Source organism: Telopea speciosissima, chromosome 3, assembly GCF_018873765.1.
Source record: "Telopea speciosissima isolate NSW1024214 ecotype Mountain lineage chromosome 3, Tspe_v1, whole genome shotgun sequence".
NCBI classification, from domain to species: Eukaryota; Viridiplantae; Streptophyta; class Magnoliopsida; order Proteales; family Proteaceae; genus Telopea; species Telopea speciosissima.
The window spans coordinates 14,655,202-14,799,380 of NC_057918.1; the positions used below are offsets into that span (position 1 = coordinate 14,655,202).

General features: G+C 38.5%; 9 protein-coding genes, 2 long non-coding RNA genes and 1 other non-coding gene across 17 annotated transcripts in view; 7 read left to right on the forward strand and 5 right to left on the reverse strand.

Moving 5' to 3' along the window:
- The first annotated feature begins 1,817 nt into the window (after positions 1–1,817).
- Positions 1,818–13,550, forward strand: LOC122656941. The gene is made up of 2 exons (XM_043851647.1): positions 1,818–2,257; positions 13,306–13,550. The coding sequence occupies exon 1, from the start codon at positions 1,874–1,876 to the stop codon at positions 2,255–2,257; it is 384 nt and encodes a 127-aa protein (XP_043707582.1). The 5' UTR covers positions 1,818–1,873; the 3' UTR covers positions 13,306–13,550.
- On the forward strand, positions 9,068–9,919 carry LOC122654878. Its single transcript, XM_043849145.1, has one exon. It carries the CDS (start codon positions 9,068–9,070, stop codon positions 9,917–9,919), a length of 852 nt encoding a protein of 283 aa, XP_043705080.1.
- Positions 13,551–16,528: 2,978 nt separating the features above from the next.
- LOC122655808 (26S proteasome regulatory subunit 6A homolog) lies at positions 16,529–27,051 on the forward strand. Its single transcript, XM_043850152.1, has 10 exons — positions 16,529–16,688; positions 16,812–16,928; positions 18,005–18,112; positions 18,664–18,855; positions 18,955–19,146; positions 24,250–24,368; positions 24,503–24,590; positions 25,839–25,958; positions 26,042–26,182; positions 26,909–27,051. Exons 1-10 carry the CDS (start codon positions 16,572–16,574, stop codon positions 26,984–26,986), a joined length of 1,272 nt encoding a protein of 423 aa, XP_043706087.1. The 5' UTR covers positions 16,529–16,571; the 3' UTR covers positions 26,987–27,051.
- A 10,679-nt stretch (positions 27,052–37,730) lies between these two features.
- Positions 37,731–39,960, forward strand: LOC122655809 (transcription factor TCP5). Of its 2 annotated transcripts, none has more exons than XM_043850153.1 (2): positions 37,731–37,969; positions 38,678–39,960. In XM_043850153.1, exon 2 carries the CDS (start codon positions 38,711–38,713, stop codon positions 39,926–39,928), a length of 1,218 nt encoding a protein of 405 aa, XP_043706088.1. In that variant the 5' UTR covers positions 37,731–37,969; positions 38,678–38,710; the 3' UTR covers positions 39,929–39,960. The 2 variants fall into 2 exon arrangements, with proteins under 2 accessions (XP_043706088.1, XP_043706089.1); XM_043850154.1 differs by lacking the exon at positions 37,731–37,969 and having other exon boundaries at positions 38,616–39,365; positions 39,435–39,960.
- A 5,668-nt stretch (positions 39,961–45,628) lies between these two features.
- Positions 45,629–45,700, reverse strand: TRNAT-CGU. The gene has a single exon. It is a non-coding gene; the product is annotated as a tRNA-Thr (tRNA).
- Positions 45,701–47,350: 1,650 nt separating this feature from the next.
- On the forward strand, positions 47,351–75,188 carry LOC122656394 (cell division control protein 48 homolog B). The gene is made up of 12 exons (XM_043850886.1): positions 47,351–47,534; positions 47,633–47,677; positions 48,314–48,369; positions 48,563–48,715; positions 59,050–59,157; positions 65,836–65,935; positions 66,134–66,418; positions 66,488–66,657; positions 68,459–68,587; positions 71,129–71,216; positions 71,335–71,412; positions 74,637–75,188. The coding sequence occupies exons 1-12, from the start codon at positions 47,394–47,396 to the stop codon at positions 75,099–75,101; spliced, it is 1,818 nt and encodes a 605-aa protein (XP_043706821.1). The 5' UTR covers positions 47,351–47,393; the 3' UTR covers positions 75,102–75,188.
- On the reverse strand, positions 56,722–69,690 carry LOC122656395. The gene is made up of 3 exons (XR_006332097.1): positions 69,680–69,690; positions 63,471–63,480; positions 56,722–56,971 (listed from the first exon to the last, which is right to left on the reverse strand). It is a non-coding gene; the product is annotated as an uncharacterized LOC122656395 (long non-coding RNA).
- A 2,218-nt stretch (positions 75,189–77,406) lies between the features above and the next one.
- LOC122655888 lies at positions 77,407–89,094 on the reverse strand. The gene is made up of 4 exons (XR_006332011.1): positions 89,084–89,094; positions 88,781–88,783; positions 77,966–78,044; positions 77,407–77,608 (listed from the first exon to the last, which is right to left on the reverse strand). It is a non-coding gene; the product is annotated as an uncharacterized LOC122655888 (long non-coding RNA).
- LOC122655887 (transcription initiation factor TFIID subunit 8) lies at positions 85,613–87,633 on the forward strand. Its single transcript, XM_043850266.1, has 2 exons — positions 85,613–85,896; positions 86,024–87,633. Exon 2 carries the CDS (start codon positions 86,180–86,182, stop codon positions 87,287–87,289), a length of 1,110 nt encoding a protein of 369 aa, XP_043706201.1. The 5' UTR covers positions 85,613–85,896; positions 86,024–86,179; the 3' UTR covers positions 87,290–87,633.
- A 12,570-nt stretch (positions 89,095–101,664) lies between the features above and the next one.
- LOC122654329 (protein LONGIFOLIA 1-like) lies at positions 101,665–106,805 on the reverse strand. Its single transcript, XM_043848379.1, has 5 exons — positions 106,262–106,805; positions 105,479–105,552; positions 103,224–105,380; positions 102,988–103,138; positions 101,665–102,536 (listed from the first exon to the last, which is right to left on the reverse strand). The coding sequence occupies exons 1-5, from the start codon at positions 106,413–106,415 to the stop codon at positions 101,686–101,688; spliced, it is 3,387 nt and encodes a 1,128-aa protein (XP_043704314.1). The 5' UTR covers positions 106,416–106,805; the 3' UTR covers positions 101,665–101,685.
- Positions 106,806–122,747: 15,942 nt separating this feature from the next.
- LOC122654245 (uncharacterized FCP1 homology domain-containing protein C1271.03c-like) lies at positions 122,748–125,868 on the reverse strand. 4 transcript variants are annotated; one of them, XM_043848242.1, is made up of 8 exons: positions 125,648–125,868; positions 125,458–125,617; positions 125,199–125,403; positions 125,009–125,090; positions 124,800–124,866; positions 124,018–124,203; positions 123,872–123,932; positions 122,748–123,389 (listed from the first exon to the last, which is right to left on the reverse strand). In XM_043848242.1, exons 1-8 carry the CDS (start codon positions 125,866–125,868, stop codon positions 123,154–123,156), a joined length of 1,218 nt encoding a protein of 405 aa, XP_043704177.1. In that variant the 3' UTR covers positions 122,748–123,153. The 4 variants fall into 4 exon arrangements, with proteins under 4 accessions (XP_043704177.1, XP_043704176.1, XP_043704179.1 ...); XM_043848241.1 differs by having other exon boundaries at positions 125,458–125,868; XM_043848244.1 differs by lacking the exon at positions 125,648–125,868 and having other exon boundaries at positions 125,199–125,411; positions 125,458–125,542.
- Positions 125,869–136,094: 10,226 nt separating this feature from the next.
- LOC122654244 (pre-mRNA-splicing factor ATP-dependent RNA helicase DEAH10) overlaps positions 136,095–144,179 on the forward strand; it is a 21,920-nt gene continuing 13,835 nt past the window's right edge. For both annotated transcript variants that reach the window (XM_043848239.1, XM_043848240.1), the window contains exons 1-3: positions 136,095–136,246; positions 136,363–136,409; positions 142,448–142,528. In XM_043848239.1, the coding sequence (XP_043704174.1) occupies positions 136,146–136,246; positions 136,363–136,409; positions 142,448–142,528 (229 nt within the window). In that variant the 5' untranslated portion in view covers positions 136,095–136,145. The remainder of the gene's footprint in view (positions 136,247–136,362; positions 136,410–142,447; positions 142,529–144,179) is intronic.

A 144,179-nucleotide genomic window follows, 5' to 3' on the forward strand; every position in this document is an offset into this window, starting at 1 on the left:
ACTTTAAAGTGTCCCGATGTGGAGGGGCATACAAGGCTATTATATATTGGAGGTTGATTCACAAGACCCTAGTTTACACCATAGTGGGCGTCTGAGTGACCAGTGACACGACTTAGCCCCACCAATTCATTAAATGTATCTATTATTTTTTTAGGTTCATGACGCTATATTTGGTGCTTAAGTTTTCCATTGTCAACCTTGTTTTTTTTTTTACGGTTGAGATAAGTAATCTATCCCCCTTATTTACATGTGCTATCATGTTGTTATCGATAGATAATTCCAACATATCATGATCCTTATCCTCTCATGGAGGTCTTTTTCGTAATCTAATTTTAATTTAGGATAGTATTCCTCCACTGCCAAGTGAACATTCAACCATCGTCCTATGATGTACAAACCCTTATTACGTTTTAGTATGTTCCCCAAAAGGCCAAAATACCTTCCCAATATCCCTTGTGCGCATCTGAACCTGTCTGGGTGAATGGATTCTTATTCATTGTGTCTGAAAGAAAACTTGATCCTCCAACTTATGTAACTGGAAAGAATATTGTGTCTTTTGACTAGTTCGCCAAACTTGTATTCTTACCCAACTTGAGTTTTGGTCATCCCCTGAGGTAGGTTTAATCAATAAAATAATTTTTAAATACTAAAAATATGGAGAAATATTAATGGCAATGATTGCATCACTCGCAGTTGACTTACCTAGGAACTTCACAATAGAATTACAACACAATATTGAAGAGTTAAGTTTACTATTTGCTTTCCACCAATCAATGTCCATGGTTGATGTAATTACCATTCCAAAGAATAATATCAACAAAGTAGATTGAACTTTTTTGTGGGTTGGAATATTATTATTTATTTTTGGTACGATTGTGGGTTGGAATATTGGATCATTATTAGCAGCTTAAAATTAATTAATAAACATTGATCATTCCCATTACAAGAATAATTTATTATGGTATGTAAGAAGTTCGAAATGAAAATTCTTTGGACATATTTTGGTAAATTTATCGGGTTTTTGGACCCGAGCTTTGTAAACATTTGCATTACATTAAGTAGGGAAAAAGCTTTTAGCAATATACCTTATGTTAACACCCTATGCGTCTATCTCTCTTCCTTTCTCTTGCTATAAGATACCAATGATACGTCTATCTCTACCCCAAACAAAAAAAAAAATTGGTACATCTATCAAATATAAAGGGTATTAGCATGCGGTATACCGTTAGTATACCCATCCTTCTCCCTATTAAGTACACACATGAACGCATATATAAGTGGACAAATCTGAATGGCACAATGATCAGTGACCGTTATTATCCATTACTTTTGCTACCTAGCATGTTGCAAACGTGGATTGACATGTTGCAAAAATGAATTTACATGAATAGGTTCACATAATGGATCGAATCATCTGATTTCAATTCTCATTTCGGCAAATTTTTTTGGTTTTTTTTCTAGGGTTAAAGCGATCCTGGCTGGATCAGAATCGGTATTAAAAGAGGCATGGGTCAATCTCATTGTCGAAGAGGCATGGGTCAATCTCATTGTCGATTTCACTGAGGTTGGGGGGATTGAAAAGGAGAAGGCATAAGGTACCCGTCAGGAGACTCGAACTCGAGACCTCTTGATGAGCATGGGTATCAAACGCACCATGGCTCACAAACTGAGCTAAGCAGTTGTTGGTGACCGTATCGGTTTTTTTTTTTTTTGGTAAAGACGTGCGATCTTATCGTCGTTGCTACACGACCTGTCCAGCAAACCCCTACCTGAACGGCTGAACCTAAAGGGCTGAGGTAAAATTGGAGGGTCGATCTCTCCTCCTCTTCTCTTAGTTCAACCAATCTGCAAATCTTCTTCTGTCAGATTCGCCATGGCATCCTCGGCATCAAAATCGCTGTTTCAGTCGCTGAAAAAATTCTTCAAGAAACCATGGGAGATCACGGGCCCTTGTGCCAGCCCCGAGTACAAGCTCGCAGTTCCTGATGCCCTCGAGTACCGCATCTACTGCCCCGCCTCTGAACCACTGAAGGCTATCGTCCCCACTGCCAACCCTGAAACCGTCTACGATATCAAGTACTACTCTCGCGACCAACGCCGCAATCGCCCACCCATTCGACGAACCATTCTGAAGAAGGCCGATGTCGAGAAGATGATGAAGGAGACGACTTTCGATGTAAATGACTACCCTCCCGTTTATCTCACTGCCAAGATCGAAGAAGATGAAAACGCCAGGGGCGGAGGATATCAGAAATAGGTCCGTGCTCCATTTGTACTTGATATGTAACTGTACTGTCGTTTTGAATTATTTGGGATTAGTTTGATCTTAATTATTAGGGTTTGATGCTTGTGTTCTAGGTGCTACGAAGTGATGTAATTGATTGTTTAATGTCGATAAAGTCGAGGTTTTCTTTTATTGTTTAGATTTTTGTTCACATGGGACAGGGATCTATTGTGAATTTGAGGGGTTTTTTAATTTTTTTTTTCATTTTTCATTCTTCAGCTTCTCTAGTATCTGTTGGAATTGGGTTTTCAAAATCTCTATTTTTGTTGTGTTTGATGGGCCAGGGGTGTTTGGCGCTATTGTTTTGTAATGGATATGTTTTGAAGTTTGTTAATATGAAGTCATAGATTGTTTTGGAATTTGAAAGGGCGTATGTTCTTAGGAAAGAAGAGAGGGGGTGGGGGAGGCAACCTCTTCCTTCGAACGTGGGATACGTAATGATATATCTTTGCTACAATCGGCATCCTTGTTGTACCGTGTATTTTGTTCTTGCTATTGAGATGGTCTAAAGTGTCTAAAATTTTATAGATGATCTCGGCGTGTCTGCAAGGACCTTGAAGTGACCCGTTGCTGTACTATAACACTATTCTAGATGGCCCTTAACTTCAATTTAGACGTTCGACTTGCATGTGTTAAGCGTGTTAAGCATATCGCTCCAAGCTGTGATCCTTCAAGGAGTAGACCTACTCCTCTCGGCAGCATAGTTGTCACGTTGTCACGGCGATTCAAGTCGGTGGAGGGGTGTCATGTCGATATATCGACATGTTGCCCGCCATGGCGATCATATCGACCATGTTTTATTTTTTATTTTCCTTATTTTTAATGTCATTTAGTATGCTATAATATATACCCTATAACATAAAAAATTAACATGAAAGTGTACTACTAATCTACTATGGTTTAATTAATGAAACTGTAATATCCATTAATGTATATGAAATCATGGATTATCAAATAATTGATAGCAATCGTCTTGCTGATAATAAAGTTGAAAAATCATGAGAGTTGAGATATGATTCATATGAAAGTGACTACAAAAGTAACAAAACAAAAAAACAATTACAAGAACGTAATTTATATTGAGTGAATAAAGCTAATAAACAACCCATCTAAATAACAAAAAATAAAATTGCTGATGTGAATATGTGATTGTCTATTAGTCAATAGTGTATTAGTGTTTTCTGTTTGATGTTTTTTATTTTTTTTTATGTTAAGGAAAAAGCATTAAAATAAAAATGGTTAAAAAAAATTATTGTTAAAAAATTAAGTTTTATAATTTGAAACAACCATGCCGCCCGATATGGCCATATGTCGTGGTATGGCGTCCATGGCGGCACCATGGCGACGACATGGAGGCCATATCGGTTGATATTCTTACATCATCCATATCGGTGGTCGATATGTTTACTTCTCCAGCGATATGACGGCGTCGATATGGCGACGCCATGACAACTATGCTCGGCAGGCCTGCCACTTGAATATTTCATTGTTTTGGTTTGAGGAACTTCTATGGCCATTCTCAGTTTCACGTTCCTCCGTAGGAGGGCTGAGATTGCCTACTGAAGTTCCACTTTATTTGTCTTCATTTTTCATTTCTCTGGTTTCTTCTGGTAGGTATTTTTGGATGATTACAATTCATATCCATCTCGATGGTCATCATTCAACTGATGATATTCATGCTTGAAACCTCAAGCTAAGCCTCAAAGCAACTAGCCAAGTCTCAATTTTGTCATGTTTCCTCTTCGTTGAGTCGGTTTTTTATGTATTTTTGTCTCCCTCTTTGTCCTTTGTGTCCTAATTCCTCCACTAGATCATTGGGTCTGGTTCTGTTAAGTTATTCTTGCCATAAAGAGTTCTGACTTCTCCCTGATAGATTGGCACATTTTCCCTCAATCCCTTCAATTGTTACTTGGTTTTCTTCTTTTCCCCCAGTAAATTTCTAGCAGTTATTGTCATTACTATTTGAGAATGTATAAAATGTTGGCAGAAGTATAAGAGTTTGTTACTTGATTTGTTGTTTACTATAATCATTGATCACTTTGCCTACGCCTCATTACAATATTCAGTTTGTGAAGAAAACTAGGTTGGGTTAGGATTACTTGGTGGATTTGATAGTACCTGACTGGATCGGCATGGTTGATGTCAACTACCAAAACATATGCAGGAGTGCAGCCTTAGGAATTTCTTGTGACTGTTATCAGAGACCTGTCTGGATCAACCAAAGGAACTTGCGGCTGACTCATTTTGGTAGAATAGGAAATTATGCTGATGAAATGCACACCCTTGACCCCTTCACTATGCTAGGATTCACATTCTTTGCAGCGGATACTGAAGAAAATTATAATATATGATCTAATATCAGTCTGCTTAAAATTTTAGTGACTTTCTAAATCTTTTTTGGAATGTACATACTTTCAAATTAAAGATTTATAAGCATAGGTTCTGGAGGTTCGAATACTAATAAATGGTTTTAGAAAACATAATGCAATTTGCAATTCACTTCATGTATGTATAACTATGGAGGCCTGCCAGTACCTTCCATGAAGTTTGTACCTACTCATACCCATATCTCTTGTAAAATGCCCTGAAGCTTGCTGAGCGTGGAACTTTGTGAGTCTGTCTCCACACCTCTCATTTGATCATTATTTATATTGTCTTCCTCAAAAAGGATTCTCGTTTTTTTTTGACAAAGCAAAGTTTTTGTTAACACTAAAAGGAGTGCCCACCAGAAAGGCGAATACAGAGTGAACCTCTAGAACCCAACAACTTTGTTGCTGCTTCAATGTGTCTACAAGAATTTAGCTCCCTTAAATCTGGTGTTCTAGTAATGGCCAAACCTTTAAATGCTAACTAGACAATCTACATACACTTCAAAAAGGCTACACAAAATTTAACTATAAAAAAGGTGGTTTGGGGGGGGGGGGGGGGAGGGACCCAAAACCCACAGAGGCAAGCCAAACAAACACAGAGTTATTGAAAAGCATTAAGTTGCCAAGATGTCCGCTTCAACTCTTCTCCGGTTGACTTGTAGAACTAATTAGCTAGCTTTTACACTGTTGTCCAAAATTCTAAGAACTTATCACTTTTCCATGGTGTTGTCTCAAGAGCTCTCCTTCCCTGCACTTCTCTCCTCCTATTCTGATCACTGAGTTTTACACTTTTACTCAAATTTTTAGCTGAACTGTCTTGCCCCTTCCAATTTTTGTGATCCCTTCTGGTAGTTAATTTTTCTTTATATCTGTTCTCCCAAGTCTTTCTCTGATCCACTGATATGTTTCATTGTTTAATGGGTTCCTTCAAAGTGCATGCTTTCTCTTGAGATGAGCTTTTGCTCTCTCACAAAGAACTAAAATTGCACCATCTGTTGATTGATCTATCACTGTCCTTGTTTGATGGTTCGCAAATCTTGAAATGCTTGGTTGTCAAAATTGTATATATATTTAAGAGATCTCTGCTGGAATTTTGTTAATCTATTAAAGAAGGGAGCGATGCCTGCATCTTGGATCTTGTTTTTGTGGCTGATAAAAGTTATAGATTTGTTCCACAAGCTGAAACCAGAACAGGAAATTTGCCATCCCCACCATCAAAGTTCAAACAAAGATGAAACATCGGTCATGGACAGAAGAGAGAAAGAACTCACGCGTCTTTGTTCCGATTAGGGCTTCGTCTCACTATTTCTTCATTCGTTCATGGACGCCGCCGGGGCCACCTCGTCGGCGGACGATGTAGATAGGCAAGATGATTTCAGACCACTCCGTTCCCTGGAAAGACACCTCTCAAATCCGTCTCTGAATGGGAAATCATGGTCTAGCTTGGTTACTTCCATTCGTTCATTCATTCCCCCCGTCCATGACTGATGGTGAAAAATTGGCTGGCTGTGACTAGGGAGAGTTGGAAGACTTTTCAGGTGGGAATCTACTTTTGGAGGCTTTGTCCTAGGTCCAAAACCTCTTTATCATGTTGTTCGGCGTTTTGTCAAACAGAATTGGTGGTCAAAATTCGGCAAAGTAGAGGTTACAGGGCTGGAGAGCGGTATGTATGTTCACTTGTGAATTCTAACCCAACTACAACATATATCGGAAGCGGGGTTATGGAATCTTGGAGCTCATTTCTTGACCCTCCAACCATGGTCTTCTGATGTATATCTTCATAAAACTGATGTCTCTGAGCTTCCCCTCTGGATTCATCTGCTTAGCCAATCTCAACCTTTGGGGGGACGATCTCTTAGCCACATTGCTAGTGTTGTTGGTCATCCCTTGTTAACCATACTGCAAATGGAGAACGTCTGTTCTTTTCCTGTCTTTGTGTTCTCATTCCTACCTCGAGTAGCCTCCCTGAATCGATCCTAGTGTCCATGTCCAACAGAAAACAGATCGTTCAACCAGTGGAGTATGATTGGTGCTACCAGTGTTGTGCACGTTGTCAGATTTTGGCCACTCTAATTCCTTATGCCTCTTGGCTCCATGAGCACATTCTTCCCCTCTTGGCCAACCCGCATTAACGGTACCCGCTGCTATTGTGGTGGATAATTTGACGCTTGCTAGAATCAAGAGAGCTAAGGGCTCCGATAAACCCCTCCTCTGACCGTGACAATAATTCACCCCCACCAACCATGCACCCTCCCAATCATAACCCCACCCCTTAGATGTCCCCTCGGACTAGGGGGCAAATAGTGCAGTCCTAAGAGCCTGCTCTGACGGTGTTCGACACCATAATTGTCAAGGCGACGCCTAGGCGGCGACTAGGCGTCCAGGCGCCTTGGTCGCGCAGGTGGGTGCCTTGGACGCCTTAAATTTTGACCCTCTCCAGCACCTTGGGTCGCCAGATGCTGTGACAACTATGTTCGACACAAGTCCTTTGTGAATACTGGCATGAGTCCTCTACACCCCTTGCAATTTGATCCTGACCATGGAAGAAGAACTTGTGCAGTTTCAACCGAGTTGTCTCGGTTTCGCAGCCTACCAAGACGAGATGTGGGTCGACTTTATTTTCTACCTGGTTTTGCATGCTTTTGATCATATTTCGGTAATTTCGCAAGTTTCGACCTGAACACCTATATAAATTTACTTATCCCCATCGAAACCTGGTTCAAAACCAGGTCTTGCACTTATTTATGTCAAATATCATTTAAGTAAATGAAAATATTTACTTAAGATATTATACATAAATAAGCAAATACCCCCTATTTGAATTTGATAAATTCAAAAAAATCAAATTCTAAAAGGATAAAAAGTCAACCCCTCAGTTCAAGAACAAAAACTGGATTTTCGGCTGTAGATGCAATTTTCAACTTTTAAATGCTGGATTTTTTTCTCAAATCTAAAAATTCTATAAATCTTAATATGATAAAACATTGCTAAAAACCAAAAGAGCGGTAAAATATTCATTTGTTTTGATGTCTAAATATTTATTTCCATTCAAAGCAACGCCAAATTAAGTTTGACTGGAACATAACTCTTTCAATATAAATCAGATTTAAACAAAATTTTTTGAATTTTTTTTAACCCGAATATTAACTGGGACCTGGGCTGGCCCCTGCGATTTTATTAGATATAATTGATATTTTTTTTGAAAGCTTTGTTGGAAAGCTTTCCAACAAATCCAAGATTGCTTAAATCTGATTTATATTGAAGGAGTTATGTTCTGGTCAAATCTTATTTGATACCGTGTCTAAGAACAATATACGCCATCAAATTTGGGTCAAAACCTCAAGTATTATCTTGAGTGTTCTCTATGTGAAACTAATGCATGAATTGGGTTCAAAATATAAAAAGTATGCAGCACAACAAGTATCAGGGTAACAAACAACTTCTGGGCCTCGAAACCATGGTTTCAAGTTGGCTTGGAGAGAGTACCAGGTTTCAACAGAGAATGGTCGAAACCTGGGAAATCTCAGTTTCTGGCTGGTCGAAACCAGTGTCGGCACCGAGTTCTTGATCCTTGCTCCTAACCAGAATTCAGAGGTTTTGTATATAACAAATGGGATAGAACTTGCATATCAGCCGCACTCTTCATCACATTTACAACTCTGTCCAAATCAAGGCCTAACAGCTTCCAGCCTTACACATGAGATGGGAGATGTTGACAACATTACTCATGATGTCAGGAGCGATACACATGATCATCGAATGGAAGAGGAGGTGTAGCTTGTGGTAACTCCAACTTCCTTTTCCTTTGAACCTGTTTTATGATTTTGGAGTATGGAATATTAGGGGCCTTAACTCTTTTGATAAACAAGCAGCTGTTTGCTGTCTTATGCACAAGTTTGAGCTTAGTATGATGGTTTGGTGGGAACACGAGTTCATCAAACTAATTCAGAAAAATTGGAGATTCTCTCAATCGTATGTGGCATATCGAGCCGAATTATGATCTCTCCTTCGGGTAAGATTTGGATGCTCTTGGACCCTCAGATGCTCCAATTTTTTGTGCTTTCGAAGAACTCTCAATTTATTCACTCTCGAATTCTTGTTACTCAGTGGCAAGGTGAATTTTTTGCTACTTCTGTGTATGGAGCAAATGATATCTCAAGGAGGCATCTCTAGGATGATCTCCAGCGTATTGGAAAACACAATCGATGGGCCATGGACTGTGGGTAGGGATTTCAATTCCATTTTGTCTCTGACAGAGTAGAGAGGTGGTAGGGCTGCCCAACTTTCAGATTTTTTGCCTTCTCAAAATTGTGTTGATCATAGTTGTCACGAAGCCTAGGCGAACCAAGGCAGTCCAGGGGGGCAAACATTGAGATGACACCAGCAAGGCGCCATTCCATACATAGCCGCCTGGATGCCTAGGCGACACGATGACAACTATGGTGTTGATTTTTGTGGCCTTGCTGATCTCAGGTACAAGGGTGAATTTCTTTTTTCTAGAGGGGGTAATTACAAGAGTGAATTTCTCACTTGGTCCAATTGGGCTTCTTCGGATGTTTCTAGGTATAGTCAAAGGTTGACCAGAGCTTTGGTTAATGACCAATGGTTGTTAGAATTCCCATCTTCAGAAGCCAAGTTCACTCTCCTAGGAATTTCTGACCACTCGGCTTGCATTGATAGAATGCAACCTTCGGTGGCACGTGGCCCTAAACCTTTTCGGTTTTTCAATTATTGGGCTGATGAACCACCTTTCTGTTGGTGGTTACGGAGGCTTGGTAGTCCCCAGTCCCTCCCAACTCTTCCTGTGGTTATCACTAAGCTTAAGGCAGTTAAGCATAGGCTGAAGGCATGGAGCCGTGCTTATTTTGGTCGCACCTCTGACAAACTCAAGGAGAAGAGGGATGAAATATCTCTGGTGCAAGCTGATCTCAGTAACCATCTGGATAACCAAGACATGCAAATAAGAGAGCGGGGGCTTCTACATCAGTACCGTCTTCTCAGCACTAGGAAGGAAACTTCAGCAAAAGCTCGTATTCGGTGGTTAAAAGAGGGCATTGGTAATACTAGACTTTTCACCATTTGGTCAACTCTTGGAGAAGCAGAAATTACATATCTTTTATTATCAACCAGCAAGCTGAGATCCTTGACAACGAGTCCAGCATCAAAGAAGAGGCTATTTCTTACTTCTCTGGCATATTTGGCCCATCCCCCCAACACATCTGCCTCCCATAATTTCCCTATTCATAGAGAAGTTTCTCCAGATTAGACAGGGCCACACTTTCCAATTCGGTTACTGAGGAGAAGGTGAGGGATGTTTTTAGTATGGATTAGAACAATGCCCGTGATGGAGATGGAATCAATACTTACTTCTTCCCACGGGCTTGGCAAGTGATTGGCCCCAAAGTTACTGCTACAATCCTGGATTTTTTCCCTACAGGTTGCCTTTTGGGGGAGGTGAATGCCATTCTATTTGCATTAATCCCTAAGTCATTGACTCTTAGGTCCTTTGCCGACTACCACCCTATTTCTGTATGTAAATTACTGTCGGTTCGTTACTAAAATTATGGCCAACAGGCTCAGGTTGATTCTCCCATCTTTGATTAGCCCAAATCAGTCGGCATTATTATCGGGTAGGAATATTTATGATAATATCCTATTATGCTTTGAACTAGTGCACTGCTACCATATTCCTCATGGCAGACCGAGATTTGCTGCCAAATTTGATATTAGAAAAGCTTATGATACTGTCAGCTGCAGTGTCTTGTTTACCACGATGCACTATCTTGAGTTTCCTCCAAGATTTATTCAGCTGGAGTGTCTTTTTTAACACGATGCCTGTGTTACTAATAGCCGATTCTCAGTAATGATTAACAGTGAACGGTGTGGTTTTATACCACTTTTATCAAGTGAAGTAGGGGGGATTTAGCAGGGATGCCCTTTGTCACTTCATCCATTTTGTCACTCCCCTCTCATCACGCACTTGTGCTTCGCCAATGACATATCTATCTTTTGCTCAAGCTAATGCTGCATCGATTCTCTCTGTCAAGACTTGCTTAGAGGATTTTGCCTCGCTCTCTGATCTCACTATGAATGCTAACAAATCTCAGCTCTTCTTTTCAGTTTCAACCAACAATATTAAGGATGATATTAGTTGTGTTTTGGGCATATCTCGTGGAAGTTTACCTATAAAGTACCTGGGGCTCCCTCTTATGGTTTCCTCAATTAAAAAAGGGGACTGCCAGCTGCTAATTGCAACAATATCAGCTCATGTGGATTCTTGGCAGAATAGGGCCTTATCTTACGCGGGTCGGCTGATGCTCATCAAGTCTGTCTTAACGGGTATTCTCTTATTTTGTGCTGGAGTGATTCCCTTACCAGTCTCGATTTGTAGAGCTATTGAAAAGTTGTTTGCTCGCTTTCTATGGTGCGGTATTGAGACATCGAGGATCTATAAAGTGAGCTGGGTGAGGGTCTGCTTGCCCAGGGCTGGGCCTTCGGCAGGTTAGGGATTGGAATACTACTGGTCTTATCTGACAGGTCTGGCATTTAGCTTCTGGAACGACAAATTTATGGACCTCCAGGGTTAGTGAGAGTTATCTCAGACACAACTTCATTTGGTCAATTATGATCCCATCCCTCTAGTCATGACAGCTTTCTCGCCCAGTTATGGCCCCAAATCTCTCAATTGACTATCCTTGGGCTCACATGATCTTATTGTTTGGAAACCATAGGTCAATGGTAAGTTCTCTTGGTCCTTCAATTGGGAGCCAGTTAGAAGTCATGGGGAGAAGGTCAATTGGCATTCTTTGGTTTGGTTTCCATTTCATGTCCATAGGCACAACTTTTTTACATGGTTAGCTATTCCAATTCTTTCTCTACTAAGGATCGACTGGCGACGTGGGGAGCCAACATTGACCCTTTGTGCCACATGTGTGGTGGGGCAATGGAGAGCCACTCCCTCTTTTCTTCGTGTCCTTTCTCCGCTCAAACTTTGAACACTGTGCTCAGGGGTTCCCATATTTTCCGCTGCAATCAACCATTAAGTTGGAGAGCTAAAGTGGATTGGACTTTAACCTATTCGGCTGGTGATTCCCTATGTGTCCAACTTTTCAAGTTATCTCTCTGCCACTGTTTCCACTTCTGGAGCGAAAGGAATTATTGGGCATTCTCTTCATCTAAGAAATGAGATATCCCATCGTCAAGTGGCTTCTCTCATCTGATCTAATGTCCGAGGTCAGGTGCAAGGTATGCAATTTAAAGTCCCCAATTCTGCTAGAAATCAAAGTATTTGCTCCTCTTGGAATATCTCTGTTTCCTTCCACCATCCATCTGTGAGTTGGGTCTCTTGGCACTCACCCAAGGGTGATTGGATCATTGTGATGGATCCTTCATAGATGTTAGAAGAGGGTATGGCTGCATTGCTCTGAGCCTCGGAATAGCTAGGGTAATGTGATTTTTGCTGTTGCAGCTGCTGTCTCCCCATTCTTAATTATCATGCACGTGATCCAAGCCATGCTCACTGCTGTGGAGGATGCTCATACTTGGGGGTTCAAACATATGGTAATTTAATCTGACTCCGCCAATGGCATATCCTTTGTGAAGGGAAACTGATTGTCACATCGATTTCGTGAAGATTACCACATTAAGATCATTGCTGCTTCAACAGGTTACAAATTTGTGGGTTTTTATTTGTCATTCCAACCAAGGAAATTGTTCCCTCATTTGAGTTCCCGTTGTTCTCTTGGTTCCCTCATATGATTTCTTATTTATTGGAGGGTTTTCTATTTGATCCTGCCTGGGATTAAACCTATCCAGTTTCTAGTCTTACATTATCAATCCTCAACAGAATATTCATAGAATGTAATGGAATGAATTGTTAGAGTGTAGTGCCATTTATGGTTGATTTAGCACTGAGTTTTCCAGTTTTAGCATGCTTTCAGCATTATATTGACTCACCATTGTTTCTATGCTAGTTTTATTTTGCCTCTGCAAAGGTGCTAAAATACTTGGTCATATCCAAAAAAGAATAATGATTTTTTTTAATGGGGGATTGTTGGTTGAAGGGCAAAGGAACCCTTACTCAAACATGCTCATACAACTTGTGTTCTAAGGAATTTGATACAGTGCCTTTCTTACTAGGCATTTAATATAGATGAATAACTTGGCCCATGCTCCATAGACCTGTCGTCCAATTATTATATCATGTTTCAGTAGTTTGTTACTCAGTTGCAGTGTCTGCTCAGTAATGTAATTATTTTCATTCATAATTTACTGTGTGCTACAGCCTTTTCCATTCGTAGGCTTTGTTTGTTAGACAAATTTTTTGCAGGATATTGCCTTAGAAGTAAAAGGGAATTATATGATCTAATTTGGTCTTAAAAGACAATTTTTCTTGATGTTGTTTTGTAAAAGAAAGGGGTGTATCTTTTGGTCAATTATACAGTTGTTGCTGATGACTCCAACCTCGTCATATGTTTTTTCACTCAACTATGTTTAAAGATACTTCCTTGTCATGTGCAATCAAACAAGGATAGATAGGGGAAAAAAAGGAACCTCAAGTTGTTAGCTTTCTGTCACATATGCCTTGTATACTTTAACCAAAAACTTTTCCTTACCACTAATAAATGATTCCTTGTTTTGCATGTTTTTCAGGGTTGGGAGTGGTGGCAAAATATGTATACCATTGACCCATTTAATAATCTCTCTCTTGTTCCAATCAGTGTTTGGAATGATATTTCATGATAACAGCACTGGCCCAATTGAATTTCATATTCAGTTGGTATGTAGTGGAAAAGGGTTTGATTTCTACTTTTGATGTGTTTTTACAATTTAATTTGTATTTGTTGCATCACTAGATCAACTGACTTGTGGAAAATAAAGATATTAATATATCTCCATGATTTTCCTTTAAATTTAGAAGATGAAGTGCATGTGTTAATGCTACAAACTTTGTTCAGATCTGTCTTCACACATCAAGTAGTTAGCTGAGGTGCTGCGCTTGGTTTCTTTTGTAGGAATTGTGGAAAGGATAAAGTTGTTTTGAGAAGTCCTGAAACATTCCTTTGGTTGCCTTCATAGGGGGAAAAAAGGCATTCCATGGTCAATTTTGGGCGGTTCCCCATAAAATGTGTCCCTTGGAAAGTTGGGATGCAACTAGGAAAGGAAATTCATGTTCAGGGCAACCAAACAACATTGTGAGGGAAACTAGTCTCACTTTCCCTTTCTTCTGTTCCTCACTTCCCTGACCTTTCCCTTCCTTCATGGGTGCAAAGGGAGGTTGTGGGGGAAGGAAAATGAAATGTTATGGTTGTAAACAAAAGTTAAAACACCAGGAACTCTGGTTGAATGTTTCTGCATATGTTCTGCATATTTGTTCCTTGTGTTTTTGCTGGGCCAAGATGTTTCTAGATTTGTAATTTTGGAAGTACTGTTCTTTACTACATTTTTACATGTGCAAGATTTAGACTTGCTTGCTAGGTGAAATTTGAGGCCGATGGAGGTGCCACCCTTGGCTTGGTGTTATGGTCTCCAATTGGTGATGGTGGGTACCCGGGGATTCGATGCCATCAAATAAATGGTGTTTGATATGATTGATTTTAGCTTATACATTTGACAAATTTCTAGTCTGCATGGTTTTGATTTATCCAACTTTTAGAATTTGTTGCATCAGTCCTTTGGTAATATGCAACGTATGTGAGAGGATATACATTAAATGCTAAGCTATATGGTTGAAATAGGTCACAAAAATTGACATATAAGCTATTTAAAGGTGTTTTATCTATCCAATGGCTGACCCATTAAGATCAGGGTGAGGCACTTGCTCTTCGGTTAGGGGGAAGTCAGCTTTGCTAGTAGGCTTGAAGCATATCCTTAGTTCTCTGTTCTCATTCATCGGATAGATATTCTTCAGTTCCCTAGGGAGGTCTACTCCATCATCATGCACATCTGGCTCCTTTGATCCAATTTTGAGTTTTGTGCTTTTGTTCATGTTGGTAGATCTGTAAGTGTTATTTCTCACTCTATTTCACGGTGAGCATTGGGTGTTAGTCATCAGGGTCATTGGGAGTCTTTTTTTTGCACCTGAGATCTCATAATTGCTAGCCACTATAATACACCACCTCCCAAAGATATCTCATGCGTCCATGGTTTAGGAAGGAATCAATTATGGATTTGGTCGAATAAGCCGATTGGACAAGACTAATCCCAATTTTGACTGATCTTAACTGGGTTTTTTTTTTTTAATTTTTTTTTATTACAGTTAGATGTGTCGGAATCAGGTGATCTTTAAGCAGATGAAGCTTTATCCCATTAGATTAATTCAAATTATCTCTACCTGGGTTTTTTTTCCTCCAAAGATTTATTCTTTGGGTTTAGATCAGGTAATTTGTAGTTCTTGACCAATGGATGTTTGGGACATATGTAGATGAGTACTGCAAAATTTCATAAAGCGTTCCACATCTTCTTGTTACTGATGGCAGTTATGATAGGTCCAATGGTGATGCTGGATGGGTATCGTCAATACTTTTAAATAACTCTTGTCTTACTACAAAATATCTTAATAATGGTTTTGTAGGGACTTCGCAAGAGTCGGAGGTCCAAGGGGTTTATGAGGGGTTGTAAAGAGCAAAAGAACAGGGATGGTCATTTCGCTCTAGAGCCATTTCCGGACAGAGTCTTTTTTCTCATAAAAAAAGGGGAGAAAGAACGTTACTTGGGCGAGTGCGATGCATTGATTCTGCATCTAGACACAGAGGCAGACGAAATGACCGCCACACCACCATTAAAAGACACAGTTTATTGAGGGTGCAATGATCATTTTGCCTACTCTTGTGTCTGCACTTTGGACGCATGGGCATCATACCGCACACGCCTTGCGTGATTACTGATTACTGAACCAACGTAGGGGTACACAAATTTACTCTCACTCTCGTGATCTAGACAATTTCCCCTTATATAAACCTCATACCCATATCTTACCCCTTTAGCCTAAACCATATGGATTAAAGTGAAATATCGTAGGTAAAAAGATTTCACTTGCAGCCCTGCCCCAACAAAGGCCAACTGGATTGGAATGAAGGTTATGTTTGGAAGGCTGGAAAAGAAAAGAAAACATTTATAAGCATTCTTGGAAATTGAAAATTTTCTAATGTTTGGATTGCGGAAAGATGCGTCATTCAATTGTTAAAATTCACCTTGTAAATGGTGAGGTCTTCTATCGCCACCATATAAAAACTCTCAAGCTATTTTTGGAATTCAATAAAAGAAAAGAAAAGAAAAAATATAATAAAATAAAAAACATGATAACACAATTATTGATGTGTCTCTCTCTTTAAGTATAATTTTTTTTTATGAGCCTTCTAACATAGCTTCAATGTCTAGGTTTTTTTTTTTTTTTGAAATATTATTTTGGGGAAGTTTTCATACACGATAGTGTAAGCATGCACGATCGTGTCTCCTCTCACAAAAAATTGGAAAAGTCATAAACCCCACCCATTAATTAATGCCTTGAAACTCCCACCATCTCACATACACGACACAATGTGTATAAAAACTTTCCCTTATTTTATTTTTTCTTTTCTTTCCTTTCCTATTGCAATCATACGTTATGAAAAATTGTTTTCTTCTGATTTCTTTTAATTTCTAGCCAACCAAACACAACCGATAGGTCAGATAAGTCCAGTTTACAATTTACCTGGGAGCGGTAAACTGGTAGCCGAAAGGTCGGATAAGTCCAGTTTACAATTTACCTGGGAGTGGTGAACTGGTGATCTGGTACGTTTTCTTCGACAGAAAGTTAAAGGCTCTGCTAAATTCATCACCGCTATTAAAAAGCTCTTCGTTCTGCCCTTTTGTCTGTTACGCCTTCGAGTTCGACTTCTCTCTCTCTCTCTCTCTCTCTCTCTCTCGCTCTCTCGCTAATGGCCTCAGCTATGGTTGAAGACAGTAGCTTCGAAGATGATCAGCTTGCTTCAATGTCTACTGACGACATTGTTAGGGCTTCTAGACTTCTTGATAACGAAATTCGGATCCTTAAGGCAATGATTCCAGATAGATCGATAGTTTTCTTGATTTCTTGATTTTCTTGTTTACACGGATTACAAGCGAAAATATTGATAGGGTTTTGTCCCTCTCCTCCTCCTCCTCCTCCCTTATTGCAGGAAGAGTTGCAGAGAACAAATCTTGAACTGGATTCCTTCAAGGACAAGATAAAGGAGAATCAGGAGAAGATCAAGCTCAATAAACAGCTGCCTTACTTGGTCGGCAACATCGTTGAGGTGATTTATTTGCTTGTAATTTTAGGTCATGAGAAACAAATTTAGCTTTTGTCTAATTTTCGGGTACGTGCATTTTAGCCGATAACTCTGTCTTTATTGCGACAATCTGAATCGGCTTATTGTTAATAGTCGCTTATTTTCTCTTTGTGTTAAAGGTATGTTTTTGTTTAAGCAGGGTTTTTGGTTTTAATTGGATATGTAAGGGTAGGTTTTGGCCGGAAGTTCTCCACTAGAATATCTCTTCATTCTTAGGATTGAACATCAGAAACAGTCAGGTATTCCTCTTGTTTGTAGTTGGAATTATTTTATGCTGTCATGGGAATGCAATTCGTCTTATCAGAGTAGTACTATTAAGGGATCAAGTACCCAAGGGCTTCAATGAGATTTAAATTACTTGTAAGACACGTGAGTGTGGCGTGTCATGAAGCTTGGTTCTGATTTTTGGCATCACGGGCGTCAATTTTGTAACTGAATCTTTTGTGGTTAACAGTGTTGCTAGTTAATTCATGTTTGATAAAAATATTAACTTCTTTAGGAGAAATTTTTGATAACACATTATATCTGGCCTCACAATTTTTTTCTTCCCGAAATGCTTCCATGTTGAATCCAAGATGCAGATCAAATACTTCATTTTCCATACTATTAATATCATTCTGTATTTATGTATAAAAAGTAATAATATATTTATTGACATGGATATAACAATATTTTATGTATGATTCTTTAACTGTACTTCTACTTCTTCAGAGGGAATTGAACCCAACCATCTCCCTTATTGTATTCTTCCTGTCATCTGATTTACCAACTGTTAAAAGGACTGGTTTCTTGATTGTTCATTGCGCATAAACTGCCTATACTGTTATTTTTTTCCTAAACTTCTTTTTTCTGGTTCTAGACTTCTAGTGACAAATCTTAGTCAGTAGATTATTGAGATTGCTTTTAGCTTTTTTGTTCATGCTTAAATTCTTTTATCTCATCCTTAACTTCGATTTACTTACTTCATTTGTAGCAACATATGCTTTTGCTGAGATATTTCTGTTGACAACATTCTAATGGCAACTTCTTGATGCTTTTAGATTTTGGAAATGAACCCCGAAGATGAGGCGGAAGAAGATGGTGCCAATGTTGATCTTGACTCTCAAAGGAAGGGGAAGTGTGTTGTATTAAAGACATCTACACGGCAGGTCTGTGAACAAATATGGTTCATTCATATATTGCTTATATTTATTCTAGTTAGGTCTAATTGTTTTCAATTGATAAGGGAGCATGTTTTTGTAAATGTCAAATGATCTCTTTTAGTGGACTTCTGAAAGGTTGGTAAATTTTTATTGGATGCATAGTTGTCAAGGTGCAGCCTATGCCCAGGCGACAAGGCAACGCTGGAATGCCCAAGGCGACCAGGTGCCTATACCTACATGACGAAGTAAATATACCTTTAATATGGAAAACACGTCTGGGATATGAAAAAGTTACCAGGAATACAGAAAATATGCATGTAATATGGCACTTCCCTTGGGTCCCTTGACGACCATGATTGGATGTCCAAATTATCTAGTGGGAATGAATTACTGATTGTGACTTTTGGGGGATATTTATTATTTCTCATTTGAATACTTTTTTGAGCGTGCTTCATTCATGACAGACTTATTCTGTACTATTATTCTATTGGTCTTCATGAAGTTTTCATACCTTTTACTTGTGGGTTCACTTCTTATACTGTCAATCTTGATTGTAGACGATCTTTCTGCCTGTTGTTGGGCTTGTGGACCCTGATAAGTTGAAACCGGGTGATTTGGTTGGAGTGAATAAGGACAGCTACTTGATCTTGGATACACTTCCATCTGAGTATGATTCACGGGTAAAGGCTATGGAAGTTGATGAAAAACCAACTGAAGATTATAATGACATTGGGGGGCTGGAGAAGCAGGTATTTGTTGGTTTTAGACATGCTTTCAGGGGATCATTATCACTACTCACTAAGCATTTGATGCTTTTCACTATATCTTATTATATTGTTTTGCAACAGATTCAAGAACTTGTTGAGGCTATCGTGTTGCCTATGACTCACAAAGAGCGGTTTCAAAAGTTAGGAATTCGTCCACCCAAAGGAGTGCTTTTGTATGGACCTCCAGGAACTGGTAAAACATTAATGGCTCGTGCTTGTGCAGCACAGACAAATGCCACCTTCCTGAAGCTAGCTGGACCACAACTTGTACAGGTTAATATTCACCTCCAGAAAAAATTCATACAACAGTATCGGTTAAACACTCTGCTTTATGGTCTTTTCCTCGACAGCTGGTGCTACAAATATGTGCTTATTATCAATTGCTTTTTCCAAATTTCTTGCTTTTGATATGCTTCAGTGAATATTGCATCTTATTATGTAGCGAAAGCACTAACATGGCACTGATATTTCATTTATTTTTATATACTTGGGTGGAGCATTGTGCACTGTTCTTTAACTGCCATGCATATCTATTTCTCTATGATTCTCATTATAAACTGTTTATATGAAATACCGTTGGCTGATCAGGATTTGTTACAAAGTTATGAGCCTGATAATACAGCCTTGTTTTAAAACGTTAAAACATTACTGGCAGCATTGATGGCTGATGCAGCCAGCTCTCCTAATTTCTAATGAAAGCATTTAGGATTGAAGTTACCTGCTGGACAAGTGCAGATATAAGTACAAATCAGAGCTAACTAAGGACTTGACTAAGGGACTCTAGGACACAATACTGATCAAACTAGACAACTTTAAAATAAACTTCTAGACATTTTACCCCCATAGCTAACTAATTAAAAACTAAATTCGGTACCTCCACCTAGACCCATGTATAAATCCCAAAGAATTAAAAGCCCATCCAGACATCAAAATAGAACCAATTTTTTTTTAACCGGGACTGCATTAAGCATATTTATCAATTTTATAAAGAGGTAAGGATATTGTGGAAGGATCAATAAAATAGTTGAAGTTTTATTCTCGAATAAAAATATGTACAACTGAACTCAACTAACTTATTAAACCTTGTCAGAACTGCTTGGGTTAGAATGCGGGGTTCTAGTTCTTTATTTCTATCCTTACCAGGGTCCTGTCTTCCCATCCTCACTGGTGCAGTAATGTCTTAGCTTCACAATTGAAAAATTGTCATTTTTCTGTCTTTTTGTTACTTTTTGGTTCTACTCTTTGATTTGTAAGAATGTACTCATTTCGGTTCTCTACAATGTCATATTAGCTTCATCTCATTTTATGAATCTATTGTTTTTTATTTCCACTGGTATTCCGATTTTTTAAGCATGGCTATTTCTGTCGTAGTTTTATATGATTCACCCATCATGTTGTTGGTAGGCATCATTATAAGGCCATTGTAGAAGACTAGAAGCAAATTTCTGTTATCCATGTTCCTTTGTTTCTTTAGTTGACATCCCCATTCAAGTATCTCCTTCCTTATAGGTGATAATACTTGGGCAATTTGATAATACCTAGGTAATTTGCTTTGGTGCATATCTAGGCCAATATACTTAGATGTTTCCTTATTTACTCATTCTTGTAATAAAATTGGATTCCATGTATTTTGCATCTTATATGAAACCCTATTGATCAAAAGAATCCCTACTTGAGCCTGACTCTTTTTTCTAATAAAAAAAGTCTTAACGTCCTCGTTGAGTGTTGCTCTGCGAGATGTCCAGTAGTCTTTGACTTGGTATTCGAATCGTAATCCTGTCTCAGCCCATTCCCAGCTTGCCTCACTCTCAGGTTGGCCCTTCTAAATCGTGGGCTGTTAGTTAAGGTTTTAATTAGATTTTTACTTGATCTTTTAATTAGTCTTTTATTGAGTTGTAATCCTAATTAGGATTCCTAGTGCAAGTTTGAATCCTAGTTAGAAGTCCTAGTTCTGTTTTGAGTCATAGTTGGAGTCTGTTTTCTATTCAGCCATAAGGCTATGAATATGTAAGAGCTCCAGTTGAGCTCCCACGATTTTATGAAATAAAGATATTGCTGTTCTGCTTCTGCAACATTACTGTCCTGAGATAGGCTGTAAGGGTGAGATAGCCTTCCCAACCCCATTCCATCGATCTCCATTCTAGCTCCAGTTCTGCCCTAGCCGATCTCTTGAAGATACATACCCAGCTGCTGGAATTTCTCTGCCAGGATCAAGAACAATTCATGCAACAATTAAGTGCATCATCCCCAACCCGAACCCTTCTTCTTGTAATCCTCTAAACCAAACCCTAGCATCCCCTCCATCTCTGAACATCATCCCCATAACCTAATTTCTGCCCAGATCAAACCAACCATCAGAAACAGCGGACTAAATCTCCCTCTCACCTTTAGAGAAACTCGACCCAAGCCCCTGCCCCAAACTCACATCCTAAACCCTAGATTCCCTTTTTATTCTCTTTTCAAAAACCCAGAAAACCTAAACCTAATCTATTACTGTCCATTCATGTTTACATACCTAACTCCATTAAAACATCTTAGGACCTTCACTGGAAGACTCCCCTACATCGACTTACGCTAATCCTACCATCAACCCTAGGTCCCATCAAACCCTAACCCTAATTTTACACGTTCACCTATTTTAGCCTAACCAAACTACCAGTTCAGATCAGATCCTGCTTACTTGGTATCTAGTTGGTCTCCTACCAATCTAGAACTACATTACCATGTTGCGGTCAACTATGATATACTCCACTTCTTCTTTTGTAGGTTCATCTACAACATCTGATGGTGCTTCCTCTTTAGGTCGGTCTGGCCTAATCAAAGTCAATTGACTATGAAGAGGGATTAAGTAAGAAGGATAGCAGGAGGAGAACAGAAGGGGCGAGCGCAAACAACACTCAACCGTGAGAACACCTCAAACAAAGCTATTCATTCAAAATCTCTATATTGTAACTGATGGTTAACTAAGATTAAAATTGAATTGAATTCTACCTTCTATGTAATCTACTCAAAGTAAAACACAATAAAAATAAAAGAATAAAGATTACAAGATAACTCTAAATAAATAAATAAATCCTACCAACCCGTGTTAGACCAAAAATCCAGGCTTTGCCGGTTCCCAAACCCAAAGTGGGTCGTGTTAGTCCAACCACGCTAGCGCAACTGCATCACCCAGACTCGGATAATTCAGTAGCCAAAATATTGCAAAATGCATCCGCCATTGAAATGAGTACTTTTCAAAATGCATCCTCCATTGAATGAAAATTTTGTGGAGATACCGAGAGATATGGCCCTTCTACGAAGATGAAGATATGTCCAAGGTCAACATCTCTCAATCCCTTCCATCTGATCACTAAAGCAGCATTTCCGTCAACTAAGAAGTCATTTCAGCCCCTGTGGGTAACAATTTTTAACCACAGAACAAAGCTATCAGCTCTGCAGAAGTGGATTCACATACATCAGTAGGACATGAGAACAAACACTAGCATTTTAGTCTGTTCAGGATCCAAGATAGCTCTACCAACACCTGTTAGGCATGGATTTTACCTTGCAAGCACCCATCAAAGTTGAGCTTAATAATCCCACAAGGGAGTGTCCCTGGGATGCTGAACATCAGATTATTATGAGGATACCACTAAATGAGTCAACTCTACCGGCCCATCTTGCTGTCCTGACTTCGATGATGTCTACCAACTCAGTGGAAGTTCTAGTCCAGTCTCTAACTCATTATCTCTCTTTCCAAATAGTCTAAACAGTCACTTTGGAAACATATCCCGTGATATCATCTCCGACAGAGAGGGTGGAACATTCAGCGTGGAGGGCGGAGAGCCGTGCCATTTCTTCCAATGCAAGGCGGCTCACACCGCCACCAATTCCCCTCCAGGCCGGTGGAACCTCGGACACATATTTCTGGTAGGTCTAGGAGAAATCACGTGCCAGTTCCCACCAGGTCTACCTCAAGACATTCTCACGTAAGATCGGGCTGTTGGCCCCCTACTGTAGGGCACCATAGCTTGGGCATGTCCACAAGAGCTTTCCCCTTTTTCCATGGGAGATGTTTATTGATAAAACCCCATCAAGTCTTGGATATCATAAAATAATATCCAATTTAGTCCAAAGAGAGGATATTCGCACTGACAGTCCTCATATGGCTGCACTGGATGAATAGAAGTATAAGGGATTCCCTCTCAGTAATGCACATTATTCCGTGATGAGGGAAATAAAATTTTCCCCAGGTCTCCTTTACAATCTATCTCATGTACTTTCATGGCTTACCTCACAAGCTATTGCTTTTTTGGGAGAGGCTTGAATCTTCCAAACAAGTTTGAAAGGACATCGGAGGGGGAAAGGAAGGCAGGGGGAGTGGTTAGAAGATGAGGGTGGGGTCCTTGAGTGGAAGCCTAAACAAGGTTTTAGATGGAAAATTTCCACCATTGGTCAACTTCCAAATTCATCTATCCTGATTGTCAGGAGAGAGAGAGAGAGAGTCATTCTCCAAAGGGAAATCAAATTGGTTTTTCTTTTGGAAGGTAAGATGAGATTGGAGTTCTTCTGAACTTCAAGTTCTCTTTATCTACCTTTTTAATAGAGGTCTGGTCATTTTTATTCGACATACATACAGACATACAGACATACATATATTATATTGTAACCCGATAATGTCTGATCGTTATAAGGAATTGGCTGGGTTATATAGGATTGTCCAATCCTGAATAATGCAGAGTTTTTTATTTTTGCTTAGTGATATTTTGCTTTGATGCATCACCCTGGCTTGTTTTATTGCCATCTAGCTTGACATATACATTATGACCCTCCCTGGACGCCGCAGTGGCGGGAACCTCGTGCACTGAGTACATCCTTTTGTTTTAGCTTGACATGGTGGATTGTATTGGTATTGTCATATTTCCCTATAGCAATGCGTGGTCTGATGACAATCCTTAAATCCTTCTTGATTTGTTTGTCATTGGTTATATCACTTGTGAAATAAACATGCAAATTTGTGTGAGATTTGAACACGATTCCTTCATAGGGGGGCTGTATTCAGTTACTCAACATAGGCTATTTTGCCCTATTAATATAAAATCATTAGGACTCCTAATCTAATGGTAAGTACATCCACCAAGTAATGAACCATCTCACGTGTCTGCTTATGATTCACCTCATGGACGATATGGCAAAGGTCTTCTTTATTCATCTTGATTTATGGCCCTAAAATACATTATTGGAGTTGTTGTTCGTATGTTATATTATGAAAATACATTATCAGATATTGTGTGTGACTTTATGGGAAAACTATATTCACTGACAGAACTTGTACTTCTTTGTGATAATCAATGGATTCCCTGTTCACTTGACAATCAACTTGCAATTCATCAGATGTTCATTGGGGATGGAGCAAAACTTGTACGTGATGCTTTCCAGCTTGCCAAAGAAAAGTCTCCCTGCATCATCTTTATAGATGAAATCGATGCAATTGGCACAAAGCGGTTTGATAGGTATGCTGTGGTCATATTATGTATTTTTTAGATAGTAACTTTGTTCGGATAAATATAACTTAGTATGACAGTGAGAAAATGGAAATTATGCTTTTATTTTTGTAACACTTCATTGCTTGTATATGTTGCTGCAGTGAAGTTAGTGGGGATAGAGAAGTCCAACGAACAATGTTGGAATTGCTTAATCAGCTTGATGGTTTTAGCAGTGACGATCGGATAAAGGTCATTACTTTCTGCACTTTTGGTCATGTTTATTCTTTCATTTGTTTTCTACTTGATCACTTTATCCAGGCTATGCTGCTATGCACTATTTGAATTGTATTTAGGATTTCATAAATTGTTGCTGGTTCTGGTTTATGAAATTTCTCGCGGTAAGGGATTTTATATTTGTAGACTATGAGCATGGTTGTCAAGGCGCTAGACGCTTCAAGGCGTTCGAGGTCCTTCCTAAGCGCTTAGGCGGCCTAAATTGCGTTCCAATATTATTTTTTTAATATATCAGATATATGTGTGAAAAAAATCAAAACAAACATTTGGTTTATATGTTCTTGGAATTGGTCATTTTCACGTATACCTAGTCTCACATTTGGTTTATACTGTTCTTAGAAAATATGGTGTTATCAATAAGTAACTAAATCGCTCTCGATTTAGAGAAATGTTCTTGTTCTCTAAGAAATTTGTTTGATCAAATGATTTAATTTTTACATGAGATTTTTTGTCTTTGGTAGAGCACAAAACGAGTTTTCCAACAAATCCAAGATTGCGTAAATGTGATTTATATTGAAGGATTTATGTTCAGGTTTAACCTTATTTGGTGTGTACGAATGCTGTCAAAATCGCTATGAATGAAAAGTTTTTTTAGACATCAAAACAAATGAATATTTTACCGCACTTTTGGTTTTTAGCAATGATTTATCATACTAAGATTTATGGAATTTTTAGATTTGAGAAAAAACCAAATATTAGAAAGTTTAAAATTTCACCTACCGCCAAAAATCCAATTTTGTTCTAGAACTGTGGGGGGGGGAGGGGGGGTTGACTTTTTATCTTTTGGAATTTGATTTTTAACTATTTTTATTGGATTCAAATGGGGGGGGGGTTGTATTTGTTTATTTGTTATTTCACTTTAAGTTATTATTCATTAATAAGGTGCCAAAATCAGGTTCAATACCCCAATGAAACCAATGCAAGATGCCCTACAATAAGGCGGTAGCCGCCTAGGCACCTAGAAATCCGCCTGGACGCTTAGGCGACGCCTTGACAACTATGATTATGAGCTTCCTAATATCCGTTTCTTCTGGATTTATTTTTGCAACATAATCTACTGTTTGAAGATGGGCAGAAATGCTTGTGAGCCAGAAAGTGTTGGTCTCCCGTCTGCCTAACTCCATTTTCGTTTTGAATATTCATTGATTTAATATTTTAATGGAACTTGATTTAATATTTTAATGGAACTTTGGTGAAGTATAGGTAATAGCTGCAACAAATCGAGCTGATATCCTGGATCCTGCTCTCATGCGTTCTGGTCGTTTGGATCGTAAAATTGAATTCCCCCATCCTACTGAAGAAGCGAGAGCTCGTATCTTGCAGGTGAGCTCAAACAGAATGATTCTTAACTTCACCATTCCTAGTTTTCACCCACCTTACATATTTTGATCCTGTTGGAACTGTAGATCCATTCAAGAAAGATGACCGTCAACCCTGATGTAAATTTTGAAGAGTTGGCTCGCTCAACAGATGATTTCAACGGGGCACAGCTAAAAGCTGTTTGTGTAGAGGCAGGCATGCTAGCTCTTCGTCGCGATGCAACTGAGGTCTGTGTTTTCTTATCTAAATTTAGGCCATAAAATGAGAGTGAGCTGTCTTATTTTGTCAATTGAAGAGACGTATTTTATTTTGTTTGCAACCCCCTTTATCTTTGGTGTAGCTGCCTGTTAGTACCTTAATTATTGACCTGAACTTAAACTTGTCTGGATACTGCCCCATTGTTATATTGTGCGGCCTCCATGACTGAGACCCTGATGATCATCAGTGCAATGAATGGTACCCACCGGTGTTCTCTCTTCCATATAGAGAGCTGTGAATTATCAATGTTACGATAGTTGATGCTCAAGGTGCCTAGACGAAACCTAGGGGATATAAGAGTGAAAAAGATACAATAAAACAGAGGAAATTAATGGGTAAGAAGAAGACATGCATGGAATTTGAATAGAAATAGTAAATATAGATCTTGGCTTGGGCTCCTTGGCCCGCCTTGGGAAGGTGACTGGCCATCTCCTTAACTGGTGTGTGACCAGGAATGTAATTTGCCACATATTCCACTCTAGTTCATAATCGGGTGATTTTGTCTTCTCAACTGGTGTGTGACCAGGAATGTAATTTGCTGCATTGTCAGTTCCATTTGTTTGCATAGCATTCCTCTCTACCATTTCCCTTTTCTTTTCTTTTAGTAGTTCCAATGTGGCCATGTTCTCTGTCAAGTTTTTTCATCTGCCATCAAAGGGAGAAATTTTGTGAGTACTGAATGGGTCTATTTTCAGGTGATGCATGAAGACTTCAATGAAGGCATCATTCAGGTGCAGGCAAAGAAGAAAGCCAGCTTAAATTACTATGCATAGATATATGCAACTATCGTATGCCTCTTGTCTTGTCAATGGTTGCATAAAGGTTATTTTGTTTCAAATTTTAGTAAATGGTTGCAGAGGAAGGTTTAGGTTCAGTAAATATTTATGTTGACTTTGACGGTCTTTCCTTTATGACTTGGTGTAATCTAAAGCATTTTATATCTTCTATGCACTGCTTTATCTTCAAGTTTCTGTGTCTGAAATCAACTTCGTATATTCCTTGTGATGCCAAGAAAATCTAAGCACATCTAAAGCTATTTGAGTAGGCTGTTGTTCTTCATTGAAGATTTTGAAGTGTCATCTATCATATTCTATTGAAATACATTGGTCCTTACATGAACATCCACGGGCTATTGGTTTGCAACGGAAGGATTGCCTGGATTGGGGCTGGGAATGATAATTTAGGAACTTTCACAGTTGGTTCTGTCCGGTTCCATGGTAAAAAATATTGAAGAAAATTGAAATTAAATAAAAAAGAAAAGATTTTTTTTTGTAATTATTACCAACCATGTGTAAACTCCCAATCATTCCAAATCTGGTAATTAAATTTTGGGAAAAACAACTCAAAATTGGTTGTGTGGTTCTTTGTCTAGACACAGGACCACGCGAAATCAACTCTCAGCCTCCAATGCAATAAAATCTCATTCAAACGGATCCCCTTTTATTCGTGATCTCATAGGCCATAGTGCTGGTATAAGTGTTGCATGAGCAGACATCGATCTTTTTTCTATACAAGTAGAATCGTTATCCCCTTCAAGTCGCTGCCTCCTCTAATTCCTCACATGAGGCCAAAAATGATCATCCTACCCCCTCCCCAAAAACATTGCCCAAGGTGGGATCTACCCCCCCTATTAGAGGAATTGAAGGTGCCCACGAATTGGAGGTGATAATTATTTCTTATAAGTATGTTATATAATTATTATTAAAAAAATTCATTTTTTGTTAGATAAATTTCACTTCCCTATTGCCGTTGGGAGGAGAATGCTCTAGGAAAAGTAGGTCCCAAATTGTGAATTTTAGTAGGCAAAACCTTAGTAAGTTCGGGAACGGCAATTGAACGGGAACGAATACATTCAGCAATTAAACGGACTAGACGATAATAATACTTTTCAAAAATCTGGTGTAATAAAACGCATACGGTAATAGTACGATTCGTGTTTAATACGGCCACTCTATAAGCAAAAATACGGGTATATATTCACTATGTAATAGACATGTACCACCTAATAAACAAAATAATAGCATATAGACAATGATTTTATCAAAAAGAAACCTCACAACTAAAATAAACACAATATAATATCCCCTATTACATCTTATAAGATTATCATTTAACAAATCAAAATATCAATAAAAGTTTCTCATCCAACATAAGAAAAAAAAATAAGACATAATGTGTTCTAGAATTCATCTCTAAGATGAACTCACATCAATAAACTCATCTCTAAGATGAACTAACATCACCAATGGAAGTTCATTTGCCTCAGCAATCACCAATTTACCCAGCTGCAATAAACCGGCCACCTGAACTGAAATGAGAATGGAGATGAAGAAGATGAATGGAATGGGGGCAGTCGACGGCTAGGATTCGAAGAGAAGAAAACCAAAATCGTATTATGCGAGGGTTTTGTTTTGCGTTTTTTCTTCTTTAAGTTTTGAGTTTTTTTTTTAAAAACAATACTAAACTTAAATTAAAAAGTATTAAACGCGTTTAATTCGTGTTTAATATGTGTATAATACGGGTGCACTTAAAAAATGAGTATTTTACCATATATACGAAATATATGGTAAAATATGTTTTTTTTGAATTAAACGTTCAGATACGCATATAATACGCATATTATACGCGAACTTACTAACTAAGGGCAAAACTGAAGGTACAAACTTGTGGTTGATGCTACATGCCATCTGCGCTAATTAGCAATGAGAAAACAGCAAGTTATACCTCATGGTTGAGAACATTCTGCTATTTGAAAATAAGATAAAAAAGTGTACTATTACCAAAATTTGGATTTGGATTAATTTAAAAAATAATTATTTATGTTTCAAAATTATAGAAGTAGAAGTTTGTCCATTTCTTTAAATTTTTTGTTATGATTTCTAAAGATTTAAAACTTTTAGGTAGGATTATTCGATACCTATTATCGCGAATCATTTGCGATTACTAAGTTTTTGGTGTCCAAATTCTTTTGACCGAATTATTTGTGGACTTTGAAAATTGTGTTGTCTTATCTAAAAAAAAAGTGCAAATTGATTTGGATTTAGTTTATTATTATTTTTTAAATTATTCATGAGTTTAATAACTATGATTATATCCTCCCACTTGAGGGTATAATGGAATACAAAAACTCTCATTATCCATGTATACATTCTATCAGAATGGTGGATGCAGCATTCAAGCAACTTCGTTGGTGGATTTCTGGGTTCATCAAACCTAATTTAAATAGTTTAAATAATAATTAATTTGAATTATTATAAATGGGTGGTGGTTGTCCTATGGTTCATATCTTAGGTAGTGTTTGATCTGCATTCTAGGTCGATTTCGCATTCTCAATCAATAAGAATAACTATTTTTATCATCCGAGAATACAAAATAGGCTTAGATGCATTATAAGAAAATACACCAAACACTGTCTTAAATTATTCGCAATTACGACAAAACTACACATTCTATTCATATGGCCGGTTGTCACATTATGTGCTTTCTGGAAGGATGATTCCAAACACAAATGCAAGTGTACATATTTTTTTTTAATATCAAGCTGTCACATGGGAGTCTTTTATGGATTATTGTCAATTGTATTAGAAAAAAGATTTTCAATATTTTTATAATTGAGTTTTAGTGTTTAAACCATTGACGCTTCCTTGATAGTGTATCAATACATTGGATTCATGATTCAGGAAACAAGGTTGGGTTGTAGAGTGGGGAAGGGGACGGGAGTTGTAGTGTTGTACAATGGTGGGGAGGGGGTGAGAGTTATAGTGTCGTGCAAGGGTGGGGAGGATAGAGGGGTGGGGTTGCAGAGTGTGGGAGGGGGTAGGGTGTTATAGTTATTGTAGGGGTGGGGAGGGGAGGGGAAGGGAGGGGTGAGGGTGGCGTTGCAAAGTGGGAGAGGGGGTAGCTAGGGGTGGTGTTGGGAAGCAGTGGTGGGATTGTAGAGTGGGGGAGGGGGTGGGAGTTGCAATGTCATGCAGTGATGGGAGAGGGGAGAGGGATGGGGTTGCAGAGTATGGGAGGGGGTAGGGTGTTATAGTTTTGTCCGGGTGGGGAGGGGAGGGGAGGGAAGGGGTAAGGGTGGCGTAGTAGAGTGGGAGAGGGGGTAGGGGCGACGTTGGGAAGCAGTGGTGGGATTGTAGAGTGGGGAGGGGGCGGGAGTTGCAATGTCGTGTTGTGGTGGGAGAGGGGAGAGGGGTGGGGTTGCAGAGTGTGGGAGGGGGTAGGGTGTTAGAGTTTTGTGGGGGTGGGGAGGGGAGAGAAGGGGTAAGGGTGGCGTAGTAGAGTGGGAGAGGGGGTAGGGGCGACATCGGGAAGTAGTGGTGGGATTGTAGAGTGGGGAGGGGGCTGGAGTTGCAGTGTCGTGTAGTGGTGGGAGATGGGAGAGGGGAGAGGGGTGAGGTTGCATATAGACAGAGAGGGTGGGGTAGGGTCGGGGGAGACAGCTTGCAGTTAGGGATGTAAATGAATAGCCGAAATCCGTTTCCGTATCCGTGTCCGTATCTATTTAGTACTATCCAAATCCGTCCGAAAGCTAAACGGATACGGATACGGATAGGCTATAGCTATCCAAAAAGCTATATTTACATGTAAACGGATAAAATATCCGATCCGCATCCGTGTCCGTATCCGTTTTGCACTATCTGAATCCGTCCGAAAGCTAATCGGATGCGGATGCGGATATAGCACTATCCAAGCCGAATCCGATCCATTTACATCCCTACTTGCAATGTTGTATGAGGTGGAGAGGTGAAAGTGGTGGGGTTGTAGAGTGCAGAAGAGAATAGGGTGGGGCTGGGGTCAAGGGCTGGTTGGCTGGAGTTGCAATGGCAGGGGTGGTGGGGTGGGGTGGGGTGGGGTGAGGTGAGGTGGGGTTTTTCTAAAAACAATAAGGGTAAAGGCTGGCCATGCCGACGCTATGCTCAGCCTGAGACTGTCTCTCTCTCACCCCCTATGGAAATGATCCCCTATCCACCCATTCCCACCCTCTTCATTGGGCACAACCATTAGCTCCATGAAAGCGAGCGGTGTGTCCAACCCTCTCCCAAAAAATAAATAAATTTGGCGGTAATTTATTTACTACCACTGATAAAATTATCTGTAGTGGTAGAAACTAAACTGCAGCTAATAGCTCGATCTAATTACATTACGCATACATTTTAGAAGTGGTAAAATTACCGCCGCTAATTCGGCGTACGTACACACACACTGTCTAATACCATCACAATTCATGACAAATTTCCGGCGGAAAGAAAAACTGCCGGTAAAGGATTTTTGGCCTTTAACGACGGTAAATACTGTGCCGCTAAAAGCCATTTTCTTGTAGTGGCTCAAGTGTTTTATTCCTCTAAAGAGTCTGTATTTGTGGGCTAGCCCTTAGTCCCTCTTTGTGTAAGTAACTCTAATGTTGCATGAGGTGAAATCCGCGATTTAAAAATTTAATCTTGACACCCTAAACCCTTAAAAGTCAATTTGGGTTTTTTCTCCTTTTTCTTATATATATGTTGTGACCAGAACATACACTTTCCCCTTATTCCTTGGAATGTCTTTTCGTACAGGAAGAAAAATGGGATGATCAACACTGCATATTTGGTATCTCATAAAAGAAAAGGCTGAATTGATAACTAAAATTGAATTTTGGAGAATTCTAGTTTCACTCGACCGTGAGTGATTCTGTCACTTATAACCCAGGTTAATAAGTAACTATTCCATAAGAACATTTTTACTATATCTTTGAAACAAAATCACATTTGGTACCATAAAAAAGGAAAAGGTGAACCCTAATTAAGCTTGTCCCAGTGGATTAAATTGAAACTTCAAAATGGAGCTAAGTTCTCAATTTTTTTTTTTTATGTTTTCTTAGAAGTTACTGATCTCCATATATAATCAATTTTTTCTGATTATTCAATTCAAATCGATCTGTCTTAATTAGCAATACATGGTACATGCACAGGGGGTGGGGGTAGGGGGAAGGACAGCAGGCTTTTAGCTTCTGGGAATGCTGGAGCACCTGTGCTAAACCACCATACCCCACCTTGGGGATAAAAGAAGAAGGAACAACAAAAATCTGGTTTGCAGAAGATATATCAAGTGGGCAGAACCATAAGTCTGAGTTGCAATTAGGTCTTATTACTGCAAAGAGAAATTTTTGAGTTCTTTCTAGCTAATTAGCATTATGTTTAGAGTAAAAAAAAAAAAAAAAAAAGGAATTTGGGTGGAGGATATTTGGTCCCAACCACAGATTCCTAAAACCCTAGTTTTAGTTTTATTGATACAGAACTGTGTGAATGGTTTCTCTGTGTACAAAATTGAATTGGGTCTGGGATTTCTAGGTTACAAATGAGATAGATTTTTATCCACAAAAAATAAAATTAAATGTCCTAGAATCTCACTGGCAATTTACAATCACTATCACCATAGCTAATATTATCTTCAGCATCACCATCACTATTATGATTCATTAATGGCTGAGAGTGAGAGTGAGAGAGAGAGAGAGAGAGAGAGAGAGAGAGAGAGAGAGAAAGAGAGGAATTTTCAACCATAGGTGTAGGACAGATGTAGGACTAAATGGGTAATACATAATAAGTCTCTCTCTCTCTCTCTCTCATAGAACATGACAATTCTCTCTCTCACTCAGCCTTAAGCCCAATGACAGTGACAGTGCAAAACCCTAGAAAAAATTTAAAAAAAAAAAAAAAAGAGATGAAAAAGAAAAGGGATAAAAGAAAGGCATAACACATCGTGATCAATGCTGTGAAAGCATGAATAATACAAAGTTTGCAGCAGAAGAAGGTTAAGAGAACTGCACGTTCCTTCTGCCATAAAAGTAAAGCAATTGAAATTAAATGAGAGAAGGGGAAGGAAAAGAGGGGTAAGAGGGCGAGGTGTGCATGCAGTGCAGTGTACTCATCAGTGAGGGAGGGAGCTTTCTTAACTTTCTTTTTCATTTTGGTGAACAAACACTCTTCTTATCTTTTCTTTATGAATTATTATAGAGTGACAGCCTTTAACAACAACAGTACCACTGCTCCATCTTACGTACACTTCTACTGTTCTCTCTGTCCTTAAATAACGGTCTTGTTTCTCTCATTCTCTCTCCATATGCAGTATGTCAGTGACCCTGTCTCTACTCACCCAAAACCCACTAACCCACCAGACTTCATGATCATAACAATTTCTAGGTTAGATTTATGTTCTCCAATTCCTCCGGACTCCTCATTGATTTTTTTTTTTTTGGGGTTGGGGGGAGAGGTGTAGAAAAAAGTGGAAATTGCAAACAAACAATCACACAAGGATTTACATATATGCATGCATGGTTCCGCAAGATTCCCTACATTTACGGGTGAGATGAGATTTGCTTCACTACTAATGGAGAATTAGGTTACAATCGCTTGTCCTCATACCTCTCTCAGATTGATTATATAGAGAAAGAACCCTAGCTACTTACAAATTTATAGTGAAACCCTATACAGGAAATTCACCGAATTGAAATACTCATATAGTCCTAAAAAAATTGACGAGATTTTAAAGATTTAGCTCTAGTATGGACGCAATTTAATTAAATCCTAAATTTATACTAATTCAAAATGTACTCCAAGCAGAAAAAATGAGAACCTAATATGATGCTGAAAAAAGTGGAAATCACAAACAAACAATCAAACAAGGATTTACATGTAAGCATGGTCATGCAAGATTCCCTACATTCACGGTGAGATGAGATTTGCTTCACTACTAATGGAGAATAATCAGGTTATAGTCGCTCGTCCTCACACCACTCTCAGATTGATTATAGAGAAAGAACCCTAGCTACCTACATATTTATAGTGAAACCCTATACAGGAAACTCACCGAAATACTCATATAGCCCTAAAAAATTTGACGAGATTTTAAAGATTTAGCTCTTGTGTGGATGCAATTTAATTAAATCCTAACTTTTATAATAATTCAAAATGTACTCCAAGCAAAAAAAAGTGGAAATCGCAAACAAACAATCAACATGCATGGTTCAACAAGATTCCCTACATTCACGGTGAGATGAGATTTGCTTCACTATCAATTGAGAAAAATAAAGTTACAGTTGCTCGTCCTCACACCACTCTCAGATTGATTATAGAGAAAGAACCCTAGCTACCTACAAATTTATAGTGAAACCCTATACAGGAAATTCACCGAAATACTCATATAGCCCTAAAAAATTTGACGAGATTTTAAAGATTTAGCTCTAGTGTGGATGCAATTTAATTAAATCCTAACTTTTCTAATAATTCAAAATGTACTCCAAGTAGAAAAAAGTGGAAATCGCAAACAAACAATCAACATGCATGGTTCAACAAGATTCCCTACATTCAGGGTGAGATGAGATTTGCTTCACTATCAATTGAGAAAAATAAAGTTACAGTTGCTCGTCCTCACACTTCTCTCAGATCGATTATAGAGAAAAAAAAAAACCCTACCTACAAATTTATAGCGAAACCCTATACATGAAATTCACCGAAATACCCATATAACCCTAAAAAAATTTGATGCGCTTTTAAAGATTCAGCTGTAGTGTGGACACAATTTAATCAAATTGTACTCCAAGCAGAGGAAAGGAAGACATGGCAAAGGGCCAAAGGCATGTGCACAACATTGCATAGCTATCGTAGCGTGCTGCGCTCCCACGACAAAGCATGTACTCAGTTCAGAACTCTAAAACATTCAATTGTTAGCTGGTCCCTATTATGATGGTTCAGTGACCTGAGGATGCTAGGGTTGTTGGCTTCAAGCCAGCTGAAAGGTAATCAATATGGTGGGAGCTAGATAAGGCCCCATTAACTTGATTCCAAAGGTTAGTCTGTAAAAGTATAACCCCCAAAGGTTGTGACTAAGTTACTCATTGTCCATGAGCCTGAGAAAGCTAGCTCTCTCCCTTTTGCTCTTGTCTCCTTTTGACTCTCTTTTGCAGTGTGAGACCCATTATTGAAGAGAGGTCAATATATGATCTGATTTCTCAACTGAGCAATTCTGTACTTGGGAAGTTTTGGGGTATATGTTAAGTCACAAATCAAAGATAATAGTGGAGGATCGATCAGTTAGTTCAGGGAATCTTCTTTGATCCATCACTCATGTGTTTGAGAAAATGATCACTAGAGTTTACTCTGTAATAATAATACATACAATCTTATTACTCATCAATACCACCTTAAGATGCTTCTTTCTATCTGAATTTTGAGAGAGGGATCCATCAGTTGGATTGTGGTTGATGCTGTCTGACCTTAAGAGTGGAAATACTGAGGCACTGGGTAATTGTGGGGACCATTTTGTTTGGTATTAATGTACCCTAAAGAGGCAGAAGAGTCCAATTGTGTGTGAACTGTTCTTGGGATTCATTATATATATATGCCATCTCTTTTTTCAAATTAATTACCTTTTGATTTCACAGTAGATAGCTAGCTAGGGTTTTAATTTCCTAACCCTAATTAAACCTAGCTACCTTTCTGCAATTGAGAACCCAAAAACAAAAAGACACTCTTCTCCCATGATATGTTTTTCAGCTTTCTCTCCTTTTTTACCCTCTTCACTTTTTATATGTCGGCAGGCTATATACCAAACTTTAGAAACATGAAATGTCTGTAAATTTTATCTTCTACCCATCTTTGTGTTAGCTGTTTGATGAACAAAAATAAAGGTTTTAAGCTGATTACACAATTGTCTTGTTCAAATTTCTGTTTTCTGGTGGATAGCCAGTGGCACTTTTTTTTCTTTTTTTTTTTTTTTAAAAATTTTTTTTTGCTAAACATCAGCAAAAAAATATGGGTTTCCACATTATTAACGTCGAGGCATACCCGGACAGTAAATTAAAGAAAAACAAAATAGAATCTTAATACTCTACCTTCGGCATGGTCATCAGCCGAGCACTAAAAACCAGTAGGACCTCTTCTAATACTTGCTGTTAAATCTGTTTAGTCTTATGTTTGTCTTGCTTCACTAATAAAGAAATGGAGTTAAGATATAAATGGTGCAAGTACAGTTCAATAACTTGATATGATTTTTGAGGCTCTTCATTTTCTTCTAATCTTTATACTTAACAGAATAGCAGAGATCTCAAGTTTTACAAAATTACTATTAGTTTCAATGATTTTATGTTGGTGCAATAAGAACAGCGCGCCTCTTTGTAAGTAGTCTTAGTGATATTTTGATTAGACCTAAACCAAAATTGAAGCTCAATTAGACTTGTTCAAGGTAAGATGGAAGTTAATAGGGGTTGTGATTGTTTGCAAGTTGCATGAAGAGCATCCACAAAGAGAATAATATAGGAAGCTTAGGATGTCTAGAGACCCTTGTCATTGTCCTTGCATTAATGAGTTTGCTTCTCCTTTAAGTGAGGATCTAAGTAGATTAAAACCAATACTAACTGAAAGTCGTCGCAATAGATCATCTAATATTTGTTACTAAAAGGTTTAGCATTTTCTGAGGTCTCTATTTCATTGTGGATAAACAAATCTTCATGTATCTAGATAGCCAATATTGAAGAATGGAAACCCTAAGTATGAATTAGTTGCTGACCTTGGAGTGTTAGCTTAGCTTGCTCTATGAAAATCTCTAGACATTGGAAAGTCATGTGGTCCACTTTCTACTCAGTGGATCTCTAAAAGAAGTTTTATGTTGGTCCCTCATCTATAAGATAGCTTCTCAATGTTTGGAGAAGTAGTTATCATCCACATCAAGCTGATAAAGCTCATAAAGTTTTAGACCACATCTTAGAGAGAGCCACATGATGAAATTAAGCGAAATTTCGTTCTTCTTTTTTTCCTTTTTTTCTTTGTTTCATCATTTATAGATCATCTCTCACATCAAATCTAATCAAGAAATATTTTCCAATCTCTTATTATCTTTTAATTATTCTAACCTAGAACTATTTCATTGAGGTTTTATTTCTTGATTAACTATATATTGTAATTGCTTAATAAGGACGCACGCCATGTGTTTAAATTCAAGCACAAAAAATTAATGATTAATTAGAGATATTCGATGTCGCACGGCTTAAAATCGAAAATTTTTTCCTTTCACATTGTCTACATTAGGGTTTTATGGCATGGATTTCCTAGCTCTATTAGTGATTTACACATTCTTGACCCATGAAAATTCAAAAACAAAAAAAGCTATATATATTGATAGTTATGGATAAAATCTCAACATCACTTCTAGTCTGAGCAAATGGTCCCAGTAGTAGTTAAAACCTATATTGCCTCTGTACTAGTAGTGGCTTTAACTATTTGAAATTTTGAAACATTTACCATGGAGTGTCTCTCCCTTACAGTTTACCTCTCTCTTAATCTGATTATATTTAGTATTACTACACAAGGAAGAAATTAAAAAAATGAGGTAAAGGAAGACTAATTAAATTATCTAAACAACAAGAACTCAATAATAGTAAAAAAAAAAAAAAAACCCTAAAAAAGTATACTAGGTCATTTATTTGACAGGTGTCAATTTATGCCACATGGTTGCAAATACACCATACCTTTATCTTTTTCTTGACATGAAGCATGGTTTATGAAATTCGAGCATCTTTTCTTTCTCAAAGTCAGGAAGCTTCTTCAGTAAGTTTGGTCTCTGCAAGAAATTTTGAGTTCAAAGTTGAAACTACTGCAATTCAGTTGAATTCAACAAGTAATTTAAAAGGTTGCTCAACTGTGTTACAGGATCTTCAAGCTTTTTCTTCTCTGAACAGTTCAAGAATCAAGTTTCAAGTTTTTCTAAAGACATCAAGTTCCAATCCTAGCTAAAGTAAGTACTTCTGATAACCCTAATTCTTTCATACAAACAGAGAATTGTTAGGTCTTGCACCTCTTTTCGTTTTCGTGTGAAATTCGTTCGAGGTTTCTCTTGTTTCTGGTTATAATTTCATGCTCATTTCACTAATGAACTTGATATTTGTTTGCTATTCTTTGCTACTTGTGCATGGTTATCATCAATCTTCATAACTTCACTTTTCAATATTGTTTATAGATAGACTTGAATTGCAACCTCACGATTTGTGGGTTTAAATTTCACAAATTTTATCACTTTTGTTTCTAAATTTAGGTTTGCACCTAAAATTTATAACTTATATATATATATCTATAAATAGTTCTATATTGTAATTCTTATTTTTCTTTTTATTTCCATTTTATGGTATGAGATAAAATATCTTTTTTTTTTGGTTGTACAATCAAAATTTAATTTCCTTTACATTGATTGCAGATATCAATTTAATTGTTATTTCAAATTCTAGTTCCAAAGTTCTAAAATTTGACCTAAAATGTTACAATTTGACCTGAATGTTGTTTATTTTCATTCTGAGATACTAAATACAACAAAGATATCTAACTATATTTCTTTTCTTCATGTGGTAGCTGTGAATCTCAGAGTATTGAAAAATTGCATGAAGTAACTTCCTATGGAAAATTTTGATTTGATAACATTAGGAAGCTTAATATTGATTCATCAATTGATTACTTACCAATGACGCGAGACATAAGATGATCACAAATTCAAGAGAGAAGGGTTCTCCAACAAAGAAGGAAAGCAACACCAATGAGAGCAACATCATTAGGGCATCATCATCTAGCTCAAGAACATGGTCAGGGCTAAGAGATCCAAGGATTGTACGTGTTTCGCGTTCTTTTGGAGGAAAAGATAGGCATAGCAAAGTTTGCACCATAAGGGGATTGAGAGACAGGCGTGTTCGGCTTTCGGTGCCTACTGCTATTCAACTCTATGATCTTCAAGATAGGCTTGGTCTCAATCAACCTAGCAAAGTTGTGGATTGGTTACTCAATGCTGCTAAACATGAAATTGATGAACTTCCTCCACTCCAAATGCCACCAGGAAATTTTGGTCAATACCCACAATTGGCAATAGTTTCTCATGGAATGGATGCAACTACAACCCAACAACAATCTTCCCTTGCTTCCTTTATAGATGCAAATACAGAATATGTGAAGGATGAGGAAGGAGTACTTCCCTCTTCATTATCTAGTAAAGGAGGAGGAGGGTTATTAAAGATCAATGATAATGTTGTTGGGGAAGATAATCAAATTTCATCATCCAAGTTAAATTATTGGAATTTAGATACTCATCCTTCCAGGTTGAAATGTAAAGAAGTTGCAAGAGACACAAATAGTGCTGAGAAAATCAACTGGATGAAGAGAAGTGAACCGGATAATCAAGAAGGAGGCGGTGGCGGTGGTGGTGGCGTCGAGGGTCCTAGAGCCAGCAACAATATCTCTTCTGCTTCAGGTTTTGTAAACAATATTGCCATACCATACAATTCTTATTATCACTGGGAGCCTTCAAATTTATCTTTATCTCATGATCAAGATCCTCATAACTACAATATTGTGTCATTACCCTCTTCATCATCATCATCATCTCTACCATCAGGATCTCAACTATTGGTATATCCATCTTCATCATCAACACCATCTTTTATTCCTCCATATGTTACTGCTCCAGTGGAATGTGATCCAAGACTAGCAAACCATATTCAGATGTTGAGCTCAACTTCACATGGTCTCTTACCAAATTCTCTTAATCCATCTCTTTACTCAATAAGTCCAACCATGAGACCATTCTTGAGTACAGCTTCTAGGGTTGTTCTTGCTCAGAACAATAATGAAAGTCAACCAAATAAGGACAGTAGCAGCAGTGACCACCCTTCAAGCACTCACACAGCAAGTTTTTTTCGTAAAGGTTAGAGAAATCTATATATGCTAGCTTGCATGGAAGAAGTACAAGCATTAATGCACTGATGAGAAGAAGCCAGAGAATCCCCAAAAGTTTAATACAAGGAAGATCTCACCAATGGATTATTCTGATAATTAAACAAAAAAGAAGACCACATGAATCTGTTTGAAAGGCTTGTATCTATATATACTATCTATTATTAAGTTTGAATTATTTCTCCTGGTTTTGATTTATTTCTCTTTATTTTCTTAGTTGAAATGTATTTTCCATCTGAGAAAGCAATCTAGCTAGCTAGCCACAACAAAGCATGAACCCTTCATGAGTTTTGGTTTTGTTGAGAAAACCCTTCATGCTTCTCTCTCTCTCTCTCTGTGTGTGTGTGTCTGTCTGTCTCTCAAGGCATTACATGAACAAGAAAGAATAAACACAAGAAAAGGGTTGGAAGAGCAGAAAGAAGGATAGGAAGGGGGGCCATGTGTTTGGGGTAAGAAGACAGAAGAGATGGCCGGTGGTGGATGGAGTGTCAAAACATTTCACAAGACCCAAGAAAATAAAAAAGGGAGTTGAAGAAGAATGGTATATGTAGGGTTGAAGGAAGGAAGGACTATTGAAAGGTTATTGTGTGTGGTCCTACAAGCTATTAACAAGAAGAAGGTACAAAATAATTAGGGTTTTAGTGGTAGTGGTCCACTACTCTTTGTATGCATGAAAAGGACTACACGATGTCACTGTTTCACATGTGTTCTAGACTTTGTATGAATATATATATGGCTCTCTAAATGTAGTGAGCAGTTAACACTTGATTTCTTCATTTCATTTCACAAATGATGAATCTTAGAGTTCCACAGAGTACATACACAGTAAAATAAGTAAGGGAAAAAGAATTGGTTGCGTACGTGGCCTTACACAAGCGCGGGGGCCAATGAGAGTGAGCACAGACGCATCAACATGGATGCAATCTTTTATTTCATAGGGGGAGGGTTATGTCTAGGGACAAGGGCCATATATGCGACCAGGCGGCATTCTTTTTACCAATAAGTAATTACGCAATTTAACCAATTCGATTATATTATCAGGTTCTACTTAGGGTCACAACTGAATTAGTCAAGGAGGATTGGAAGAGGGGAGAGAATGCGCGACGCCAGCATAAATTTATAGCAAAAATTATTGCTTATAGGTTTAAGCTGGTTATATATTGATGATTTGGTGAGTTATAATTAATTGATTTTTTTTTTTATCTCAGGTAGGAATATCACAGTTAGTATTCTTCTTTGTCGTAAAGTTGCTCGAGGTTTTGAAAGATAGAATAACTCTATTTCTATCCTTCTCAAACTTGATATTCATAAAACTTTTGATTCTTTGAGATGAGAATATATTACTCACTTTTTGTACAAAATGGACTTCCCTAGCTCCTAACTTTATTCACTATATCCATTGTATCTCTACTGCACATTTCTCTTTATTTTTAAAAATCATCTTATGATTTTTACCAAAGCTTCCCCAACCCCTATTTTCTTTAGATACCTGCTTGGATATGTTTGTTCTTCATATCCTCTTAAATCCTTGTCATTCTTCTCTGGGGTGTCTGATGGCATAGAAGCTCAATTCAAAGACATTTTAATTTTGGCATTGATGAAGGAATTTTCCCTATTAAATATCTGCATCTTCCATTGATCTTTTCGAAGTTGTCTGCTCATCATTGTTCCCTTATTATAGAAAGCTAGACTTCGGAAAAAAATTACGAAGGTGACCTGGGACTTTAAGGGGTTATGAAATCTAACATGGTGAGCATCATTAAACTAATCTGAAAAATTGTGTCTACAAGAAGAGCATTTGGAGTGATTGGGTATACTCAACATACTTAAAGTTAGACTCCATTTGAACTGCCACTTGCCCTAACGATGCATCTTGGGTTTGGAGGAAAATGCTTAAGTATAGACACCTTGCTAGTGATGCCATTCGTTCTACCATTGACGATGATTGTGACACATATTTTTGGCTTGACAACTAACAACCAAAAGGTGAACTTATTTCCAAATATGGTGATCGAATAAGGTATGATGATGGTTCTGATCGAAAGAATGGCCAACGTCACTTTGTTATCCAAGATGGTAGTTGGTGTCCAAATCCTAGTACTTCTAGTGATGTGATTAAGGCTTGGTCTAGTCTCTCTTCTTCTTTGGTGAGACCTAGGGGTAGTGGAGATTTAGTTCTATGACTTTCAAAATTTTCAAAGAAATTTACCTCTGTCTTTGCCTGGAATTTAATTAGATCAAAATCATCAAAAGTTTTTTGGCATAAGATTGTTTAGTTCAATTCAAATATCTTAAACATAGTTTTACTGTTTGGCATGCTCTGAACTTGTCTCTTACTACCCATGATTAGTTCTTCCTTAAGAAATCTATCTATCGTTAACTATTATCTTTGTTGGAACTCTCAAGAAAGGATCATAACTTCTTTTTCTGTCCTTTTTTTGCACATCTGTTCGAAAAGAGGTTTTTAGTAAGTGTTGACCTCATCAAATATCTATTCCTTCCTTTCAGAAAGATTGGAGGTGAATCTTAAAAAAGTTCAGTGATGAATCAATCTATGACCACTGAAGCACTGAACCAAGACCCACCTCTCTCAGTAAAATATATATATATATATATGGGTTAGTTGGGAGCTATGATCGTTTGATATGTTTGGGGTGGCTCAAACGCGTATAAATATTTCACATTTGACCGGTTGATCACCATCTTGAGTTTGGGAGATCCTATCAAGGGGCAACCAATGGAATCGACATCCTCTACTTCCGCCTGCCCCTACTTCTATGTGTGCCATACACACAACGAGGCGCGCAAAGACCGCCTTACCCCCACTCAGGCAAGGTGCTCGGGCAGGGATAAGGCAATCTTTGCGCGCCCTGTTGTGTGTAGGGCGCACACGAAAGTAGGAGGAGGCGAAAGTAGAGGATCCGGACTCCAACCAATGAGGGTGTTTTCTACATGTTTATGTGAACTAAGAATCTCTGCTTACTTAGAAAAAATACTAAGAATCCGTAGAGGATTCTTTCTTAGCCCACTATAGTCTCCACTTGCATGCGGAATCAACACGTCCTAAATAAACGCTAGGTTGCCCTAATCAATCTTTTTTTTTTTTTTGTGGGGTAAGAGGGTTGCCCTAATTAATCATGAATAAAAAGCATGACAGATTTCAACTTGCAATTCATTACCTATACCTTGTAGCAAGGCCTTAGAATGCAAATTGATTGATTTGGCTATGCATGGGTGATGGGTCCATGCTAGATGAACAATTGGTAATCCATCATTTTGTAGTCATTTTATAATTTAGGGGAAGGTATTCATACACGGGACATTCTCCTATCAACTCCATCAAATAGGGTGGATAGACAAGTATGTCAATCTGACTGCATTTAATGGTAGTCGTGCACATACACAGCTGTGTATGAACACGTTTGACTATAATCTAAGATACAACTTAATTACACGGTTAATTTGGTTTCAATCCCTATATTTTGGTACTGTTGAGGGATTGTAAATTTCTCCTTCAATTCTTACATATGGCAAAAGCATAGGCCATTGTTACTAGTTTGATGTAAGAAAAATCTATGATAATTATTACTTGAATAGACTTTATTAAAAGAAAAGGAGAAAATATTACAATAGCACCCAAAGGTAAACAAGGAACCAGCATATTGTCTCTTCTTGAGAATTTTAGATTAGGCTTCTCTAAGTTGGCTTAGTTGTATTGTTTTATTTGCTGTATTTGCTTCTTCCATCTTATTTCCCTTTGGATGCTTTTAATTCTTTTTTTCAGCTTTTCTTTCAATAAAGTCTATTCACCCAAAAAAGGAAAAAAAAAAAGAGTTTTCTTACTAATTAAGGATAGGAATAGTATACTTTATAAATTAATGTTCATCATTATATTGAATGTGCCCTCACTAGGAAATAGATCATTATATGCCTTGTGTGTTTTATTTGTCATGTGGAAGAGTGATTAGAAAATTCTGACCATTGGATATTTAGAAAATGATTTGAAGATATCAAATTTCAGATATAGATTCAATATGTCCTCTCAAATGTAGGCATACCCTCCCGTATATGTCCATGCACCCAATTTTAATCCCTTAACAGCATATATGTTGCTTTCAATACCCTTGTTTTACTACTCGACAAGCTCAGATTAGGCTAAAACTTGACAGGTGGACAAAAGACCTTGGGATCCACCGATGTATAAACTGTCAATCCCATCTGATCAATGCCAAGTGGCAGTTATTGAAGGGCGTGCTATTATTCTACTTGCAAGTGAGGGCATGCCCAATGCTCATCTAATAGTTATAAAATTAAAGATTAATGTAAGAGAGAGGGTTCTCTGAGCAAGCAGGATACTTTACACCCTCTCGCATCTATTTTTATAATCATTGTTTTTCTCACTTTTTAAAAATATTTTTATAATACATGTGAGAAGGTGTATACACGCCTTAGACTTCGAGAGCTTTTTCTGTTAATGTAAATATACATTGTTATATTTTACATCATAAATACTAAATCACACACACACACATTAATTTATTGATCTGATTCTAGATCTAGTTTTTTGAACCAATTTGTTTATTAGTTTAGGCCGGTTTTGATTCGTTTCTCCCAATGGTTCCAGAACTGATAGATCAATTAAGAACAACTGGGACCAAAAGCGTTTCGAAGTTAAAAGAGACATATTCCTAACCCTAATCATACATAATTCAAGGTTTGTAGAGAAAGAGCCAAAGCCTGAAGAGAAAATATAGAAAGAAAAATCCTACGCTTGCGACGACTTTTTTGGGGTTTTTTTTGTCTAGGATCCGATAAGAAGTCTCTCTCTTTCTCTCATGCTAAAGTGGTGATATTTGAATAGGATACCGATGAAGATGAGAGATTAGATTACCTTGGGTTGTCGGGATCATCCATCATAAATTGGTTTCACTATTAATTTGAGAAATGCCCCTTGGAGGTTAAATCCAATAGTGGTTTTTTATTTTTTTTAAATAATAATAATGTGACCAAGTGGTCACGGGTTTGAGTTTGGAAACAATTCCTCTGTGAAAATAAGGTAAGATTGCATATATTATGATGACCCTCCCCAGGCCCTACAGTGGCGGGCGAGAGCCTCGTACACTAGCTACGTCCTTTAATCCAATACCGGTTCTCAAACCTACATTTGTGGAAAGGGAACCAAATTTTAGTGATTGCAAAGTGGTTAAGCTTCGAAAAAACCCCATTCATATATATAATGTGGTAGAATAATAATGCTCCCAAGTTGAAAGCACCATCATATGTGGCACATTAATTAAACAAAAATACAAAGCATTTGAGATTGAATATACTTAAAAAGCAAAAGAACACTGGCTCCTGCACCTAGACACTGGAGGGCGCAAAATTACCACCCAACCTTTCTTGAAATAACAAATCTCAATTACCATCCGTGTTGATGTTGTACGTGCTCTCATTGAAAATATATAGAGAAAATTTTGATATTACTATTGAGATGGACCATCAAATTTGAAATGAGATAATTGCCTCTTGGGTGAAGTGGCATTAATCATACCATGTGTGGAATACACCCATGTCCATGTTTTTGAAATGAGCTAATCAACTTTGTTGCAAAAAGACGGAAAAAAATATGGAGGGGACAAAATGACGCCCTAAAAGTTGTACAATATAAAGAATAAGAGCTCCCGGCGAGGATCGAACTCGCGACCTTTCGCTTACGAAGCAAACGCATTACCTCTATGCTACGGAAGCGGTGCGAGTTTGATTTTACATAAAAACAAATAAATCAAATTAAGAAAATCAAAATTATGTTTAACACTTTCTTTGATTTTTCACAACTCGATCTCCTCCCGCTCCCCAGTCCCCACTTAACAGTTCAGACGGCTTGAACGCAATTTGGCTCTCCTCCGTTGCAAAACCAAGTTTCAGTTTCAACTGCAGAAAAGAAAACGAAAAAATGTGTGCGGAATAGATTTGATTCCCTGTTGTGATAATCGATTTCTCTCTTTTGCTTCTCGATTACAAACCTCCTTCAGAGACTGACGAGGTAATAGCTATATCCCACTCTGAAATCTGGATACAAATGATCTGGCAACTGTTTTCTTTGGTGTCATTGTTCTTTAATTTTCTCCATTTTCTTTGCTTCGACTTCAATCTCAATCCAAACAGTGAATCTACGTTTTAAATTAAGTTTGTTTATGTTTAAAAACACACACACACACACAATCCCCTAACTCTTGGAATCCTAGCGGCTGCCCCCTTCTTCTCCTTTTCCGTTTCCGTTTGAGTTCAATGGCGGCCGGCGATTCTCAGCCTAAGGCTAAATACGCCCTGCCCCTTCCTCTTCTCCGTCTTCATTCCCGATCATTTGCAGCGGCGGGAACACTTTTCATTCCTCTTCTTTTGGACTCCCCACACCACCCCAGGATTTGTTGGCTTGGTGCAGAGAAGAGGCAAAGGAAGCTTATTATATATTTTCAACGGGGAATCCCTTCTTGAGCCAGTTGGTATCTTTTTGGTCTTACATTACTCCCTTAAATGTTGCTCAAAGAATCTTTATTTGCATGAATTCGTTATGTTTTATTTGTTGTATTTTAGGTAGTCGTTGCCCAGCCGGACTGGTTCTCAGACTCTTTCCAATAATTTTGATTAACTTTAAACTGGTTCTGTAGCAGTTAGTAATCTTACCAGATCCTTTAAAGAGAACTTCTGTTGTTCCCATGCAAGTTCAGTTTTAAATTTAATGTAATTTTTGCATTGGGTATTTCGAAGGATAATTTCAGTTTTGAATCTTAACACAGAGCATAAACTGTTAAATCAATACTCAACAGCAGTAACAGTAATGCAGTAGCATAAAAGCAACAGTAAGAAAAATCCAGTCAGAGAGAGCTCAGGGTCTAAAATATATATTCACATGATGTCGTTGATATTTGATTTGTTAAATGATAATCTTATGAGATGTAATAGGGGATATTATATTGTGTTTAAATCATTTTCTACATGCTATTATTTTGTTTATTCGGTGGTGCATGTCTGTTGCATGGTGAATATATGCCCGTATTTTTGCTTACTGAGTGGCCGTATTAAACACGTACCGTATCATTGCCATATGTGTTTTATTCCACTGGATTTTTGAAAAATATTATTTCTGTCTGACCCGTTTAATTGGCGTACGTATCCATACCCATTTTATTGTCATTCCCGAACTTATTAACTAAGCTAGTAACCAAACAATTTCAATTTCTTTCTCATAAATTATTCTTGGAAATAGGACAGAAAGAGAAATAGAAATCACACCAAAGATAGCTATCCCTTGCCAGTATGGCACTATGGCTTATGAATTCTGATCCATGGGGCTCCACTAGTCTTCAATTGTCATAGGTTAGCTCTTGACATTCTAAGTAGGGTTTTTAGGCCTTTATGGTTCTTCGCTTTCAGGCTTTCAATGGAAAGCAGTTGTGGGAGCAGTAGCGAGTGGAGGGCAGAGGAAGCCATTGGTGGCAATGCCGAAGCTCTTGAAGCTCTCAGGGAACTCATCACTTATCCCCTCCAGTATTCTCGTGAGTCTCGAAAGATTGGCCTTAAGGTAATCCTCACTTCTCTTTTTCCTTATTTGAATTGAGTGAGTGTTCATTTGCTCCACTTTGAATATGTTGGGCTGTAAACGTTGGACTTTTACTTCAGTGGCGCAGAGGGTTGCTGCTTTATGGTCCACCAGGAACCGGAAAGGTATCACCTTTGGCCTCACTTTGATTGCATGGTCCCAAACTTTGAACTTTCATTTCAATTTATGTTTCACAAAAGATGCAAATTTTTGGTATAGAAACTGCGGTCTAAGATGTACTGTAATCATACGTTCTCTAATGACAAATTACAATTGGTCATTGAGTCTTATCAAACATCAGAAGGCCTGGTATGTCGGAACTGTTTGCTTTTCTGTTTCTCTTGAATTTTATTGTGGGTGGGAAAGCAAATTTTTTTTTCAGTACTCCACTGTGTTTTTTCAGTTTCTTTACCTTAATCAGGTCTTGACTTTGTCAAGTTCGCTGTATTCTCATCGCTTATTATGTTGGTGAGATGTCGTGTTGAACTAAGGCTATGTTTCATTTTACAGAAATGTAGTTTTTTGAAGTAATCAGTAGAAAAGGTGCCTCATGGTCATCTATCCTTCGAATACCACTCTTTTAGGTGTTATCCATCTGAAAACTCTATAATTTTAGACAACCACAAGTAGATGGAAGTACTTTGCTACTCAGGATTTTCATGATATGAATTCAGTAACATCTGAGAACTTAAGATTTCTTGAAACCTGAAACGTTTCATAATATGTACTCAACCAACTTATAAACTCTTGTTATTTCTCAGACAAGCTTGGTGCGTGCTGTTGTTCAAGAATGTGGTGCATCCTTGACCATCATTAGGTACTGAACTGTAACTCACATGTAAGCCATTGGTGTCGTTTTTAATTATCTTTTCTATTATAATGATGATATACCTTTTATAGTTAGATTTACTTGCTCTACTGAATGCTACACTAGTCTGTATGATGGCAGAGTGGGCTCCCAATTCATTGCTCTGGGTTTTATTTACTTCTGCTCTGTTTTGTGGGTCTAGTCCACATTCTGTCCATAGGGGGCATGCTGGAGAAAGTGAGAGAATTCTGCGAGAAGCTTTTTCAGAAGCATCACTTCATGCATCATCATCAGACAAGCCGTCAGTCATCTTTATCGATGAGATTGATGCACTTTGTCCGCGTCGTGATTCGAGGTATGTGGTTGAATTCTCCCATATCTCAAGAGTGTACTACCTTGCATCCTGTACCATTCACTTCTATGCTTCTGCTTTCTAGTCTTCTCTCTTTGTATTTGCCTCCCTTTCCTCCGCTCCCCTTCCCCCCCCCCCCTCCCCACACACACACACACACAAAAAAAAGGGGGGGGGGAAGGAAAAGGAAAAAGGGCTTAAAATCAAGCTATGTCGCTTAAGCAATAGTTAAGTGTCTTTTCATATTACTAGGTAAGAATGATGGTTGAAATTGAAGAGAAGATAAACAGAAATTAAAAGATAGTTTTTGGCTACTAGAGATCCACTAGAGCCCACCTTAGGAGTCCACCTAGGTCCACCAAAAGAGATCCACTTTTGGATGTAGTCGCTGAGATCCACAGCCCACCTGAGTTCCATAGGATGTAATCTTCAAGAGTTCTTTTTTTCAATTCTGGTTGCCTAAAGAGGCTCCCGCGATTTCTTTATGTAGGGAGGAAAAGGTTCAGTTGAACCTCCTTTGGTTACATGCATCTTCATAAATGAACTGTTGCAATTCCCAAGCTAGTGGGATTCCAATACCTAGGAACAACCCCCCATACATAGAAACAATCCCCCAAAAATCTAGAAACTAATTCCCATACATAGGAACTACAAATAATAAATCTACCTAGTAATACGAAAATGCACTTAACTAGAAACTAGGAAAATTAAAAGATACTTAACTACCTAGATATGTGAAAAAACATAAAAATAAGAGACTAAATAAAACTGGGCCACACATTGGCCGTTACAAAATCTGTACGCAGGCTAGGCCTGGCCAGACCACGCAAGGCATGGGCTTGGTCTGATTCTCTTGGGCTGCAGGCTCAATCAGGGGGCCAAGGAGGCCTGGGCCTAAGCTGGTATCTCGTGGGGTGCTTGACTGGGCTTGGCAGGGACTGCTGATGGCCCTGCATCACCGGATGGGTTTAGTATGGGCTTCTTCTCCTCCTCATGGGATATTACCAAACTTGACCTCATTTTAGCCCTTTGTAGTTTTTTCCTATACCCCTAATCAAATAAAGGTATTAATCAACCTTTCTCTGCCTTATCCCCAAGAAATAAGGTGCTTCCTCCTTGTCTGGCTTCCGTCCCATTGCCCTTTGCAATCTTTTGTACAAGTTCATTGCCAAAATCCTTGCTAATTGCCTCAAACTGGTGGTTGATGCCTTTATCAATGCCAACCAATCAACTTTCATTCCTAGCAGATCCATTTCAGACGGCATCCTTCTCTGTTTTGAGCTAGTCAGAGGCTTTGACAGAAAATCCCCCCTTCTGCTCTGATGAAAATAAACATCCACAAAGCTTTTGACTCTTTATCTTGTGACTTTATTATTAGTGTCTTCCACAAGATGTCCTTCCCCCTATTTCCATCAATTGGGTCTTCCATTGTATCTCCCCCCGCTTTTTAGTTTTGGGCAGTGGTAGCCCTGCCAGTTTATTTTCCTCCTCTGCCAGCATCCATCAGGGCTTCCCACTCTCTCCCTGCATCTTCACTCTTGCCCTTGAAGTCCTTCTAAAAGCCTCCAATCTAGCATGGACCAGTGCCTCGTTACCTCCACATCGAAATGCAGATCTCTCAAAATTCCCCACTTGACCTTTGCTGATGAGCTCATGATTTTCTCTAAAGCTGATCCCTCCTTGATCTAATCCTTATCTTGTTTTCTCTTAATGCTTATCTGGCTTCCGTATCAACTACTCCAAATCCCTCCTATTCCTAGCTGGGTTCGATGAGGATGTTCTTCTTACTTTGCAGAGATTATTGGTTTCTCTTTGGGCCTGCTTCCGGTCAAGTACTTGGGTTTACCTTTGATCCCCTCCAGGTTAACTACCCACCATTGCTTCCACATCTTGGATTGCCTTCAGAAAAGGCTCCAACTTTGAAAAAGCAAGGTTCTCTTTTAAGCTAGCCGCATTGAGTTGATTAGATATGTCCTTTAGGCATCTTATATTTACTGGTCTGGCATTTTTGGGCTCCCTCAATCTACTATTTCGAAACTAGAGTCCCTCATGTGTATCTTTTTTTGGAAGGGTTGTGGTCCCAAGCCGACGTAGCACTAGAGAGACCCAACGAGGAGGCGGTCCAAGAGACAAAATTACCCCTACCAATCATGGTTCAAGGCATAGTTGTCGCGGCGTCTCGGCGACCCAAGGCGGTGGAGAGGGTCCAAATTGCAAGCGACACCAACAAGTCGCCCAAGGCGACCAAGTCAGCCATGGCGCCTGGACGCCTAGGCGACACCTTGACAACTATGGTTCGAGGTCTCGGTTTTGGACCCCAACTCGGTCAGGCCAAAAACCGAGTTGGACCGAGATCTTTTTTTTTTTTTTTTTTTGTAAACTCATTCCATGGTTTCAGTGGGTTTGTTACCTACTTTGGTCATGAAACTTGGTATACAGCCTAATTTGGGCCATTTAAACACAATGGCACTATCGGATTTTGAAATATCAAAGTCCAAATAGGAGTTTGACTACAGACCCTACATAATTTAGTAGTAGAAAGCATACTATTAATGTAAAATACCAAGATCTCAAGTTGATGCTGTTTCCTTAACTCATCCTCTTTCTCGTCTCGGACCTTCAAAAAACCGAGATATCTCGGAGATCTAGGCGAGACCTCGTTCCATGCACCCGATGAAGAAGAAAGAGGATGGTGATCACTCGTAACAGCAGGGACAGTAGGGGGCAGCAGGAGTATCTGCAACATGGCATCGTCGAGTATATTCCTGGATAGGCAGAGGATATATAGAAATAGTAACAAAGAAATCCAATGGAGTCAACACCAAGGAATCAAGCAAAACTGGAAGAGGAGAATCTCCAATGGAGGGAGATGAAACAGATCTGCCTCCTGGAGAAAAGCAAGGTAGATCTTAAAAAAGGTGGCATCTTTGGACACAAACTTCTTTCTCAGGGATGGATAATAGCATCTATATCTCTTCTGAGCTCTAAGAGAGAGAATATCCAAGAAAAACACATTTCACTGACTGAGGACCTATTTTGCCACGATAAGTATCCAACACATGAACAAAGGCCACACACCCAAACACTTCGGGAGGTAAGGAGAATGATGTATGTGAAGGTTTAAAGAGTTTTAAAGGGTATTTTCCAGCAATAATAAGAGTAGGCATTCGGTTTATCATATAAGCAGCAGTTAGGACAGCATCCCCCCAATATGTCTTAGGAACATTCATCCCTAAAAGTAAAGATCAAGTAACCTCAAAAAGGTGATGATTTTTTCTATCAGATACACCATTCTGTTGAGGTATATCAGTACAAGAAAACTGAATTTCTACCCCTTGTTCATCAAGAAAACGACTAGGGCTGTCTTTCTTATATTCTCGTGTTTGATCAACACGAAACACTTTGATTCTCACTTTAAACTGAGTTTCCACCATTTTGTAAAAGGTCTGAACAATTGAAGGAACCTCATCACAACTTTTCATTAGGTATATCCATGTGGTTCGAGATAAATCATCAACAAATAAAATGAAATTACAATGCCCAAAAAGAGAAGTAATTGGGGAAGGTCCCTAGACATCAAAATACAGTAACTAAAAGATTGAATCAGTTTTATTCACGCTTAGAGGATAACTGGTTTTACAATGCTTAGACAACTGACACATTTCACAAGACAATTGAAAACCTTTGACAGACTCGAACAACTTAGGAAATAACAAACAAAGAGAATGAATAGACATGTGACCCAGGTGTCTATGCCATGACAGTAGATGAGCATGGTTTATGTGCCCCCTTTACTCAAGCAAGCAATGGAAGAGGGTTCTTCAAGTTGTAGAGGCCACCCTGCTCAAGACAACACCCAATCCTCTTCCCTGTCATTAGGTCCTAAAAGCATAGTACCAGGTTTCGACCAGGCTCAAAACAGAAATATTTCGACTGAAACCGAATTTTTAGTCGAAACCCTGACATTTTTCTGCAAGTTTCAATGGTTGGTTTCTGAGTGCCAAATTGCTAAATTAGGTCCTAAAACTTCTAAGGCACCCTATTTTAGGCCCTCTAAACATAATGAAACCCTTCAATTTTAAAAAATTACACCCAAAATGGTAGTTTGACTTCGGACCCTAGGTTGTAGTGTTCGACTGTTCGCTGTATACATTGATTACATTCTCTATGGCCTATTCCACACAAGGTTTAGCACTAGAACACATATAATTCAAGTAAAACAACTTAAATTTTCTTTAGGAATGAATAGAAATCAAATTATAAACCATTTCATAAGTCATGTTTTCATACATAGTTTGTTACAAATAGAAAAATAAAATATTAAGTATTAGAGTCCCATTTTTTTCACAATTGTGTAGCAAGAAATCAATTTTTTCCATTCAAAATATTTTAAAATCAGAAAATACATTCCGGCTCTGTGAAGTCATAGATTGAGCTATGGTGTGTAACATAAATTAAAATTGAATGTCAACCGCAAAGCATTTATCCTATTTTTTGAAAAATAGGTTTTTGGGAAAAGTAATCTCCAACTTTGAATCTTGCACAAATCTTCCATCAATGCAACAAATCTTTGGTTCCACTGCATTCCTCTATTGCCAAAGTAGTTGTTCCAACCTTGTACAACAGTGATTTGGCCAAGAAAGCACAAAAACTGGGTTTTTTAACCTTCACTGCTGAAACCAGACGAAATGGGTCAAAATTTCAGCCCATTTTGCTCGAAGTATGAGAATTTATACTTAAGGCCTTGAACAGTTTTGATTGAAATATCGGTGCTACGAAACAAAAAACCGAGAGCATTGCAATTCTGATGCAGAACCAAGGGTGTACTCTAAGGAAAAAAAGAAGGCTGCTGACTACCTTGGCAGCCAGCCACAATTTTGAGTAGGCTACCCACGATTCCACTGGGTTGTTTTATGTTTTCTTTGTTGAGTTTTGTAATGAACCAGTGGCCCGGTTGGTTCAGCTGGTCTAATTTAAGTGGTGGTCCCATAGTTTAGTTGAGTCTTTTATTTATTTTTGTTATTAGAATAGTCAGGCTTACATCAGCCTCTATTTAATTGGGCTGGTAGTGTCTTGTAACTCAAGTAAGGTTCAAAATTGGAAGTTTCTAATTTTGAGACATTCCAATTTTGAATCCTTGCTCTCTTTATTTCAGTTTATAACCCAGGAGGGCAAGCATCCCACGATTTTGATATTCAACTATTGCTACTATGCTATTTTGCTTCTACTGAAGTTTTCCCTTGGTGTTTGATCCTTGGACAAGGAGCTAGTGTATGATCTGGCTGACTCCTTGCGGTGGGAAGCCCAGGAGGTCTCTTCCAGTTTTTGTTCTTCATCTCCTACAAGCTGTTAAGCCATTAGATGGGTTTTCCCACCAACCGAGACTCCCTGCTGCTGTTCAGACCTTCATTCTCAGGTTACTTTCTATTTTCAGCCTAACCTTCTAATTCCATTACACCCTTCCCCTGCTCAATCCAACCATCACCTTTCTCCCATCTTTTGAGCATACCTTCTCCCCTCTAAGACCCCCACTTGATCCAAGTTTCAGCCTCATCTGCCCAGCAGATTGGCTGCTATTGGATTTCTCACCAATTCTGCTCAAACTCAGTTTTCCTGGCCTTTTATTGAAATCAGCAGAGGGGAAACCTGCTGTTTTACTGAATTATGTTTAACCCTTTTAGTCCCCTACTGTCAGTCTCGTTCCATCACCTTACCGTAACCCTGACTAACCCTTAACCCATCCGAGCATTCCAGCCCTATTTCCATTAACCCAAGCCACCCTTCCTGATTTCAGATCCTGTTTTGGGACTGGTTGAACCTTCAATCCTGTCCTACATTAAATTCTTCAGTATTGCAGGCTGTTTTGGTTCGACAGCCTGCGAAACTAAAATATTTCGATTGGTTTTCGAAATTTCGGCAAAATCTTGTACCATGCCTAAAAGATACAATAAGGTGGGAAAAAGGTTAAACGAGAGTTATGCTGTTTGGTGAACTGGCTGACAGATAATAAATTTGCAGGAAAAGATGGAACAAGAATAACAATTGAAAGAGGAAGTGAGGAGGATAAATGATAAGTCCCTTTCCCAGTAACCTGAGAAATGGACCCATCAGCAAGTTTAATCCAGAAACAGGAACTAATGAAGAAAATCCCCCACTCTTATTTGTCATTTGACCAGTGGCTCCTGAGTCTATAACCCAAGAGCTAGAAGGAACAGACTGGGAATGATTAGCATCAGCCTAGCTGTAAAACTTGAAATGATGCCTAGTATTCGGTTTCTCCAAAGAGGCTTTCAAAGAGGACAATTGATTAGACAACTCCTGGATAGCACGATCAGGGGGGTGAATGGAAGCACCATCATCACTTGGAACGGGCTCCCCCTCCGTAGAAGCCAAATTTTGGACTTCTTTCCTGAAATTTCGCTGGTTTCAAATGTGGATAAAGAATCCAGCAATGATCTTTAGTATGCCTCGGTCTTCCACAGTGGCTGTACTTCAAGCAGTCCTTTTCTTCCTCAATGAGGTGATGATGCGGAAATTTGTTATGAGAAGTGTCTGATTTTATAACTTTATAACCAACAGCTAAGGCAGACTTGTCTTCTCCAGCTCGTTTGACCATAGAGGCCCAAGAAACCTCCCCTCTAACATAGTTATAGACACTCTCAAGTGTCGAAAGATTGTCCTCAGCAAGAACTTGAGCATACTGCAACTCAAAGGCAGAGGGAAGACCAGAAAGAAATTTGAACACACGTTGCTGCTCCATTCTGTTTCTGAGAACCTCCGGATCAGTGGTGAGAGGTTGGTAGTGATCCAATTCCTCCTACTTCTGTGTGAGACGACTGAAATATTCTTCAATAGACAAACTCTGTGGATCCATAACCATCTGTTCTCGTTGAAGATGATAAATCGAGCATTGTCATGCCTTTGGGAATAAGTTTTCTGTACTGACTCCCAAATATCCTTGGCTGTCCTTATGAACAAATAATTTCGGCTGATAGAAGAGTCCGTAGAATGGAGTAACCATCCCATCACCGTGAGATTGAGACTCTCCTACTGATCATAAGAAGAATCCCCTTATTTTGGCTCCTTCACCTTGCCATTGATATAGCCCATCAACCTTCTACTCCCAATAAACATCGTGGTGGACTAATCCCACTCAAGATAATTCTCCCATTAAGTTTCACTATAGTACTTGTCATCATAGGATTGTAATTTCCAGAGCTTACTGTATTCTGGCCTTCGAGGGTGGACCTTGGTGCAACGGTAAGGTTTCTCCATTGTGACCAAGTGGTCACAGGTTTGAGTCTGGAAACAGCCTCTCTGCGAAAGCAGGGGTAAGGCTGCGTACATTATGATCCTCCCCAGACCCCACAGTGGCGTGAGCCTCATGCACTGGGTACACCCTTTTAATGTATTCTGGCCTCAATTTTCATTCCAACTACCATCAATTGTTGTAGATTCAGCCTCCACTCTTCAGCTTCAATTCAAGGCTTCAATCACAAAACATTGCAGATCTGATCCAGATCTGGTTGTAGTCTTCAGAAGAAAATCGCTGCCTTCAACAGGTGCTGTGATCAAGAGCCAAGTCAAAGCCTGTTCTGATACCATGATGTGAGGGCAAGAGAGACTCTCAAACCTTCAAGAGAAAGAGGAACACGAGAAACAGCAGACGTAAGAGAGAGAAGAGAGATTGCGAGAGATGAAGAGAAATGGAGATCATGATGAGGTCAATTATACCACCATGCCTCCTATTTATACATTACATATAGAGAATCCCTAATACCTTGGTGCAACGGTAAAGTTGCTCCATTGTGACCAAGTGGTCACGGGTTCGAGTCTCTGGAAACAGCCTCTCTGCGAAGCAGGGGTAAGGCTGCGTGCATTATGACCCTCCCTAGACCTTGCAGTTGCTGGAGCCTTGTGCACTGGGTATGCCCTTTATATAGAGAATCCCTAATACACAGATAAGTACAAAATAACACCAACATTAGTAACTAGATCTCCTAGGCAGTTTCTATTTTGTATTGTAGGCTACTTTGTAACAAAGATTTTATATTTTTTGTACTACATCTACTCAAATTAATAAATAGAAGAGAAGGGAGACCCCTCCCACCTTTTTGGACAGTCAACCTGTTGCATCTCTTCAATGGAGCATGGTCTGGTGGTGAATCAATTGCAACCAAGGTGGTGAAACCTTGGACTGGTGGGTGGTGAAGCCTTACTTAGGTTTTGGAGGTGAAACCAAGCCATACCCTTCTTTTCCTCTTCTTCTTTTTTGTTCTTTCTATTTTTCCAGCATACTCATAGTAGGCGAGCCTTGGCGCAACGGTTAAGTTGCGCTATTGCAACCTGTTGATTGCGGGTCCAAAACGTGGAAACAACTTCTCCTGCGAAGCAGGGGGTTACTGCGTACATTTGCCCCTCCCAGACCCTGTAATAGCAGGAGCCTTGTGCACTGGGACACTCTTCTCATAGCCTGCGTGAACTGTTATTGTTGCAACTTGGGCTGTTGTTTGAAAGTAGAAAATAAATCTCAGTCCTTCCATTGCTACTGCCAAAGGATCCTCCCCTATTTCATCAATAATTTCTGTTGAGGTCTCGAAGGTACAGATACAGCATCATGCTACTGCTGAAATTTTGGTTTCAACCCTTTGATTGATTTCAAATTTGGTGAGTTTACTCCTTTCTTTATTACCTTCCATCAATATGAATTTGAAGGCAAACTATGTTATTCAAGTTCCTTTTACTTGTTAGTTTGCTGTCTCCTAAAGTTTCTATTTCCTGTACACCCTTAGTACTCTTCCTCTAATCGTTGGATTCTCAAGATATTCTAGTCTCTAGTACAGTAGGTTTGGACCAGTCTTTGACCATATTTTGAACCATGGCTGTTTTGTGAGTTATTCCATCCATTTTATGATCTGTTTACATTACTCTTGTTTACTGTGATTCTGTTCCTATGCCATGTCATTGTCATCCATTAATCTGTCCTAAAGGTTAGTGTCCTTAATGTAGCCTAGGTGAAATAACTTCCACTTAGGACCAGGTTCTGTCTAAGGGTTGGCCGAATGGGCAGATTAGGGTTATTAGGGCAAAATTTAGGGTTAGGGCTAAGTAATGACAATGGGGTTTATAGGGTTTTAAAAGGCAGGTTTCAGAGGTCTTAATGGTATAAAGATATTAGGGTTTGGAGAAGTTTTGAATTTCTGCAATTTTGGGCAGAATCGGGTCACAGGCTTTAGGGTTTAATGGAGTGAAGAGATGAAGGGGTTAGAGTGGGAATTATGGGCTAGGGCTGAGGTCGAGTGTGGGGAATGATGTAGGGAAGGTGGACTGAGAATAGGGTTTGAAGGTGATGGTTAGATCTGGAATTATAATGGAGTCCTAGTTGAAGTAGGAGTTGCAGGTTTAATGGGGTTGAGGGTTGAATGGATAAATTGCAGGGTTAATGTGCAGGAGCAGCAACAGCTTGAAGATTGAAGAAGAAGAAGAACCTCCCGATCTGCGAGATGCAAGGAGTCGCTGGATTTCTCCAACCCTAGCCCTTGATATAACTCACAAGGGGTCTTGATATGACACACAAGACAGAGAAGCAGCAGCAGTCATGGCGGCAGCAGCAAGAAGAAACAAAATTTCAAACATAATAGGTGGGGGAGCCTCCCACGATTCTACTATTTATAATAATAAAGGGGGGCCAAAAGGCCTTACAAATAATCAATCTAAAGCAATCCTAATCAGATTAGGAGTGGGAATTCCTAATCTGAATTCTAATCACAAACATAAAACATAATAGACTTATACTCTAAATAGGAGTATTAGCTTAAACAAATAAAATAAAAAAACACCTATCCCTCTAAAATCGTGGAGGGAGAACTTAAGAAAATAAATATAAAAAGACTGTTTTAACCCTATCATAAGAAAAGTAAAAAGGCTCCAACGAAAATCAAAGAACAGCCAATTAAATCATGGTTTCGGCTTCTGCATCAGTCCTTTATCACAAACCTATTCCAAGTCAAACTTGAAATATAGCAGTCAGACGGTCAGTTAGAGGGACTTGTCAAGCAAAATGAGTTTCTCCCTGCAAACCAAGAGGTTAAGCTTCTAAATCTCAACAACCACGGTTAGGAAATTTAATCTGTAGAACTATGGCGTGGAGATTTCTCTCTAGGTCTGTAAGACTTCAGGAGATTTTAAATCTTGCTTAGCCTAGTTTTTGTTTGGCACCTACTTCTAGTTCTCTTAACTTTTGGTTGTTCAGGAATACTTTGAAACAAGAAATGATGCTATTATGGGATACATCGATAGGCATTCATCTAAATATTTGAAATATTTGTTTAGTGCAGGAGAGAGCAGGACATTCGTGTAGCTTCTCAACTCTTCACATTGATGGATGCCAACAAGCCATCTTCTAAAGCTCCTTTGCAGGTCGTTGTCGTGGCTTCAACTAACAGGTTGGTTAAATAATTGAAAATGTAAACAGACCCATTTTGTGAATTGTCTGAATGCTTCTTGTTATTGCTAATCTGTTAGCATCTGTGAGTTTAAATGTTCTTCCGTCTTGGTTTGTACTGTTCCTCTTTTGTCTTGGCTTGTTGGATGCGAATAAGCCCTCATCTACATTTCTGCAAATTTTATATGTTTTGTTGTCCAACTAAGAGGTTAGTAAATAGGACTCCTCCTATAAATGTTGATTTTGCACATCCCTTAATATGCTCCTCTTAGTTTAGTTTTTTGCTGATCAATACTATGCATTCAATATTTCGTATATTTTTTGCCTAACAGCATAGTTTGCTTTCTCATTTATGGAGTTTGGTTGGGTTCTGTATCGGTATAAAAATGTGATCCTACATGAGTACATGACTGTATTTGCAATTGAGTTTCATACTGGAAGACTTCATTACTTCAAGTCCCTCAGCCAATGCGTCTTCTTCTGATCAGTCATGTGGAACGAAATAATCGAAGTCTTTTTATAAGTTCGTTTACATTTTGACATGAGCCCATGTTCACTTGTTGCCCAAAGTAAAGCCCATGAGCACTTATCCAATGCACTTATGGTTAGATGGGCTAATCTGTTGACGTTGCTCCAGCGTCAGGTTCTTTGCATAAGTGGAAACAGTTGTGCTTATTATGCCGAACAGCAGCCTGTAGGAAAATGCTTGTTTGCCTGATCAAAATTCATGTCTCTGTTGTTACTCTAATACATGCCTGATCCACGTGTATACATATGAGTTATCTAATGCATATCATCAAGGATTTAAGTATTGGTATCAGGTATTGTATAGGAGGGGTGATTTTAAGAGACGTATCGTATTGGAGAGATGCAAGATACGCTAAAGATACACATGGAAATGGTCAAGAAATGCATGGATGCCATACATATAAAATACAGTTTTGAAGCATAAAACGCTTAATCATGTAATATATATATTTATGTATCTGCTTGATGCAAGGATTTGAGCCGTTACCTAATCTAGTGATGCATAACAAATAAAAAATAAAAAAGAGAGATCTGCAACTTCACCACTTTTTTGCTCAAATTATTTCGATCAGCGATTTGAACACTTTAAATTCCTAAAACTTGTTGAAATGGTGAAGATTAGGGTCGTTTTTTTATGTTAGATGATTTCCTCCTGTTGGTGTTATTAGCAAAGGCCCCAACACAAGGGGTAGTGTTGTACTTTTGGAGAGTTAGGGTTTCTCTCTTATGTTCAAGGGAATTTATGTCTTACTCTTTATTTTTAACCAATGAATAAATAGGAGGCGTGATGCAAATCCAAGCATCCGCAAGAAGCAGCCGCCCTAAGATTAGGGCCTAGTGTTGGAACCTTAGATTACGTTATACTTAGTTTATTTCAGCTTTAGTTATTTCTCATACTTAGTTTTTTTAGTTTAATTGTAAACTTAAATTGAACCAGTTCAGACCATGGTTCAATTTAAGTGAAATAATCCTATTGGATGCTAGGGGATTTAATCCCATTGGTTGTTAGGGAATATTTTAAATTTTAGCTTTTAATTAGAGTGTCCCACCCCTTTCACGATTTTAGAAGGGGAATATTTCATATTTGTAATAGGATTGGGCCTAAGGCCATACTATAAAATAGTAAAATGGTGGGAGGCTCCCCCACAATTTAGACTTTTAAAAAAAATCGTTTTCTGTTGCTGCCATTGCTACTGCTGTTTTGCTCCTTTGCGAGTGCTGCCTTGTGAGTAATATCATGGTGAAAGGGATTGGTGGATCTCCAATCGACTCCTTGCGTCTTGTAGACCGGGAGAATCTTCTTCTCAAATCCTTGCATCTGTTCAGATTGGGAGAGAATCTTCTTCAAGCTGCTGCTGCCATTGAAGATCAGTTTTCAAGTAAGTAATTTACTGTTATAGTGTCCATCCTTCTTCTAATCCTCCAACCTAAACCCTACCAACAACAACAAACTCAACCTTATCCCAACTTAATGGGGTCGGCTACATGGATCCAAACACAACAAAAGAAAACTAAGTTCTAACAGGGAATGCAATATGAAAGAAGAAATGGAAACTGAGGAAAGATGCAATATGACACTAGATACAAAATGGAAAGTGGAAAATGACAAGTGAAAGATGAAAGATAGTAAGAGGAAAGAAGTCCAACCCAACATGACAGGAGAATCTCAGCTAAATGGGGTCTGCTATCTGGATCCTTGCCCTCCAATAGGCCCTATCCAAAGTCATACTAGGTACAAGACCTAGGCTATGCATGTCCTTCCTCACCACTTCTCCTATGGTCTTTTTAGGCCTGCCCCTAGCTCTTTTAGCTCCGTCAATCGGGATCATATCACTCCTTCTTACTGGGGCGTCTCTAGGCCTCCGTTGAATATGACCAAACCACCTTAAGCGACTCTCTCAAAGCTTGTCACTGATCGGGGCGACTCCCACATCCGCTCTAATACGTTCGTTCTGTACTTTATCCTTCCTTGTTTTACCACACATCCATCTTAACATCCTCTTCCATAGCTCTCATACCAAGTAATGTCAATTATAAATAATCAACCTCCGTAGAAATAACAACCCAGACAGCAAGCAACTCCCTGGTCTCAGGCTTCTCTAATCAGAAAACCAGAATTTGAAGATATAATAAAGTGAACCAAGAGATGGGACTTAGCTGTAGATCGAAAAATGATCTAAAGGAAGGGGTTCAGTCCTCCAAAGATGGACTGATTTTGATGGCCTGATGTGGAGATCTGAAGTTGCAGCAGTAAAGACTTGGCGATCAAGTCACTTGATGTCTTCAATGGGAAAAAATATGATATCGATCAGATCTGTGGTCTGATCCTCCGCATGGATCAAGTGGTCCTCTTGAAGGGATGAAGGCAGTTACCAATCTTGATGAAGAACCCCTTTCGATTGCAAAGATAATAGTCCTGAAAAACCAGCAACAAAATAGAAAGAATGGGAGATGGAGGAGATTGAGTAGAAGGATGGTGGGGGTAGGAATAGGTGGCTATCTCAACCTGGGTATCACAGCCTCACAGCCTCTCTTAGGATAATTAGATTGCAAACAGAAATAATTTTATTTTTTCAAATCGTGGGAAGCTCTTCAGAGCAATTACATATATACAACCCTAAAGGCTGAGATAAAAAAAATAGAAGTTAGAATCTAAATAGGATTCCCAACTAGGACTAGGATTCCAAACTATACTACCACTCCCCATTAAACCCTAGCTCCATTAAACCCTAAAATTCCTGTTCAGCCTTGTCCCTCCATCAGAATCCATTCAACTTTTAATCACAGCATTCCTGTATCCATCCCTACACTCGATCTAGGTTGCTGCCCCATTCCATCACTTAAACCCTAACTTCCCTTAGTGAAGCCTAAACCCTAAAAATCTAGATCAACCACTTCCAACCATCAGAATACCTCCATAATTTGGCTGATTAATCCTCACTAGCCCTATAGAACTCGATCCAAAGTCCTTGCCCTAATTCCATCTCTAAACCCTGTTTCTCTCACTCTAACCTTTCTCGAGACCCTAATTTTCCAATTTTCAAATCCTCACTCAAACCTTACCAAACCTACACCATTATACTCCTAAAAACCTGCCTAGCTTTACTAAATAAGATCCAAACCCATTACCCTAAACCTAACCCTAATTCTGACCTAATTTCCCAATTCTGCCCCAATCAACCAGCAGACTGTGAGATCCTGATTTACTTGGCTCCTAGTAGATCCTTGTCTATCTAGGACTACATAAAGGCATGGTGGTCTAATTTACCTATTCACATAATCTCTCTCTCTCTCTCTTGCAGGTTTGAGTCTCTCGCTCTCACATCATGGTATCAGAGTAAGCTTGACCTAGCTCTTGATCGCAGCACTTGTTGAAGCCTATGTGATGTATCTAGGCTGTACTCCAAGAAATACAGCCGCAGGTGTAGGGATTCCCCTACACCAGCTGCACTGTAGGTGTAGGGAATATGCTACACCAACAGAAAATCGTGGTCTGTTGATTTTAGGTTTTTATTGTATTAGACTTTCATTTAGTTTCCTATTTATGTCGAGTTGTAATCCTAATTGGGAAGCCTAGTATAGTTTGGAATCCTAGTCCTAGTTGGGAACCCTATTTAGATTCTAACTTCTATTTTTTATCTCAGCCTTTAGGGCTGTATATATGTAATTGCTCTGAAGAGCTTCCCACGATTTGAAGAAATAAAATTATTTCTGTTTGCAATCTAATTATCCTAAGAGAGGTTGTGAGGGTGTGATACCCAGGCTGAGATAGCCAACTATCCCTACCCCTACCATCCTTCTACTCAATCTCCTCCATCTCCCATTCTTTCTATTTTGTTGCTGGTTTTTCAAGACTGATCTCTGCAATCGAAAGGGGTTTTCTTCATCAAGATTGGTGACTGCCTTCATCTCTTCAAGAGGACCACTTGATCCATACTTGTGGAGGATCAGACCACAGATCTGATCGATATCATATTTTTTCCCATTGAAGACATCGAGTGACTTGATCGCCAAGTCTCTACTGCTGCAACTTCAGATCTCCATATCAGGCCATCAAAATCAGCCCATCTTTGGAGGATTGAATTCCTTCCTTCAGATCATTTTTCGATCTACAGCTAAGTCCCATCTCTTGGTTCACTCTATTATATCTTCAAATTCTGGTTTTCTGATTAGAGAAGCCTGAGGCCAGGGAGTTGCTTGCTGTCTGGGTTGTTATTTCTACTGAGGTTGATTATTTATAACTGACATTACTTGGTATGAGAGCTATGGAAGAAAGTTCTAACCAGGCTTCTGTTAATGTTCCTAATGCTATTCTACAAGCTGTTCAGCGGTTATCTGATAAGATAGAGTAAGGAATTGAGAGAGATGTCAACTCGTACAGGAGGGCAGCAACCCACTGTGAATAATGGTCCTCGACTACCTCTACACCGATCACGAAGAGCTATACCAACAGCCACCCGTGATGACTTTGAAAATGATGAAGAATATGATAGCAACCAACATTACCGAGATGACAAACATGAGGTGAAGTTGGATCTCAAAGAGTAAAATGGGAAACACAATCCCGTTGCTTTCCATGATTGGCTGAGTGCCTTAGATGATTACTTCAAGTGGTTTCGATTATCTGTGGATTGAAAGATGGAGCTGGCCCGAACTAAACTTACTGGAGGGGCCAGAGATTGGTGGCGCGCACATGAGGGAAGATTAATTTGTCGTCACATGGAACCAACTACTTGAGAAGCTATGAAAGATATTCTCAAGGAGAAGTACCTACCTCCTTACCGAAGACGACTTCATGATCAGCCCAACACTATTTGACAAGGTACTTTGACTATTGAGGAATATATTGACAAGTTTAATGATTTGTTATCACATACTGGTGTTGATGAAGAAGATGAGCAGCTCATATCTCGTTTCAGAGGACTGATATTAGACAGAAGATGGGTGTGGTCGAGATATACAATTTAAACAACTGTTTTGCCGATCAGCTTGCCGGCATTTTCACCAAAGCCTCTGCCGCTGCACACTTTCACTTGATTGATTATTGGCAAGCTGGGTTACTTAATCTATACACTCCAGCTTGAGGAGGAGTGTTGGTGTTATTAACAAGGCCCCCCGACGCTAGAGTAGTTTTGTACTTTCGGGGAATTAGGGTTTCTCTATATGTAATGACTTGTGTTCAAAGGCATTTATGTTCTCTTTATTTTGAATCAATTGAATAAATAGGAGGCATGGTGGTCTAATTTACCTATTCACATAATCTCCCTTCTCTCTCTCTCTTGCAAGTTGGAGAGTCTCTCGCTCTCACATCACCTCCAACTCATATCGAAGAGAAAACAAGTTTCCAAGGCCTTGGGTTACTCTCAGTTTCATATCTCACACATGGTTTCTGTTTTGCAGTTTCTAAGGAGGCATATCAGGCGTATCAAGTCTAATTTACCTATTCACATAATCTCCCCTTCTCTCTCTCTCTCTCTCTCTTGCAAGTTTGAGAGTCTCTCACTCTCACGTCACCTCCAACTCATATTGAAGAGAAAACAAGTTTCCAAGGCCTTCGGTTACTCTCAGTTTCGTATCTCACACATGGTTTCTGTTTTGCAGTTTCTGAGGAGGTGTATCAAGTGCATCGGACCATATTGGTCCCATATCGGTCCTGTATTGGACTGTACAAATTATTATTTTTTTTAAAAATAATTATCATATCGGTAAGAATTGTATTCGTATTGGCCGATACAATGCAATACAATACTTACCAATACTTGCATATGATGACCCCCACACAGTGCAATCCTATCTAGCAACCATATCCTTATGTGGTAATCACTTGAAAAACTTGAATGACAAGATATTTTTTTAAAAAGCTTGCCAAAAAAAAGAGAAAAGAAAAAGATGTTGTACTATTCAGAGGTGGATTATACAGAATTAGCTGTTGAGTGCTGTTCCCCTATCCTTTTTCAGTTTCTTTGTCCTTTAAAAATTAGGTATGCTAGTCAAATCCATTATTGACTTAAATGATCATTTATGCTACACAATCTCTGTTGTGACAAGTAATCAATTTAGTCATCATCTCATTGAGGTCCTTTTCTTTGGAATCTATTATTAGAATCATTCATTCAGATGTATTAATCATTTTTTGTTTGCATATACTAAGGGTGGATGCAATCGACCCGGCGTTGCGAAGGTCAGGGCGTTTTGATGCTGAGATTGAAGTCAAGCCACCTAATGAAGAGGAGCGCTTTCAAATCCTGAAGGTATGATCAAGTCCGTAAGAAATTTTCATAATGTCCAGAAAAGACATTTCACTGACACACTGAGCTACTATATGCTTGGTCCAATGAAACTGCATTTGTAAATCAAATTGTGTAATGCAGCTATCTACTTGGAACCTTTATATGGCAACTATTGACACTTACAGTATTATAACAATATTTTCTTTTCATCTCACTCAGCTATATTCAAAGAAGCTCCCTTTGGATGCCAGTGTTGATTTACAAGCTATATCTGCATCATGCAATGGATATGTTGGTGCTGATTTGGAAGCTTTATGCCGGGAGGCTGCAATGTCAGCAGTACGTAGATCTTCAAATATATGTAAAGATGGTGGCTTATGCAATTTGACAATGGATGATTGGAAGCATGCTAAATCTGTAGTTGGTCCAAGCATAACAAGAGGTGTAACTGTGGAAATCCCTAAAGTCTCATGGGATGATATTGGAGGATTAAAAGATTTGAAGGTCTGTATTAGATACTTATACTGCTTGCCAAATTTTTCGGTGGCCTCTAACAAATGATTCATTGAACAGAAAAAGCTTCAGCAAGCTGTTGAGTGGCCGATTAAGCATGCTGGTGCATTTTCAAGATTGGGAATATCGCCAATACGCGGGGTTCTTTTGCATGGACCTCCAGGTTGCTCAAAAACTACTCTTGCTAAAGCTGCAGCTCATGCTGCCCAAGCTTCATTTTTCTCTTTGAGGTAACTTGTTTTGTTCCCTTCTTCAATGGATATCCCATTTAAAGATCTAAGGCCCCGTTGTTTGACGTATAAAAAGGGGTGGGAAACTTGTGAGGGTGGGCCCCACATTTTGTGGATTGGGTTGACAAGGAAAGGAAATGAAAGGAAATAATGGAATATGCATTTTATAGTGGGGTGGGATTTAGTGGGAGAGAGAGGAAATGGACATGGGGTGGGACTCCATGGGAAAGAAAGGAAATAAGAAGAGGAGGGAGATAGACTCAAAAGTAACTTTTCCATGAATAGTGCCAAAGTCCTACGAATTTGGTAGGACTTTGAAAGTGAATGGGGTGGGAAAAAGAAGGGTGCCACCTCACCAAACAAGAATAAATGCATTTAATGAGCTTGTCTAGAAGTTTCCCACCACATCTAACCAAGCAGTCACATTTGTGGTAGTTTGTGGGAAACAAGTACAAGTTTCCCACCCCTTTTTTCCTTTTCCACTTTTCTCCGTCAAACAAACAGGGCATAAGGGAACTTTAAGATACTTGTCAAAGAGAGACCATAATGGCTTCTATCACAGAGCATAGAGTGTGTGAATATAAACCCATGCAAAAGGTTTGGAGGCACTATCTTATCTAGGCTGGAATGTCTCCAGGCCCAAAAGGCTCAGAACCAACCTGTTAAAGATAGAAACAAGACACGGGGACAAACTATGGAAATCTGATGGTCAGGTTCTTGGGCTCATCTAGTCAGCCCTACTCTTGGCATAAGAGATCTCCCAGCTTGGACCCCTCTATTCAAGGGTGTACCTTCTTCATGTGGAAAATGTACTAGTCTTGGATATGGTGGACCTTTTTTATGGTCTCTGATATGCAATTACCTTAAATTTGCTTCAATACTAGCATCTTTTTTGTATAATTATTTTCAGTGAAATACTTATTTAATTAACTCAATTTTATGATTGAAATGACCTTTAATGTGGTTTCTGTGTTTTTGGTAAGACTTAGGTGATAATCTATTTTCTAATAGAGTACTAGTAGTCAAGCTAGTAATGCCATTACAAATAAAAACATATTTTACCAATCCTATAGTTGAATAGTGGTTTTTAGGAAGATTTCTTTCTTTATCTGAGATCTCATGCTATTCCTTTTGGGCTATGACATAAGAACAGAGAGTTTTAAGTAGGAAAAGAAGTTGAATTCGCAATTCTATAAGCCAATATCCTTGAAGAACCTTAGACTGCTAGTTCTTGGCAAATGAAAAAAAAAACAATTAAATAATTCATTGAAATTGCTTACTCTTTTCATGTCACCTAATTAGATTAATGCTAGCATACACCTACAAGGATCAGCTTATTGCTTTTTCTTTTTGCTACATTAGAACACGGTGTGTGTTGGTGACTTGCTGCTTAATGACTTCTGGATAAATCCTCTTAATTCCAACTCTCAATTTCTTTTCGAGTTATGGTTTGTTGTTCATTAGGTCAAGAGTTTTCCAAGTCGTTATCCGCTTAACTTTACTGCAGCAAAGAGGTTTTGCACAAATCTATGCCTGTGACTTTGTTTATCAGGTTTTCTCCCATGGATAAAACTATTTTGCCCCCCACCCTACAAAAGTAATAAGTGGTTCCAAAAAATTACTTGGTTCACTTTCATTAATTAAATAAAAGCAAAGAATGAAGTTTTCCTCTTCTGTTAGAAGATTATAAATAGTATTTTATATATAATATATCTTAAATTTTATGAATGCCTAGCTGTTCTGAAGCTTCAAAAATAAAGCTTGTTTGGCTTGCACTTCTTGAAATTTCATAAACTATCAGTGGCGCAGAATTGTACTCGATGTATGTTGGAGAGGGAGAAGCATTGCTACGTAATACATTTCAAAGAGCTCGCCTTGCTGCACCAAGTATAATATTCTTCGATGAGGTTGATGTCCTTGCTGCCAAACGGTGAGCGCTTAGCATTTTTTAATAGAATCCTGATTCACATTAATGCTGGGAGAATAGTCACTTTTCATTCAAACCTAGTTTTTATTGATCAGTAAGACTTATAGAACAAATGTATTCATCCATAGTCCTAGCTCGCCTTGCTGCACCTAGTTTTTTTTCTCAAAAAAAAAAAAAGAAGAGTAATCTTAATTGTCAAACTGAATTGTGACTCATGGTGTCAAATTAGTATGATGATTTACCAAAAAAAAAAATTATTATGATGAAATTAATTTGATATTCATCTTTTTCGGCAAGTTGCAGTCATTGCAGAACCCTTCAATGAGTAATTCTGTGATCATCAGTATCCCCTGATGATATATATGATCTAACACATTTGATTCTCTTTTTTGACAAAGAGCGTATTTGGGAGAGCTTCTTGCACATAATCTGGTACGAGAAGCAGCCCCTCCTCCTGCTTCTGGAGATTCTCTAGATTATGAGTTGAGGTTCCAAATGAAATAATTCTATTTATTTTACAGAAGCGGAAGCTGGAGAAGCTCCCTCAAACATGCACAAAGTTTCTGATGTAGGACAAAACATGAAGAAAAGAGGCCAAAACACTGTTCACGTTTCTGTTCTTGTGAACAGTGTCACAGCCCCTTGATTTGGCTTGGTGAGAATATTCCTAGAATAATTGTGGGGCAGATCATTCTTTATTTATGAGTGATTCAAGTCTTTAAAGGACATTATTGTCAATTTTATTGACAAGATTTTGGGACTTCAAGTGCTGGCCGATATCAATTATGGTGGGGACTACTTGAAGGAGTGAAGATCTTATTATGTTTCTAATCTATTTCAGTCATAGTTAATTAGATTAGTTTCTATTTTTATGTTGCACCTATTATGGCAAGTTTTTATTTTCTCTCTTACTTGAGGTGCAAGTATTGCCCTCTTTAGATTGTAAGGCTGTTTATGCCTCTCCCCACAATTTACACAGTTGAATGAAATTGCTTTTGCTGCAAGTATGATTCCTTTCTCAAGTTGTGTGTGTGACTTGAAAGGCTGAAGGAGCCTGGCTGAGAGAGCCAAATCCATTTATCCCAACCCCTCCACTGTCACCTTCTCCATTGAGCCAAGGCTGCTGTGATCATTCCACTGCCCAGAAAACCATCCGGTTGCTGTTGCTGCTGCTGGAGATCATCACTCGAAACTTGAAGACACTTCTTCAACAGTGTTGTTGCTGTTGCTGGTTGTTCCTTCGATAGGAACCATTGATGCACCTCTGCAACCCCTTTGACTGCAAGTTTCTAATTTCATTACTCCCCCATTCCATCAACAAACCCTGCTGGGTTTGTAGCACACCATCCCCCATTCATTCTCTACACTCGATCCTCACTTTCACCCCATTCCACAAGCTGAAACCTTCTATTTTCATTCCACCCTCATAATTTCACTTCTACCCAACAGAATTTCACCAAATTTGCAGCAGAGCCCCCTCTTCATAGATCCTATACTCGATCTAAGTTAGAACCCAAGCTGGTGGCTAGTTTGGCCTGCAGAGAATTAGTTTCTATTTTGGGAGTTGCTGTCATATCTTCCAGCTCAACCATCAGAATCAGTTGAAACTTTCAGCAGTGTTTCTACCCTAGACAAGCATCATTCGATCCCAGTTTGGTTACTTTCTCGTGGCTGGTTTGATCTCTACTCACTAAGTTACTAAATCTGAGTTTACCTTCTATTTTAGTGACCTGCTGGTATCTCCCTCTTCAGCCATCAATCGAAGCTGAGATTTCTAGGGTTTCATCACCCTTATTGGACCTTTACTTGTTAGGAGTATCAGTCCCATACGAGTTGGGGAACAACTGGTTCTGGAGTTAGCAATTTTCTGATGACTAAACCTCTGTTTCAGACCTGCGGTTGCAGTGTTTTGGCTGCTATTTGGTTATTTGTGTTGTGGGTAATTGGGAATAGGTTAACCCTAATCTAGGATTACATTAGTTTCAGCCATGGTCTTGTATTTAAGTGTTTATTCAGTTAAGGGTTGTTGGCCAGTGTAAATTCTTCTTAGCAATACTAGATACATGTGATGCATCTTTTATTAATGTTTATGTAAATGAAGTAGAGATATGTATATCTTTTAGTCAACAAGTAATATGACCTGGAGTTGAATAGAAAAAAGGATTCATGTAGCTGACTCCATTTAGTTGGGATAGGGCTTTGATGAGTTTTATGTAAATGCAGTCTTATCCTCCTGAACTTTCCCATATTATGCGGGTTATGCTTCCAACTTTAACTGGATGCCTTTAAGAATTATGTTTCTTCCAAGATTGAATACTTTTGTGTTGGACAAATAATATTTTGAAGACCGTTAAATGTTTAGTATAGTTTAGACACTCTGACATGTAATTGATAATCGTGTTTTCATGTGCTGAGAATTAGAATTTATTACAAGTTTCTCTATGTCTTCTACTTGACATGTTTGGTTTGTATCCATCTCATTTGACCTTTTGATCTCAAGCTATTTATCTTTGTTCTTTTTGCATTGCTTTCCTTTGATGCTAGAGGTGGTAGTTCGAGCAGCAACGTTACAGTGGCAGAGAGACTTCTTTCTTCCTTACTGACTGAAATGGATGGTTTGGAACAAGCTAAGGTTAGTATTGTATTTCTGCTAATTGTATTATCATCTGTCTATATAAGACCATGTGAAAAGTTTTCAAGATAACCATTAGCTTCCATCTCATGATTGGTGTGTTTTCCACATTTTGCAGGGAATTCTTGTTTTGGCTGCTACGAATCGCCCCCGTGCAATTGATGCTGCACTGATGCGGCCTGGTCGCTTTGATCTAGTATGGATTCTATTTTTTGTCGCACTGGGTCTAACTACCTCTAGTGCTTAGCTGTCATCCCTATCTGTTGTGTTTGAAAGCCCCTGGCTAAATTGTCAATGCTTTGGAACCCAATTGGAGGTCATTCTGATTGGTGGGACAAGCCAGTTCAATCTGATCAGACCAATGAGCTAGAATAGAATACCCAGGGATGCAATCAAAAGTTACATGGGTTTCGACAGGTGTTGGATTTGGCCACATGTCCATGAATTGGATATACCTGACTGTTAAAACTTTAAACTCTGGATACTTGGACGTCACTAATATGGATCCACCAACTGGGTAGAGGAACCTGTGCATGTCATAGATAACAATAATATACAAGTACAAGTAAGAAAGCTAGTAATGTAAGGTTAGGTAGGAATTACTCTAACCCCATATTATGGTCAAATATAGGCACTGGTTTCTGACTTATAACAGTTACAGAAAACTATACTCAAGACCTATAATCGGTAGGGTATAATGACCTCTGAACTCTCAATTGTTCCTATCTCAGGCTCAAAACAGAACCTAAATTCCAGATTTGAACTTTAAATCACATACCACAAAAAAACCAAAAAGATTTAGAAGGGAGTTACAATTGAATGGGCAGAATAATATGGTGAAACAATCCTCCGTATCTCAGGCTCAGTTGATGGCTAGAGGCTGAGTTATGGCAGGATAACAAAAATAAAAACTTAGTGTAGATAACCAGATCCAGCCAGCAGAATAACAGCAAAGTAGGGTCGAGTGTAGGCCTCAATAAGGGGATGTTGTGCTCCAAATATCTCTCAGATCCGATGGGTGGTTGCTGGGATATAGATCCTTAAAGTTGCACCAGAGAAACTTGAAGACCAGGCCAGCCGCAGGTGGTGTGATGATTTCTGATATTAGGCCCAGCAGGCCTCAGTTCCAGGTCTCCTTGCTGTCAAGTAGGAGTCTTTAGGGGACGAATTGAACCCCAGAATATCAGGTTCAATAGTGCCCAGGTGGCTGAGATCAGTGTGCTCAGGAAATATAAACAAACTCCAGCCGCAAGGTGTGAGATAATCCCTCTGATCAGAAGTTATATCAGCAACTGTAAGGGACTTTATTGGAGCCTGCTCCACAAAATAAGAAAAAAAAAAGTTTCAAATTTGGAGAATCCGACTCTTATCCCACACCCATACCCATAATAGGGTATGGAATGGGACTTTGCATAGAAGGTAATAGGATGCAAGGCAAGTGACCGGGCTTGTTAAGCATTTTACTTTTTTGGTCCAGTTCAGTTGGTTAGCAATAATAGTCACTAGCCAGCCACATGAGCTAATTTGCATATTGTGGTTCAGTATGTTTTAGTGTGTTCTCGGATCTGGGATTAGATTCAGACCAGGAGCCCTGTTTCCGTTATCATGTACAATCAGATCCATAGTTGTCATGGTGTTGCCATGGCCCCACCATGGCGTCCTGGCGCTAGGGGAAAGGGCATATCGAGGTCCGCCATGATATATGTATAAATATCGAGCGATATGGCTTCCATGGCGTCGCCATGGACGCCATACCACGATATATGGGTATGTCGACCGATATTTGAACATTTAATGTATAAAAGTCAGGTTTATATATATATATATTTTTAAAACGATTTAATAACTTAGATGCTTTTTCGTTAATGTGTATTAGAGGTGTAACTTGAAAAGTTACACCTGCAATACACATTATCATAAAACTTAAAAATATTAAACATAATAACTTATACCCTAATGGGGGGAAATAGAAATCGCAAAAGGGAAAATCGAGAGGAGAGGGATCGTGACTCCGGCAACGGTAACTTCCTCGCTTCCTGCAACTCTCGAGTCTCGGCAGCCTTCGAAGTTCGAACTTCTCCGGCAACCTCCAGGACTCCAACTCTCCAAGTAAGTAAATTTTTATTTTTTTTTTAATTTGGTTCTTCTTCCTCCTCCCAGGCAGACCTCTTCTTCTTCTTCTTCAGTTCTTCTCCTCCCAGCCTCCGGTAGTGATTACAGCCAGTAGTATCGTTTTTTTTTTTTTTTTTTCTTTTGCCTTGCACAGCCACATTTACACACACAGAGACAGGGAGAGAGTCGAGAGACAGGGGGGGATTTATTTCAGTTAGTAGTCCTCGACTCTCGGTTTTTTTTTTTTTTTCCCCTTTTTTCTTCTTTGCTTGTACAGTCACAGAGACAGGGACATAGTCGAGAGACAGAGGGGGGAGGGATTTATTCCAGTCAGTGCTGTAACCATAGTCCTCTCGGTTTTTTTTTTTTTTTTTTCTTTTTTCTTTTTTCTTCTTCTTGCCTTGCAACTAGCTTGCTTACAGTCGCAGACCTTGGGACTTCTTGCCTTGCAGTTGGAGGCTTCCACATAGACAGAGAATGTATTTTTTTTCCCTTCTTCTTGCCCTGCACAGTGCACACATACACAAAGTGTCACACACAAAGACAGGGAGAGAGTCAAGAGACAGAAGGGGGGAGGGATTTATTACAGCCGAACTATCTCTGTTTTTTGTTTTTTCCTTCTTCTTGCCTTGCAGTTGCAGAGAGACAAGGGGGGAGGGATTTAATAGTTATTACAGCCAGTAGTCCATCACTATTCACTATTCACTGATTTAATAGTTATTACACTTTCATGAATTAAACCATAGTATATTAGTAGTACACTTTCATGTTGATTTTTTGATGTTATAGGACATATATTATAGCATACTAAATGACATTAAAAATAGAGAAAATAAAAAATAAAACATGGTCGACATGCTTGCCATGGCGGGCGACATGTCGATATATCGACGTGACACCCCTCCACCGACTTGGATCGCCGTGACGCCGTGACAACTATGATCAGATCTTCTTCTATGGGTTTAAATCTCTTTTTTTGAACATCAGACGACACATGATATTACACAATCTTATGTGACAATTGCCTCGTCACCTGATGCAGTAGAATCCCCTTAGACCATTACGTGTCTTAATGTAGCAGGGCATAGTCCAAGTGGTGAAAAAGAACCCTTAGGGTTCTATCCTGCATAGAAGAAAGAAGATGTGCAAATTCCAATATTCGTAATTAGTTGTTAGTCTTCTCTTATTTCCTTGTTATTTGACAGAGTTTATTTCATTGAGCTTTAGTTATGGGCAAATGAGCTTTAGTTATGGGTGCATACCTATATGTCAGCTTCCTTACTGTTGTAAGTCTGTTTAAACTTGTAGGTGCTTTATGTACCACCACCAGATTTAGAAGCCCGCCATGAGATACTGCTTGTGCATACGCGTAATATGAAGATATCAGATGATGTTGATCTCAGACAAATAGCAGAAGATACTGAGCTATTCACAGGGGCTGAATTGGAGGGTTTGTGTAGGGAAGCAGGTATGGTGGCTCTGCGTGAAGACATCTCTGCTGCTGTTGTGTCTAACAGTCATTTTCAGATTGTAAAGGATTCATTGAAGCCAGCATTAACCAAAGCAGACGTCATCACATACGCATCATTTAAAAACAACACATCATCATTGAGATTTTCTGATCAGGTTGGATCAAGCACCAAACAGAAAAGCAATTCTACAAAGAAATTTGTGGGTACATTTATAATTGGTATCACAAGTTCTTTGTTAATATTTGCTGCTAAATATCTTATAATTACAGATCAAACTATAAGTGATTTAGCTACCACCTGAAGGATATGCTAACAATCTCTCAGTATAACATGCTAAAGATTTGTTGCTTTCATCATGTTTTATTACACTCGGTTACTAGAAAAAGAATGTACTACACTATTTTCCTGGCTGCCTTTTCAGTAGTATATTTGGAAAGTTGGCATGACAGATATATAATGTATTTTGATCTACTTTGGGCTGTAAGTTGAAGCATATGGTTTTTTGTGCTTTTTCCATCCTCTCTATACACGCAAATTAAAAAAAAAAATTGGGTTTTGTTAAAAGGCAACTCGAATGCTGAAGTGTGTACATTCACTGATGTAAGCTACTTTGGTGACCTTTATATTGGTTGTAACAGGGGATGTGGTTAGTAGTTTCCTGTACTTCTCAATAAAGTATCAAAATCTCTTTATTGGGTGAAACTTTGACTACTTGGATTAATCTGCTAAAGGATCCTCGCTTGCCCTGTGTCTTTTAATTATGACCTGTGCCATTTAATTATGAATGTCATTCGGAGCGCTCTTGAGGGATTGTATTAAAACTAACCGTAGAGAGGTGGGATATAATCATTCATAAGTAAAGTGTTTAAATATTCTTATCCCAGCGAAGCTTAAATGATGGACTGGAATGTTGATTTGCAGTCCTCCTTGGAACTGTATTATTATATATTGTAGGCGAGAGTCTTCCTTTTCCTTCACCCCATAAATCTACCATCATCATTACTTCCCCCTCTCCCTCCACCCCGCTCGTTAATGTCTCATGCTATGTAGAGTTTGATTAAGCTGGGAGTTGCTATCAACGTGAAGTCTTGAATGTGAAAATACCACCTTATGATCACCAGCAAGAAAATGCCCTAACTGCACCATTTGTCCGCCAACTTTGGGGGTCGTTTTCCTTCTCCCACAGCGAAGGGAGGTATTCCTCCACTGTGGGTCATGGAATCATTATGAGGGTGGGATTGGAATCATAATAAGGGGAGGGGTAATTCGGACATTCATTCTATAAGGGGAGTAATAATGGCAGTAGATTTGTGGGTTTTCCTTCTCCCATGGAGGAGGAAAACTTTTAATTGCTTTTTTCTACTCCTGTTTTATCTTATGATGGCCAATCCACCGTGGGATGTTCAGATCATGGTTTTAATGCACGATATCGGAACGGGTATTGGCAACATGCAAAACCAATACGATATTGATACGGTATCGACTTGGATCGATTTTATCGGACAAAATTACCCTTGAATTTCTTTAAAAAATGAGTTGTCTAAACATTTTACCCCTTGTTTGTACCGTGTTACCGATACAGATTGATACGCTATCGGTATTGGTGATTAGCAAAACCGGTAGGTATTGCGATCCTGCCAATACTTAGAACCATGGTTCAGATAGGAAGGTCAAGCCACCTGCAAATAAAACCCAGAAAGCTGATAAATTTAAGGGTCTCAGAGATGATGGTTTCATGATCGCTTGCACCAGAAACTGGCAACACCTTTTAAAGATTCAGCTGAGTCCCTTATTTTCAGATTGGTTTCAGAATATGATCCAAAATGGAAAGGTGGAGGGGTCCAGCAAAGGGATCTTCTTATAGAGATTATTTTTTATAAATTTGGAGAAAGAGATTGTTCTTTAAAATAATAAAATAGAGAGATGTCCTCTCCGTTGCTCTAGCTTTATAGGTTTTCTGAAATAGGATTAACCATAAATATGAGACTTGAAATTGGCTGATTGATTCTTCTGACTCATCGCATCTAGGACACACCAGGCTCTCCACAGGCAGTCGTGCTCTTTGTGTTTATAAGAATATTTCACTTTTGACAACACGGATCCATTCTTGCAAGACTCTTAAGGATAATTAGAGGAGAGTAGTAACAGCATTTTTTTTCCCTTCTGTCAATAGCTCGGTTCATTTTGGGTGATTCACGTTTCAGTTATCTTTCGTCTTCATCAGCAGAGACCAAGAGACCCCAAGTAATGTCACATTGCAAGCTTTTTTGTTTTTGCAATCATTAATAACTTTTTTGGATGAATACATTTCTTACAAACAATCGTCGACCTGCCATAAGGAACACAAGGAGAAACCAATATAAGGTATATTGTCACAAGACTACAAGGCGACGCCAACATGTCCGAAGCAACAGCTAGGGTCCAAAGGGATCACCTTTTTCGCATCAAGACATGTTGTCACCTTGAACCCAAGGAGGAGCCCAGATGCCTAGGTGGTGCCTAGGCGACGCATCACAACTATGTTTTTGAATAGAAGCCATGCTTCTGTTATCATCATACCCTCACTGGCAGCAATGTTGTTTCAGTTGAGCTTAACAATCAAAACAAGGATCCAGCAGTCTCATTGTTATTAAAACCTATTAACAAGAATAGGAAAAACCATAGCATCCATCCATGTGATGATCAGTTTGTCCATTAACAATCTATACCAACATAACAAAGAGACAAGAAATGGGAGATGAGAATATCTAAGGAAAGTAGACGGGCCAATTGAAATATCGCGCAGGTCCTTGTCCATGACTGGTTCCACTGCAACAAGAAATAAGTATCTGAGAGTCAATAATCAATCAATGAGTAGAACCAGCCAAATGGTGAGTAAGCCACAACTCCCAAATACAAGAAGAGACAGCCAGCATTAACTATTTTGACGTTTCTGTATGTGATTATTAAGAAACCCATCATGAGAAATGGATCTACCAGCCCAAATTAAACAATCAATAAGGGGAAATTAGGGTCTTCTATCTTACAACACAGGTTTGAATCTGGAAACTGCGAACATTATGACCCTCCCCAGACTCTGCAGCAGCGGGAGCCTTGTGAACTGGGTACACTTTTTTTTTATCTTACAACACAAATGATGAGAGGATTATCAGTTGGAGCAGTTACCTAGAATTTATAGGGCTCCCTTTTCTCCAGTGCTTTCTTCCAGTGGTGCTGCTTAAATAACATTGCCTTATCATGCCAGCTGCATACAGAAGCATTTCATAAGGCAAGAAAAGGAGAAAATGTGAATAGCAGCTGGTGGTATTTGGTATGGTCATAATGAAGAGACACAACATGTATGTGTATATAGATATTAATTTTAGAAGAAAAGGAATGTTGTCAAGCACTCAAGCATAGCTCCTCTGATAAATGTAAATGAATTCATTGGTGTCGGCATATAACAGAAACAAAGTTATGAACCAAAAACAAAAAAATACAAGCAGTTTTTTTATATATTTTATTTTTTACAGTGGAGGGGAAATAGGGAGGGGGAAGTTACCAGGCAGGAAACTCAAACTCGAGACCTCCTGGTGAGCATGGGCATGAAGCACACCATAACTCAGCAACTGCACTAGGCAGATGTTGGTAAAGCATTTCCCTCAAGTGGTCTTACGAAATACAGTTTCAAAAACAGGACAAGAAATTGACATAGTTTTCATATTCTCACCCATCTTAATGGAAGTCAAATTGGGGAACAGTATGGAAAGATAATCATGACTTCATGGGTCAAAGGATATTAAGCTCGAAGATCGACCTTAAGTTTGAAACCAACTGAAACATAATTGTATCCATTCCATCAGTGACTTCACAAGCAAAAGGGATGCATGTGCATCAAGCAGTTATGTGTATGAACAAGCTCTCGGCATCTATTGTTAACTGAGTGAGTCGCCTTTCCATTACACTAGAAAAGCTCACTGACATAGGGAACGGTTCATGGACAATAGAGATTCAATTTTAAACCTGATCCAAAATTGTAATGAGGAAAAGGAAAACTCGACTGTACTGCAAACTTGTTAATCAGTGTATTTCTGGTTTCCTAGAGTAGTGAGGAATAACCATCGAACATACAAAGGGGTCCAAAGGGTATAGCCTCTTAAGGCTTGTCGCCATGAGTTGAAGCATTTGTTGGAGAAATGAACTTCATGATATAGGTAGGTGAAGGTATCGCAATGTGGAATCACAACTAGAAAAAGCTTTCTCACTTGAGGACCATCTGTCAATGTTATATCCTTCTCTGTCATACCCAAATACCAAAAGCAACAAAATACTAATCCTCAATTGCTGACAGTAAATCAAGGGAAACACAATGAACCACTTGAATCCAAGATATCCGAAACTCATATTTGCCAGTGAGTTCCATAAATGACACTGTCTTAGGTGTCATATCCTCTCTTATCTCTCAGCATTATAAAATGGTAAGCTACCACACAACATTAAATTCAAATAATAACACAGGGGGAACTTTCCATAACATTGTAGACATTCTTGAATTGTTCAGTCCAACCAAGGCATCTCCAAGTGAAACATTGGCTTTGCTAGATAATCCTAACCACTTGAACAATTTCAATGTTGGGTGAATGACAAAACAGACAACAAGGCAAAACTTCCTAATTATTTAACTTGCAGAATTTCTTACCATATTGATATTATAAGTCTGGCTGGTAGGATTTCAAACAATCAAAGTTTGTTAACAATGTCAATACCCTAAGTCCAGTATCAAAATTCTGCAAAATAGCAAGTACTTATCTATACAACAATTGAAAACGTCTAGCCATCTCTGAGATGTTATTCAATCCAGAACTCCAAAAAAGAAAATGGAATTAAAAACCCGGGAACCTTTCAAAACAACTGAATAGAAACAATAAGTAATTGCAGAAAAAGATGAAACCTGGAATTTAGCAGAATCCTGGATTAGAGGAGAAGTTGAGGGCGTGAGAGAGTTTACCCAATCTGCCCCTTCCTTGACATCCTGTGGTAGGGATGTCAATCGATCGTTCGGTTCAGTTTTAATCAAGTTTCATTGATTTCGCTGTGAGAATGGGGAATCCAAAACCAAACCAGTAAGGGAAGATTTGGTTTCGGTGGTTTGGGTTTGGTTTGCCATGTATACATATACATAATTATGGTCCTATTAAATATGTTCTCAGTTCCATACCTACATATTTGATGTCATGTTTTTTGTTTTAAAAAAAAAAAAAACATTGTGCTAAGCTGGATAGTATTAATGCACAGTTTTGGCAGGATCATCGAAAAATTTCCCTAGTAACATGGGGGAGCAGTGTAAGCCAAAGGCTGATGCTGGGTTGGGGCTTAAACTTTATGCTACTCACAAATCACAATGAAGCCTTTTTAATCCGCCCAAGTTGGAGGCTAGCTACTATTACTTCATCTCGGCGGGGGAGGGGGGGGGGGGGCGGGTGGAGGATTCTAAAAGCTAAATACTTTCCCAATGAGAGTTTTTTTTAAGCTTTGTTTTAAATCGAAGCATGGTTCTTGGACTTGGAATAGCATAACTCATTCTATCCCCATCTAAAGGAAAATGATTTGTTTGAAGGCGGGGATGGATGAATATGTTAATATGTGGAAAAATCCCTGGTTACCTAAATGGTCAGATATTTATATTGATTCGGATGGTCTTAACCATCACAATTACCATTTTAAGGAAAATTTCAGACACCCCTTGCATTTTGGCCTAATGACATAGGCACCACAAAAACTTTGAATATTTCAGACACCCCCTTATGTTATGACTTTATTACTACTAAGTCCACTCTATTAAGTCCGTTAACTCTTCTTTATTGATGAAACCACCCTTATCAGATTGTGAACTTCCCATAGCACCCTTAAGTCTAAACCCCCCAAAAAAAAACATTCAATCATTACTAGACATTGAATTTCAATCATTACTAGACATTGAATACTAAACGGACGATGGTTTTCTGTGTTGGACGACTCGCAAATACGGAAATGGATTTCGGCTATTCATTTACATCGCTTCGCGATAAACACGGTAATGGCGGATGAAGATGGCAACCTATCTGCAGATCGACGGAACCCATTTGTTTTCTCAAGCAATTCTTAAGGGCACTTGCACATTGTACATGTAAAATGACAAACAAAGCAAGATTTTTCCCCAAAAAATAAAAGGCTACCAAACATCACAAAAGTGTATTACAGCACAGCAGAAGAGCAGAGTTGCAGAGACGAAAACAAACAACACCGCCATTCAAATCTAGAAACCACTCTCATCTTCTTTGTACACAACCGCAGAAATCCAAGAGGGGAAAAATTAATGAACATCGGAAACAACAAAACGAGAAGAAAAGATATAGAGTAGGGCTAAAATAAGATTGAGACTTAGAGAATGAGAAATGATAGAAGGTAGTAACTCAACTGTGACTGATCCGACTGGAAGTAGTTGTAATTAGTCGGACAGCTTCGCCTGCGGATGCACGGGCCCTTGAGTGACGACCTCTGGACTCGGTGGGCTGTAAGGAGGTGCCGCAGTAGCTGTTGCCGGGATCGGATTTGGGTATGGGGGAGGATGGCAATTTCCACCGCTGCAAGGGCTAGAGAACACCGGATTCGGAGTATGGCAACTGTCGCCGCTGCACTTGTTGTTCTTCTGGAGCCCATGCCGGAATAATCCGAAGCCCAAGATGAGGCCTACCACCACAAGCACTGTAATTACGAAGATGAAGATCTTCGTTGCTTTCCCCACATAGCACATTTTCCAGATGATGATTCTTCTTCCTCCTCCTCTGTCCTCTTTTCCTTTTCTTTTCTGGGTTTCTTCGTGAGGGCCCAAGAAAATTTCTCGAATGGGGAAAACCAAAGCTGGGTTACGCTTTTTTGGCAGTCAGATTCAAGGTGAGGGTAAGGGGATATGGGATTTGTTTCTTTTTCTCCTTCTCCTCCTTGTCATGATTCTGGATCTAAAGAAGAAGTAGATGTAGAAGCAGGAGAAGAAGAATTATGCATCTTTTGGTTAAGTTTTTTGGGGATTTCTTTTGTTTCTATCCGTCTCGGACCCTGAAGCTTTAACATTAAAAAAAGAAAGAAAGGGATAAGGGTTGGTCGTAGGAGACTTGCAGTGACGTGAAGGCTCCGCACCTTGTTGGGTTAATGGGATTGGTTTCTGTAAGTAATTCACACTTCAGTTATGAAGGCGGATATGGATTTAATCATTTTTTTTTTTGTTTCAGCTCGAAGGTGGAGGAGGAGTGAGTTTGCAAGTTGCAGGTCTTCAATAGTTTAAGAAGGAAATAAGATGTTTTGAGAGGCTTTTATGTATATAATTTAGGGGATTAAAATGGACATTTCAACTTTTAAGGCTTAACTAGGCGGATGTTTGATATATTGAAAGTTTTTGGGGGTGTTTGTCATTAGGGCAAAATGCAAAGGGTGTCCATGAAATTTTTTCAAAGTTTTATTTATGCCTATATCTAGTTCTTTGTGATATATACAGATGATTTTTAAAGTGCCATTACATGCATTAACAAAATGCGAAATATATAGTAATGATTGTGTTGTTTATAAAACAAAGCATGGGAAGAATATGGGAAGGGATTTTTTCAAATGTCCAAGGCGCTATGATTTTTTCATGTGGGGTTGATCAACTAAGATTTTGTAAATATGGAAAAGATCAATGTAATGTTCGAATTTCAAAAACAATTCTAAATAATGGATGATAGTTTTGGTGTTGCCCTAAATCGGATGGAATTATGTTTATTGCCTTATTTAATAAGTAAACTTAATTATTCTATTTACATATATATTCAATTATGTTAATCATGTTTAATTTTTCAATAGGCTAACAACCGTGAGTGTGGTATGTTCGCATGGATAGATGAAGCAACGTCTAGCTCTTCCATACAGCATACACCTCCTACATCACCATGTTCGAAAACATCAACATCTACGCTTCCTTCCCCTGCATCATATTATATGAAAGGATATCTTGAAAGTAAAATTAAATGGATAAAGGATCATATGAGGAGCTTGAAAGATGTTCTCAGTGCAGTGAAGAAGTTGGAATTAAACGAAAAAAGAAGATTGATGCAATTCATGTGATTTTGTAATTAATTGGAAAAACTGCTTGAGGGTTTGAAATATTGTAGTTTTAAAAATGATGTTTTTTTTTTCATTAGGTTTTAAATTTTTGTGTGTAATGCACCTCTGGATATTGTCATCATGGTAGATGTTTTCATTTTAATTTTAATTAAGTTTAGTCAAGTAATGGTATTTCTGTAATAATTTATTAATTTGGTAAAAAATGTTTCGAAACAGATTTTACCATACGGATTTGTGTTGTTTTCCTGTTCTATAAACGTTTCTGGAACAAGTTTACCAAATACCATTTTAGAGTCTATAAACATGTTTATAGCATGGAAATAGAAAAAAAATGATAAAGGTAAAAAACACCTATTCTGAAACAGATGTGTCACCAAACGGAAGCTAAAATTTATCCAAAAATTTAAGTGTTTTTTTTTGAAAATTTAAGAATTTCTTTATCAGTCACTACCAAGTCAAATGAGGTTAAAATTTTGAAGAAGAATAGACACCAAGGTCTCACACTCACATGTCAAATTTCATACCTATCCAAGTCAATCAAGTAGCAAAATGCAAAATCAGAAGATCTTACGACTATCAAGAGAGTGCATGCGACTACAACTAGCGTGAATGAACATGCAGACAAGGGTATAACATTAATTGAGAGTATAAATGATTGAATCTGAAGCTGAAATTTAACACAATACCTTTTCAAACCATTCTATCAAGTCCAAATCTGTGAGCGACAATGTGATTAACGGGTTGACATCCATTTTCACTATTTATTGGGATACCAAAAGCACCAATATAAATATTGCTTTACATCTAAATTCATATAGTACACTAACCTCTTAAATCTTAATAAGTTAACCGACGCTAAAATTTATTAACAAATATACTCCAAACTTCCTTATTCATGTATCAACTTTAAGTTAAAATGTGTTTTTCTACCTAGGTTTGAAACACAAACATTTGAAAAAGACAAAGTTTTTCTTCACCACACCATCTTAGGGTTCACAAACCCCTATAAGTTTTTAGTATGTTCCTATAAGATGGTATGTTCACCATCTTAGTTATTAGTTTTCTTTTGGCTGAAGGAAAACTCGGTCTTTTGAAATTTTTTAGATATTTCAAAATACAAGAGAAGATATACAATTACATAATGTACATATACATATAGGTAAACAATAAATAATGTATTGATTACATGCTTAAAATGCAATAAACGGAAGATGAGTAAGGGAGAAATCTAAAATTTTCATATGGCAAATACATGGTATCGTTGTTGTTGTTGAAGTACTATAAGTGTTTTTGTTAAAGTAACTTTCAAACGCGTTTCTATTTTTTTTTCCTGATCCAGAAATACTTTTTATGCCCTAGTACCAAACATATTTCAATCGCATAGAAGTGTTTTTCCAATAACAAAAATAAGAAAAAACACTTCTAAGCCATAACACTTATGCAATACATAAATGCTACCAAATGGAGCCTAAATTGCCGTTGTCTCGTTCTACAGTGAACCTCATGGAATTTATTAACATTCTCTAAAAAAGGTACTATCAATAATCCCACAAATATTGAAACCACAAAAAGAATATCCAATAATTTAGTCGGTATCGTACGAAGTATTTGAAATATAGGAAAGAAGTACTATTCAGGTAATATTTCTAAAGGGGTTGCAAATGGATCTACTGGTTCACCAATCATTGATAGATAGTTGATCTTTTCCCCCCCTATTCTTATTACTAATAATAATAGTAGGAAGAAAATTTGACAATGAATATATTCCAACGGTTGAGTGATGGTGGACATATATTTTGCAATCACCCCTATCAACACAAACTAGAAGGAAAGCCTTTAACTTTATGTTTGGAAGGTAAGAAAAGAAAACAATTTGTGCATGGTGCAAGATCATGCAAAAAGGTTGACAAAGCCATTGGATAGAGGATTAGGGTCTACGATGCACCTTTCTCAACTCCATCTTATGTACATGATTATGCACCATACATGACTATGCACACAACCATTTGCCAAATCATAATAAAACACAAGTCATGAAAACACTAATGGTGGATCATCTCTCTCCTCTTTCTCAAAAAATTAAATTAAAAAAAAAAAATTCCTTGGCTTCCGAACACAGCCTAAAAAACCCAACAATATCTAGCCTTTATAATCCATCATTCATTGGTTAGGCTTAAGCCCAAAAAAGAAATTAGAAAATGCTTGTGCTTTACAAATATTAAAAATAAAAAATAAAAAAAAAGACAGGTAACGTTTCCTACGAAGGCACGTATCCCTACAATGGTAAGTAGAGAATATCTTTCTGTGTTTGACACTGTATGGAGGCTTTTATTCTACCCTTCTCTCGTGTTAATGTATTCGCACAAGATTACATCCAACAATCACATCACAACTTAAGGAGTACTAGCCGCAGGATGTCAAAGTATTTGATGATTTCGTAGAATGAAGGGTTTTGATTGGCCGTGGACCATTATATCTATGATAAGGTTGCGGGTCAATATCATATTTCGCCAAAGATCTAGAAAATTAATTAAAAATAAAAATAAAAAGTTAAAAAGACGAGAAAGAGAGAGCAAATAACGAGATCTCTCTCTATCTCTAGTACGCAAGTCCGCCGTCTATAAATAAACCTGTCCATCCGTCTCATTTTGCTCGTCTTTGTCTCTCTTTCTCTCTCTTTCTCTTCCCTCTCTTTATTTTTGCCCTTTCTCACTCGTTCTATTTCTTCTTCTATGTTCACCTCGATCTTCGTTCGAGTTTTTTACAGGGGGGTTTAGGCGCTTTGATAATTAAAAAAAAACCCTTATTATTACTCTCATTAATTCATCTTTTTTTTTTTTTGGTTCTTTCAACGGTAAAAGTTCATGTGATTTCTGGTCTAGGGTTTATATGTTTGAGGATGATTCTGCTATTGTTATCGTCTGATCTCCAGCTGTAAAAGATTCTTGGCGGATTGGACGGAAAATCCTTGTTAAATACTGGTACGAGATTTAAGATTTTCCCGGTTCTTTTACTTGATTTTCATTTTTTTTTTTTCCAATTCGGTTTTACAATTGAAATGCAATACCGGTCTGGGGTTTCTTCGAACTCGAATCTCCTCCTTCCAAGGTGTCTGATCGTTGATGTGCGCTGTGTTGCTGTCGGAATTCTTAGCTGGAATCTAAGTTTTCTGAGTTGAATAATGCGGTTCTGGGTGACAAACTGACGAAAGAGATGGTATTTTTTGGTACCCTACTTCCGGTGAAATGATATGAAGTTTTGAATATGAATGATGGAGGTGGGGAGAGTGGAAGAGAGAACAAAGACAACGACGGCAAGAGGAGATCAGTTGGAGGCGACGATTTTGGACGGGCTATTGCCAAGATTGCTGTTGCGCAGATATTAGAGAGCACGGGCTTTCAGAGCTTCCAACAGTCCGCTCTTGAATCTCTCTCTGACATAGCCATTCGTTACCTTCGTGACTTAGGCAAGACTGCTCATTTTTACTCCAATTTAGCTGGTAGAGCGCAGTGTAATGTCTTCGATATTGTTCAGGGACTTGAAGATTTGGGAACTTCGCAAGGTTTTTCCGGTGCATCAGATGTCAACCGTTGTCTTGCAGGTTCGGGCATAGTTCAAGATATCACGCAGTATGTGAACTTGGCGGAGGAGATTCCTTTCGCACGACCTGTTCCTCATTTCCCCGTCATCAGAAACAGGAGACCTTCCCCAACTTTTCTGCAAATCGAAGAGACACCGCCTGGCAAGCATATTCCCCCTTGGTTGCCTGCTTTCCCCGATCCCCACACGTATGTTCATACTCCTGTATGGAATGAGAGGACGACGGATCCTCGTGCAGATAAAATTGAACAGGCGAGGCAGCGAAGGAAAGCGGAACGGTCTCTGCTGAGTTTGCAGCAGCGGTTGGCTTTCAATGGTTCGGCAGCCCCTGCGGCAGTGGATCCTGCAGATGCGGGGAGGCTGAAACGAGCTGCAGAAAGTAACCCATTTCTTGCTCCACCTCTGCAGTTTGGTGAGAAAGACGTGTCTCTTGTTGTTCCTCCTACCCAGCCTTCTAACGAAGTCGTTGCAGAAAAGAGAGTTTCGGTGTTGGATACTTTTGCTCCTGCCATTGAAGCAGCAAAGAGTGGATTTTGTGATTCTGGAGATGGTGAAAGAAAGGACCTCCCTAACAAGAGACCTATTGTGCATTTCAAACTCGGAATTGGAAAGAAATCTTTAGCTGCACCTCTTGATTTGAACCTTCACAGCAAGAATGTTGGGAAAACAGCTCCATGGTTTGGGAGGGACGATGAGAAGGATGACAAGAAGAGGAGAGCGGAACAAATTCTCAAGGAATCCATGGAAAACCCACAAGAACTTGCTCAGTTGTAAATTAGTTCATTGACTAGATTGCTTGATCGGGATCTGTATACTTGTTCAAGAGTTCTGCAGCAAAAGTAGTGGTGGGTTGTGGGGTAATTTAAGTCAAAGGGCATCTTGTTGTTGTGCTTTGGATATTAGTGGAACGGACAGTTGGGAGTCCCCTTAGTTCAACCTTAACAAGTTTTGAGGTATGTCAACGTCTGTTCCCATCATACAGTGGCCCTTGTGTTCAATCAATTCTTTTCAGTGAAAATCTTTTTTCTTCTTCCATGATCCTATATTGAATGGATGCATGGAATTCTCCACTTGTGGTATTTATTTATTTTTCAATTATAACGTAGCTTATGTCAACATGAATGATGAAGACAAATGAACCTGTACATGACTCTAATTCTCTGAGAAAACTTAATTTAGATTTAGAGACTATTTTTCATCGGTGGAGTGCTACAGGGTAAGGCCCTAATTGATGATAGGGATGGGATATGAATGTTCATAATTTTTTTTCCTTGTAGATGATATTTCACTAATGCAAAATTTTCTTTCATTTTTTTATTGGATGCGGGATATGAATGTTCATAATGTTTTTTCCTTGTAGATGATATTTCACTAATGCAAAATTTTCTTTCTTTTTTTTGTTGGATGCTTGGACCTTGCAGTGGTCTATTTGTGGAAGTGCACTAAAGGTTATAAAACAAAAATAGGAAAGAGATTAATAGTTAGAATTGCAGTTGGTCTTTCTGTTTGACTCCCTTAGTTTATGTTGACCAAGATAAGAAGAGGAATGGTTGTACAAGAATGTAGACACACGGGGCATCAAATTATATGTAATAAAACTACTGAGAGTAAATTAATCATAACTGACAGAGCTGGACCTCAGAACTTTATTTCATCCAACATCTTAAGATCATTTATCAATGAGTATTCATTACTCTTGAAAGGTGTGAAGGTAAAGAAAAAGGTTACAGGTTACTACGGTCAGTTGGTATTGTTTCCATCCAGGAAGAGATGAATCAATGAGATTTCAATGCGGATGCATCTGAAGTATCTAAGTTACCTATTCTATCCACTGCTTAAGGGTATCAAATTTTCCATATTCCCTCAGGAGGTAGTGAAGTTCATCTATATATCTACCTCTTTAAGTGAGTTTTGTAGTTATTCAGGGTTTGATCCAAATTTAGTTGATTGCTATTCCAGAAGGAATTGTGACTCAGATGACAAGGTGCAGGACTACAGTGATGCATGTGAGAATCATTGGATCAGTTTTAATTAATTTTTTTTGGGGATGTGGGATAATTAATGTGGGTTTGGTCCAACTTAGATTCCAAAAGGAATTTCGACTCAGACGACAAGGAGCAGCACTCTAGTGATGTGTGTGAGAAGCATGGGATCAATTATAATTCATATTCTTTTAATTTTGGATGTGAGACATGCTTTATGCGGGCTGTTTATTTAATTCCTACTGTGTGTTCTGTCAAGAGTTGTTATTAGAGAGTTAATTACTTACTCAGTGGTTGTCTGGGTTATGAAGAGGGTATTTTCAGGTTTTGTACTCCAGCAAGTTTGATTTGAACCAGTCTATGTGAAGGAGGTTAAAGGATCATATGGAGAACCATAAATAACTTATAGAATTTGCCTGAAGATGTGGAATTTATTTGGGCAGGAATTGCTAACTTTGTCTACATGTTATAAATTCTGGTTGTGATTATTTCTGCTATTATTCTTCAAGCATTAATTCTTGATAATAAATGATGGTTTTGGTTACTGATTGTTGTGGTTCCATTGTTCTGCTATTATTCTTCAAACAACTGATTCCTGGCGGAGTGTATTCTTTATTGCTGGTTTCAGGATCTGGGGATTTTTCTTTTGCTGTTAATGCTATTAGGTTTTTTTTTTTTTTTGGTTCGGATTTCATGTTCTCCAACTGCAACTATGTAACTGTTGTTTCTCCATTAGCATGCGAAGCTTTACTTGTTAACCTATAGCCTTTTTATTCCCAAATCTCGAAGTCATCAATCATTACATTTATGGCTTTATTACCAAAGCTGATTAAATATGGCCACCCAAACCTTTATTAAGTTTCAGGATTCTTTCCCAAACTGGAAAGATGAATCGACTTCACCAGCATCCACAGCTGCACAACTATGGCTGTGAAATGAAGCTAGCTCCAAGCCTTTTTTTTGGGGGGGGGGGGGGGGCGGGTAACTTTGTTTCTTTAAATTTTCATTGATTTCCAATAGAGGTAACCTAGTTTTCTTGAATCCTAAGTTGAAACTGTTGAAATACATTGTTGTTGCCTGTACGTAACAACTTGAACTTTTGGTATAGACAGTTGCAAAAAGGTTTTAGAGCACAGAGGTCAAGTGTTCAATCCCTGGGAGTGCAACGGGGTTCCCCAACACTTCCTCCCCTCGGTGCCAGTGATGCTGTTTCCCCGTGAGTTGTCACATGTAGGGCTGTGTGTGTACAGAACTGCACATGGAGGGGGGTGTTGATATACATTGTTGTTCCCCTTAAGAGCTCGAGCTTTTGGGATAAACTGTTTCAACAGAAACCCTATTCAAGACTCTCTCTCTCTCTCTCTCCCCTTCTACCCCGACCTACCTGATTAGCAAGCCTACCCTTCGTGTGATAAGGTGCTAAGGACTTTGTTTTCACCCATTACCCTAAGGGACTTTATCTTTGCATCTCTACTACGGTAGCTTCTGTGGAGTGAGGGATAAAGTAATTCATAGTGTATGGATTTCCCTCACTAAGGAAACGAGAAAACTGTGCAGCACTAAGGCCGACTAATGTCTACCTAGAATATGCTCAAATGTGGCAAATAATTTTAGTTGGGTTCTCCTATTTACGTATTGTGCCCCCAATAGCTTGGGGAAGATGCTTTTGGGCACAGTTTGGCCATATTAGAAATTTAAATGGAATTTGCCATGACTCATTTTGGTGGATTCAAAATTTTAGAGGATTTTTAATGTAGGACTAGAACCAGAATAGGCCTAGTCCCAGGCAGGATAAAAAAGAAAGCCCCCAATAAATAAGAGAACCATGGGATCTCAAATTCGTTGGAAGAGAATGATGAGATCTTAAATAGATAACCAAAGAGAACAATGGGAACTCAAAGGAGGGAACAATAACCTGCTGAAGTAACAAATGGGTTGAATACTTTTCTTGCTAATGGGTTGAATGCTCTTCTTGAAAATAGAATGAATCCCCAATTAGAAGACACAATTGGAATAGAGAGAAAACAGATCGAACAACTTTTAGGGTTTTGGGAAACCCTAATGCTCTCTCAAATCGATGATGGTGTTTGCCCCTGTTCTGAATTCCTGCAACTGTAGATCTTCAATAGCAGCAATAGTAGATGATTAATGGAGAAGAATAACCAGCAGTAATGCAGCAACTTGTCGATTCAGTTCACATAATAAAGGATGGAAGGGGGGAAATAAGGAAGTGGGTCTCTCACCCTAGGCCTCTCGCCCTAGCTCTCTTGGCCAATCTTCTCACAGGACAATCACTTGCCAAAGTGAAGTAATTTTAATTTTATCAACTCAAATGTACCCTCCTCCTAAGAATTATATATATCCCAATGGTTGAAACAAAAATAGAAGCTAGAATCTTCCCAATTAGGATTACAACTCAAACATAAATAGGAAACTAAATAAAAATAACACCTAACAACAACTCCTCTAAGACAGCTGTCCAGGTGGGGCCCATATCACTACTCATGCGAACAGTGCCACATAACAGTGTTTTTTTTGCCCTTTTCTTCATGCTTTGATCTACATCAATTTTATTCTTTCATTATCCCTAATCTGTTCATCCCAATCCTTATCGCATAGGCTCAGTTCTCTTGGTCTAGTTTCCAATCTGACCATCCATCACAATTCAGATAAGTTGGGCAATAATGCGACTACTCTAGATATATTACTAGACTAAAACTATTTAACCCCAAGACTAAGAGGGCCCCACATGCAACAACAACAACAATGCCTTAGCCTAATTAAATGGGGTCGGCTACATGGATCCTTGCTCTCCAATCAGCTCTATTCAAGGCCATACATGATACAAGGCCTAAGCTATGCATGTTTTCCCTCACCACTTCTATGGTTATTTTAGGCCTGCCCCTAGCTTTTTTGGTTCCTTCAATCTAGATCGAATCACTCCTCCGTATTGGAGCATCCCAAGGCCTCCTTTGCACATGGCTATGCCACCTCAAAAGACTTTCTTGTAGCTTATCATGTATTGGAGCTACTCCCATGTCAGCTCTAATATGGTCAACCCTTACTTTATGCTTCCTAGTTTTGCCACACATCCATCTCATCATCCTCATCTCTGCGACACTTAATCTATCTATTTGACACTTCTTAATTGCCCAACATTCCACACCATACATCATAGTTAGTCGTATGACAATCCTATAGAATTTTCCTCTAAGCTATAAAGGGATATACCGATCATACAACACTCCGGACATGTCTCTCCACTTCATCAATGCTATTTTAGTTCTATAAGCCACATCATCTTCTACATCATCCTATTTTATTTACCTTCTATATTACCTAGATACCTAAAATAATCACTTTGTGGAATCTCCCTCTCATCAATTATCACCATCTCATTTACCATCTTAGTGTGACTAAAGTTGCACACCATATACTCTATCTTGGTTCTACTAATCTTAAAACCTTTTGATTCCAAGGTTGATCTCCATAACTCCAATTTGGCATTTAATCCTATCTTTTGTCTCATCCAATAAAACAATATCATCAGCAAAATCATACACCAAGAAACGACATCTTGAATATCTCCGGTTAAATCATCAATTATAAGCTCAAACAAATAAGGGCTTAAAGCTGATCATTGATGTAACCCAAGTGTAATTGGGGAATTTACTACATTGACCCCCTACAGGTCTCATGCTAGTCACCACACCATCATACATATCTTAATTATGTCCACATATTTACTTGAAACTCTTCCCTCTAGTATATGCCAAATCAACTCTGTAGGGATTATGTTGTTTGCTTTTTCTAGGTCAATAAAAACCTTATGGAGATCCTTCTGCCCTCTCTAAATCTTTCCATGAGCCTCCTAAGTAGGAAAATAGCTTACATCGTGGATCTTCCAGGCATAAAAACCAAATTGGTTCTCCGAAATAGTAGTTTCTTTTCGCAGGTGGGTTTCAATAATCCTCTTTCATAACTTCATAGTATGATTCAGTAGTTTTATGCCTCTATAGTTATTGCAACTCTGAATATTACCTTTATTTTTGAAGAGTGGGGCCACAATGTTTCTTCTCCATTCATCTGGCGTCTACCTTGTGATCATAATCTTATTAAACAACTTGGTTAGTCAAGATAAACCACAGATTCCTAAGCACTTCCACACTTTTATTGGGACCCTGTCTGGGCTTGGTGCTTTGCCTACTTTCATCTTTCTTAAAATGTTCTTTTTTTAAACTTCAGACACCCTAATTTTGTGTATATATCTATGACATGCGTTGTCTAGATGAGTAATGCAGTCTTCCGGAACACTGTTATACGGGGTATCTTTAATTAATAGGCTATGGAAACATTCTTTCCATGTCTCCTTAATGTCCCCATCTCTTTTTAGTATTCTACCATCTTCAATTTAATTCATCTTACATGGTCCAAATCTCTACTATTCCTCTCTCTCATTCTACCGATCTTATAGATAGCTTTTTCCCATCCTTTGTGTTCAGATTGTTATGAAGAACTTCATATTTCTTCGCCCTTGCTTTCCCACGTAATAGAATACTTGATTAAAAGACTGCATTCATATAACCCATATGTGGTGGAATCAATGCATCCCTTGTAGAGATATCAAATTCCAACCCACAGATACGGCTGTTAAGTACTGTGACAGCAATATAGAGGGCTTAATATTCACAGAAACAGTGCTTAGGTTAGACCTAAATTAGGTCAATAATGTGGAATATGGACACAACAACAATGTTAAATCCCCAAACATGAACACGATCCAATGGTTGGATTGATAGTTACAGCAGGTTTAAAATAAATGGCAGCTTGCTGTCAAATTTAGTAACTAGGTATAACTCTCAAACCATAGGTAGAATATCCTAAATTGATATCAATAGCAGGTGTCGATTACAATATGGCACCCTTAAGTTGTCTCAACCAACTTATGATTAGAACATAGGTTACAAGTTCAAGCTCCAAAGTAGAAACTAGTTGCTAAAACAATAAGCCAGCAGTACCAGCTGATGGAAACCTCAGTTGGAGCCATAGTTCATATTAAGGGGAGGGGCTAGCATGTTCTATACAACTTCAGAAAATCAGCCAAAATTGATGCCTGGATGTGGTACAACAGGTCAAGGTAGAAAATAGAAACTAGAGTGTAAAGTAGTAACTTACAGCCCACAACACAAACCAGCCATTAGATAGGGCTGAAAGTATTATTAAATGAGCAGATCAATGATGGTATTGCACCCTCCAAGTTTGAGATGAAACTGCCGGCCACTGGAGTTTATGGACTTGAAAATGACTGCAGTAGGAGACCAAACCAGCAGTGCCTCTGGGTTGGAGTGAGTCTTCAGTCACTAGCTGCTGTGGGTGGATCAATGGAGGTGCATTAAATTAACAAATAGCAGCAATGGTAGAGAGTTGATGGCTCGATACCTCACTGCTGGAAACTTGTTACAGGTTTAACAAGATAGAAACTAAGGAGGAGGATAGAAGAGAAAGGGGAAGAAGAAGGAGGATATGACAAAGGCCTTGGTCAGTCTCTCATTAACCATAGATCTCTCACCATGACTGTCTCTCATAGCAACAAGCAAAGCCAAGCTTTTCTTCAAACTCACTACAGCCCCTCATTTTATTAATAGCTTCAGTCAAAGTCCCCCTTGCGTGGAGGGGGAATCAATCCATTACAAAATAGCAACCCAATAAAATAGAAACTAACCTAGTATAGACCCTACTTCTAGTTACATCTCAAATAAAAACTGGATACAAATAAAATCTACCTACTAAAATAGAAACGAATAGAAAATAGAAACAACTTAAAAGTCTTCCATGCAATTCATATAGAGGGAATCCTTGATGGACCCAAACCTGGCCCCATTAGTTGGGCCTAAGACATAAGCCACAAGGAGCTTTTAAAACTGGCTCAATGGACTTCATTGTAGGTCCATATGGAGCCCAATTAGTAGAGGGGAGATAAACCTAATTTTTAGAGGTATTTTATTCTTTCATTAACCCTAATCTTCAATGAAGCATTCGGGGGATTCCAAATTTTAGAGGTATTCTATTCTTTCATCAACCCTAATATGGTCATCTATTCTTATTGCATAGGCTCAGTTCACTTGGTCTAGTTTCAAAACTTTTAGAGGTTTTGTATTCTTTCATTAACTCTGATCTGTTCATCACAAGTCTTTTCGCATATGCTCAGCTCACTTGGACCAGTCCTTGTGTGTAGTTGCTGACTGGCAGGACTTAACTTAGCAGGACCTAGCCAAACCTGTTCCTGAATATTTGTGTTTGCCGTTGTCCATGGTGGAGGGCTTGAGATGTACACTTCCTACTTGCTTTGAAAATTGGTGACTGGAGGCACCCATTTCTGTGGAGATGGTGTGAAATTGGTATGAGGGCTTTTAGTTTGATGGAAAGAGTCGAGGGCAAAACTGGAGGCATTGAAAGCGAATTGAAAGAATGAACAGAGACTTTAATGGGGGCTTGACAAAGAAAGAAACCCTTGTGGAACAGCTAACTTTTTTTTTTAAATATATATCTAGGGAAACAGCGATTTAGAGTTGAATTTCAAACTTTGCTGCAGGAGGAATTGAAGTGAATTTGAGGTTGGAGGACCAAGGACAAGTTGATAATTGTTCAATGAGAGTAGATTTATTGGAAATAAAAGTCAAAGTGAAGTCGGTGTGAGAAGGGAGCCCTAATACAAAAATTTTCATAGAAGTGGCAACAAGAAGAGATAAAGGCGGTCAGCTTTTGAAGCTCAAAGTGAATGGGGTTGAAATTCAGGACCTGAATTTTGTGTTTAGATGAAGAGTTGTGGTCCTTTCTATCAAGAGTTGTTTGGTGATCTTGGGTGTTCCTGGCTTTCACTGAATGGGTGTGGTTTGACAGAATCTCTGAAACATCAGCTAAAGGATTAGAAAGGCCATTCGGTGGTAGGAAATTCTGGAAGAAATTGAAGACAATGATGAGACCCCCCCTGGACCAGATGGATCCATAGTAGCCTTTTATGAGAAATGCCGGCAGGTTATTAGGGTGGATTTGCTGAATATGTTTGAGCTACCCCTCCCACTCTCTTCCCATTTTTCTTACCCTCCATTGATGCATCATTGGATGCTGGTATATTGTGACCTTCATATCTGTGATCTGGAAGGTGTTGAACTGTAGATTTGAAGGACTTTAAGCCTATCATTTTGATGGCAAGTGCATAAAATTTGATTTTACTAGTCCATTTAATGTACTTGTAATGTAGTAGAGAGCTATATGTTAAGTAAAAATGCAAGAATTTGTGAACTACTTAATTGACTTTTATCATTCGTATAAATTTACCTTTGGTGGATTCAAAATAAATTAATAATTTCATCCTTCTTCCACGAAATTTAGATTACTTATTAGGAGTGGTGACTAGTGAGGGGTATTGCGTATTACTATATAGTAGATTTGTCACTGAAAAGAGGATTAACATTAATTGGCTTCCATGAAAAGAGGAACTGTAGCTACAGGTTTTATGTTTAAGACTGATCACCGTTCAAAATATTTACATGGTTGTGCGTGTAGGATTCTGATCACATCAATTTGCTGCTTGTTTTGAAAACATATAGCTGGGATCTATTGATCATATAGTTTTTATTGACAAGCCTGTATGTGTTACTAGTATATTCTGTCCCTTTCGTAATTTAAATTTTTATTCGTCCAAAAAAAAAAAGGGTATATTCTGCCCCCAGTTCCCTTGTATTTGGGACTCATATTTTTATTGAAAATAAATAAATTAAACATGAATCCTTGACTTGGCCATTTACAGAACCCCTCCTTATGTAATCAACCAGGGCTTTTCATGTAGTCCTCGTAGTTATCATGAATAAAACATGTATACTTGGTTTATCATGTTTGCTGGCATCATCCAATTGACGTGCCAGTGCCATTTTTAGCCGTCTCCAGGTGGTTGTAAAACATAGGTTCAGAGCTGGGACTAATTTTTCCCTTAAAAAAATCTCTTCAGAAAAGGTGCCAGATAATGTTTATGCAGGTGCCACTAGATATGTTCAAGGGTCCCATCTTAGACATGGCTCGAGTGCTAATCATTGAACAGCAGAAAATAGTTCCGTTCCTAGTCATAATTAGAAAGATAAAAATTGCTCTTTTCATGCATATCTAGGATTCTAGGTACTCTCCAGCAACCAAATGAATCTCTCTCTCTCTCTCTCTCTTCTCAGAGTGAAGTGTTCCTGTTAGTTATTCTCAGAAGTGTCCTTTTGGATTCGTAAGTGGATGGATATTTGCTGGATGTTGGCATGTTGCTGAAGACGAGTCTTGATTTTTAATCTTGTGTTTGTGGTTCAAACACCAATAGGTATTCCCAACCTACAAACTGGCATGTTCTTTTAAACCTTGTGGTTCCATCTTTCTTGCTATGAATTTATAACTAGATTTGGTTGTCCTGGGAGATGAAAGAAAAGGATCATTGTTGTAGAACCCAGAAAAGAAAAGGGATTGTTGTCATGAATTTTTCTTCACTAATTATTATTAAATATTCTGTTCCAACAGCTTTGTTTTAGCAAGTAAATACTGAAATCCTTTCTTAGAGTCAATAGAAAAATTAGTGATTGCGATGTAGGGAATAGGGCTAGAATCTATGTTCAGCATATAGTTTCTTTGTACGTGAGATTATTTTTTGCAATCCCATCGGTTATTTTATTTTCTTCATACATGACTTCGATCTCTTTTGATTATGTTATTCTGATGCTCTAAGCTTGGATTAGAAGTTGGTCAACTTTTGACCTTTGAAATTGTCATCAGAGATTTTTACGGAGAAATGAAAATTCTGATGTGGCGATCAGTGTTTAAAATTCAAGCCTTAGATTTGTCTTGTGGGGATGCTCCTGCATCAAACCACCCTGGTGGGAAAACACTCGCAAGACTTGTCATGATTACACTTCATCAATATGAGCCCGCCCTTGGCAGCCCATTTTAAACTTTGCTGTCCCTTGTTCTCTAGGAATCAAATCAGCACTGCACTCATACTGCTTTCCCAAGAGGATGAAAGTTTTTCATTTCCTTGGTTTATATTGGTGTTTGATTCTGGTTGTCTGAAAGAATTTGATCTGACCTCATTGAGCTATGGAGATCTCGTTGATTGGGAACTATGTAAGTTGGTGGTTTGTAGTCCTTTTTAAATATGTAAAACAGGGCTAGCAGTTCTGGGAAGGAGCAAGTGAAAAACAATCCATGGCCCTGCCCTAGACTCATGAGTGTGTCCTTGGATCCACTTCACAAGCTGCTCGACATTTGTTTATATGATTTCACTTTGTTGACAGCTAAAATTTCTGCCGCCTTCAGTGTCACTGATCACCTTCACTTTTGCTTCGCTGCTCTTATCACATAGAAGCTCTCCTTTAACCGGAAAATATACTCCATTAGAATCCCGAATAATCCATTGCACTTTATTGTCATCTGAAAATGTTCTTATTGATGCAGAGTCTGCCTTTAACAGGAGAAAGCTCAAAGTATCTTGGAAGTATGGTTTTAGCTATTTTTTAGGGTAAAATATTTCGCTTAAAAAAACTAAGTGATAATCCTCAATATCCCTGGGAAGAGTGATAATCCTCAATGTACCTGGGAAGTTTGGTTAAGGATTCTAGTTTTAATTTCATTTTTCTGCTTCTTCCAAGGCTTGGCACCTTAATTGGAGTGGGACAAAAAATATTCAATCATTCAAATATGGTTTACGGATTGAATGGGCATGTATCAGTTATAAGATCCCTGAGTGTTTCTTTATTCCTTGTTTGTGTCTGCGGATAACATTAATAACATTCTGAGGTTGAATTTGGAAAAACAAATAAGCGAACATAAACTAGACCTTGAAGCGCTATTTTCCATGTAGACATTAAGGTTCAAATGCACAAGTCTATGATGGCCATGGGGTATAGGACTGAATTCGATTGGAGTATTATATTTTTTAGGAACAAAAATTTCATTATAACCAAAGAGAAAATATTGTACATCAATCAGTTATACAAGTTTTTTGATGGCGACATGAGCAGATATAGCAAGATCATTTGCAATTGAAGTACAAGTCTTATCTTTCTTAGTAATACGAACAGTACTATCTATTGTCTTCAAATTAGATTTAATATTCCACAAAATAGTGAAGATCTCTCAAGGCCATTGACAAGGAGGTTGAGTCAGCCATCGAAGTAAGTCTGCGCTATCAGTCCAGATGTCGATACAAATGTCTCCCAAGTCACTTAACTCGCCTACTCGTTAAAGTCGTTGGAGTAGTCCGTTCAATGCGGTGTCTTGCGTTGTCCCTGTGTAATAATAGTCCACACAACCGATAATAAAATTCTGTTGGTAACCACAACAAGAGGGTTAGGAGAGAAAAGCTTGGCTTCAAATCCAAGAGCCTCTCCTGGGTAAAAATTTGTGATTCAAAATACTAGTTAATGTGCCATCAAACTGGATTGTGAATGACGCATGACTCGGCAGCTCACCAGTATGCATCTATTGCTGCAGCACTGTGGGAGTCATGGCTTCTTCCTCTCTCTCTCTCTCTCTCTCTCTCAAAAATGTTGGAGGTTCTTCTTCGCAGCTCACCAGTATATGCTTCATGAGGATAGAGGCTAGAGGTGTCTCTACTCTTTCCGAGTTTTAAAGTAAATTTTGGATAATAGAACGAACGTAGAATATATGTGTTGACTCCACTTGTAAATAGGGCAATCTCTAAGAGTACGGACTCAATTTCTAAAGACTGGAGAGTGGAGCCGTGAGTTAGGAGAGAGCTGCAATGCAGCCTTACCTCCCTGTTTGTGTTGATGGAGAATTGGAGAAGATGAAAGTTAAAGAAGATAAGAAAGTGAAAGGTTGAATCTTCTACTACACTACTAGGGTTGATGTTGAAGTCTCATATCTTAAATTACGTAGTTGTCCTTATGATTTTTTAATTTAATTTTTTATCTAATTATATGTAATATACCACGAATTGATAAGGGTATTCTAATATTATAAAATATTATTTAGTAATACTTTTATAATTGGACCTAAACTTTGGGGAAGACGAGGGTATTTTGGTAATTATGCCCTAGCAAGGGTATTTTAGTAATTAGGTTGGGTTAGGTTCTTAAAAACAAACAGTAGGGGTAAAAGGGTCTTATCAAATTAGGTTAAGGCAAAAAGGTCTTTTCATATTATGAACAAATAGGTCAGGGCAATTAGGTCTTTTCAAATTTATAAACATCGAAGAAAGGGTAGAATGGTCAAGTTCTTAGCACTTAACGGCTAAACTTAACGGTTGGGACTTATCTGGAATTAAGGGGGTAGAGTAGGGGTGGTACGTGGACTTTTCAGAACCTTAGGGGGGTACCAGGAATATTGGGTGCATTATAGGGGGGTACGTCAGTACGTGTACTTTACCCTATTATAAAATATTATTTAGTAATACTTTTATAATTGGACCTAAATGGATATAATATCCTATCTGAAATTGAAATATCCGTATTCACATCCGATTAGTTTTTGAACAAATTGAATTGTTTCTAGAAAACGATTTTTTTGAATATGAATTCTCCTAAAAGGGTGCGAACATGAATTAAATACAGATTTTCGATTATACATTTACATCCTTTCCATCCATATGCTGATATGCCCTCATTTTACACCATATTGATACAAAAAACTTAGACTGATAGCATTCATTCATTTCTGAGTAAAATTTAGTTTTCCCACATCATTCAAAGCTTCAGAAGGTTTATTTTTTTTAAAACAAACTATAAAGAATTTATATCATCTGCGAACGTGTTGGATTGGTCTAGAGTTTAATATGATTGAGTGACGATGTAAATTGTAATGTGAGGAAGGTATGCACAATTCTCTTTCTTTCTTTCTTTCTTTTTTTTTGAATTTTTTGTTCATTGTAGTTTTTGTGTGGTCGGCAAGACCAAGCCATCTGTAACGAACATGGGGAGTCAATTATTAACTTCTTCGGATGCAATCACGTAGAGAGACAATTACTTGACAATGCAACCTGTAAAGCTTTACATGCTATTGTACTATTATCTTCACATGGATTTTTATTTTTTTTTCAATTATTGTTCTCTCTTACTTTGACCATGTGGGTCTCATGTGGATTATATTAATTTTCAATTTTTAGATCGGAACCATCATTAATGTGGTCTAGGAAATTCTTCCCATATTGGCGTTGTGGGGAATCCTTACCTAGTTCCCCTCCCTCAACTCTAGGAGAAGCAAAGGTTACAGTGTAGTTGGAGTTGGAACAAAAGGGTGGGGAGCCACGACCTTATTACTTGAACAGATCTGTTCTATAGGCTCATACCTCTGTTCCTTGAGCTCTAAAACGGGAGAGGGAGCCTATTTTGTTAGAATGACAATGGGGCTGATATGGTTGTGAAATTTTTTCTCCCAAAGAACAAGCCAATGTAACTAGAGAGTAGTTGACTATAGCTGGTCATGCACAGTTCTTAATTTTGATGGGATTCAAACGAAGTGAAAAACCAAATAGAGCAGAGCTAGTTCCAGGAAGTCTCAATGGGAAATGGTTGGTTGTTGGTCGGTCATAGTTGTTAATTTACCCTAACTTACAGTCAAACCTAAGCACCTCTACTCTATATGTGGCCCTTATGAATCTGAAGAAGAACCCACAAAGTAAAGTAGCTTTGCAGTTGTATTTTTGTCCACTGAAAGAACAATCAGAGGTGACCTCAACCAGAGATAGTGTGACAATCAGGGAAACTTGAGGTAGAATTGCAACTTGCAAGCATGATAGTGACCCATTTCATAAAAATTAAAACTTAGATGTCTCCAGCATTCCCTCCAAACCAGGGAAAGATAGTGAATGATGGATGTGGTTACTCCAATACATAGTAATACATATTTGAATAACTTGACAAAATTCGTATTAAATCAAAAAATCAATAAAAAGAAGAAGAAGAAGAAGAAATTAATCTGAAATTCTGAATGAAAAAACATGGAACAAAGGAAAGTAAGCTTCTTATGTATTCATCTATAATCATAATGAACTTTTTATGTTACAAATTTCTCTAAAGGGACTGTTTTTATTTTACAAGCTGTCAGAGAGCAGCAGTTCTAACCCATGAATTATTCAACTTCTACCCAAAAATAGAAATAAAAAACAAAAATAAAGAACTACTTCTTTGGTGTTGATGCTCACTTGACAAATAGTTGCTTGCATAGCCTGCTTGGCTTGGTTCGCATACTAGCTACTGCTTCAGCTTCACCATTCACTACCTCATCAATTAAATTTTTGAATATCCACCTCTCAACATCTAGCACAACCTCTGAAACCTCCTTGCGGAAATCTATCCAATTCTCTGATTGATGCATCACAGCCTCCCATAAGATGCTTTTCAAACTATCATCCTCTTCATCCAAGCTGCCGACTGAGTTTTTTGCCTGCAGCTGATCTAACTCAGAACACAACTCCTTCAGAAGCTGTTGTGCATTCAAGGTCTTACCTGCCAGTTTATTGGCACGGATCCATGGTTCAGGTGAAGGGCCTGTGGAAGTCAACTTCCGAGCAAGAATCTCGTTAACAGCATCAAACACAAGCTTCCTGTGGAGCTTCTCCTGGTTGGGTCTTGATCGAATAGACTTCTCACTATTGCACTTGTCTGTTAGGATCCCAGCACTCGCCTTAGTTTGCTCTAGGACAAAGAACAAGTCAGGGTTGATTGGGTGCCCTGACGGGTGTAGTTGAATGCTCATCAACCCAGAGCTCAGGTCTCTGAGAAGCAGGCCTGATGCTAGCAATATCTCAGAGATGTATCGGTGGTCTGGGTTTGAGTTCTCACAAAGTGACCCAATGTAATCTGTTGTGGCTTCATCGTGATCCGAGTTCAGTTTTCTAAGTTTCTGAACTAGGCTCTCAATGTTTTCCAGTTTCTTTCGATTGATATCAGAGCTAAAATTGGATCCTCTGCTGTCAGACAAGCGGTCAAGATCCATAGGGTTCCATCCATCTTCACCAGTATTATCATCAGAGTTTGGACACTTGCCATCTGCAGCAAGAAAAACCAGGGAAAATTTGATAAATAAAGAAGCCTTCAAATTAACTCCACACAAAACCGGGGGAGGGGGGTTGGTGGGTGGTGGAGAGAGAGAGAGAGACGCCTTCTATGAACTAATATAATTTGTAGGAAGAGCAGATTATCAATTTGCAATTAGACATGCCTGAAATGCTACCAACATGTAGTGTTTCCTAGGTTGCTATTATGGGTGCTGCAATATGGCCTAATACCCAGCATCATTGCAAGTGCATCAAAAGCAATAAAATAAACATATGTAGAACATACTCAAATGCACCATGCATTGGATAGTGGTACATAGCAAAAATCCATAACTTGCACTCGTAATTTTACTATATAAACAGAAAACAGATCAGCTATGGCCATTCTCTAATATAGATAGACACTCTACTTGCAATGTAAACTACCAGAAGCAAAGCCTCACCTTTGAAGACAATCAATGTATTTTTCACAGGAGATGGCAAATCATCTCTGTAAAACGAGGCATCTAAAACAGAAACAGGACTTGGTTGTTCAGGAGCAACTGTTGCAAGTTCTGCCATTGAGCTGTCTTCACTCAACCTGGCTGATGATATCTGAAGAAGAAAACAGGAAATCAAATTATCTGGTGAACCAACCTAATTAATAATCAAGTAAACACTTCAAATAAGGAACACATACCTTCTGTTTGAAGCTAGAAATTGGTTTATTTGCTACCATTTTCGGTGAACTCTGGCTACCTTGCTGGAACAAGTTGCAGTTAACCTCAGCAGATCTGTCAGCACTTGTCACCTCCAGATCCATATGTGAGCCTGAGCTGATGTTGCTATCTGATAGCACAGAAATCTCATCTCCTAGATGACTCAAATTTCTCATTTCACTACTTATTTCACTTGATTGGTCATCACTTTGTTGCAAGTTGGGTGATTTGGGCCTACGTTTTCCACCTGGGGAACCTGAATCTGTTGGCTGCCTAAGAGTTTGCCTTCTTGTTTTGCTAGCATCTGATGAAGGGATAGGGGGACGAGCAGAGCGCTTCTCCAATTCAAGCCTCCTTTGATGCAGCTTTGGGCTAACAGATCCTGAGTTTTTCTCAGGGCTTCCATTAGTTTCTTTGGGCAATTGTTGAGGCCTGCTTAAAGCCTGAATTGATCTCAGGGTTTTCCCATTATTTCTCTTATCCGAGGAACAGAGAGTTCGATTCGCAGGCTCTCTAGGAGATTGTTTTGGAGGCAAGTCCTTCGCAGCTTGTCTGCTAGCTGGAGCCTTTCTATTGTCACCAGAATTACCACTTCGGGGCTTGCGAAGACCAGATAATCCATCAATTGGAACAACTGTCGAAGCAGGCAGACCAGATTTCTCGATAAGTTTTGCTGGTCTCATTATCACAATTGGGGATTCAAATGCCTGTGAAGAATTAATTCCTTTTACCGAGTCAGATAGCTGGTGGTTTTTCTGTGGATTTCTCCTGTTTGTGAATCTTGGATTCTGGTTGGAACTGGTGTGGATTGGGCCGTAGCCTTTTTCAGACATGAAGTTGGTACCTTGATCTTGTACCTTTTTGGTCTCCAGAAGCCCCTTAGCCTGCATTGCTTCCAGTATCTGCTTAAGAGCTCTGAGATCCTTATCCGATTGTTTAAATTCAAGATCTTTGAGCCTTTTCTCAATTTCACTATAAACACTCGGAGATGAGTTTGGTGGCCTTGCAGGGGAGTCCCAATTCCTGAATGCCGTTTTTTGAGAACCACGCACACCTTCCTGCTGTCTCCAAGGAGCTGGTTCAATTGGACACCTTGAACTTGGAATGGGTTTCATGACTGAATCAGGACATCTCAATCGTGGCGAGATGGAGTCTTTGAGGGAGCTCCTGGGGGAGCCAGATACTCGACTTTGCGTACTTTCATCTACTGCTTTTGATGAAACTGAGAAAGGCTCAGGGTGTCTACTGGAGGAGGTTTTAACAAACCTTGCCTGACTGTCAGTGCCCGAGATAGGATTGGGCAATGCTTCCAAGCCCATCAACTTTGCTACAACACTAGGAGGTCTTTTGCACATTCCTGGCTCTTGTTGTGAGTTCGCGATTCTGTCATTAGAGTTGCCACTATTCATCTGTAAATCCTTCAAAATAGAATCTGATTTTGCATTTTTGTTAGCACCCCTCATTGAACCTTCTCTGCTGTCCAAGGAGAGCCTTGGTAGCTCTCTCAGCTTTGCGGTATATTTTAAGGTGTCTCGTGACTCAAAAGATCGACGGGGTATCTCTCGTCCATCGAAGGAGAACCGAGGGGCATCCCTGGGAACTTGAAACAAAGAACCATCTTTTGCTTCGTATGATGACCTTGGTGGTTCTCTGGCTTCATTAAAATAAGAAGGGGCTTCTCGAAGTTTAGCAAGAACTCTGAGTGACTCATTGAAATCAACAGACATTCTGGGCTTCCCATTGATTCCTACGTCATAAGATCCATCAACTGATTTAGAAAGTGGCAAAGGCCTAGGGGAATCTCTGTGCTTGACAGTGCGGCTTGCTGCTTCTTTGGTTGTAGTTTTAACAGATAAAGCATGAGCTTCTCTGTGGATTGATTCCTTAACCACATCACGTAAGTCAAGGGATTGTCGCCCTATCTGTGGAGAAGCATTGGGGTGGTTCATAGGTGGGTGGGGGTCCCTCAAAGGTGTTTGTGTAATGTTTCGGTCATAGGAAGAGAACTCAAGTTGAGATGACTTGTTACAATCAAGAGAGGAGAATGAAGATGAGCAAGAGGAGGATGAAAAGGAGGTCCTGGATGACTCCATTGAAACTCTTCGATTCTCGAGGACGTTCTTGTAGGGATTTCTTTCCTGTAGTTGCAATTTACATATAGATATGTGAATCCTCCCAGAAAATTGCAGACAGCTTCAATGGAGCTTGCAAATTCAAAATGAAGTTAAACACTTACCACAACTGATGGTAGATTATGTTCATTATTATTAGGTTCCATTCTACGGCTACCATGATTGAGGTGCAAGTGACCTGAAAAGAAAGAAAAGCATTTAACTTAGAAGGTAGAGATACCGATGGTCTTTACATGATGGAGGAGCATGCAATCCAACAGACAAAATGAAGAAGATGCAAGTTTTACACCACAAAGATAATGATAGTTAGAACAGAACAGGCTTCTCAGGGACATAGGGATTTTCTGCAAAGCCTTGAAATGGAAAAATCATGCCCTAGGCACATAAACATAACGATAAACACTGTTGAGAAACACTTTAAAATGGATTTTTATCAGTTTCTACAGAGGAAAACTTATTTTTAAAAAATCAAGACAATGTAAATTATGTAATCCAAGCAATAACATAAATCTGTGATGGACAGTTTTTTTTTTTTTTTTTCCTCTCTCTCTCTCTCTCTCTCTTCTAAACTAGCAGTTACTATCAAAATTAATCAACTATTCTCACAGTGATGTTGGAAGTCTGAAAAATCTAAAGGAGGGAAACGGTTGAGGAATCATGACAACAATAAAAAAAAGGGTAAAATTTTGGGCCATACTAACAGCAATTCAACATTTCCCTGAAGCTTCTAAGACATGATTGATTGCTATGATCCCAAGAAAGAAACTCATGAAACCACGAAAGCATGAACCAAAATGACAGTCCACTTAAGTACCAATTTGTGAATTAACTCAACCAAATAATTCAAAATTAGAGTATTAATACCCCAATTAAAAGGGATAATATACCTGCAGGAAGCCTTTTGGGACTGGAGCTAGTGATCCGCCTGCCAGTATGGATATGGTGGCGATCGAAGATCTGAAAGATGCCAGTCATGCATCCAATTTGCTTCTGCAGGTCTGGATTGTCATCTGTTAAGGCATGTAAAAGCTTTGCAGACATCTCCACCTTTGGTCTTCAACTACAAAGATTAAAGCTCAGACCTTTCAAACCTCCATCACCTACTTTGCAAGCCAGCTGCTTTATGACTCCCCTCACAAAGAAAACAGAACTCAATACCCTTAAACAATATTAAAACTGGTTTTCAGTTCCAGAACAATTGGAACAAGAAGATCCTAGCAGTTTCAGTGCAGAACCTCTGGGAATATAAGAAGTCAGAAACCACACCAAACTTTTCTATCCCAGAAACCCAAATCCCAATACACAAGGAACTCAGAGACAGGACAGGAAAACAAACTTCTAGTCTCTCTCTCAAATTTTTGCAAAACCCAGAAAACAAATTAAGCTTCCAAGAAGTACGAACAACAGGAATCAAAGATCACGTTCTGCCAGGTACAGGTACTGACTCAGTAAAAACTTTTTTTTTGGTGGTAAATACTGACTCAGTAAAGACATGAGTTACAGTTCTCGAACAAAACTGAAGTAACTCAAATTACTTGCACAGCATACTCTATAAGATGATTTTTTATCGACTCCAATAATCCTTCCAAACGCTCCAGTACCAATCAGAATGCTACTTAAAATCCTTACCTGTGCAAGTTCTTATCTCTGCAACCCAGATTACACTGCGCAGTGTACACCTCGGGAAACAAAATTGAGAATGAAAAAAACAAAGGCAGAAACAAAACAAAAGACCCCAAATCAATCTTTAGCTTCAATCCTCATTTCAACGGTGAAAAGGGAAGAAACAAAACGTGGAACCGCTTATTGGGTTTCACAAAACAAGAGAGACAATGCCATCTGTAAATGACCAAGTACCCAAAACCCAATAATCCAATACCCAATGCGCAGAGTTATCCCACACAGTGACACAGCAACATCTATGCCTCAAAAATCCGAACGAAGGACTGTTAATAATGCAGAATTGCAGACTGAATAGAGAACTCTGCAGACCCAAGGGAGATGTTTTTTGGGTTTCTGGGTTTCCTCAGGAAAACACCAAACAGAGTTACAGAAACGAAAAAGATACCGTGGCAGTACTTTAGCTCTCTTTAAAGAATGCCAACTAAGGTGAACAAGAGATAAGAAGATGATACATTCATATTCTATGAATTATGTGAAATGAATGAATCTACTGAAAGTGAGAGTCGGCATTTTTTTAATGTAATTTCTATCATGACTTTTATCCAAGGAGGAGAAGGTGAGACTTATATGAAACTTTGGAGATTTCAAGGCTGGCACACAAACAGAGAGAGAGAGTTGGAGATTGGTGGAAGGGAAATGCTTGTGGGTCAGATGACTCAAATCCTGCTATGGTCTCTTTATCACACTTCCATGTGGGCTGAGGGCTGATAATGTAGGTGGGTTTGGATCTGTCTGTATGGGCATGTGATGTGTGTCAGAGAGAAAGAAAGAGAAAGAGAGAATGAAGGAGAGAGGAAGATAAGAAGAAGGTAAGGAGTGGATCTGTGCTCTGGAAAGCCTGAAAAGTCCAAGTAGTCTAAAATTTGGAAGATTTCATAGTGGTCCAAATTACTACTTCACCCTATTGTATAATCCCATGTTTGACCTCATAAGCAACACGACAACTCAACAACAAATACCTGCCAGAAAATTTTTTCTGTACATCACCAAATCACTACTGTACTAATAAAAACTCTATTATTTTTCTTGGTCAATTGTTTCTTCGAGTGCTTGACAGCAAGAGTACTATTAAGTATTTTAATTGTTTCTTTTTTTACGAATAGATGGGCCAAGGAAGTACTTATTAGTTGTTTATTTCACAGAAGCTACCATTTTAGTTTAGTAAATAGAGCTTATAAATGGACAGTTTCAGGCTAAATTGGCTTTAGTTTATGAGTTGGCCGTTTAGGTTCCCTTATCATCTTTTAGGTGAAATATCAATTTGATCATTTTGATGGAATAATGATTCAAAAATAATTATTTTTTTTCAGTGCATTACTAATCTATGAGTACTCAAAATAATCTAAGAAAATAGTTCTCCTACTATCCAGAGGAAATATAAAACACTTCTTCCTTTCATAAATCTAAAAGTGGGTGATTTATTGAATATGTTGAAATTCAAGTTTAACTTACTGTGCTTATATGTTGGCTGGGTTGCTAAGAAAATTTACATTTCTTTTGCTTAGGAGAAGCCATTTGACATTGATGTATAATTTCAAAAGCAAGTCATTATTTGAGAGAAATTATAAATACCCATCTCAAAAAGATTTTTTTTTTTTATATTTATATTTTGAGAAAAGACTGGACACGCCACCATGGTCTCAGCATGTATCATTCTTTTTCTTACACTTTTAGAAAAAAACCCCTTGCCCTCCTGTGTCCAGCCATGTGATTGATGTATATTGCCAGCTTATCGAAAATTAGCGGCATGCCCAATTCTCTCCCTTGTATTTTTTGGAGGCTTTGGTGGGGACTGGGGTAGGGACGTAGGATTTAGAGAGAAGGTGGTATTTATAAAAGATTGTGATGGAAAACTATAAATGCTTACCAAAAATAAAAAGATGAAAAACTGTGAATGAATGCACACTTTTCCTTTTCATATTTAAATAATTATTAATACTTCTCGAGGTTTCATAATTTTATTTTTTTACTCATTTAGTATAATATTTTTTTTTTAATGATGGTAAATATTTTTCACATGTGTACTCAAAAAAATATGTTATGATAATGATAATTTTTTATAATGACATGAAGATAAGTCACTTTCAAATTATTTTTGAAAATCCTTTTATACCTCTAACTTAATTTTGGAAATAAGACAAGAGGTAATTAAGAGAATGTGTCAAGTTCTAAATACACCTGTACAAGAATCATTCAGACAATTAAATTAAAATAGAGAAGGCTTGAAAAAACTAATAAAGACAGGGTTTCTCTTCATTCATCCACGGTGAAGAGATTCCCTCTCTTTATTGCCGTTGGATGGGACTCTTAAGGGCAGTGTTGGACTTCATACAATTTGATGGACAAATTTATGACCCTCAATCCTCTTCACGCACAAAACTTTATCATACAAATAAGGACAAAGTTTTCCTCCACCAATAGAAGACGGTTCATCCACCATTCTAAAGTTTACAAACCCCTCCTAGGATTTTAGTATGTTCCAAAATACTCTCCAGATATCCATTCCCGCCCTCTCCCACCCCTCGGTGAATGGAATGGGTGGAGGGAAACTTGATCCAACAAATAATACTTCTTTTTTAACACTGAAAATCTATTTATAGAGGTCAAGAAAAATTCCCTTCCCTTTTCTTGTAATGGTAACCAATACAATAGCTTCTGGCTTGTGGCTTGTGGCTTGTGCTATTGCTTATGGGATGGATTGCTTGTTTGTTTTAATGATTATAACTATTATGTCTACATCTTTCCCTAGTCTCTATTGTTGGATCATTGAGTACTCTAACAATGTGGTCCAACCCATTGTTACCTGGAACAGAGGAAATGACACTAAATGCAAGACCTCATTCAGACAAACTAAGTCTTTCCCAATCTGCCAAGTTTCTCAAAGTGTACAAACCGTCCAAAATTCTGACTACAGTGGAAAAGGATGGTAACCCTGTAGAAATTATATTTCAGGTATGAACATGTTTGAAGATGCCAAAATATTTTGTTTGATCAGGTAAAGAAGTTGTTTTTAATCGCCACAGATATATCCATCTAATAATGTTTTACAATGAAAATGCTTGTGATGTTCATGCATAGAACTATAGAAAGTCTAGTCTTATGGAGGGTTTTTTTTTGGTTGTGATTTGTTATTTAAATGGAACTATTTATTAGTGTTTAAATTAAATGAAGAAAACATAAATATTTAAGTTTTCTGAATGATGCCACCTACCAACAACTACAAATTCACAATGACAAAAACAAATTTCAAAATAAATGAAAGAGAGATGGGCTGTTTTCATTGATTGTAAGAAACTAACCACTTTATTTTAAATAGTAAGGAGTTTGTTTGAATCTATTCTTTCCTTCCATGGTTTATTGACATTTGTAGTGGTCTTTATACTTATTTTCTTGTTAATTATATGGGTTGATGTTCTCTTTGGGGGGCTCCTGCGTGCACACGAGCCAATGAGAACGCATGTGTTGGCATCATAGCGGGGGTGGGATTTTCGTCTTAATGAGGTGGGACAGTCATTTCTCCCCCCTCTATGTCTTGACGTGGGTGGTACACTTTCCTACAGAGAACTTTCTTTCTAATGATATATGGGTCATATATACCTGTTCTAAAAAGAAGGTTTGGGGGGGGGGGGGGGGAGAGTGGCAATTGGGTCAATTTGAAAAGAATTCCATGAGAAGTTTCTAATAATTGAACTTCTATTATTCCATGGCTAGCTGATGTCCTTATTTGCAGTTTGCAACCTCTCTAGTATATTCCAAGATTTGGAATGGTGTATGTGATTCCTTGGGCACATGGCTGCCCACCACCCTTAAGCATTGTCAACTTTGCCTTGGTCTCACCAGTCACCTATTAATGCTTTGTGGGTCTCTTTTCTCCCTCACCCTCCCACCCTCTTAACTTCTCACTATATCAATGTTTTTTCTTAATTTGATTGATCAATGAAGTTTTGTTTTTTGTCATATTTTATTTTTATAATTTTTTTTGAAATTTAAACCAAAAAAAAAAGTATTCTATTCTTTTACGCGCATAATCTATCGGTGTTGTAGCGTATTAACTTATATTAATATTCTAATCTCACCAAATTTATTATTTTAATCTCCAATCTTGAATCAATATACTAATGCCTAATATATGTTGAATCTAGATATCAAGTTTCCATTCTATAAATGAGCTTTCAAACTGATCAGAAGGGGAGGGGGGAAAGTAAAATTTGAGGATTTGGACTTTTAGTGTAGTGGAATGAGTTAAAAAGTTTATTATATTTACTAAAATAGTACTGATCATAACTCCTTGGGAGGAGGATTTAAATATAAATATGATTGTCTTATGTATTCTCATGGGGAATAGAATGATACAACAACTAACTAATATATTTAAACGTGGGTCCCATTGTAATTTATTAATAATTTGGTAAAAATATCAAAGAGTTTTAAAGTATTTGGTATTGTATTGTTGTTTAGACTGGAAAGTCTCTGTCAAAAGGTACAAAAACAAATTATTTTTTCTAAAATGGACCATTAAACATAAACAGCCAAGAGAGAGAATGAAGAGGGTTAGGGAGTTGGAAGAATGAATACAGTAGTTCTTGTATGGTAGCTAGGAGGTATTATTTATAGATATGATGAGAGAGAGAGGTGTATGTTATTGGTGAAGCCTGATTTTTGATCTACAATGTACGATTGAGATCTTCGGAGGGCTATTTCGGCCTCGAAATGTCAAAAAATGGCAAACATCTTCGTCAAGGACAGGGAATTGTGTTGGGCTCATCGAGATCTTCGAAATAGTATATTATGGGATATACATTCTGTTTTGGTTCGACTCTGTCCGGTTTGGCAATTCTGGGTCCAGGGGTATTATTGTACTTCTTCGGGTTAGGGCTTCTCTATATAATGTTCTTATCTCTAAGAAGACTGTAAGAGAGGTTTTGTAACATTTCCAAAAAATAGTGAAATTCGTTCTATTGCTCTGTCGTGGATGTAGTTTCCCATCTTGGGGGTGAACCACGTAAATTTTTGGTGTTATGTGTTACTTGTTTTTCTCTGTTTTTATTTTTCTTTTGCAAATCGCCATTTTAAGCGTTATTTTTTTAAGAGTGTATGTATGCGTGGGTATATGAATGAATGGCTGTCATAAATCATACATTTATAGATGAAAGTGAATAATGTACCATGCACCACCCTCTTCCCCAATCAGAAAGGTGATGGTGACTTTTTATTTTTAATTTTTAAAATTGATGAAAAAGGTGATGGTGATTGGTTAGATAGAGAAAGGTGAAGATTGAAGGAATGGATATGATTCATCACCACTTGTAGGGCAGCTGAAAGTGAATGGATCACATGGAGTGTATGCCTAACTCTGCCAAGCAATTCCAACTACCCTATCTGAATCATCCCAAGACATGTTCCAAACTCCAAAAGGAACATTTAACTCTTCCCTCTTAAAAAATAAAAATAAAAAAGAAATGAGGGAACATTTCCCATTTGCCTCACCTTGATTTGCACATGATGTTCTCTATATATCTTTTTCTATCTTTTTCCCTCCCACCAAAACCCCCATGTGCTTTAGCCACATCAATGGGAATTATTAGTCAACAAGATTGGATCAAAATTAATTTCTAATAATCTTGATTTTGTGATCATTAACTACTTTTCATAGGAATTATGGTCAACTATAGTGTGCTAGAGAGAGAGAGAGAGAGAGTCTTAAAGTAGCAATAATTCAATGCAAAGGTGTTAGGATTTCATTATTCACATTCTAAGGACTTCCAAAAAGTAAACCAGATTGTGTGAACATGAAACAAGGGGGAAGTTTAATAATATATTACTAGGGGTTTGATCTGAATGTGAGGGAAGGTTCCTTCTTCAATCCTTTCCAATCAAGGTGGAGTGTTAAGCTTGGGGAATAAGGAAGGGGTCTACTTGAAGTGGAAAAATCAAACTTCTGTGGTGACACATCCTTAGTTATCTTTAGAAACTCAAAAGTGAAACATGTACATTTAGTGAAGTTCCAAGACTTCCACTTTTTGCCTTTGTTTTCACAGACAGTGTGGATAAAAGAAAAGGTCTGAATGAAGTGAAAAATCAACTTCTTTGGTGATTCCTATACTCATATAAATAATGTCTATTTATGCAAAAGTTTTCGTTCACATATAGAGTAGGATTCAGCCATCTATTTAGAGTTATTATTACTCCCCTTATTATACGAAGTCAATAATACCATCAATTATTTCCTGATACCTTCTCCACACCATCCGAACCCCTAGGTCAAGGAGAAAACTCGGTCCTATAAATAAATCATAAGTGAAACATATACACTTAAAATGAAGTTTAAGGCTTCAACTTTTTGCTCCTTTTTTTGTTTTAATCACAAACAAAGTGAAATTAATCTAAACCTATACGTGGAAAGAGTGTGAATAACACCGGATCGAGATTTGCTAGGGAAGGATCGTAATCATTAGAGACATAAATAAGTGATTAACAAAGCTTAATTAACAATTAACTATAGGCCCAAAACAAGGCAGGTCAAAAGGCAAACCACACAATGAAATGAAACTACCAAATGGTGAGAATCCAGCTAAATTAATATCCCTAATATGTGTATCATTTCATTGGAAAGCTGCAGGAGTTGGTTAAGGGGTCTAAACAATTGCTTTCGACACCTCATTACCTTAGTCATAGATCTGAATGAAGCCTGTTTGGTAGGTTTTTATGTTTGATTATTGAACCCAACGAACTTGATTTTTAAGATAGGCCCAGTTTGTAAAAGGGACCACTCTTAAGTTAGTTATCTTGCACAAAATATCTTCATTTAAACCTCATTAGATCTGTCTCCCATATGCCATATCCCTTGAAAAGCAAGGCATGATCCTACCTGACCTATGAGATTGGGTTGGCCACATGCTAGCTTAAGTGGCTGTATGTGCATCCATTGTTTCTAACATGAGAGTACTTTGAAGTTTGGATTGTAAGGGCATGGTATAGTTTACCTCCAAACATTTGCAATGCAGTAGATTGGTTGGGCCGACTTTTGTCAATTGCTACACCTTATTCACTTGTCAAGTTTCGACCCAAACAACGTTAGTCAAATGATAAAATAAAGTTTAATCAAGTGAGAAAAGAAAAGGAGAGGGATAGGAGCACCGCCGGTGTGTACTAAACTAGTAGGCAGCATTAATGGGGATGTGAGATGGGATATCATACAGGAGGCCGGCAAGGGGGTCATTTCATAGGGGGAAGAGAGAGATAGACAGTGGGCGTTAGCTTATGGTACACCGATGGTGTGTTAAAAACGAAATAAGAACTTCTGAAAAATTGTTGAAGAAAATGTACACTTGAAAAAGAAAAAAAATATCATAAACAAAAAGAAATATGATTAAATTTGAGTCTCACCAATCTATACCATTTTACTACATCAACCTTCTTCATGGGGCAAGTGGGCAATCAAGGAAATTTATTTCCTTGATTAGTGTCCATGAAAACTTACTGTGTTTTTTTTCCCTGGAGCATATGATTAGGGCAAGTTACAACTGTTGGAATTGCAGGGACCCCTAGATTAGCCACTAGTCTAATATATACAGTGACTCAACTCAACCGTATATAACACTTTGTATTTGTTTTTTCCCCCTTGTATTTTCAATGATCAATCTGTTTAGCTCCTACCAAGGACTGAGACATCAGTATCGGTCTCCACCTATACCGATCTAGATCAATCAATTTTACTTTTACTTTTCATTAAGCTGATTTTACTCTTGATCGGGTACCAATTCCTGATCCAGGATCAGCCAGGTATCAGTATCGGCCTAGACTGATACCGATACAATCCGGTCGATCCATGCCTCCTATTCCAACTTTTTTTTTATCATTTGTTAAACCTCTTTTGCCACGTGTACTTGGATTTGGCTGAAATTTCAAAAGTAGTTGGGGCATTCTTAGGCTTAGGCTTAGGCTTACCTGTGCACCAAATTTGGCTGTGAGGCAGGCTTCCACAGACCAGCCATGTTGCTGGATGCATCAGGCTGGTGTACTACCATGGTTCATTATCTATTTTCTATGATAAACTAGCATCATAGCACGGGCATGTTGATTTACTATAGCAGAGATATGGAAGTGAAATGGAGAGTTACTGGAAATAATAAACTAAATTTTGTATAAAAACTATAAGAACTTAGTACTGAATGTTTGAATTCGAAACAAAATGAAATATTGAACATTTTCAATGAGTTCAAGGAGCAATGCTATTGGGAAGTAACATCATAGAAGTGTGGACTGATTTTAAAGACTTGGTAAACTAGATGGTGCAGTAAAAAGAACACCAATGGTCATGAGAACTGTTCTCTTTTTTGTTTGATATTATGCTATTCTTAAAACTTTTGGTTCTGTAACCATATTAAATCAGGGTAGGATCTTGATAGCCCTGGCTCACAAACTGGCTACTAAGGCCAGAACTAGTAAAATCAGAAGAAAACTCTACAGACCTTCACCATATGTTTTTCTGTGATTAACTTTAATGATAGTTTTATTCCCATAGATAAATAAAACCCAAAATCAATCAAATTATGGCCTTATTATCATAGTGACTTGATAGAACAAATTTTGAAAAATTCTAGAAACGTTCAAAGATGCGTTGGGTAATTTTTAAAACCCAACTGAATCAGCAGTCAAACTGGGAAAAACTGTAAGGCCATATTTTTTGGCTCTTGCTTTTCCAAAACTTTTACTGAAAACCACTATAACACCAGAATAAAACGGAACCATATTCTTTAGATTCGAGGTCTGGTTTGGTTTTAAAATCTGTATTGCATTGATTAACAATTGATTTCACTTCTCCAAATGCATGCGAGTTTTGTTATATATAATTGGCAGTAGTAGTAAACAAAAGCGCCAAGAAAAATAAATAAAATACTTTAAACAAAAAAAAGAGTCTAGAAGAATATCCTTTGAATCAATTCAAGCAAAACTATACAAATTTGTATGAAGAAAACTCATTTAAGTTTGAGAGATTAAAAATAAAAATATCATAGTCAAAACTCTCTCATTTATAACACTCTTGATTACCAAAAAAACTTCAGCCAATTTTATGGCCATGGCAAATCAGCACTAAGATTACAAAGCTGCAACTTATCTTTTTCAGTTCTATTACCTTAATATTTCAAGTAACTGAACCCATTTGAAACATTTCAGTCAGTCCATTGCATACATATATATTCATAGGAAGTAGAAGAAATATTTCAAATTTAACAAATAATAGTTAATGCAGGGCCATACAAAAACAGTAACTTGAAACATTAACGTCAAAATAAAAATTACTTTCCACTATAATGTCATTATTCTACAACTTCGGATTACAATATCTTCAGTAATTTTGAAAGCAATACCACCTTTTCTTTTCTTTTTTTTTGGTGGTGGGGGGTGGGGGGACAAAAGTGAAACCATAATAAGAACCTTGAAGATTTTTACAGAGTAAGTTAGGGTCTTAAGGCACAAGTCAAAGGCATCAGAGGAAAAGAATCCACCCAACAGAACCTGGAATTAACTTATCAAGTTAACCCTTTGCATGAGTATTAACCAAAAAAAGAGTATAGAACCACCAAACGTACTTTGTTAAGAACATGAAAAAGGGAAATAAAGTCGAAGTGCCTACCCAATCGTTCCATTTCTGGCATATTCTTGAATCCCTGGTGTGCATTTCTTTCTTCAGTTTTATTCCACCAGCAGTTAAGAGTCTGACATTGAAGAAACACTAACAACTGGACAACAGAAGAATTTTACCAAAAATGAAAAACGAATAGCAGAATAAAAGGAAACACCATGTCTATCAAGCCAAAAATGAGTTCAAAGAATAGATGCCCTATATACCACAGGATGATAAGCACATAAGATGCTCATAGGTTGCAATCACTTCTCTCAAGAATCTTGAATTGTTTGAAGGCTTTGATACTTCCAACTTACAGTTGGCACCATTGTAATGATACAGGGGCTGTAAGTAATCTACAATCTACAGTACTCTGCCTACCACAGTACCACCTACACACATGTTCCCATCAAATTATCAAAATGTCTCAACTCTTAACCATTAACTATTTTCAATCAAAACTAAATAAGTAAAGAAGAAGAAATCAGCCAAGAAAAAAGTTAAGCAATGAAGAATGGAAGAGTGGGAAATACATCTTGCTTTTAGTGAAAATAAGAAAATACGCCCTGCCTCCAGGTTTACTTTCCTGTGAAAATTTCCAAGCTCATGTGATTTGAGGAAGGAGAAGTCAAAAAGCTATTGGGAACTTATCTGCCTCCAGGGTTTACTCCCATTTTTCTGCATCATTATGTTTTCCTCATGATTTTCCACCCTTTGCAGAGCAAACTCCTGACATCTCACTAGGAACTCCAGGATATCTTCCTTCAATAGATTCCAATATATCATCTTCCTTTGATTGTGGCCATTCTTTTCAAGGGTGTCAAGCCCCTTCTTCTTTTTCTCCAACCCCACCCCCCAAAAATTTTTCATGCGGTCATTTGTCTGTGAAGGACACTAACATTTCTATTAACTCGCAACTACAGGCAAACCTCCTCCAGCAGCTTGTGTTCCCCATCAGTGCTTCCTGGAGCATTAAACCTTTCTTCTTCCTCTTTACCTTCTTCCACCCTGCTCTGACGTTGTCATAATATTATATAGTATATGCACTAGCATGGCTTTACTTTGGCCAGCAACTCCTGCATGATCTCCTTCAATTGCTTTTGATCAAGTTCATCACTTTCATGATAATCCTGCCTCTTCTTTATCCTGTCTGCCCTCTTCCCTATTGTGCTTTTGTCATTATCTGTTGAATGAGAAGCATTTGCAATACTTTGTTCCAATGGCAACTGCTGCAACTCCAATTTGCCATCCTCCAATGGATGTTGATGCAGTTCACTGTTTCCAACATCATTGGGCATCTTCTTCCTCTTCCCCTTCTTCTTCTTCAACTTCTTATTTGTGGCATTCACTTCTTCATGACGTTCAGTTCTCTGAATAGCAGGATCCACCCTTACTTCCACCTGTGGCAATTTCATATCCAAGCTATCCGGCTCCAAAAGATTTTGGTATGTATTATCATTTTCACAAGCAATAGGTTTCTTCAGCTCTTTCCACGTGACTCTTCCTTCTCCTCGACCATCCTCCGTTTCAAAAGAATCTCCAAATTTTCTTTTCACCATTGATTTATGGCTTCCCCTCTCCAACAGCTTTCTGTGGGCTTCATTATTTGCTATGGTTTGTCCCAATGGCAACTGCCGCCACTCCAAGTTGCCATCCTCCAATGTATGCTGATGCAGGTCACTGTTTTCAACATCATTGGGCATCTTCTCCCTCTTCCTCTTCTCCTTCTTCATCTTCTTATTTGTGGCATTCACTTCTTCATGACTCTCTGCTCTCTGAAGAGCAGGATCCACCCTTACTTCAACCTGCAGCAATTTCATATCCAAGCTATCTGGCTCCAAAAGATTTTGGTAAGTGTTATCATTTTCACAGGCAATAGGTTTCTTCAGCTCTTTCCACACGATGCTCCCTTCTCCCCGACTACCCTCCATTTCAAAAGAATCTCCTAATTTTCTTTTCATCATTGATTTATGACTTTCACCCTCCAACAGCGTTCTATGGGCATCATTATTTGCTATGGTTTGTTCCAATGGCAACGGCCGCCACTCCAAGTTGCCATCCTCCAATGGATGCTGATGCAGGTCACTGTTTTCAACATCATTGGGCATCTTCTCCCTCTTCCTCTTCCTCTTCTTCTTCCTCTTCTTATTTGTGGCATTCACTTCTTCATGGCTCTCTGCTCTATGAATAGCAGGATCCACCCTTACTTCAACCTGCGGCAAGTTCATATCCAAGCTATCTGGCTCCAAAGGATTTTGGTCTGTGTTATCATTTTCACAGGCAATAGGTTTCTTCAGCTCTTTCCACATGATGCTCCCTTCTCCCCGACCACCCTCTGTTTCAAAAGAATCTCCAAATTTTCTTTTCACTACTGATTTCTGGCTTTCCTCCTCCAATAGTTTTCTATTGGCATCCTTATTTTCAATGCCTTTAGGCCTCTCCTTCTTACTCTTTATCTTTCTGTGCACCACAACAACTTCTGCGTGATTTTCTGTTGTTTGCATAACAGACATCCTTTTTCTTTTCCCTGGCAACATCGCCAAATTATTCTCCTCCAATGACTTTTGATCCAATTCAATTTTTTCAGGGAAATCACACGACTTGAGTTTCTTCTTCATTGTTAGCTGTGTTATGTCCCTCTTCTCATGCTTGTCAGCTATTATTTGCCCAATATCCTGATTTTCAGACACAAGTGGCCCCAGTCTACATTCTTCCGACAGCTTCGAAAGTTGATATTTACTTCTGTGCATATCATGTATCTTCTTCCTTGTTCTGCTTTCCCCATCCCGTTCCATGCTCCCTTTTTCATGATTTTCTTCAAGTACTAAAGCAGCATAAGCCAGCAACCATAGGCCACCCCTCCCAAGTAGGTCTCCATCTACATCAGAATTTTCAAGAATATCTTGGGTTTTCTTCTTCGACTTTCTCTTTCCTCCATCTGTGCTTTTTGCATGATTTTGTGCTGTTTGTAGCTTTTGCCGAGTCTCAACACATCCTGAGGTAGTCTTCATCAACGGTTGCTGACCCTGATGATCAGTTTCAGACCCATTGGACATCTGATTCTTCCTTGTCCTCCTTTTCCCATCCTGTTCCATGCTCCCTCCCTCCCTCCCTCTCAAGTAGGTCTCCATCTACATCAGAATTTTCAAGCATATCTTGGGTTTCTTTTTCGACTTTCTCTTTCCTCCACCTGTGCTTTTGGAATGATTTTGTGCTTTTTGTAGATTTTGCAGAGTCTCAACAAATTCTGAGGTAGTCTTCTTCAACAGTTGCTGACCCAGGTGATCAGTTTCAAACCCATTAGATATCTGATTCTTCCACCTTACTGTTTCATTGACAATGCCCACTTGTTTCACCTTACTGTTTCATTGACAATACCCACTTGTTCCACCTTACTGTTTCATTGACAATACCCACTTGCTCCTGGTTCTATCAAACAGATTCTATCTTCTCACTAAACAGTGAAGGAAGCACTATCTTCGTTTCTGTTTCTCTCCTTATGGGTTGCACCTTCTGTAGGCTTCGTTGTCTTGTTTAAGGCCTTCTTGTTGTACACATAAGGCAAACAATGCTTCACTAGCTTCTTTTTCTCCTCCAACTTCCAATCCTGTCCATCTGACCCTGTAACATTGCACAAACCGTATAAGGTTTTTATAAGAGAGGACACCATTATACACAAAGTTCGCCACATTTTCATCCAAAGCAGCACGGTTCGTAATCACCTTTTTCAACTCCCAGCACAGAAACTTGAGTCTTTTTCTTCCAAACATTATCAGCACATTGTAGTCTCACCACGGAACAAAGCAAGGATCTCAATCCTTTCTCTTCCAATGACTTCTTTTTCGAGATGATTTCAGAACCATTTTCTATCTCCTCTTAAGTCTTCCTGACTGTCAACGCAATCCTCTCCTCCTTCGCCCTTCACCTTGCAATTATTTCTCATGGGATCCTGCGGAATCGAACAAAACTTTTAAGCATTTCCACTCGAAAGAAAGCCATTTTGATCAAACTTGAAACTTTCTTCTACACAAGTTGTGAAAACAAGTACGGATTTCACTCCATAAATTGGAATATAGCACCAAATACCGGGGCTCGGCACCTACCTTCACCTCAATCAACTAGCCACTAACCCCTATCCCATTGTGGAAAACAGAGAGATTTAAGCCTAACAGAATATTTATGCAACGAGATTGAAGCCTGACACAAGAACATCTCGAGATTGATTGAACACAGAGACCCCTAAAAATTGATAACGAAGAAGAAAAACCGAAAAGGGGAAGAAATTTTAGTTCTGATTGTGAGCATCGGGTATCCTAAGCGTACCTGACTCTAGCTTCAATTTCAAATCCGCTGAACCCACTTTTCTCTTCCTTCCATTCCCCGAATTCAGATTTATGCCTACATCTGCATTCAGTAAAGAACTATTACCCTTCTACCCAAAGCTATTGAACTTTTACCCTTAGAACCCAAGGACATAAAGAGGAACGGTGTTATAGAGCACAGGAACAGATCCCCTCTCCAATCCAAAGGGACATTAGTGACATTTTTAGATTTTGATCCTCTACGGCTGGGTGCAGAGAGCGGCCACACACAGGCAGGGGCGAAATGACCATCCTACCCACTGCCCGAGCAGGGTCCACACACTGCCTGTGTGAGGCCACTCCCTGCCGGCCGTAAAGGTTCCAAATTGATCTTCAAACACCCCTCTATTCAATGCTGTTGTTGGGGAGGGAAAAGGCTTCTGTGCTGCAGTGGCGGGAGCTGGAGCGTCCAGCCCAGCAAAACCACAACAAAAATAGGGGTGGGGTGGTCATTTCACTGGTGGGTCCCACCCCACCCCACATGTGAAATGATCACCCCACCCCCTGTTTTTAGGTGGTTTTGTTGGGCTAGACACTCCAGCTCCCGCCACTGCAGAACAAGAGCCAAATCCGATTGGGTAGCCCCCATTAGGCCAGTGTACTACTAGCTTAAACTATAATGGTTCCCTTCGGGAGGGACATGGTGGGTTTGAATACGTCACTAGAGATAGTAGTGGACACGTCATCTTTGCTATTACGGCAGCTGTCACTCCCTCATTCGTCATCAACCATGAGTTGGAGGCTATCTTAATCGGGTGTAGAAGAGCTGGCCATTTTAGAGAATATGAATATGTGAATATCCATTCCAACTCACGAAGTGCAATTGATTGTATCAAAGGGACCAAGATGGATCCCTAGTAATGTTGGTGGTTTGTTGATTGTATTAGAAGGCAGCTAACATAGCAGTTTTTTCTAAGAAAATCCTTCAAAATTGTTTGAAAATAAAACCCATTAAAAAGCAAGAGGAAATGCCCTATACCTGATATGTCACATACTTGAGATAAGTTATCAAATCTAACAATGTAACCTATTTGAGGTATTCCTAATCTATCCAACAAAATACTAAATGACAGGTCCACATGACAAAATATAGACAAGCAGCCACAAAAACTATTACAGCTACATAGCCAAATCCTTCTTTTGACAAATCAACAAAGCCTACCAACAAAATGCCAGAAACAAAACTTGTTATTCTTGTGAACAAGTTTTTCCTGTTTCTCCATTCAACCATTTTTGAGGTTAGATAATAATTTTCGATAGGATTTGGGTTATTCCTATTGGGATAGCCAGGATAGAGGCGTCCCGATATAGACTTATTACCACTGAATTTTTTTATTTTTTTGGGAGAGAAAGACAAAAGGTCAACAAAGCAGTGTTTTGAATATGAATCATTACCCCTCCACCTGTGTTTAGCTGAATACCCATCTGATAGACTCGGACAACCCGTAAGAACTTTGAACCTTTAGTTACCAAAACATGTTCTTCAGCCAAAAGCTCGAGCTTCAACTAACTTTCAGGGAAGTTCACAAAAAATGACATTCAGTATAACTAATTGTTATAAATAACTCTTGTAAAAGCAAACACACAAATTTCAGAATTTCACCTCAAACACCCCACCCGTCTACTTTTTTCTTTTTTTTTTTTTTTTTTTTTTTGGGGGGGGGGGAGGGAGACAGAGAGACAGAGAGAGAGAGAGAGATTACACACAAAAATCGCTGTTTCTACTAATGAACCAGTAAAAATACAGATAAATTATAATAAGAACAACAATAACTATGGATTCGCAAATTCCAACCATCTCAAATAGCAGGTGGTTAGGATGTGGGAGTCAGAGACTATATAGATTTTCTCTTAGAGGTGAAAACCTGACTGATTGTAGCCGTGTAAGCCGTGTAATCCTAAAAAGGTTATCATAACAAGCAGATTTTAATATAGAAGAGTGAACGCGAGGGTGAGCTTGGCCCAGTGTTGGACTGATTCCTGCTATCCTTACAGATACGCTTGGAAAAGACTAACCACATCCCTGCACCAGCAGCTATATCTGGCAATCTTTACACTTGAGGCAACACTCTTTTGAACTGGATTCAGGTCAGTACATCGAGGATGGTCAACATTTGGAACTAAGTTTACAGAGCTCTTGACTAGAGGTGAGAGAAGAGCTATCGACATTGTCTTCAAGTTGTACATCAGATATCTTTGTCCCAATAACTCTAAGGTAGAAATCCCATGATGGATTCTTGCTTGTGATAGCACGTTGACCAAATGGATGTTCTTCCAAATATTTTTTAATTTCTTCAGCCATGGCTAATCCTTCCAGATAAACTCGAAGATCACCTCCTGGGCCTGCCATGAACCAGACATGAAATTTATGCATATTTGTATGGGACAAGGTAAGACTAAATTGTATTTTCTAATATTCATCAGAATAGACACAAGAGTGAACATATCACCAAAGAGTAGACCTTTTGCCCTTGAGGGTGGTCACTCCTACCAAATTGATGAGCCACTGTTAGGCATCCTGAGGGTATGAAGCCAAAATTTCACTCCTTTTTTGTAGGTTTTACCATTAGTTTATGACCCTTCAGGAGAATGATCTAGTGTATTGTATTCCACAGGGATCAGATTTCAACCAGTTTGTCCAAGTGGACACATTACAAGGTTAAACCACCCTATACATGTCAAGCGTGTATCATTACACACACAATTGGAACTCATAAAATTGTCCTTATGGTGCACCCTTCGTGAACCAAAGGGGTTTCCAACACCACCATTGTCATCATAATAATAATAGTAAAATAGAGATCATATTTTGGGGAAGGTCTTACCTAAAGAATTATCCTTCCTATCCAGATATGTGAACGGATATGGGAAAATTGCAGTGTGTGGCTAAATGACATGGAGAAAATGAAAAGTGAGAACAAGAATAGAATCCAAAAACATTGAAAGAACGCCTAGAGATGAAGAACCTAACTGGATTGCATAGAGCCTTGTATGGAGAATCATCTACCAACAGTGTGTTTGATTCATTGTAAACTCCCTTCTCCCATGGAAGATTAGGGTCATGCTTATCCCATAACTTCTTCAGTTCTTTGAGTACAAGTGGCTTCTGCTTGTTCTCAATAGTATTGAATCCTGTTTCAGTGCAATGTGATTGGTCCTGGACAAAATAATTAAGTCAAACAGAAGACAACTACAAAATTTATTATCAATTATATTTAAATTGTCTTGAATTAGCTCAGTTCCACTGCAATTAAGAATTCACTGTTGTGTGACTGGGGCAGGAAGGTGATTGCAGCACTGGAGGATTTAACAAACATTGTTACATGGATTGATTTGCATTCTCCTAGCAACTAGGCTACATTGTGACTGAAGATAAAGGGGACAGTTGTCCACCTCTGAAGTTTGCAATCTTTATATAGATGATATGATAAGAAGTGGGCACACTTCTTTTTCCTCTTATCTTTATCACAATAAAACTGCCAGTATCAATAAAACAGAAAATGTTGTGTAATCAAGTTCATCACAATCCTGGTGATATTCCTGGTGCATTAATAAGCTTTTGGGGGAGAGGGGTTAGAAGAAGCAATAGAAAAAGTAGCATTAGAACTTTTAATCTTATGTTCACAAATATAGCACATTTTCATTTTCTTGGTTGGAAGCTTATTCAGTATTTTAAGATCTTTAAAAAAAGAAGTCGGTACAAAAACAAATGAAAACAACAAATATACATATTTCAGAATCAAATTTACTTACCCAGCAAAACAGCAACTTATGCTTCATATCTTCCATAAGGAAATCAATTACACTGTCCACATTTCTCCTGCAGCAGTTTAATAACTTTTAGACATCATCATGAAAAGAACTGTATCATAGCACTAAGTGTACCCACCAGCAAATTCCAAAACAAGCTGAAAAAAAGAAAGAAAGAACATTATATATCCAAACCAAAGGCTTAAAAGTACTTGTTTCTTGATGACCAGACACCCACTTCAAATCTCTCAAAGCAGAACTTCAGGAAATCATCATAAAATGGCCTCTTAAAAACTGAAGCAAGAGAAATTGTTAGAACCAAGCAATAAGTTGGAAACAGGCAAACATCTACCTTCAAAGGTCAAAATTGTGCTAAAGCTAAGTTCCAGAGTCAATACTTACGTGATTTGTATGCAATTTTCTTGTCTGGTGTGTATCCATTAGGGATAAAAGGCACAATATCAACAAGTAGGCCATTAAGATCAAGAATAAGTAGTTTTCTCCTGGAACAATGGGGTGATCTTCCTGGTAAAGACGGTAACTTCTCCAAAACATAGGCTTCTTTATTGATGGAACCAACTGAAACATCATCTTTCATTACATTCACATAGGCTTCTTTATTGATGGAACCAACTGAAACATCATCTTTCACTACATTCACATCACAAGAAGGATGCATTTCTTCCATCTTGGATTTAGTCACGGATACTTCTAGATTCCCTTTGCTGAAAATATTACATCCTTCTGTTACTGGCTCCAACTCACCCTTGGTTTCCCTATTATTTCTGTTGTTTTTCCCTTTGCTCTCCTCTGCTGAAAGTGAATTACCTGACCAACTAACAGAGGCCTCTCCCATTGAACTGTTTTGTACAGTTTGTATCACTTTGTCTGGCTCCATAATATTAAGTAAGGAGCATGATGACTTTCTTTTCTTTCTTTGATAGGTTTTAATATTTATTACCTTTTTCTTCCTCTGATATGTTATTATTGAACTAGTCTCGGCACGCTTTTCATTCTTTTCCAAAACAGTATCTGCTCTCTTTGGCAAACGGGAGGACACCTTTGGGATCATACCTATGAACACTTCATGATTCTCGTTATGTTTCTTTTAATTCCAGTGTTATTCTCAACTGTTTGAAAAGCAACTTCTATGTTTCCGTTGTTCTGAGACTACAGGGCTGTATATCCTTTCAAGGAGTATCATGCACTTTATTATCACTAGAAGCAGTTTTAGTAGTTAGTAATGAAGTAACAGAATCGCCTATTGGGAATCTCCACGATCTCAGCCAAGGATTGTGTGCTCTTCCTGTCCTTTTCTATCTTGATGTCCACGTCCTCCGATTCTACTCCAATGCCTCCTCACTGATAAACAAGAAGTTTGCTTCCTTTTCTTCCTTTCTTCTTGCACCTCCCTTTCTCACAATTTGATCCTGTAATATCATTAAATTTATCTGAGCTTCCACCCAAGAATGGAACACGATATTAATTTCCTTACCCTAACACCAAAAAGTAGTAAGACCTAAATGCATCATCATCAAAAGCAAGAAGTAAGTATGGGGGAAATTATATCATGTCCAACAGCCTCTAAAGGTTGCAAGAAGAACCACAGATTTTATACTGCTTTAAGGCACACCACTGTGGAGTTAGTCAAGATAAGGGAGAACAACCCACCTGGAAGATCTTCTAGGGAAAAGTTTAATCAAGCCTATGAACAGTCATGCATGGGGGAAATTAGATCATGCCCAATAGCCTTTAAAGGTTGCAAGAAGAACCACAGATTTGTCTACTACTTGTAACAATATTATATAAATAAAATAAACTCTCTAAGTGACTTATCTACATCAGATAGGGTTTTGAAATTCCTCCCCAACATCTAAGTATGAGATTCTTTTTCTGGTTATACTACAAGCTAAGGATTAATACTACCAAATTAACACACAAAATAAAAGAAAAAAGGAATCAGTCTTGCCAACATTGATGGTACTACTATGGAAAAATGAATCAGTCTTGCATTCATCAAATGGTATACCATTACAACTATCTGACCGCTTACTCATGCTATTCCCCAACAGCTACAAGTTAACAATATGACCTGTGATTCAAAACTGGAGAGTTGACGGTTGCCCAACAGCCTAGGCACTTAAATCACAAATTGAAGTTGAAAAGCAAGACATAACACATAATGTCTGAATCTGACAATGTAATAAATATTTAAAGAATAATAAGGAGACAATATGAAAATATAAAAACTATTGTATGATTAAAAAAAAAAATAAGAGAAGAAAATCAATACTTTCTTTTTAACTCATCATAGCGAAACAGGGAGAAACAACATCATATGCTCATCTAAAAGATGAAAGAATGAGAAATGGTTAATTACTAACCCAATAAGAAGTTAGGCCATATAACATTAATAAACAGGATACATGGGTGAGCAAAGTTAGCCAACATGACATATTATCTTATAGCACAGGCCTCAAGATTGGATGTTAACTTTGAAAAATAATATATTAGAAGTAGTGTACGATTTATAGAGTTATAGTTCCCTCTCTTTCTTTTCCTGTTTGCTACTCTATATGATTCATACAAGTACAAATGTATGAAAGGAGACCTACATTTGATTTGACTATAGTTGAATTATATGAAAGGACACATACATTTACTATGGCTAAAATTAATTCATTTAGCAAGCAGGCATTTGTTTTCTTTTGGGGGGTGGGGGGAGGAGATTGGAAAGATAATGATGGTTCTTAAAGGTTCACCGCCTCAACAGGCAACATTGCTTTGGGTTTTGAGAACCTCATTATGTAGCCACATGAATTATGTAATGACATTTTGGGCAATCTGGTGCCTTCTTAATTTGTATGAAGAAATAGCAGCAACCCAATTCACCAGATTTAGTGTATCTGCTTTGAGAGTAGGGTGAATAAAAGCCAGGCCCTCACTAAATCGGCAACAAATGACACTTTCTAAGTGAACTATACACAATTTAACTAATCTGTTGCACATGCACAACATGTTCACTTCCATTCCCTTAAAATTTAAATATCCCACTCCTGTACTATATGAAATTTTCTGTGTAAGATCCAATCATGAAACAGTAAAAAGTTCAAAGTCTTGCTTCTTGAGTTAACTTCTTGTGACAAAAATTCAATTTTCCATAACAGGAAACCATAAACAAGTTATATAATGTGTAACAAACATTTAACTTCGAAAACAGAGAATTAGTTACTCTAATTGCACATTTTCCAGACCAAACATAGTATGAATAAACGAAAGAACTAAACTTTCCTTTTCTACACGGCATGGACCAAATGAACTCCCCTTCAAAACAACAATTTAATCCACCAAATAGCCCTGTCAGTACTTCGAAAGATCGAAATACCTACTTCTGAGAATCCAGACCAAAAAAAAAAACTACTATCCACCAAATAGCAGAACATAAAAGGTTTCGAGTGGACGAATCGAATGAGGGGAAGGAAAGTAGATGAAGAAACAACAACCTGAATTCTCAGTAAGAAACAAACAATAAAACAAATCCGTCCAAGAAACGATGATCCAATGCGAGTATCATACCTCGAATTAAGTAGAAAACTCTGCGATAAATTTGAAGTGGAAAAGAGGAAAATTAGATCTGAAGTTCTTCGGAGGCGAACGTGGTACAGGTGTAAGGGTTTCACCTGTTGTTCCTGCTTGCGTTGTTACCCGTACTAAATCTTTTTCTTCCAAACCAGATCAAAGGGTCTTCTTTTCTCACGTAAAGTCTTTTCAGAATTCAGATACCAATCCTAGTACGTCAATATCGGTCACTTGGTAATAATAAGTAGAGCTCCGTTTCTCTGGGTTCAATGCCCAATGGCCAATGAATTCCATGGTCAATTAGGCTATGTTTGGCTGTCAAGAAAAAAAAAATAGAAGAAAATTTAAAAAGACCATCGTCTCTTCAATATCTGTTTTTCTTAGTTTTTTTTTTCTTAACATCCAAACATAGCATAAATGGAATCGACGATAGGATCACCCTCAGCCCTTATATATGAATCCAATCCAACCAAAATCGGTTTGAAAAAAAGCCAAATAATTGGCTGTTTTAATCAATCACTTCCAATCAGGATTGGTCTCAGCCTATTTCAATTTGACTGATGCACTCCTGATAAACCTTGGCATCATCATGATTTTCTCATGTAATGACAAATGAGGAGCAAAGCTCCAAATTTCCTTAAAGAAGCTTGATATCCTTCATAATGGTGGAGACCTCTCAACAGGTGTTGGAATATTTTGTCGATGTTTGGTATGCATTCTTAGAATGTATTCTAGGTTGATTTTGTATTTTTTGATGATAAAATCAACTATTTTTAGCATCCGATAATGCAAAATCGACCTAGATTGCATTTCAAAAATATATACCAAACGCAACCTTCATCAGCCAAACACCAGAGCAACACTTGACAATCCGTATAGAGAGCAATACGTGGCAATCCGACATGAAGAGCTGTCTTCAATCCCATTCTAAATGTCATAGCCTCACTAACTACTGATGATACCCTCAAACTTGTGTAAATGACCAAATTACAAATTACTTGCTATTTTATGGGTTTGGTGGATCCCTTTGGGTTAGTAGATATTAACTTCGTGGTCCCTGTTTGTGTAGTATAATAAACAAAATCCCCCAAACCTAATCTTGGAGTGTTTGGATAGGTGTATGGCCAACCCAACTAGGGTTACATTGTGGCTTAATGCCTCTCTTGTTATTTTGGTCTTGTTTGCTTTAGACCACTATCTTATTTATAAAATACTTTTTCTAATAGATCTTCTTTTGAAAAAAAATATTTCATTTCAAAGAAGTATGGTTTAAACACTCTAAGCTTCTTTTTTTTTTTTTAAATCCTGATGGAATAACATCCAAAGCGTCTAAGGTTATTTTGCAGCTCTTTGAGGTTCTAATAAAACCTTCTAGCCTTTAAAGTTTGAGGAAATCTTTTGGTTGCAGAACTCGTGTATTTCCATTTTATCGTAAAGAGAAAAAAATACTAGATATTTTCATGTTGGTGCATCTAATAATGATTAAAAAATAAAAAAAAAAAGATCTATTACTTATGTTTTGAATAATGAATATGTAAAAGTTTTTTATTTGACTTTGACTGCTGCACTTTGGGTCTATTCTCTACTTCTAACCCCTTAGATCCTTCTTTGTTAAAAATCTATTTTATCCAATCATTTACGAGGATGAAAATGTGTTTCTTTCGGCTCCTCTGAAGGAGGATGTTAAACATGATGTGTTAAGAAATGGAACTCTTAAGGCTCACAGTCATGATGGGATTCTTGTCAATTTTTTTTTTTCCTTTCAAAAATGCTAGGAGACTATTAAGTATGATGTGAAGAGTCTTGTTCAAAATTCCTTTATTAACAATTAGGGGCGATGTTCTTTACCCAAGAGTGCAGGCTGCGCCCAAACACATGGGGTGGGATGGCCGAGTTGTTTGGGTCATTCAGGGGGCGGGGCGGTCATTACGTCCACCCCCATGGGTATGGGCGCATCCTGCTCCCCTAGTGTAGAGAACATTTTCCCTTAACATTTATATATTTTTTGGAATTAGTCATACTCTCTCTCTCTTTTTCTTTCAAAAAGGAAAAATGTTGGGGGAGTGGATGATTTCAAGCCTATTGGCTTATGGAGTGTTGCATTCAAAGTCATTGTTTTTTTTTTTTTTCCAAAGAGGAAAATGCTGAAAGAGTGAATGATTTCAAGCCTAGTAATTTATGGCATTGTTAATGTCACGCCCCCATCCCAACAAGGGATAAAATACATTATAAGGGGTGACTAGGACAACGCTTGTCATCCCCCCCCCCCCCCCCCCCCCCCCCCCCCCCCCCCCCCCCCCCCCCCCCCCCCCCCCCCCCCCCCCCCCCCCCCCCCCACTGTCGCGTGATCATCGACAATGTCCCAACGCATACCATAACTAATATTAAAACAATATAATATATCAGTGCGGAAAGAGAAATATTACATTCCAAATGATCGTAGTTTTGCGGAAGCGTATAAAATCAATAGTTACAAGGTGATCAAAGCCTAGATGATAAATATCGTAGTTAATCCATTTTTCATTACCATCTAATAATGATTAACAAGGGTATAACAAGAATGTTTTTACATGAGCCTACGCTCTAAAATAAACAAAAGGGGAACAAGTCCCAAGAATTCTCACGCCCGTAGGCACAATCGTCACAAGGGCACCGTTGCCATGTTCCTCTAACACAACTTCCGGCTCCTCCGCACCGCATCATAATCTAAAAATTGTGTACACGAGGGGTTAGCTCTCCACCGAGCGCTGAGGGGATGGGGATGCACAAACACACAATTCACATAGTCCAATGATGCATGCATATGTTAAGTAAATTTTTCACCTAACATATTCATATATAAAATATGCAATATGCACAAGCATGCTTAATAATTTATAATGATGACATAATATAAAATGCAATAATAATATCAAGCCCAAACAACCAAACCCACTCACAACGATACGCCTAAGCACCAAGATTATTAGTTGTCGCCCGATCAAGCAATAAGCCACAAGATGAATATATTAACCTAAACAAAGAGTGAAATAAGGTTAAACGAGCGAAGGGAAAGGATCCCTAAAAGGTCTTCCATAATCACTTAAGTATAAGGTTTTGAAACAAAGTGGTTGCAGGAGTGGTTTCATGCCCAAATTTCGCAACCACATGCAAATCCTAGGAAACCAGGGGTTCGTGACGCTTTAGTCAAGGTCATTCAGATGTGGTTTCGTAAAATCGAAACCGAGTGTAAATCCTAGGAAACCAGGGGTTCGTGACGCTTTAGTCAAGGTCGTTAGATGTGGTTTCGTAAAATCAAACCGAGTGTAAACCGAGCTTCACAGGGGCCTTCTCTGAAGGTAATTTCGTGGTGGTTTCTTGCAGTCTAAAATCACATGTAAATCCTAGCTAACCAGGGGCTTAGGAAGGTCCCGCCAAGGTGGTTGCGGTGTGGTTTCTCGTGTCCAAAACCACATGTAAAACCACATACCGCAGTAATCGAAAATTGAAGGGTTTCTTGCTAGGGATTCATTTTCCAAGGGGTTTAAAGGTAGGGAGGCTTCAAGAAAGCTTCCTCCTAGGTCCATTAGGTTCTAAGACCTCATTAGGTCCATGTAATCCCATGGATTTAAGAGGAAAAACAAAGAGAACCTAAATTATGACATAATAGGGTAGAAACCTTAAATTTCTCAAATGGAAAGAGATTGCTTAGGCTTAGAGGTTGTAATGGAGTGAAATAACTCCACCATAGTCAGGTTTAGAGGTTCCATCGATTCCTTGGGTTCCAAGAGAACCCTAGGTCGAATCTCTCCCATTTCCCAAACCTCAAAACTCAAAATAGATGAAGAGATGTGGGTTTCAATTGCTTACCTTCTCCAATGTAGAAAAGCTCCAGAGAGGGCTCCACAAGGTGAGGTTCCAAGCCTTCAACCAAGCTTTTCCATTCCTCCTTCTCCTTTTCTCCTTCCTTCTTTCTTCTTTCCTTCTTTCTTCTTTCTTCTTTCTCCTTTCTCTCCTCTTTCTCTCCTCCACGATTTAGGTTAGATGGGAGAAGAAATGAAAATGAATGCTTCTCCCCCTTTGTCTTATTTATAGAAAATGGGTCTTGAGTCCTTTAAGTTAAATGGGTCAAATAGCTAAAGGTACTTTAAGTTAAATGGGTCAAAATAGCTAAATGGGTGGATCCAAGATAAATGGGTCATTAGCCAAATGGATAGTTTAAGTTAAATGGGTCAAGAGGGTTTAATGGGTTGACCCATGGTCTTATTTAGAGTACAGGAATGGGTTAACCCATCTTTGGGTCAAATAGAGTCAAATGGGCCCTCAAGTTGAATGGGCCTCTTAACTAAATGGGTCCGCCCACGTTCAAAAAGAACCACTGATGGTCTATCCACCATAGGATTATAAGCCCATCACACGCTCCCTAAATAAGGGGACCCACAAATAATATTTCCAACTCAACTAAAAATAGGCTAAATCTTGACCGCACTCGAGGCATCGAGAAAAGGATAAATAAATAAGCCAAGGGTCCATTGCCATGGGTGTCAATAAGCCCGAGGTCAATAATTTGTCTATGATAACCACACGCACATGATCCTGGGGATCAGATTCTTGCCAATAGGTTTAGATAAGTTCTTTATAAGATTATCTATTCATTTCAAGCAGCGTCTGTTATTATAAGTAGCACATTTATGATACATAGTGCTCGTGAATTTTTTATTTTCTTAGGAGTCATACAGGCAAGTGTGGGTGGATGGCTCTAAAATTAAACATGTTCAAGGCTTAGATAGGCTTGAGTGGGGTTTTCTTAGGGTTTTCTTAGGGGTATCTTTGAATATCCAGGTTCAGTCAACATTGTCGTAACATGATTTGCTACCTTTTATCTTATTGTTGTTATTCTAAAAAATTTAAGGGTGGTAGATTTAGAACCCTCTAAGGGGATTCGTCAAAGTTGCCTTTTCAGCCCTCATCTTTTTATCCTAACCATGAAAATGATGTATAGACTACTGAAGATTCATCGTGAGTTAAATTATTTTTGGGATAAATACGCATACCCGCTAAGTGGATCAAAAAGGACAGATGCACACCTAATTGACTGACAATTCCACCTAGACCCTTCGAAATTCCAGTATACATCCCTAATTCACAAGATAAGGCCATTTTGTTCCATTCCGTTAAATTCAAACCAAAACTACTAATTGGACGATTGTGAAAGGACAATTATACCCTTTAATAAAAACAAGAAAATAAAACAAGAAAAATGAATTTGTAAAATACCTAAAATACCCTCCCTTATTTCCCTTTCATCTTTTCATCTTTTCTCTCTCACTTTCCCTTTCACGATCGAGACGCTGTAACCTAACTGGAGCTCAGCCAGTGGCGTCCCCCCCCCCCCCTCTCTTTCATCTTCTCTCTTCACCCTTAGGGTGAGTGGTAATTCTATTCTTGTGCTTGAAAGTGCTAACCTCATAGTATCCTTAGCCCTAGCCCTGTCACTGATCATCAAATCACATATGTTCAAGAACTTTCAAAATTTCTGAAAAAAGAAATTTATATTCTTTTTGGGTTGGAAATAAGGGAGTATTTTGGGTATTTTAGGTATTTTACAAATTCATTTTTCTTGTTTCATTTTCTTGTTTTTATTAAAGGGTATAATTGTCCTTTCACTGTCGTCCAGTTAGTAATTTCTGTTTGAATTTAACGGAATGGACCAAAATGGCCTTATCTTGTGAATTAGGGATGTATACCGGAATTTCGAAGGGTCTAGGTGGAATTGTCAGACAATTAGGGGTGCATCTGTCCTTTTTCGGTCCACTTAGGGGGGTATGCGTATTTATCCCATTATTTTTTTTCAAAAGAGTCAAAGTAAGGAGAGATACCCCTAAGATCTTTCATTTGTTTTTTGAAGATGATACTTCAATATTTTTTCGTGCATATGAAAATAATGTTTGCACTATTGACGTTGTAATAAACTTTCCAAGATTTATCTGGACAACAATAACTTAAAAAAAAGGAGGTTATGTTTAGAGAGAGAATTTTGCTATTATCGTTATTTTTTACCCCTTGAAGTTCGCTACATGTGTCACTTGCACCTACACACTTTAGGTTTTTACACTTGTCCCATTTGTTGCTGTTTAGGCTATGTTTGGAAGCCAAGAAAAGACAAGAAAAAACATAATAAAGTAAAATCATGATGATATAATGATTGATTTATATTTCTATATCTCTCTTTAAATTTAAAAATTTTTGAATTTTTTTTTCTTTCTTTTCTTGACTTCCAATCATAGCCTTAGGGCGAAAAAGGTGTTTATGAAAACAAAAGAAAGTGTACGTTGGTAAAGAGGCTCTGAACTCTCATTGCAAACCGTACGTTCTGGTGATCTGAGGATCTGAACTGCCTTGCAAACCGTCTGTACAACGAAGGATAACAGAATTCGTGAGTCGTGAATCGTGAATCGTGAATCGTGACTCGTGACAATATACTGCTGACATGCCAAGTTGATCAGAAATCCCACAGTGTAACTGGCATCGCGTCATCGACTCAAGTCCCGCCACTTCTTGTTGACGACGTGGCGTTCCGTGTCTAACCCTAGATCGGAGTAGAAGAACCCGAAAATACCCAAACCCGATACCTATAATTCAAGAAACATGAAATCCATTGGGTTCTTCCTCAAACGTTCATCTTCCTCCCTAGAAACCTGGTTTCTGAAAACCCAAAAGAGAAGAGGGTTTTTACTCATCTGCCTCGCACATAATTCTGCTGTCTTCGAATCGTTGATTCATCCTTCGATCGTGAAAATCTCTCTCTTCGAGCTTCCACGCACAGAACTCTGAAGTTTCCACTTCCCACCGTCAGTTTGCACTTTCGAATCTTGAAAATCTCTCTTCGAGCTTCCATGCACAGAATCCAATTCAGATCATTTCCAAAACATTAGCAAGAAAAGAATCTTCAATTTTATTAACATAAACGAAGCAGCCCTAAAGGTATCTACAGTAACTGAAAAGCTGCAACTCTGATAAAACCATAGACAAAACCAACAAAAATCCAGATGGAAAACAGGGTTTATAAATCAGTCCCATGGAAATTTGCACTTTCCTGTCTCCCATATGGACCACCTGCGGACATCAAGCTCCTGTAGCCGCTCCTTTGATACTTCTCTCTCTACTCTCACGTTGTAAAACCCTTCCAATGGCTTCTCCACCTTCATTGCCCTTAATGTACCAATCAAGCTCCGCTGGGCGACGGCGGCTCCATGCATCCCAGCCAATGGAGGGGCAGGGCTTGGAGAGTAAGAGGCGGTGAAGCTTGTCGTGTCGATTCAGAGTCTCGGGTTTGGGTATTTTTGAAATCGGGTTGCAGAAAGTAGGTCAATTTGGGGAGAAAATGGAAGAATATGGTAAGAGCCGTTGGATCGTTCCTCTCCACGTGTCGCGTTCCCAGGTAGGGTTGAGCTAGAGTTGGGAGATGTGAAAGTTGGAGAGGAGCCGAATCCCTCTCACTGTGCTGCTGCTTTAGAGTGGAGACTGAATCCGAACACTCAAACATCGGTAGACAATATCCACCGTGATTCCATTACGGGCCAGACAGTGAGCTCTCTCTCTCTCTCTCTCTCGCTCTACACCTCAATTTATTGAACGAGAACAATGGAGGAAACCGAATATGTAAATTCCATGTAATATTTGGGTTTGTTACTAATATGATTGCGAGTGTGAGAAATTTTGGTGTTTTTTATTTTCTCCTTCTATTATTCTGTGCAGAAAGTACACATTACAAAGCTAAATAGGTTGAAGATGCCTTCCATGGCAAACACAGGAAACGAAAATTTCTCCAAAAACCAACAACTCAATGGGAGGATCGTTAAGAACGACACCAAGTCTGAATCCTTCACAAGGCGAGATTTTCTTTCCCCTCCGCCCCTCCTTTCTATTTATTACTTCTTGGTGAAGAATGTCATTCAACTTTTTTTTATAAATTTCATGATTCATTAGATTGTTTTTGGTTTTGCAGGAAGCAAAGAATCTTGCAACAGAGGAAATCTCTACCTATTGCAGAAGGTATTTATTAAAATTTCATTTAAAAGTTTCACTGAAAGCTGAATTGCGTTATTCGGGTTTAGGAATCCATACTTAGTTGCTTTTATTCCTGTAGTTGTCAATTTTCAAATTCTTTGATGGAAAAAGATTCCCAGCCCGACAGTACGGGGATGCTTTCCGGCACCCTCCCACATCCTGATTAGGTGTCTCCCCACTGACACTCTCTCCTCCCCTCCCCGACCATATGGGTCCCCAGATGAAACCGTAGCCCACACCGTGATTTGTGTGGCTTGGGAGAGTGTGGGGAACCATCTCCATTCTTTTAATGTCGTTTATTAAGATTAATGGTTAGAAATGCTAATCTGTAACTTAAAGAGGCCTTTAGATTATGTTTATTTAGTTAATTAGTGGGACTGTGCTCAAACACTTCAATAAGGGGATTTATACATACATATGCTTTTGAGCATCAAAGAGCTTAATAGTATGGTGAAATTGGTTTAACTGAAGACTAGTGTCTTTATGGAAAAGCAATGTCCTTGAAAGAAGCCTCATAGGTCAAGCATGCGATGTCCTGATTTACTCCAATTGAAATAATGACTTGTTAAGTTATTTTACCCAGGTTTAACTGTTTGACTTAATTAAGGAGAGGTTAGTTTGTTTAACTTTTTCATTTTTGAATTTATATTACATTGTTGAGAAATGTCTCACCGAGGCAAATGAATTAAATAGGTTATTTGATATGTGAATTATTAGACAATATGTTTCTTTTTTTAAAATAATTGTACAAGAGAATACCTGATGTAAAAGATCTGGCATCTAGGGTTTCGGGTTTATATCCTATTAGTTGGCCATTTGGTAACAGTATCAAGATTGGACCATTGATTGTAGTTTTACAACAAAAAATGATTCTTTGTTGTAATGATTGAAAAATCTTGGTTTGTTTCCATAGGGAGGGAAACCATTCCTATGTCTTCTTTTCCTCTTGTAGTCATGCTTTCAAGGACTGTACTCATACCAACTCCAGGATGGAGTTGCAGTATCCTCTAAATGGGAGAAGGATAACCTTGACACAGTAGTACTCTTGCCTCTCTTGTTATAGGCCCCGGTTACGAATTCAACTCATGTTTCATTTTGTAATTATTGTTACAAATATAGTGCATGTAGAAAATAAGTGCCCTCATTGTTAAACCACCACTGAGTTCATTAACTGCTAGTTGGCCATTATCTCCAAGTTGATCACCTCGCCGGTTCGCACTAGCACATAGCTGGAAAAGCACTAGTTGACCACTATCTCTAAGTCAGTCACCTAGGTTCCAAATGTTATGCAACGACCAACTTCATATAGTCAATTGTTAATGACTTAATATACACATTTTTTTTTATGTGTACTTTTAGATACTTTTTTTCTATAAACATTAGGTGAAATTTGAGGGGGCTAAAAGTGCCATTATAACAACATATCCGTCAGGGTTTTGGGGGCACCTGTGTATAGTCGCAATGTTAAGGGAAGAAGCTTTCTTCTTGGTCCTGGTTCTTTCCCTCTCCCTGCCCTCCCTAATGGAGTTGGGTCCACCTATCAACAGGTATTAGGTTCCAACTCGATAGACAGGATCACAAACTTCGGCTTAAAAAGCCAGAACCAAAGAAAATTAATAACTCAAGATCAGAAGATCAGTTTACTTTCAAATCCTGGTCAAATGAAGGTCTGATGGAGTAGAACAAATCCCCAAAATATGATAGAAATCTGATGGATGGATAAGGTTGTGCAGGGTGTTAGGGACTTTACAGGGCATAATTCATCCTTAAAAGCTAGCCATTAAGGAGAGGGTGCCCAAGTACCTATAAGTCTCCACATAAGACTATTCACATCTGATGTGGGATTATTACTTCCATGTGGAACCCCAACAACCTCCCCCTCCACGCGGGAGCAACCGAGATCTTCTCCGAATTCATCCTCGGAGGCACACCGGGTTCCCACGCCTTGGCTCTAATACCACTTGTTGTTCAAAACAACCCTTTTCTCACCTGTGTGCAAGTTAACGGAGATACACAACGATAATATGTGTAAAATATTAACACTCTGAAACAAGTCGACCTAACTACAAAAGCACACCCCAATTTTAACGTGGAAAACCTTCCAAGGCGAAAGGGAAAAACCACGGGACCTCGTTCAAGTAAAAACTTCCACTATAGTAATAACAGGGTTACAAGATCTTCTCTCTAAACAATATAGAGGCTAACAAACATCAAGAGAAATATCCCTGTTGGATTACAAAACAACTCACCAAACAAAAGTGGATTCACAAGATTACTGTATTCTCACCTCAAAACCCGTCGTGACAAATACGGAAAAGCCTCAGTACCTTCCCTTCTTCCTTTGACAGCGAGAATGCCGTTACGCTGCACGGGGAACACAAGAGAGAGCACCTTCTCTTCGTTCTTTTCTCTCTTCTACCACGAAAAGCCAGAGCCATAAGGGATCACTCAGTAGAGTTGTATGTACCAACTTTCTCTCCTCCACCTTTCCTTTTATAAAGAAAAAAGAACCCCATATTGAGTCAGTTTGGGTAACCGACCCTCTTAGTGACCCTTCCTATTATGTGGGAGAGATTCTCACCGCCTCAATTACCTTGTGTCTCCCCCCCCCCCCTAAATGACGTGAGGAAACCACCCAACAAACTCTCCCTCCGACTCCCGAGAAGGGATCTCCTAAATCTTCCTTGTCAACGTCTGTGTATTGCTATAACACAGGCTTTTCACCATGACTAACTTCTCCCATATAAGGGTGGTGGATGGTGGGCATACAATGTCCTCAAAGCACCAGACAATGACCATAAGAATGTTACAGAGGGAGGTAGTCCATAGAGATAACTTGGTCTGCCTTTGAACTCCTTGAGGCTGCACAACTTACTGAGGAAAGGTGGAATGAGTTGATCTCAAGTTCTGCTGAATTTGGATCTTTACTAAACTTGCACTTTTCCTGTCCAGCCTCTAGACTCTCTCATCCACCTTTTCCTCAGTCCACCATTACTCCAAACAAGCATTCCAATCTTTTGGATAGCAAATGGTATTGATTTTCATTAATTTCTTAGGAAGGCACTGTAGAAGTGTATACATTGTCTTTACATAGAACAAAACAAAGAATAATAGCCAAAGCTGTCCTGTTCACATCTTTGAGTTCTTGGCACATAGTAGTCCGGTATATTATCAAGGAGGACAGATTTGCATATCATGAACCAGTCATTGCCCTTTTCCTAAAAGATTCTTTGATTTCTCTACTTTCACTGCCTGCAACATATAGGAAAAAGGAACCACTTGCGTAAGGATTCTACATTTGTCCCAATGTTCCATCATCACCAAAATATTTCCATAACGTACCAGAATTTTTTTGATGAAGAAATTGTTCATTATCACACGGTCAAGTTTGTATGCTTGTATGATTCCCTCTTTGATGCAAACCCGAGAGGGTAAGCAAGCCAAGATCGAATCTGGAAGAGAATAAAGATAAATAGATAATTTGTAGATGAAGATAGATAGGTGGCAGCCTAGAGTCCCACTAGTTGCCCAACCGTCGGAGTCCCACCGAGGTCATGTTCAAAGGAGTCCACCTTGATCCCACTTGAGTCTCACAAGCAAAAGTTTTCAAAGAGAACAATTTGTTTTCAATTCATAGTTGCCTTTTGAGAGCAGCCAGGACTTGCATTATGTAGAGATAGAAACCTTGAGTACAACAAAATAATCATTAAAGAGACCCTTAGAATTCCAAGACCCCTTTGGAATTCCTCATACATAGATAACAATTCCTAGACATGGAAAACTACCCCCAAGACCTAGAAAGTTGTTCCCAAGATATAGGAACTACAAACAAGACTTTGGAAACTGATGATGGAAGGCACTTAATGCTGCCTTGGAATTCAAAAAGACAAATACTAAAAACTAGGAGATACTCTAGTGGCTATTAGACTTCTACCTAGAAATATGAAAGGACTCTTAAATAATCCTAGGAAATATGAAAATAAGCTACTACTAAGCCTGATCCCGTATGCCTTCCTTGCACCCACATTTTACGCCCATTACAAAGAAAACACATGGAATCAAAGGCCCAATGTACATATAATCCCAGCCAAGGCTTATTTCCAATAAAATAAGCCCATTATGTGACTTATTTGCATCAATTCTCGTCTGCTTGTAAAAAACTCGACCTCGAGTTTTGTAGAGACAAGGAATAATCTTCATATGAGCCCAGAATAAAATTGTCATTTCATAAACATAGGGAATGAAGTCTACGAGACGTGCTTCTTTCTCCTCGAGAAACTTAGGTGGAAAGATAAAATCCACATGCTCCACCTCTGAATCAATGTTGGCTTCAAAGGGAATTACCACAGGATCTTCAGAAATTATCACATCCACCACTTCGATTGTAGTGGCGCATTCGTATACCACGATCTCACTGGCAAGTACATCAACCATTGCAATGCAATTTTCTACAATAAAATCTTGAGGATTGAACTTTTCAATGCAATCATCGGTTGGTAGTTCATCAACAGACAGTCTCTTCATTGCCTTCCATGGCGATATCTGCAGTGGATTCTTCAAGTACCTTCTCCACCTTGTCTTCAGAATTTTTAAGAGATTTTGTACACTGGATCATCTGCTTAAGTTGTTGTACTATGTTGTTACACATAACTCTGATCTCTTGCAATTCTGAACGAAAAGTATCCATGGTGGTAGAAGAAGTTTCCTTTTCAACTTGAAATCTCGGCTGGTGGTAATCTTGTTGACGGGAGAGCTTGTTGTTGACACGTTCTGGAAGATACTTGTTCTTCAACTCGTACTTCATCTCTTCCCAAGTGTGAGGCTCACGTCGTCTGACTCTGAGCTTCTCTTCATGGGATCTCCACCAAGCTTTAGCATCAGCCAATCGCAAATAAGCAAATCTGATCTTCTGTGCTTCTGTCAAACCATGCCGATAAAAATATTCTTTCAAAGAATCTATCCAATCAAGGAATAGATATGGATTTCTTTGTCCGGCAAAGTTAAAAACATCTGGATTCATTCTCTTTACCAGTTTGAGCTCTGATACCAAAAATGATGCAAACCCGAGAGGGTAAGCAATCCAAGATCGAATCTGGAAAAGAATAAAGATAAATAGATAAGTTGTAGATGAAGATAGATAGGTGGCAGCCTAGAGTCCCACTAGTTGCCCAACCGTCGGAGTCCCACCTTGGTCACGATCGAAGGAGTCCACCTTGATCCCTCTTGAGTCTCACAAGCAAAAGTTTTCAAAGAGAACAATTTGTTTTCAATTCATGATTGCCTTTTGAGAGCAGCCAGGACTTGCATTATATAGAGTTAGAAACATTGGGTACAACAAAATAATCATTAAAGAGACCCTTAGAATTCCAAAACCCCTTTGGAATTCCTCATACATAGATAACAATTCCTAGACATGGAAAACTATCCCAAGACCTTGAAAGTTGTTCCCAAGATATAGGAACTACAAACAAGACTTTGAAAACTGATAATGGAAGGCACTTATTGTTGCCTTGGAATTCAAAAAGACAAATACTAAAAACTAGGAGATACTCTAGTGGCTATTAGATTTCTACATAGAAATATGAAAGGACTCTTAAATAATTCTAGGAAATATGAAAATAAGCTACTACTAAGCCTAATCCCGTATGCCTTCCTTGCACCCACATTTTAGGCCCATTACAAAGAAAACACATGGAATCAAAGGCCCAATGTATACATAACCCCACCCAAGGCTTAGTTCCAATAAAATAAGCCCATTATGTGCCTTATATGCATCACTCTTTGTTGTTATTAATTTTTTCTTTATAATTAAAATTTAATATGATTTTTGAGCTTGTTCCTTTATTATGATTATTGTTTAAAAATAAAGAAAAGGAGAAAAAGCTTGTGAGGAGATTAATTTATGCCGTGAAGTTCATATGCAGTCAGGATTCTGTTTTATTAGTTAGAAATTAGAATTACTTTTTTGAGCTTGTTCCTTAACTGTGTTTTTATTGACATCTGGTCAACTGTTATTTTCTTAGTTGAGAAACAACTTGTCGAGGAAGTGAGGAAGAATGACACGTTGATCATAGTTGGTGAAACTGGAAGCGGGAAAACTACTCGTAAGTATTCCTGTCCTACATAGACATTAGGAGAAAGTTTCTCTTCACAGTGGGTGATGAGAATCCCACCACTAAGATCTCATAATTACTCCACTATTGTACGAAGTCCAAAATGCCCTTGGCAATGTTCCAAGAGTCCTATCCAACCACTAAAAGTGGCCGATGAAGAGATTCTCAAGGAAAACTTGGTCAAATACATTATGCCGCTTTTGTTTTCCTATCTGAAATCTAATGAGTATCATGAGTGTAGGTTTGCGATTTCTATATATTGCATAAGTGCATTTTGTTAGTGGATGACTACATATAATGATTATGTTGGAAGAAGGCTAGTAAAGGAAGAAGCAACATATAATAAACAAAGCATATGATTAAGTGTTATACGAAGTTCTATTGTACGAAGTCCAAAATGCCCTTGGCAATGTTCCAAGAGTCCTATCCAACCACTAAAAGTGATCGATGAAGAGATTCTCAAGGAAAACTTGGTCAAATACATTGTGCCGCTTTTGTTTTCCTATCTGAAATCTAATGAGTCTCATGAATGTAGGTTTGCGATTTCTATATATTGCATAAGTGCATTTTGTTAGTGGATGACTACATATAATGATTATGTTGGAAGAAGGCTAGTAAAGGGAGAACATAATCATATTTTTAGTACTCCATTTTGAAGAAGCAACATATAATAAACAAAGCATATTATTAAGTGTTGTATGAAGTCCAAAATGCCCTTTTATATTCATCAAAAAACAAAACAATAAACATATATCAACGTAAGCTCATTAAGTGTCAACAGGGCGTGTTGTTGCCTTGGACCCAAGAAAGAGCCTGGATGCCTAGGCGGTGCCTTGATAACTATGATAAATGGTCTTAGAAAAATTCAAAGTAGACGGAACCATCCAAACTGAGAATTTGCAAAGGGAGGCTTCTATGAGGGTGACTAGTGATCCATCGTTTGAGTGAGAGTTATCATTTATTTTCAATTCATTTGTTGCATAAGCTCTTCTATTGATCTTTTATTGGATCATGCCATTATAATCATTTCTGGATTTGGAAGCCTGTCTTTATGCCTTGTAATGCAGATCCGGGGTTCGAAAACCCGAATCGGATCGCTCAAGCCAAGCAGGAGACAGAGGAACCAGAATTGCTCTCGAAGAAGAGAACTCCTTCACTCTGTCGGCTGGGTCTGAGATTTCAGGTGAAGGGAAGTGATTCGATCCTCGGCTGATTACAAGCCCTAACAGTACCAAGCATCAACAACCTAGTGAGATTTGAAGCTCTGAAATCACATCTGACGACATCACAGTTGCAGGGGTTCTTCAAGGGGTCGAGTCTTATAGCAGAGGAAGACTTACGGAACAAGCACTAGGGGTTTGAGTCGCCCTAAGGTGGGGAATTTTAACCCTAAAGCTTGAGGAACAAAGGTTTGTGAGGGAGGAGATCGAACCAGAATGTATGGGGCTGCTACTACCGTCCAGAGCATAGAAGAAACCAGAAACGACGAAGAAGGAGGATATGGTCACATGACCTTGTTGTACCAATCTGGCAACAAAACAAATCGAAATTCTATTCATCAAATCTGCCCAACGTATTGGGTTACAAGCATATTTATAAAAAAAAATTAAGTGTCCTAATTGAAGTCTAAAACAGAATTAAA

Coding starts and splice junctions, on each gene's coding strand:
- LOC122656941 (XM_043851647.1), top strand. CDS start 1,874: ATGGCATCCTCGGCATCAAAATCGCTGTTTCAGTCGCTGAAAAAATTC.
- LOC122654878 (XM_043849145.1), top strand. CDS start 9,068: ATGCCTAGGCGACACGATGACAACTATGGTGTTGATTTTTGTGGCCTT.
- LOC122655808 (XM_043850152.1), top strand. CDS start 16,572: ATGGCCTCAGCTATGGTTGAAGACAGTAGCTTCGAAGATGATCAGCTT. Junction 19,147..24,249: donor CTGGACCACAACTTGTACAG/GTTAATATTCAC, acceptor GCAATTCATCAG/ATGTTCATTGGGGATGGAGC. Junction 26,183..26,908: donor TTCGTCGCGATGCAACTGAG/GTCTGTGTTTTC, acceptor GTCTATTTTCAG/GTGATGCATGAAGACTTCAA.
- LOC122655809 (XM_043850153.1), top strand. CDS start 38,711: ATGATCACAAATTCAAGAGAGAAGGGTTCTCCAACAAAGAAGGAAAGC.
- LOC122656394 (XM_043850886.1), top strand. CDS start 47,394: ATGGAAAGCAGTTGTGGGAGCAGTAGCGAGTGGAGGGCAGAGGAAGCC. Junction 59,158..65,835: donor GTCGTGGCTTCAACTAACAG/GTTGGTTAAATA, acceptor GCATATACTAAG/GGTGGATGCAATCGACCCGG. Junction 71,217..71,334: donor ATGGTTTGGAACAAGCTAAG/GTTAGTATTGTA, acceptor CACATTTTGCAG/GGAATTCTTGTTTTGGCTGC.
- LOC122655887 (XM_043850266.1), top strand. CDS start 86,180: ATGAATGATGGAGGTGGGGAGAGTGGAAGAGAGAACAAAGACAACGAC.
- LOC122654329 (XM_043848379.1), bottom strand. CDS start 106,415: ATGTCTGCAAAGCTTTTACATGCCTTAACAGATGACAATCCAGACCTG. Junction 105,553..106,261: donor TCCCAAAAGGCTTCCTGCAG/GTATATTATCCC, acceptor CTTTCTTTTCAG/GTCACTTGCACCTCAATCAT. Junction 102,537..102,987: donor TACATTGATTGTCTTCAAAG/GTGAGGCTTTGC, acceptor TTCTTGCTGCAG/ATGGCAAGTGTCCAAACTCT.
- LOC122654245 (XM_043848241.1), bottom strand. CDS start 125,868: ATGATCCCAAAGGTGTCCTCCCGTTTGCCAAAGAGAGCAGATACTGTT. Junction 124,204..124,799: donor ATAAGTTGCTGTTTTGCTGG/GTAAGTAAATTT, acceptor TATTTTGTCCAG/GACCAATCACATTGCACTGA. Junction 123,390..123,871: donor TAGGAAGGATAATTCTTTAG/GTAAGACCTTCC, acceptor GGTTCATGGCAG/GCCCAGGAGGTGATCTTCGA.